Source organism: Zingiber officinale, chromosome 1A, assembly GCF_018446385.1.
Source record: "Zingiber officinale cultivar Zhangliang chromosome 1A, Zo_v1.1, whole genome shotgun sequence".
In the NCBI taxonomy this organism is placed as follows: Eukaryota; Viridiplantae; Streptophyta; class Magnoliopsida; order Zingiberales; family Zingiberaceae; genus Zingiber; species Zingiber officinale.
The window spans coordinates 187,837,177-187,981,355 of record NC_055987.1 but is presented as its reverse complement, the minus strand read 5'-3'; the positions used below and the strand labels follow the sequence as shown (position 1 = coordinate 187,981,355).

Genomic DNA, 144,179 nt, shown 5'->3' with positions numbered 1-144,179 from the left:
ACTAAATATAAAAACAAAATCAGGAAAATAATAATAAGGCAAACAGTTTATCCTTGTGTAAATTTAAAATTTTAACTTTTAATTGGAAACCTCTTGCTTATTATTAGACAAAATAACTAATAACGAAAATCACTTTATATCTTTTGAAAGTTGGAGACTAATTTTAAGCTTAACATTAAAGATGACCTCAATTCTATCTTTAACAAGTTAATGTAATCATCATGCATACTTTTTCTTTCACATTTCTAAGCCATAAACTTTCAATCATCTTTTCATGAATGAAAAATGATATGCTCAAGAAAAAAATCACAAGAATAGACACATAAAATGATAGGGCCCATAAAAAGTGAAATGATGAGCCATGACTTTATGTGTCTATCCTTGAACTTTTCTTTGAATTTTTTTCCTTGAATATATCATTGCTCTTCATGAATATCAATGCACCCATTGGACGACAATTGATAAATGCATAACAAAGGGAGGCACATCGGTTTGGAATAGATGTTAAGGGCTTGCCTCCATCAACGAGCGACGGTTACAGGTACAGGAAAAGAGGTGTTAGTTACAAATGAAGGCAAAAACAATGAGACACTGATTACAATAGTTATAGAGGGCTGGAGTTACGGTAAATTAGAGTCATTGCTTGAAATGATATCGCAGCATGAAATAAAGACGTCACATGAGGGAAAGGAGGCTACCAAGATAGAAGGAATGCATTTTCTTCTCCTTCTCTATAAATATATAGGTTAATCGTTTCAACAGAAAAGGTATGCCCAATTCATCACAGCATCCCCATTTTGCATTCTATTACTATGTTCTCTTCTCCAAGTCTGTCTTGAGCGTTGGAAATACTATGCCAAGGTGCGCCTTGGTCCATACTTAACCTATGGTAAATCTTTTTCAAAAAGGAAGGAGGGTGCTCAGCGAGGTGAAACAAGGTCGACCCAACTGAAGGAAGCTACTCGATCGAATAGCAGCGGACGTGGCAAAAGTCCAAAAAAAGGAATTTACGTAGAGTTTTAACACATTTTTTTTTATAAAATACATATTTAACTCTTCAAGTTTTAATTTGGTTGCTATCTTTAATTTGCTCAGTATGAAAAGATAAAACAAAACTAATTAATCATGTACCAACCTTTTTATCACCCAAAACAATCACGATCTTTTATAATACAATTTAGCTTAATTATTAAGATGAATGTATTTCTATACATAAAATCAAGGATTATGAAATAATGAATTATAAATGAGTAGACAAGAATAGTTACATATATAAATGTTGATCTCAAGTCTCAACGGAAGGTGATATAAGCGTCGAGTTGTCCAGTGAGGGTGGTGTTGGTAGCACGAACTTCCGTGGTCAAGAGGTATCCTCTGGCCAAACGGAACTTTCCTGTGCCTCCGGTGATCGCCCGTTCGAACACGGTCCCGAGCGGGGCGACCGGGAACAACCCCTGCAGGGCGAGGGAGCTGCCGTTGTACTTGCCGGCGGTGAACACCAGCTGGAAATTGGTGAGGCCAGAATTCTCGGCCAAGCTCGAGCCCACTCCCATGCCCTGGTTTCGGCCGACGATGGGTGAGTCTGTCTCCACCCCGGACCGCAGAAGGTTGTCGTAGACGATGACGTTACCGAAGCCAGCCCCAGAGTTGGAGTCACGGCGCTGGACGGCGTAGACGACAGTGGCGCTGGGACCGGAGCCAAGGATCCTCTCGTGGTTGTAGAAGCGCAGGTGCATGTAGCCATTGGGGTTGGAGGAGGCAACGGCAGCGGCAGCTACGAAGAGGAAGAGGAGCAAGGAAGGAATGACTGAGGAGGCTGCCATTTTACAGAGATGCAGTAACAAATTGTAAAGGAAGGAAGGAATGATGAGATGTGTTTGAATATTGCGGAGTTGCAGGGCTCTATTTATAGTAATGCACTCAGGGACGGAGTCGATACTTAATACTTGAAGGTAGCAGGTCGTCGCCGTCTCTTGTAAGTTGCCTCGTCTGATATTGAAACAAAAGACCAGGGCGTCGTTGTGGATATACAGAATTGAATCAGTCACCAAATGATTAATTAATTTGGTCAACCAATAAGATCTTTTGAACGATGAGTTGATTTAGCAGCCCTTTCCGTCTCTTTCTCTCTCTTATTCAGACCCGGACGCGTTGTTGCCCCGGCCCTCTATATTGATGTCAACTCTTCTTTAAAAACTGTGTTCGTGTAAAATAATTTAAAATTTTTTAGATCTATCCGCTAGTTTTGTCTATCAGTTATTATTCATTTATAGCTAAGAGATTGTGTAGAGCTTAAAATACTCCAAATTCTTCACCGGAGTTTCCTGTTGTTAGGTATCATTCATAAGATCCATTTTGATTTTCTCGTATCGATTGTCTGGCATTAAAATGTTACTGAGGTCCGTTGTGATTTTCTCGGATCCCCTCTTGTTCATCAGAATCGTTATTCGTCGTCATCCGTTGTCGCCCAGTGTTTCATCTTGCAAGCTCTCAGACAATATCAGTATCTAAACGAGAGAAAAAGCATTACGTTGAGGTTTATGAACAATCAAGAGATTTTGACATAAATTTTTTTCGTAAATAGTATTAGTGACATTATCTCATTGAATTTGAAAATAGAGATATCAATTGTTCTTGTTTCTCAAAATCTCCAAGTTAAAAAAAAAATCAGAGACTTAAGGATATGCTGGTGCAAACAATATGCATGGTGAATAGAATATTGGACTTTGGACATTGTTTCTCAGATATTATCCCTGTTCATACTATGTTTGTCGTTGCATATTGTTCGCTACTACAATGCCAATAGTCGATTATTAGAACCCAACAATCGACTACTAATATAACAAAACATCCAAAACTTAGTTACTATAGTAAATCCTAAAGTTACTGTAACAATTACTATAGCAAACCATAAAACACCTAAAATCCTAATTTCAAGGTCTACAATCCATCAATCAATTAATACTGTTGTTTCAGTTTTACCGAAGATGAATTATCGTCTTGTCTGGTAGTTAATTAACCTCAACCTATCAAGATTTCGGTTGTGCAACATTTGGTCAACCCTAATAAGTCTGGACTTCATGCGCCAAACATTCGATCACACTTAACCTATAAGAACTTCACATATGCTAAACATCTAATCTTTCTTGATATGTTTGGACATCTGCACTCACTATAATATCCAGTCTTTTGTGACCTGGTAGGGACTTTCCATATTTACCTAACATCTAGTCTCTCCAGCCATTTAGCATTTTATCCACATTACAAGTGTCCTGTCAAATTTGACCTACTTAGTTTTCACTTCTTATGCTAAGCGTCCGATTCTTCATAACCCAAGTGTCTAGTTAACCGTCATCCACTTGGACTTTCGTCATCTATGATTAGCAAGTGCCTGATCAACTATAACCCTCTTGGATTTTCTCATATCAACTCCTTATTGGACTTCCAATTGTCAAATATCCGGTCAACAATGACTCACTTGGACTTTTCACTTCTTGTCAAATATCCGGTTAACTTTGACTTACTTAACTTTTACTCGACCAACTAACATATTGATCAGACATCTAAACTCAACTTGAGTCAACTTGAGTTTGGTCAATCTAATCAATCTTGACTCGATGCCGATTGTACCATCATTGAAACTGGATGAGAGATTATATGCCCTTGGGTCATGGTTGAATTGGATACTGTGAGATAAATATTACTATAATGGGCAAGGGGTCGAATCTCAGCAAAGTTAAGAAAAATACCCTTCCCTATAATGGCCAGCTTCTCGATTTACCTTCTCATAGATGACCACGAGACTGACCATGTGGGCTATTGAGATGGCGAATTTCACTTTTTACTATAAAGGATGAGAAGTTATTTTAATAATAAATGAGAAAGAATACTTTTTTGTTTATTTTTTTGCCCGATGTTAAAATTATGAGTACTTATATTTTTACAAAACTCTTTTTATTGAAATAAGATAAAAAGTTGAGAAAAAGGTAAAAAACATAAAAGCCTCTTATAAAATTTTTAATTAATTTTGTAAATTAGAATTAAGAATTTTAAAAAATATTATTTTTATCTTAATTATGTGATTAGTTGTACTATGTTACACTAAATATAAAAACAAAATCAGATAAACATAATAAGGCTAACAGTTTATGTTGGTCTCGTGCTGCTGCCGGTAAGAGGAAAAAATTACCCTGAAATAAAATAAAACATTTTTTTATTTTTTATTTAGCAAAAATAAACACACCTTAGTTAATCAAAAGTAATGACATAAATAGTATGAGAAAATCCCAAGTTTACTTGGTTTGCAATCGTGAAGATTGCTAATCTAAGACAATTAAAGCTCCAATAGAAAGTTCTTCTTTATTGAAGGCGGAGAAGCCTTTTATAGTATTGAGTATAGAAGTTCGAAGCAATAAATATTACAGAGTGTGCTGTATTGAACTATTAAGAGCAGGACTCTATTTATAGCCCTCTGGTAAATTTTATCCGTTGCTGATTTGTCATGCATGGTCCGGGCGCTTGGACCCTCTCCGGGCACCCCCAAGGTGGGAAATTTTATCTTTGCGCAACGACTTCGCGCAACGGATGGAAGATGAAGTTTTGCATTTCCGAGCGCCTAGACACTCTCCGGGCACCCAGATCGCTGCTGACGTTGACCCAAAAAGTGATCCACTGTGACGAGGCGTCCGCTGGGCACCTTGGTAGTCCGAGAGCTTGGACCATCTTGTTTGGGCGCCTGGACGGTCCGGTACTCGTATCGGTCAGCCTTGTGCTGACCGTCCAACCCCTTTTCCGGTTGCTTGCTTTGTCTCCGGTCGCTTGGGTGATCCTCTGGCCTTCCAGAGTTGAGTTCACTTAAATCCAACTCGACCTTCTCCTCGAGCAGCCTTCCTCTCAACTTCTCGTCCCTCTAATGTCCCACATGTCCTTTTTGTCCGTCAGTATAATCTTTCGCAGCTCCTCGTCCCTTAGATGCAATGAGCGCGTTAGCTCCTTTCCCGTGCCATCCTTCTCACTAGCTACGTCTTCCGCTCGACTTCTCGTGTTCCTAAACTTCTGTACACTTAGACACAAGGATCAAATATATATGATCTATATTAACTTTGTTGACTATATCAAAACTTATGTAAAGTACTTACCGTTTATCACTGTATAAAGTTAAAATTTTAACTTTTAATTGAAAACATTTCTTGCTTATTATTAGATAAAATAACTAATTACGAAAATCATTTTATATCGTTGAGAAAGTTGATGACTAATTTTAAGCTTAAAATTCAGATGACCACAATTGTATCTTTAACATGTTAATGTAATCATCCTGCATAATTTTTCTTTCACATTTATAAGGCCATAAACTTTCATTCATCTTTTCATGAATATCAATGATATCAATAAAGATAATATATTTTTATCATTTCACCTTATTATCCATTTTAAACTAAGAGATTGTGTAGAGCTGAAAAAGCCCAAACTTCTTGATTAGAATAAATATTAATTGTTAATAGCATTGTTGAAGGGTAAACCTTATTAATTTCAACATTTAAATGTTATGGCTCTAAAGCAGGATGAAAAGCACAATGTTTATGTGTGTAAAATATTTAATTGAAAGAAGCTTAACTTATCTCCCTTAATCTCAAGTCCCAAGAAAAACGATAAAAAAAAAAGATAATGTTAAATGATTAGAATATGACCACATGATATATCATTATTAAGGATATTTTAATAATATATCATCTTTACATATTAATTATATGTATACATTACGCCAGTTAAATTCTGGCTAGATAGGTTTACCAAAAAAAAAAAAAAAAAAACTTACCTCCTTACTATTAAAAAATCATGTTTATGAGCTCTGAAAAACTTGCTGTTAATAGATTCAGATAGGGAGGTGAGTTTAGGCATCTTGCATGGAGTACCTTAACTTAGGTAACCTAGACTCCACATAATATCTTCTTCACTTGGTCTATATGGGTTCCACATGGTACACCTCTGTCTCGGTCAACGAAGATTTGAGTTAATTAGAATCCCAAAATTATGTTTAGAACAAGTCGGGCCCAGCGGAAGCTCGACAATACTCACTAAGAGTTCGGTAATACTCATCAAGAGCTCGACAACATTCATAAAGGGTTTGGTAGTATTTTAGGCTTTTCAGCCGAGTTCGATAAGGTTAAGTCTGAGTCATTAGGATGCACCTATTGGACAACTGATAAATGCGGGACGGCTGAGTTCAACAAAGGGAGGTGCATCGGTTATGGAATAGATGTTAAGAGCAGGCTCCATCAACGAGTGATGGTTACAGGTGTAGGAAAAGGTGTTAGTTACAAATGAAGGTAAAGCAAGGAGGCACCGATTACAATAGTTATGAAGGACTGGAGTTATACCGTCATCGCTAGAAATGATATCACGGCCTGAAATAAAGGCGTCACACGAAGGCAAGGAGGCCATCAAGATAGAAGGAATGCATTTTCTTCTCTTTCTCTATAAATAGGTTAATCGTTCCAATGGAAAAGGTATGCCCAATTCATCACAACATCCCCATTTTGACTACTGTTCTTGATTCTACTCCTTTGTTCTCTTCTTCGAGTCTGTCTTGAACGTTGGAAGGACCACGCTGAGGTGCTCCTTGGTCCACCGTTAACCTCGGGTAAATCTTTTTCAAAAAGGAAGGAGGGTGGGGGCTCAGCGAGGTGAAACAAGGCCGACCCGACTAAAGGAAGCGAATCTAGTAGCAACAGGCGTGGCCAAAGTCGAAAAAAGAAACTTACGCAGGAGTTATGACCCATCCCTAGATCGGAACACATTCTTTGGTAAAATGGTTATATGTGATCCACATCATGAGGTGTTTATGAATCTGGTAGAGCATGCGTGGCCAAAGTCAAAAAAGGAATTTACGTGGGAGTTGGCCTATCCAAATATCGGAACACATTCTTTTGTAATTAAAATGGTTGTATATAATCCACTTTTTCCTTCATATGTAACTTTTCAAGTTTTAATTTGGTTGCAGTCTTTAACTTGCTCATTACGAAAAGATAAAACAGAAGTAATTAATCATGTACCATCCAACCTTTTTGATCATCCAAAATAATTATGAACTTTTATAATACAATTTAGCTTAATTATAAGATAATGTATTTCTATACATAAAATCAAGGATTATGAAATAATTAATTATAAATGAGTAGAAAAGAATAAACTACATATATATAAATGTTGATCTCAAGTCTCAACGGAAGGTGATATAAGCGTCGAGCTTTACTGTGAGGGTCGTGTTGGTAGCATGAACTTCCGTGGTCAAGAGGTATCCTCTGGCCAAACGAAACTTTCCGGTGCCACCGCTGATCGCCCGTTCGAACACGGTCCCGAGCGGGGCGACCGGGAACAATCCTTGCAGGGCGAGGGAGCTGCCTTTGTACTTGCCGGCGGTGAACACCAGCTGGAAATTGGTGAGGCCGGAGTTCTCGGCCAAGCTCGAGCCCACTCCCATGCCCTGGTTTCGGCCGACTATGGGTGAGTCAGGCTCGACCCCAGCCCGGAGGAGGTTGTCGTAGACGATGACGTTGCCGAAGCCAGCTCCAGAGTTGGAGTCGCGGCGTTGGACGGCGTAGACGACAGTGGCGCTGGGGCCGGAGCCTAAGATTCTCTCGTGGTTGTAGAAGCGCAGGTGCATGTAGCCATTGGGGTTGGAGGAGGCAGCGGCAGCTACGAAGAGGAAGAGAAGCAAAAAAGGAATGACTGAGGAGGCTGCCATTTTACAGAGATGCAGTAACAAATTGCAAAGGTGGATGATGAGTTGTGTTTGAATTTGCGGAGTTGCTGGTCCTACTTATACTAATGCGCACAGAGACGACGCGGAGTCGCGCTTCGTTATTTGCCTCGTCTGTTATCGAAACAAAAGACGACCAGCGAGTCATCGTGGGTATACAGAATTGAATCGGTCATCAAGTGCTTAATTAATTTGGTCAACCATGATGATTTTATTTAGCGGTCTTTCTGACGTGTTGTTGCCCATTGTTTTGATGTCAGCTCTTATTATCATTCAATGTTTATATATGTTTGATTTGATTTAGCAGTCATTCTGACACGTTGTTGCCCCTTGTTTTGATGTCAACTCTTTATTGTCATTCAATCTTTATATATGTATTTAACGAGCACGTGTACAGGAAGAAAGAAACAAGTAACAACAACGTGTTCCACTGGAATTTTTTTATTAGAATTATCAAAAAGATATTTTTTTATTATCAACCATTGATTTTTTTTTTATTTTCAAAAACATTTTTTTACAATTATAATTATGTATCCACAATTGATACGACATGTAATGGGTGATCTTGAAAGTAATATAGGGTCGATCGTCAAGATGACATCAATCAAAATCAAAGTGAGGTGACAGTCAGGAAGTACCTAACTAGACAAACCACTCACCTTCAAGACTTAGATCCCAGCATAAGGTCGGTGGGACATCGAGTCGGTCGGACCTTAGGGACTTAGTTCCCCACTCGTGGTCGAGGCACTCAACATACGGACGATCAGCAATAGTGTCGGTCGGACCTTTAACTCACTTTCTCACTTTGCAAGGGCAAGTCCAAAGTATATATCCGCTCGGCCCCAAAATCGGTCGGACCTTCAGACTCTGTTCCTCACTCTGCAGGGGCAATGCCCACAGTATATATCCGTCCGACCCTAGAATTGGCCGGATCTCTAGACTCCATTCCTCACTCCCCTTGGGCATACCTCTTAACATATATTTGCCTGACATTAGAGCCGGTCAGATCTTTAGATTCAGTTTCTCACTTCTCCTCGGTGCGGTCCCAGCTCACATCCGCCCAAACATAGAGTCGGTCGAATTGCCTCCAGGAGATAGCAATGTCAGAGAATCATAACTACTGGTAGAGAATAACGGTTACTTGTCAGGGAATATTCCGCAACCCTAGCATATGCATGTAATGGAACATTCCTCTAAGGGTGGTCGTACCTTTTCCTTTACTCGACATATTCTGATATCAAAAATTCTCTAACGCATCATTATTGAGGAGGTTATGAGGGTCAGTATAAAAAGGAGGTCATTTCCGTTGGCCATGGACGCTATGCTACACACACCCGCATCGATATTACTATTCTATTTTTTATCTTCTTCTCCATTCTACAACGGTTCTGGCTTGAGCGTCGAAGTGTCTGTGCCAAGGACCCGCTCCCTAGCCCGGTGACTAACACTTTCTTCTCCTAGTTCCTGTTTATGCCATATAGGTTCGTCCGCATCATCAGGATCTTCATCTCCTCGCAATCAACAGCAAAGACACCTATCTAGCGTGCCATCTTCTCCGATTTCAGACAGGATCAAATTTGACACCGAATGTGGGAATCTTCACCTGAATTTGAAACACCAAGATGCACGAGGTTGGATGCTTCACAATAGTCACTTTATAACAAGAAGATTTGGAGTTACTCGTAGCCGTTTGAACGGCTAGATTGGTACAACAACAACAAGTAGCAGCGGAGTGTCCTTTGTCGAATGACCTGGTCTTATCAGTGACAGGCTGATAGTCTGAACAAAGAATCCGAGTGGAATGGACAACTGGGTTTCCACCAGTTCCTCCTCCAACCGGTTTCATGCAAGTGCCTACACATTCGATCAGGTTTCCGCAGGTGACCCCGTCTCCGCTTGTATATCACCTGGCCCTTTTCCGCATTCCCTTTGAGGGTGTAGGCTGAGTCGAGAGGCCACAAGGATCATCTACTAGAGATACATCCGCTTGGGATGTGAGGAAGGGAAAAGCTCCAATGGCTAATAGCTCTCTCGAGTGAGTCAGTATGTCATTCTCCTAGGAGATATTGGAAGACAAATTGTTGGACCACTTATGACCTTTAACGATTGGAGAATACAGAGAAGCGACCGACCCAGATGATCATCTCCTCAAATTTGAGAATGCGGCTATTCTCGATCAATACATGGATGGAGTCAACTGCCGAGTATTCTTTACTACTCTCTCAAGCTCGGCTCAAAGATGGTTCAATTGGCTCTCGGCCGAATCCATTTGTTGTTTTAAGGATTTTCATAAGACATTCCTCCACTACTTCGCTAGTAGTCACTACTAAACCTACTTTCCCTCAAGTAAGGGCCTAAGGAAGCGCTACAAGCATGCATCAAAAGCTTCGATCAAGTGGTCATAGACGTCCCTTCAGCCACCCCAGGGATTTTAGTGAGTGCCTTATCTGAAGGGATCACTGATGGGGACTTCGTCCGATCTCTAATTAAAAAGCCACCTAGAGACTTCGACTATCTGTTAGGGATGACGACTAAATACATCAATATAGAGGATGAATAGTCTGCTCGAAAGAAGGAGGGTACCGCGCTTGCTCATGTCCCTGCCCTCAAGCGTCGAGCCCCTCCACCCCCTCTCCCACACAAAGGATCTTGAGTGGGATATCAGCTGCACCATCTTGAGCCAAGACCCCATGCAGTGTAGAATGTGAAGATCGTTAGGATGCTATTCCTCGAGCCCTGCTAATAATGAAATTCTAATAAACCCCTTAACTACATAATAATGTAGTAATAAAGAGCTCAGGGTCGAATCTCTCGAGTAACTAACAATCGAATGTTTGTTTTAGACTTAGAACTATTTCTGATATTTTCATCATTAAAATGAGGGTTATTTATATTTTGATTCTAAACCTAACAATTGAAATAGCAAAACAGTAAGAAACTAATCTAATGCATGAATAAAATCTAACTAAGTGCCAACAATTAATTTACAACGCATTGTCACTCTACGCTATGAGTTTCATCATCAATACAATTACACTAAGAAATGAAATAGTGAGACACAAATGAAATCTGATCTAAAACAATAATTGAATCTTAGCTAAAGAAAACTAAGCTACTCAAAAGAACCGAAATCTAAGCTAAAGCAAGATTAACAACTACTCGAAACTCAATTGTAACTAAGTATCCATTACACTTGAATTCAAACAATTAAGCTAAAAAGAACTATGATTACTGCATCCAAATGACACGCATTGAAATCTAAATCTATCAACAATAAAAAGATGCCAAAAATAAAATCTAAACCATCTCCACACCAAACCACTTCTCAAACAAGTTTCTCCTTGTTGTCACACAAGGAAGCTCGGTGAAACCTCACTTCGGCAATCAGAGAAGAAGCTCACAACTACTATACTCAAATCAACCTTCACCAGAACCACAGGACACCTCTCTAAGCGAAGCTGATGAATATCAGAGCTGCCAAACTTAGGAAATCTACACTTTTGTGTTTCTAGAAACTCTAATATGATGTGGTGCTGATGGTGGATGGAAGGTCGTCGGAAGTGATCTAGTGTCGCCGGAGGAACGCCATCGATGATTATTGCTGTAGGGTGGAGCCACTGGATCGGAAGAACGCTGTCGATCAGGGCGAAAGCAGAGTATCACGGAAATAAAATCATCGCCGCAGAAATGCCTTAAAGTGAGCTCAGATGCCGGAAGATGGATGCCAGTAGCTGTTAACCTCAATGCCAATGAAACTTGCTGAGAAGATGAAGTGCTGGAAGAAGATGGTGGGTTGCGTCGCGCAATGGAGAAGATCGTATATGAACAGTAACCCACTGTTCATCCACAAGAATCTTGGGTTTTATACATGGGTTTGAACCGGTTAAAAGTGGGTTTAGTTGGGTTCAAGTGGGGTTTTAGGGTTTGGTGAGAGGGATTTTATTTGGGTCAAGCTCAATGGGTTGGAATCAAGTTGAATGTGAATCATCTCCCAATGAATTAAACCTTGCTTCATTTTTGATGAACTTCTTGGGCTAGTTATTGGTCCGATTTAATCAATTCCATGGCTCAATTTTGATTCCCTACAAAAATCTTGAAATAATACCAAAATTAGGGAGAAATTATAACAAGCTCCAAATAATATCCTACTCGTAAATCATGGTATTAAACAATATTTAATCGAATGAGAGGATAAAAAAAATACTAAGTATAAGAACTAAAATAACATCAGCAAATGCTAATTATCAAAACCCCATGCAATGCAGCATGTGAAGGTCGATAGGATGCAATTCCCCGAGCCCTACCGATCGACCCCACCATTCTGTACATACCATCAGTTGGGGGCCCACAACATAGAAGATTGTTATCAGTATAACTAGGAGAAGCACCTAGCTGCCAACCAAAGGTTTCAACAACGTTCCATCTCCCCATCACCAGCATAATCGCCGACCGAACAATCCCCTAAGAAGAAGCCTCAGGGAGGCTGATCGAAATTAGTTGTGGCCTCACCAACGGAACTGGCCCAAAATAAGTGGCGAATACATCAAATGGATGTAAAATCTATTTTTTTAAAATAAAATTCTAGAAGAAGACGTCTATATTCGACATCCGTCAGGTTATGAAGTCAAAGGACAAGAAAACAAAGTTCTGAAATTAAAGAAGACCCTGTACATGCTAAAACAAGTACCAAGGGCATGGAATATCCGGATAGACAAGTGCTTGCAAAAGAAAGACTATTGGAGCAATTTGGGTACCCTAGGTTTTAACGTTTGGGCAAAGATTTAAGTTAGATTTATTGTTGTATTTGATATGCATTGTGAGTGTGCAGGATACATGTACAACAAGGAAAGCCCATGAGTGATCTTAATAAAGGAGGAAAGTCCAAGGATAAATCTTGGAGGTGTAAGTTCAAGTATGTAGTCTTGGCAATATACATCCAAGTGTGACTTGACAAAGGATGAAGTCCCGGAGCGTGGCTCTTGGCAATGAAGACCCGACAATGATGACAAGGCTAATGGAAGCTTCAGAAGGCAAGGCGTGAATGATGAGGAGACATCCGAGGGATGCAAGGCTGGTGGTTAGAAGGCTAGGTCTAGATTGTGCGGGCAAGGATGAGTGCATAAGAGATTGTACTGAGGGTAAAATTTTATTATGCACTATAGCAGTGTTGTAGTGTTACTGTAGGGTTACTGTAGCATACTGTAATAGTCGACTGGTGTTTTCATCAATCGACTGGTAACCGACCGTTGACTTGTAACGATCGAATTTCACTTATGATCAGTCGACTGGTAGTTTTACCAGTTGACTGGTGGCGAGAAACACAGCTAGGTGTTTCCTCCCGAGCTCTATTTAACAGAGATTGGGGTGCTTGGCCAAGGTTGACGAAATTAGTGGCGGTTAGACCTAATTAGAGTCTCCAAGTGCCCAAGTGATCTAGCGTTCTTGTACGAGGTTGTGGCGAGGTTTCTCCACCCATAAGGAGCTACACGAGCTAGCCGAAAGTTCTTCAGAGAATCATCCATCGACGGATCGGGATCGTCCACCTTACGGATAGCCGTGGAGTAGGAGCTTTATGTCCAAACTACGTTAAATCAACGTGTTAGGTTTGTTTTCTATTGTTAGTATTTGTTTTTGTATTTCGCTGTGCATACTAACCATTGTAGGAAGCGACATTTTGTGTGAAACAACCTATTGTCACACTTTAATTTCTACTTGTGAAACGGAGTATGTGACTGCGACCTCGTGTTTGTCATGCTATTTGGCTCAAAAATTTATTGAATAAGCTAAGTTTGCCACAAGAAGAGGCAACCAAAATTCAAGTTGATAACAAGTTGCAATAACGCTAGCAAAGAATCCAGTTTTCCATGATAGAAGCAAGCACATCGATACGCGTTATCACTATATCAGAGAGTGCATTACAAGAAAAGAGGTGCAAGTGGAATACATAAAGTCTCAAGATCAAGTTGCAGATATTTTTTTATCAAGCCTCTCATATTTGAAGACTTTATCAAGATGCGCTATTTGTTTGAAGTCACAAAGTCAAGTTTAAGAGGGCATGTTGGAATTTAAACTTAATTTTATTGATAGAGATAAAATTGTTGATAGAATATTATGAGATAAGGTGGAAATTCTGGATAAGAATGAGAGTTCATGATATGATAGAGACTGAATATAAGGTGACAATTGTTGATAAGGATAAGAGTTCATAGAGATAGAATATGATGAGATGGTAAAGGAAAAAGTATCTAGATTCAATGTATTTGAGATTAGTAGTTACCCAATAAACCTATAAATATGTAACCTTTCTAATGAATGAAATCAAGTTGAGTTCTTATTTTTTCCTCCTCTTCCACATAGAGTGGATTTTTCTCCCATAATTAATTTATTTCTTTTCCCATAATTCTTTTTTCCAATAAATTGGTATCAGAGCTATGACTAATGGAGGTATGACTCCCTTCCAAGTTTCAGTACTCAAAGTGAGTAATTATGATAATTCGAGTATCAAGATGAAGTCACTTTTTGGAGCTCATGATGTTTGGGAGGTTATATATAGAAAAAGACTACGTTAAGCGGCATGATGACTCGACGCTATCTCCGACTGAAAAAGACAGTATGAGAGATTTAAGAAGAGAGACAAGAAGACTCTCTTCCTCATTTATCAAGCTTTAGATGAGGATGATTTTGATAAAATCTCAAGTGCTACTTCGGCCAAGCAAGCATGGGAAAAGCTCCAAGTCTCATATCAAGGATAAGAAAAAGTAAAAAAGGTACAACTTCAAATATTAAGAAGTCAATTTGATATTCTTCGTATGAAGGAAGGTGAATTGGTATCCGATTACTTTTCTAGAGTCTCTACCATTTCCAGTCAACTAAAGAGAAATGCCGAGAAGCTAGAAGAAGTAAATATCATTGAGAAAATTCTTTAATCATTGGATTTAAAATTTGACAGTATTTCAATCATCATCGAAGAGACAGAGGATCTACAATCCATGATGATAGAGTAACTCATGGGTTCATTACAATCCCAAGAAAAAAAGAAGAAGATTAATGAAGAAATTACTCAACAACTTCTAAAGGTGACTATTGAATCGACAAAAAAAAAGATGAAAGCTTCAGTAATAACAGAAATCAACGTGGAAGAGGTCATGGATATGGACGAGGTCGTGCTAATGAGCAAGGATGGTTTTCTAACTACAACAATGAAATAGGAGAACACTCAATAAGAGGGCACGGAAGATGGTATACAAACTCGAGGTATGATAAATCTCAAGTTAAGTGCTACAATTGTAACAAATTTGGGCATTATGCTAAAGTATATGAAATAGAAAACTATATAGAAGAAAGGAAAGAAGAAGTTGACACCCTACTGCTAGCATATAAAGATAATGAAAGAGGCAAAGATACAATTTGGTGTCTTGACACTGGTGCAAGCAGTCATATGTGTGGGAAAAGAAACATGTTTGTAGAGCTTGATGAATTAGTTGGTGGTAATGTATTCTTCGGAGATGAATCAAAGATCGAGGTAAAAGGTAAAGTTAACATTCTCATCCGTTTGAAGAATGGAAAACATGAATTTATCTCAAATGTTTTTTTTTGTGCCAAATATGAAGAGTAATATTTTGAGCTTATAACAACACTGGAAAAAAATGATATGATATTCATCTAAAAGATAATATGTTTATCTTGAAAGATGATATTGGTTGCATAATTACTAAGGTGCCTATGTGAAGAAATAGAATGTTCTTGCTTAATATTCAAAATGATATTATCAATTGTCTCAAAGCTTGTTAGATATCACTTGGCTATGACATCTTCAATTTTAGTATCTCAATTTCAAAGGACTAGAATTACTTTCAAAGAAGGTGATGCTGAGAGGACTACCTTGCATCAAACATCCTGATCAATTATGTGAAGCATGTCTATATGGCAAACAATTTAGAAGAGGTTTTCCAAAGGAGTGAAATTCAAGAGCTTAAAAGCCGCTTGAATATACACACAAATGTTGGTGTCCGATAAAGTCAAGTTCACTTGGTAAGAGTAATTATTGCATTATTTTCATAGATGACTTTTCTTGAAAAACTTGGATATATTTCTTGAAGCAAAAATCGGAGGTCTTCGACATATTCAAGAAATTTAAAGCAATTGTAGAAAAGGAGAGTGGTCTCGAGATCAAAGCTATGCATTCTAATCAAGAAGGAGAATTTATCTCAAAAGAATTTCAAGAATTTTGTGAAGCCAACGGAATACGACGACCCTTGACAGTTCCAAGATCCCCTCAACAAAATTAAGTGGTGGAAAGAAAGAATCGAACCATCCTTGACAAGGCAAAGAGCATTCTCAAAATTAAGAGGCTACCAAAGGAACTTTGGATATAAGTGGTTGCATGTGTAGTATACTTATCCAACCAATCACCAACAAAGAGTGTGTGGGGAAAGACATCACAAGAAGCATGGAGAGGAAGGAAACCTAGGATTTCTCATCTAAGAGTTTTGGGGAGTATAACTCACGTTCAAGTGCCTGATGAAGCAAGAAGCAAATTGGATAATAAAAGTAAGAAGTTTATTTTTATTGGCTATGATACCAACTTAAAAGAGTATAAGATATAGAATCTAGATAATATGAAGACAATCATCAGTCGAGATGTCATATTTAATGAAGAAGAATGGAATTGGGAATCTCAAAATGAATATTACAATTTCTTCCCATACTTTGAAGAAGAAGATATGGAGCAAACAAGAGAAGAGCCTACTACTCCACTAGTAACACCAACATCAAGTACTCAAGGAAATTCATCTGCATCAACTTTAAGTGACAATTCATGTGAAAGAGTTCCGCACTTTAAGAGCTTACGGGACCTTTATGAGTTAACTGAAAATCAAGATAATATTACTCTATTTTGTCTATTTGTCGATTGTGAGCCTATAGATTTCCAAGAAGTTATAAAGAGCAAAAAGTGGAAAGATGCAATGGACGAAGAAATCAATACGATCAAGAAGAATGGTACATGGGAGTTAACTCCACTTCCTAAAGGACATATGGCGATTGATGTGAAGTGGACATACAAAATAAAGAAGAATGCTAAAGGAGCAGTTGAAAGATACAAAGCAAGATTGGTGACAAAAGGCTACAGTCAAAGATTTGACATTGACTATGATGAGGTATTCCCGTTGCTCGATTAGAAACTGTTAGACTAATCATTTCTCTAGCACCCCAAAATAAGTAGAGAATATATCAAATGAATGTAAAATCTGCTTTTTTAAATGCAATTCTTGAAGAAAAAGTTTATATTCGGCATCCATCTAGTTATGAAGTCAAAGGATAAGATGACAAAGTTCTAAAATTGAAGACATCCCTCTATGGGCTAAAGAAAACACCAAGGGCATGGAATAGCCGGATTGACAAGTACTTGCTAGAGAAAGGCTTCATTAAATGTCCTTACGACTCTTTCTCATGTCGTCCTTCTCGCTAGCTGCGTCTTTCGCTCGACTTCCTGTGCTTCTAAATTTCTGCACACTTAGCCACAAGAACATCAAAGCATAACAGGACCTAACTTGACTTGGTTGATCACATCAAAACTATTACGAGGTACTAACAATCTCCCCTTTTTTGATGTGAGCAACCCAAGTTAATTAGGATAAATCAAACAAAAATATAAGCAAGGTAATAAGTATAAAGTTTACAAGTTCTAATAATATGCAAAAAAAGTCATTGTTACCCTCCCTTAAACTTAACATTTAATTCTCCTCCTTTGATCATATTAAAAATAGGGGCAAAGTAAGAATATAACTTTGAAAAATATTGTCGAAGGGAAAAAAAAAAACATGGACTAATATCTAAAAAAAAATGAACCTTTAAATTCTGGATAAAGACATTTTTTTTGTTTAATTTGTAAATTATTTTTTTTAAAATAAAGATAATTTAAAAAGTATTTTTAGACTTGAAATTTTTTTGAAAGTTTTATAATGGTTGAACAAACATATTTAAAGTAGATATAAAATTTTTCACCAAAAATTAAAATTATTTTAAGGGAAAATAAATTCTTTTCGACGTATATACATATTTTTAAGAATAAAAAAATAATTATTAGCTTTACAAAATCATGAAATATTTTCTGAAAATGTATAATAGTAAGTAATTTTTCAAAAAAAACTAAATTTTAAAGATTTGAATTTTCAAAAATTTTTAATGTTAAAATTTTGCATTTGGATAACTAATTCATAGAAAATTAATCTGTAAAATATTTCTAGGAGAATTTTTTTAGATAGAAGAAATGATAAAGTTTCATAGAAAAATAAATTTTGTAAAAAATAGCATTACAAGAATTTTTAAATTGAAGAATACGAATTTTTTTAAAAAAAATTATAGAAAAATAATACAATGGTCAAAAAATTTAAAATTTTTTCTATAGATGAGTAATGAAATTTACTTTCTCAAAAAAAAATTAAATTTTAATTAATTTCTGAAAGAAATTACGCAAAATAATTTATTTAATAATTCTACGCAAGAATATGAAATCAAATTAAAAATAAAATATGCGCATTGATTTTTATTTTGGAACCTTTATACTTTTCTTCCAACTAGGTTAATAAAATTTTTTTAAGGTTATATTTTGTTGACAATTTTCTGATTTATCCCTTATGCTGTCTAAAGTGTCAGTTTAGTCTTTGATAATTTTTGAAGTTAGAAATAGTTATATTCGAACATGCAGAATTCTTTAGATTTTTAATTTTTAATTTTTAATTTTTAATTTTTAATTTTTAATTTTTAATTTTTATCTTGTTAAAATCCTCTAGTCGACAAGATGTTGCTAAGGTTAATTTTAACTCTTCATTTTATTTTTCTAATTTATAGATATTTTTTGATAATATTTTATAAACTGAAATAACTTATCACGAGGAAGAGACCGTACTTGACTTACCTGGTAGTTCCCATAACCTGAAGTTCCCCTTGAAGTGCTGCTTCCTTCTGATGTTACTCCCCCTTCATCGATGCTCTCCATACTCATTTCAGATCAGCTTGCTTCGTCTTCATCTTTTTGGTGACTTGCCACTAGCGCAAGTCCAGCGATGACTTCGATCTTTGACTCGGACGACGTTTCGTCCTACGTCGCCTTTAGATTTCGATGCTTTGTCTGGACTGGTCTTTTGTCCTTGCTCTTTAATTTAGGGTAGTTATCTTTCACATGCCCTTCTTCATTGCGATGATAACATCTTACCTTTCTTCATCTTCTTTTATCTTGCACTCGATTAAATTTATTAGTTTTAAATAACTTTTTAAATTTCCTTACCATGAACGTCATTTCATCATCATTGAGAGAAGTTTCGGATTCTGGTTCATCTATTTTTGCCCTTAAAGAAATGTTGTACTTGGGCTCCTTTTTCAGATATTCACATATAGTTTCATGAACTTCAAATTTAGAAAATAACTCTTCTAAAGTACTTACCTCTAGATCCTTAGAGATGTAATAGGCATATACTAAGGATTTCCATTCAGAAGTCCTAGGAAAGGCGTTAAGCGTGTACCTTAGCAAATCTCAGTTGGTAATCTTTTCTCTGAGATTCGTGAGTCCGGTGATGAGTTCCTTGATCCTTGAGTGAAGGTGTGCAACGGTTTTGCCTTCTTCTAATAGGAGGTTGCTAATTATGTTCCGAAGCAAATTCTGTCTCGCTAGTTTTGTCTCCAAGGTCCTTTTGTGTAGTTTCAGGAATTTCTCCCAGAGCTCCTTAAATGACTCATAGGCTCTAATTTGATTGACTTCTTGAGGTAGTAAAACGCTAAGCAGATGAAACTCTGCTTTGCCATTTGCCACGAAGTCGGCTTGCTCCGTTTTCGTTCATTGGTATTCTTCTTTGCCCTCTGGTGCTACAAAATCAAACTTCAAAATTAGTAATAAATCAAAATCTACCTTAAAGAATACTTCCATCTTTTTCTTCCAGTTCACGAATTCTCCCTAGAACTTCGGTAGGTAGATACTCGATCCAACCATCTCTTGTGCTTCGATCGGCGGTTGGTCCTCTTCGAGCATCCTCGCTCTGATACCAATTATTGGTCCCTTGGTTGTCTGCTAGAGGGGGGTGAATAACCTTCCACAATAAAAGTAAACACCTTTCTCTGAACTTTGGAAATAAAGCACTTATATAAAAAGAAACTGATTAATAGACAAAAAAAAGGAGGCACAACAATTTACTTGGTTTGTAATCATGGGATTGTTAATATTATCCAAGATGTTTGAAAGCTCACTAATGTCTCCTTCAGGCAGAGAAGCCTCTTACAATAGTCAAAGCTCACAACTACAAAGCTAAAGTCAATTAGGATCAATTACAGGTGTTGTTTTTAGCTTATGAGATCAGGGCTGTATTCATAGCCGTGATCGGGGCACCTGGAAGGGTTTTAGGCGCTTGGAGAGGGATAAAATTTTATCCTCGTTGCAACGGATCTTGACGACTGGTAAAGTGATAAACTTTCTAGTCCAAGCGCTTGGACTAGGTCCGGGTGCTCGGACCGATCTGCTCCAGCTCGACCAAGGCATGCGCCTGGGGCGCCCTAGGTCCGGGTGGTCCACGCGCCCAGAATAGCTCCGGGCACTCGGAGCACAGTCAGCCTCTGGTTGACTTTTCCTTTGGGGCCTCCACTCCAGCTCCGCTTGCTTGGGTGTTTTTTACCATTTGGAATAGAACTCACCTGAATCCATTTTTCAGCCTTCTCGAGCGTCCTTCCGCTCTAGCTTCTCATCACTCGGAACTGCCGCGCGCTTCCTTCTCATCTGCCAGCGTACTCTTCCGCGGCACCTCATTCCTCGGGCACACTGAGTCTGTCGACTCTCTCCCGTGCCTTCCTTCTCTCTAGCTGTATCTTTCGCTCGAATTTATATGCTCCTAAGTTCCTGCACATTTAGATACAAGGGCATTAAAACATAACAGGACCTAACTTGATTTGGTTAACCATATTAAAACTATCACGGGGTACTAACACTTATAACTCAGTCAATGTCGACTCCACATAATGTCTTCTTCACTTGGTCAATATGGGTTCCACATGGTACACCTCTGCCTCGATCAACATGGATTTCAGTTAGTTAGAAATCCAAAATTATGTTTAGAGCAGGTCGGCCCAGTGGGAGCTCGACAATACTCATTGAAAGTTCAGTAATACTTATCAAGAGCTTGACAATGTTCATAAGGAGTCGGTAGTATTTTGGGCCTTTCGGCTGAGGCCGATAAGGTTAAGTCTGAGTCATAGGATGTACGCATTGGACAACTAATAAATGCAGAACAAAGGGAGGCACATCGGTTTGGAATAGATGTTAAGGGCTTGACTCCTCAATGAGTGACGGTTACAGGTGCAGGAAAAGAGTGTTAGTGCAAGTTGCACTAGAATTAAACTTAAGTTTTGATGTTATCAATGGTTCAAGTTAAGTCTTGTTGTGATCTAACAAGTTGATCAAGTGTGCAGGCTGTTTACTCAACCGGAAAAGTCCTAGTTGGAGGCTAGGTGGGAAAGACTTAGCAGATCTTAGAAGTCAGGCGGAAAGACCAAGTGGGTCGAGAAGATTCGACAGTTGGCAGAGAAACTTGATAGGTTTGGAGGACCGTAGATTGAGGGAAAGTCCTGGGTGGCTGAATCAATGCTAAGCAGTAAAGTCCAAATATGTTTGGAGGACCATGTTTGGCAGGTAGGTTGAGGTAAAAAACTGGAGGAGCGATAGTGAGGTCGTGTTCCTGAAAGGAACAACTTAAAGTCGCTGATCCAATTGAAGAAACCGGAAGATTTCCAAGTTGAGATCAAGATAGTTCTACTGTCTAATACTACTCATGCATCAAATATATTATTACTGTGCTAATCTCTGTTTTGTCGGAATATTCTGTATAACTCTGTTTGCAGGTCTGGCCTGATTGGTCGACCGAACAAGAGGATCGGTCGACCGAACAAGGCTAACTCGGATCAGAGACAAGATCAGACCAAAGCAGAGCAACATCCGATCAAGGCCTGATCGGTCGACCGAACCGGATGATCCGTCGACCGAACCCTAATGATGTGGCACCTATCAGATCGATCAAAAACATATATGGAAGATTGACTGATTGGTCGACCGAACCAGGGGATCGGTCGACCGAACGATCATCACATTAAAGGTGCATTAATGAAGAATCTCGACGAACGGGGAAAGCTCACCGTTCGGTCGACCGAACCATTAAACATCATTAATGTCGGAGGATCGGATCTCAATGAAGAAGACAGAGAGCGGGTTCGATAGATCGAATGATACCGATTCTTATAAAAGTGGAGCTCAAGATTTGAGGCGACAATGAAGTTGCCTATTCATCTCTGTGGAAACTCTCTGTTCATGATGCTGCTCTACAACCCGTCTTCAAGCAAGCGTTTACTTTTTTCAAGTGCCGACCAAGCTTCATCTCCCACATAGTGTTGGTATACATTTACTTTAAAGCTTGTATTGTACTTAAATTCACATAAGATAGTAGGTTGTTACTATCTTATATTATTACATACTGTAAACATTGCTTCTTTCCAAAGGTTTCGGAAAGAAGAATATTAGTGGATTGTCCAACGGTGCAATCAAGGATCATAGAGTCTTAGAGTAAGAGTCGACGTAGGCTCCGAACCAAGTAACCACACGAGTTCTTTATTTTCGTTGCACTACTTTTGTTTTTACGAGTAAAAGAAAAGTGTTTTTGACGAGCGATATTCATCCCCCCACCCTCTATCGCTTCATTAGGATCCTACAAAGAGGTGTTAGTTACAAATGAAGGTAAAACAATGAGGCATCGATTGCAATAGTTATGGAGGGCTGGAGTTTCGGTAAATTAGAGAAAAATCCTTAATCACAACTATAACTTTGCATGCAACCCCCATGTCCAAAAAATTTTGTTTTCACTCACTGCATGCAAAGATTTATTTGCTTCAACTCCTTCATGCAAATATCGTTATCTAATTGCTCCTTAGATTTTTTTGGTACAAAAAGTCCAAAAATAAGTATAATTTCTCTTAAATTCAATATTTTATACTAGAATCGAGTATATTTTCTATGAAAATTGCCCCGCAAATTTTTTAGGTACAAAAAATGTAAAAATGAGTATAATTCTTCTTAAATTCAGCACTTTAAATTAGAATCGAGTATATTTTCTATCAAATTGAGTACGACTTTTTCCTACTTAATATAATGCCTCCTAAATTCAGCATCATTTAAAAAAAAATCTAGTATATTTTCCATCCAATTGAGTACTATTTAAAGAAAATATAGTATATTTTTCATCCAATTGAAGTGGAAAAAGAGTCGTGCTCAATTCGATAGAAAATATACTAGATTCTAGTTTAATGTGCTGAATTTAAGAAAAATTATACTCATTTTAAAACTTTTTATAGCAAAAAATATCAAGGGTAATTAGGTAAATTAGTATCCACTATGTTTGATTAGGGTGTGGAAACAAAGATTTTTTCAATTGGGATTGTATGCAAAGTTTTGTTTGTGATTGGAGACTGCATGCAAATTTTCCCGAGTTACTCTAAATTAGAGTCATTGCTAGAAATGATATCGCAGCCTGAAATAGAGGCGTCATATGAAGGCAGGGAGGCCACAGAGATACAAGGAATGTATTTTCTTCTCATTACGAAAAAGATGAAACAGAAGTAATTAATCATGTACCATCCAATCTTTTTGATCATCCAAAATAATCATGAACTTTTATAATACAATTTAGCTTAATTATTAAGATGAATGTATTTCTATACATAAAATCAAGGATTATGAAATAATGAATTATAAATGAGTAGAAAAGAATAGTTACATATATAAATGTTGATCTTCAAGTCTCAACGGAAGGTGATATAAGCGTCGAGTTGTCCAGTGAGGGTGGTGTTGGTAGCACGAACTTCCGTGGTCAAGAGGTATCCTCTGGCCAAACGGAACTTTCCTGTGCCTCCGGTGATCGCCCGTTCGAACACGGTCCCGAGCGGGGCGACCGGGAACAACCCCTGCAGAGCGAGGGAGCTGCCGTTGTACTTGCCGGCGGTGAACACCAGCTGGAAATTGGTGAGACCAGAGTTCTCGGCCAAGCTCGAGCCCACTCCCATGCCCTGGTTTCGACCGACGATGGGTGAGTCTGTCTCCACCCCGGACCGCAGAAGGTTGTCGTAGACGATGACGTTACCGAAGCCAGCCCCAGAGTTGGAGTCACGGCGCTGGACGGCGTAGACGACAGTGGCGCTGGGACCGGAGCCAAGGATTCTCTCGTGGTTGTAGAAGCGCAGGTGCATGTAGCCATTGGGGTTGGAGGAGGCAGCGGCAGTGGCAGCAGCAGCTACGAAGAGGAAGAGGAGCAAGGAAGGAATGACTGAGGAGGCTGCCATTTTACAGAGATGCAGTAACAAATTGTAAAGAAAGAAAGGAATGATGAGATGTGTTTGAATATTGCGGAGTTGCAGGGCTCTATTTATAGTAATGCACTCAGGGACGGAGTCGATACTTAATACTTGAAGGTAGCAGGTCGTCGCCGTCTTGTAAGTTGCCTCGTCTGATATTGAAACAAAAGATCAGCGCGTCGTTGTGGATATACAGAATTGAATCAGTCACCAAATGATTAATTAATTTGGTCAACCAATAAGATCTTTTGAACGATGAGTCGATTTAGCAGCCCTTTCCGTCTCTTTCTCTCTCTTATTCAGACGCGGACGCGTTGTTGCCCCGGCCCTCTACATTGATGTCAACTCTTCTTTAAAACTGTGTTCGTGTAAAATAATTTAAAATTTTTTAGATCCATCCGCTAGTCTTGTCTATCAGTTATTATCCATTTATAACTAAGAGGTTGTATAGAGCTTAAAAACTCTAATTCTTCATATACATACATTTCAATTCTTGTTTTGACTATAATTGATGTAGCACAGCTTAGCAAACAAGGATACAATCTTGAACCAGGAGGATCCAAAAAAGTTGTCACTGTTTTTTAGAGTTATTTTACTCTTTTACATTTTTGGAATTTTGAGTTTGTTTAGGATTTTTTCGTATATTAATATTTTATTTTCATTCTATTAGAAGTTTTTTATTTCAGTTATGATTTTTTTTTTTTTTATTCTTGTTGATGAAGCATGAAATGTATCTATACGATAGCAAGTCCATTACATTGAGATTTGTGAACAATCATGAGAATTTAACGAAAAGATTTTTTTTTCATAAATAGTATTAATGAAACTACCTCATTGAATTTGAAAAAAAAGATATCAAATGTTCTTGTTTCTTAAGACCTCCAAGTTAAGAAAATTAGAGACTAAGGATATGATGGTGCAAATAATATGTATGGTGAAATAATGAACTTTGGACATTGTTTCTTAAAGATTATTCAAGTGCGAACTATATTCGTCGTTGCATATTATTTGCTACTACAATGCCAATAATCGATTATTGAAACCCAACAATCGACTGCTAATATAACAAAACATCCTAAACTCAGTTATTGTAATAAACCCCAAAGTTACTGTAACAATTACTATATCAAACAATAAAACACCTAAAATCCTAATTTCAAGGTTTACAGTCCATCAATCAATTAATACTATTATTTCAATTTACCAAAGATGAATTCTCGTCTTATCTGGTATTCAATTAACGTCAATCGACCAAGATTTTGTTTGTGCAACATTTGGTCAACCCTAATAAGTTTGGACTTCATACGTTAAGCATCCGATCACCCTTGACCTATCAAAACTTCTCATATGCTAAACATCTAGTCTTTCTTGACATGTTTGGACATCTGCACTCACTATAACATCCAGTCTTTTGTGACCTGGTAGGACTTTCCATCTTTGCCTAACATATGGTCTCCGGCCATTTAGGGCTTTTATCCACATTGCAAGTATCCTGTCAAACTTGACCTACTTGATTTTCGCTTCTCATGCCAAGTGTCCGATTCTTCATAACCCAAGTGTCCGGTCAACCGTGACCTACTTTAACTTTCATCATCTATGATCACCAAGTGTCTGATCAGCCATAATCCTGTTGGATTTTCTCATATCAATTCCTTATTGGACTTTCGATTGCCAAATATCCGGCTAACAATGACTCACTTGGACTTTTCACTTCTTGTCAAATATCTATTTACCTTGACTTACTTAACTCAAACTCAACCAACTATTGATCAGACATCTAAATCTAATTTGAGTCAACTTGAGCTTGGTCAATCTAATTAATCTTGACCCGATGTCGACGACACCAGCATTGAAACTGGATGAGATACTATTTGCCCTCGCGTCATGGTTGAGTTGGCTACTCTGAGATAAATATTGCTATAATGGGCAAGGGTTGAATCTCAGCAAAGCCAAGAAAAATACCTCTCCCTACAATGATCAGCTTCCTGATTTATCTCCTCATAGATGACTGTAAGACTGATCATGTGGGCCACAGGGAAGGCAGAAGGCGAATTTTACTTTTTACTAAAGGGATGAGATGTTATTTTAATAATAAATGAGAAAGAATACACTTTTGTGTGTTTTTTTTTGCCTGAGAACAAAATTATGAGTACTTGTATTTTATTAAACTCTTTGAAATAAGATAAAAATTTGAGAAAAGACAAAAAAAATAAAAAAAAATAAAAGCAACTTATAAATTTTTTAATTAATTTTGTAAATTAGAATTAAGAATTTTAAAAAATATTATTTTTATCTTAACCATGTGATTAGTTGTACTATGTTACACTAAATATAAAAACAAAATCCGAATAAAAATAATAAGGCTAACAATTTATGTTGGTCCCGTGTGACCGGTAAAAGAGAGATGAATTACCTTGAATAAAATAAAACACTTTCTTTTACTTTCTATTTAGTAAAAACAAACACACATTAGTTAATCAAAAGTAATGACATAAATATTATGAGAAAACTCTGAGTTTACTTGGTTTACAATTGAGAAAGTTGCTAATCCAAGATAGTTAAAGCTCTAGTAAAAAGATATCCTTTGTTGAATGTGGAGAAGTCTCTTACAACGTTGAGAGTATAGAAGTTTGAAATAATAAATTAGATTACAGAGTGTGTTGTATTGAACTATTAAGACTAGAGCTCTATTTATAGCTCCTGGCGAAATTTATCCATTGCTGATGTGGCACAACCCGAGCTCCTGGACCCTCTCTGGGCTCTCCCGAGGTGAAAAATTTTATCTCCACGCAACGACTTCGTGCAACGGCTGGAAGATGAAGTTTTGCATGTCCGGACGCCTAGTCCCTTTCCGGGCGCTGAGATCGTTGTTGACGTGGACCCGAAAAGTGATCCATTGTGACGAGGCATCCGCTGGGCACCTTGGTTGTCTGAGAGCCTGCACCATCTTGTTTGGGCACTCGGATAGTCCAGCCACTTGGATTGGTCAGCCTCGTGATGATCGTCCGGCGCCTTCTTCGGTCGCTTACTTTGTCTCCAGTCTCTTGGCTGATCCTTCGACCTTTTAGAGTTGAGCTGCCCCAAATCCAACTTCGGTCTTCTCCTTGAGCAGGCTTCGCGCAATGGCTAGAAGATGAAGTTTTGCATGTCCGGGCGCCTAGACCCTCTCCGAGCGCTTGGACTGTTGCTGACGTGGACACAAAAAGTGATCCACTGCGATGAGGCGACCGCTGGGCACCTTGGTGGTCTGAGAGACCGAACCATCTTGTTTGGGCGCCCAGACGGTCCGGGCGCTTGGATCGGTCAATCTCGTGATGACCATCCGACACCTTCTTTGATCGCTTGCTTCGTTTCCGGTCGCTTGGGTGATCCTCCGACCTTCTAGAGTTGAGCTCACCCAAACTCAACTTCGGCCTTCTCCTTGAGCGGTCTTCCTCCCAGCTTCTCGTCCCTTGAACATCACATACGTCGTTCTTATCTGTCAATGTACTCTTCTGCAGTATCTCATATTGGATTGTAATGCACATGAGAGAGGAGGGGGGAGGGGGGAGGGGGTGAATCACATGATTTTCAAAACACTCTTTTTCAATTTTTAAAAACTCGAGTATGCAGGAGTTGACCCATCCCTAGATCAGAACACATTCTTTGATAAAATGGTTATATATGAGCCACATCATGAGGTGAAACAAGTCCGACCAAGGGCGACCAGACTAATGGAAATGAATCTAGTAGCAGCATGCGTGGCCGAAGTTAAAAAAGGGAATTTACGTGGGAGTTTGCCCATCCAAATATCGGAACACATTCTTTTGTAAAACAGTTGTATATAATCCATTTTTTCTTTCATATGTAACTTTTAAGTTTTAATTTGATTGCGATCTTTAACTACTTGCTCATTACGAAAAAGATGAAACAGAAGTAATTAATCATGTACCAACAAACCTTTTTGATCACCCAAAATAATGACGATCTTTTATAATACAATTTAGCTTAATTATTAAGATGAATGTATTTCTATACATAAAATCAAGGATTATGAAATAATTAATTATAAATGAGTAGAAAAGAATAATTGCATATAAAAATGTTGATATCAAGTCTCAACGGAAGGTGATATAAGCGTCGAGTTGTCCAGTGAGGGTGGTGTTGGTAGCACGAACTTCCGTGGTCAAGAGGTATCCTCTGGCCAAACGGAACTTTCCTGTGCCTCCGGTGATCGCCCGTTCGAACACGGTCCCGAGCGGGGCGACTGGGAACAACCCCTGCAGGGCGAGGGAGCTGCCGTTGTACTTGCCGGCGGTGAACACCAGCTGGAAATTGGTGAGGCCAGAGTTCTCGGCCAAGCTCGAGCCCACTCCCATGCCCTGGTTTCGGCCGACGATGGGCGAGTCTGTCTCCACCCCGGACCGCAGAAGGTTGTCGTAGACGATGACGTTGCCAAAGCCAGCTCCGGAGTTGGAGTCACGGCGCTGGACGGCGTAGACGACAGTGGCGCTGGGACCTGAGCCGAGGATTCTCTCGTGGTTGTAGAAGCGCAGGTGCATGTAGCCATTGGGGTTGGAGGAGGCAGCGGCTGCGGCAACGGCAGCTAGGAAGAGGAAGAGGAGCAAGGAAGGAATGACTGAGGAGGCTGCCATTTTACAGAGATGGAGTAACAAATTGCAAAGGAAGGAAGGAATGATGAGATGTGTTTGAATATTGCGGAGTTGCAGGGCTCTATTTATAGTAATACTTGAAAGTAGCAGGTCGTCGCCGTCCCTTATTATTTGACTCGTCTGATATTTAAACGAAAGACCTGCACCGCGTCATCGTGGATATACAGAATTGATTCAGTCTTTAAATGATTAATTAATTTGTTCAACCGTTAAGCTCGTTTGAACGATGAGTTGATTTAGCAGTCTTTCAGGCGCATTGTTGCCCCTTGTTTTGATGTCGACTCTTTATTATCATTCAATCTTTATATATGTATAATTTGATTTAGCAGTCTTTCTGACGCGTTGTTGCCCCTTGTATTATCATTCAATCTTTAGATATGTATTTAACGAGCATGTGCACAAGAAGAAAGAAGACAACAACAAGTTACACTGGAATTGTTTATTAGAATTATCAAAAAGATATTTTTTTATTATCAATCCTTGATTTTTTTTTAATTTTTAAAAACAATTTTTTTAGCAATTATAATTATATAACCGTTATTCGTACATATTTATAACCGCAATTGATAGGGCATGTAATGGGTGATCCTAAAAATAATATAGGATTGATAGTCAAGATTATATGTTAGTCAAAATCAAGGTGAGGTGATAGTCAAAGTCAATGTGAGGTGGCAGTCAGGAAGTACGTAGCTGGACAAACCACTGACCTTCGGGACTTAGATCCCAGCATAAAGTCTGTTGGACACCGAGCCGGTCGGATCTTAGGGACTTAGCTCCCCACTCGTGGTCAAGGCACTCAACATACGGACGGTTAACCACAGTGTCGGTCAGACCTTTAACTCACTTTCTCACTTTGCAAGGGCAAGACCCTCAGTATATATATGCTTGGCCCCAGAACTGGTTGGACCTTCAGACTCTGTTCCTCACTCTATAGGGGCAATGCCCCCAGTATATATCCATCCGACCCCAGAACTGGCCGGATCTCTAGACTCCATTCCTCACTCCTCTTGGGCACAACTCTTAATATATATTCGCCCGACATTAGAGTCGATCAGATCTTTAGAATCATTTCCTCACTTCTCCTCGGTGTGGCCCCAGCTCACATTCGCCCAAACACAGAGTCGGTCAGATTCCCTCCAGGAGATAGCAGTGTCAGAGAATCGTAACTACTTGTAGAGAATAATGGTTACTTGTCAGGGAATATTCCGCAACCCTGGCATATGCACGTAATGGAACATTCCTCTAAGGGTGGTCGTACCTTTTCCTTTAGTCAACATATTCTGACATAAAAAATTCTCTAACACATCATTATTGAGGAGGTTATGAGGGTTAGTATAAAAAGGGGATCATTTCCGTTGGCCATGGACGCTATGCTATGCGTGCACACCCGCATCGATATTACTATTCTACTGTTTATCTTCTTCTCCATTCTGCAACGGTTCTGACTTGAGCGTCGGAGTGCCTGTGCCAAGGACCCCCTCCCTAGCCCGTAGGCTAACACTTTCTTCTCCTAGTTCCTGTTTATGCCACGTAGGTTTGTCCGCATCATCAGGATCTTCATCTCCTCGCAGTCAACAACAAAGACACCTACCTAGCGCACCATCTTCTCCGATTTCAGACAAGATCAAATTTGACTCCGTGTGTGGGAATCTTCATCGGAATTTGAAGCACCAAGATGTACGAGGTTGGATGCTTCACAATAGTCACTTTATAACAAGAAGATTTGGGGTTACTTGTAGACGTTTGAACGGCTAGATTGGTACAACAACAACAATAATTAGCAGCGGAGCATCCTTTGCCGAATGACTTGGCCTTATCGGTGACAGGCTGACGATCTGAACAAAGAATCCAGGTGGAATGTCCAACTTGGTTTTCACCAGCTCCTCCTCCAGCCAATTTCATGCATGCAAGCGACTACACATTTGATCAGCTTGCCTTAGGTGACCCTGTCTCCGCTTGTACATCACCTGACCCTTTTCCGCATTCCCTTTGAGGGTGTAGGCCGAGTTGAGAGGCCACAAGGATCAGCTGCTTGAGATGCACCCGACTGGGATGTGAGGAAGGAAAAAGCTCCAATGGCTAATAGCTCTCCCGAGCTAGTCAGTATGTCATTCTCCCACGAGATATTGGAAGATAAATTGTCGGACCACTTCTGACATTTAACGATTGGAGAATACAGATGAGCGACGACCCAGATGATCATCTCCTCAAATTTGAAAACGCGGCTATTCTCTATCAATACATGAATGGAGTCAAGTGTCGAATGTTCTTTACTACTCTCTCAAGCTCAGCTCAAAGATGGTTCAATCGGCTCCCGGCCGAGTCCATTTGTTGTTTTAAGGATTTTCATAAGGCATTCCTCCACCACTTCGTCAGTAATCGCCGCTAAGCCTATTTTCCCTCAAGCAAGTGCCCAAAGAAGCGCTGCGAGCGTTCATCAAAAGATTCGATCAAGTGGCCATGGACATCCCTTAAGCCACCCTAGGGATTTTAGCAAGTGCCTTCTCCGAAGGGATCACTGATGGGGACTTTGTCTGGTCTCTGATTAAAAGCTGCCTAGAGACTTTGACCATCAGTTAGGGAGGACAACTAAATACATTAATGTAGAGTATGCATAATCTGCTCGGAAGAAGGAGGGTACTACGCCCGCTCATGTCCCAGCCTCAAGCGTCGAGCCCCTCCATCCCCTCTCCCACACAAAGGATCTCGAGTGGGGCATTAGCTACACCATCCTAAGCCAAGACCCCATGCAGTGCAGCATGTGAAGATCGTTAGGATGCTATTCCCCGAGCCCTACTAATAATGAAATTTCAATAAACCCCTTAACTACATAATGATGTTATAATAAAGAGCCCAAGGTCAAATCTCTCGAGGAACTAACAATTGAATATTTGTCTTAGACTTAGAACTATTTCTAGGGTTTTCATCATTAAAATGGGGGTTGTTTTGGATTTTGATTCTAAACCTAACAATTGAAATAACAAAACAGTAAGAAACTAATCTAATGCATGAATGAAATTTAATCGAGTGCCAATAATTAATCCACAACGCATTGTCACTCTACGTTATGAGTTTCATCATCAACACAATTACACTAAAAAATGAAATAGTGAGACACAAATGAAATCTAATCTAAAGCAATAATTGAATCCTAGCTAAAGAAAACTAAACTACTCAATAGAACCGAAATCTTAGCTAAAACAAGATTAACAACTACTTGGAACTCAATTGTAACTAAGTATCCACTACACTTGAATTCAAACAATCAAGCTAAAAAGAGCTATGATTACTACATCCAAATGACACACATTGAAATTTAAATCTATCAACAATAAAAAGAATGCCAAAAATGAAATCTAAACCATCTCCACACCAAACCACTTCTCAAACAATTTTCTCCTTGCCGTCACACAAGGAAGCTCGGTGAAACATCACTTCGGTAATAAGAGAAGAAGCTTACAACTACTATATTCAACTCAACCATCACCAGAACCATAGGACACCTCTCCAAGCAAAGCTGATGAAGATCGAAGCTGCCAAACTCAGGAAATCTACATTTTTGTGTTTTTGGAAACTCTGATCCAATGTGGCACCGATGGTGGATGGAAGGTCATCAGAAGTGATCTAGTGTCACTGGAGGAATGCCACCGATGATCACTGCTGTGAGGCAGAGCCACTGGATAGGAGGAACGCTGTCGATCGGGGCGGAAGCAGAGTATCACAGAAATAGAATCATCATCGCAGGAACGCCTTAAAGCGAGCTCAAATACCGAAAGCTAGATGCCAGTAGTTGTTAACCTCAACGCCAATGAAACTTGCTGTGAAGAAGAAGTGTTGGAAGAAGATGGTGGGTTGCGTCGCGCGATGGAGAAGATCGCGGATGAACAGTAGCGCAAGCCACTGTTCATCCGCAAGAATTTTGGATTTTATACATGGGTTTGAACAGGTTAAAAGTGGGTTTAGGTTGGGTTCAAGTGGGGTTTTAGAGTTTGGTGAGAGGGATTTGATTTGGGTCAAGCTAGATGGGTTGGAATCAAGTTGAATGTGAATAATCTCTCAATGAATTGAACCTTGCTTCTTCTTTGATGAACTTCTTGGGCTAGTTATTGGTCCGATTTAATCAACTCCATTGCTCAATGTTGATTCTCTACAAAAATCATGAAATAATACCAAAAATAGGGAGAAATTATAACAAGCTCCAAATAATATCCTACTCGTACACTATAAAAAATACAGCTTTCTGGGATGAATTCTAGGATGAATTTATAAAAAAAATTCATTGTAAAATTTTTTGGGACAAATTCTGTGATGAAAAAATTTCGTCCCACACCTCTTGTTGCCAACTTTTGGAACGAATATTTTTTTGTTGCAAATTTGGCAACGAATTTAGGGACGAAATTGGCGACGAATAATATTTTTGTCACCAAATTCGTCGCTAAATTTGCAACAAAAACTTTATTTGTCGTAATATTGTATATAATTTACGTAAATCATGATTTTAAATAATATTTAATTGAATGAGAGGATAAGAAAATGCTAAGTATAAGAACTAAAATAACATCAACAAATGTTAAGTATCAAAACCCCATGCAGTGCAGCATGAGAAGGTCGATAGGATACAATTCCCCGAGCCCCATTCTGTAAATACCATCGGTTGGGGGCCCACAACACAGAAGATTGTTATCAGTATAACTAGGAGAAGCGCCAAGCGGCCAACTAAAGGTTTCAACATCGTTCGCTGTCTCCCCATCACCATCGTAATTGTTGATCGAACGATCCCCCAAGAAGAAGCCTCAGGGAGGCTGATAGAAATTAGCTGCGACCTCACCAATGGAAGTAGCCCAAAATAAGTGGAGAATACATCAAATGAATGTAAACTCTATTTTTAAAAATAAAATTCTTGAAGAAAAGTCTATATTCAGCATCCATCAGGTTATGAAGTCAAAGGGCAATAAAATAAAGTTCTAAAATTAAAGAAGACCCTCTACAGGTTAAAACAAGCACTAAGGGCATGGAATAGCTGGATAGATAAGTGCATGCAAGAGAAAGACTTCATCAAATGTCTTTATGAACTTTCACTATAAATTTAGAATAAGGATAAAAATGTTTTGATTGTATACCTATATGTCGATGACTTGATCTTCACAGGAAGCAATCTAAGTATGTTTAGAGAATTCAAAGAAGCAATAACTAAGGAGTTTGAGATGACTAAGTTTGAAATGACTGATATTGGGTTCATGGCATACTATATGGGTATCGAAGTAAACCAAAGGAAAGATAGAATTTTCACTTCACAAGAAGGTTATGCAAAAGAGATATTAAAGAAGTTCAATATGGATAACAGTAAGTCCATAAATACCCTGGTAGAATGTGGAGTCAAACTATCAAAGTATGATGAAAGAGAAAAAGTTGATCCAATATTTTTCAAGAGCTTGGTTGGAAGTTTACGATACTTAACGTGCACAAGGCCTGATATCCTTTATGCTATTTGACTTGTTAGTCACTACATGGAAGCTCCAACTACCACCCACCTTAAGATTGCTAAAAGAATTTTGCAAAATATCAAAGGTACGATAGATTTTGGATTGCTTTATTCAACATACAACTATTTTAAACTTGAAGGATATAGCGACAGTGATTGAGGTGGAGATATGGATAATAGAAAGAGTACTAGTACAGGATTTGTATTCTTTATGGGAGAAACAACTTTCACTTGGATGTCAAAGAAATAACCTATTATCATACTTTAATTTCTACTTGTGAAGCGGAGTACGTGGCTGCGACCTCGTGTGTTTGTCATGATATTTGCCTCAAAAATTTATTGAATGAGCTAAGTTTGCCACAAGAAGAGGCAACCAAGATGCGAGTTGATAACAAGTCTGCAATAACGCTAATAAAGAATTCAGTTTTCCATGATAGAAGCAAGCACATCGATACACGCTATCACTATATCAGAGAGTGCATTACATGAAAAGAGGTGCAAGTAGAATACATAAAGTCTCAAGATCAAGTTGTAGATATTTTTATCAAGCCTCTCATATTTGAAGACTTTATCAAGATGTGATACTTGCTTGATGTCACAAAGTCAAGTTTAAGAGGGGGTGTTGGAATTTAAACTTAATTTTATTGATAGAGATAAAATTGTTGATAGAATATTATGAGATGAGATGGTAATTCTGGATAAGAATAAGAGTTCATGATAGGATAGAGATAGAATATAAGGTGACAGTTGTTGATAAAGATAAGAGTTCATGGAGATAGAATATGATGAGATGGTAAAAGAAAAAGTATCTAGATTCAATGCATTTAAGATTAATTGTAAAATACCGGAAAAGGGCGAATAACCAGAAGAGAATTTTTTGGAGCCCGTATGACTTAGGTTATGGGGATAAATATAGGTCACGGGAAACCTGTTTAGGCTACCCCTTTTAAACGAGGAAATGTTGGATTTTCTTTTTAATTTTCCTTTCCTTTTTCTTTTTCCCCCGCGTGCTCTATTTCTCTTTTCTTCCTTCTCCCATCGCCGAACTCGCCCGATTCTTCTCCTCTCTTCTCGTCTTCGCCTCTTCATCTCCTCCAACCGACGACGCCGCTGAGACGCTTCATCTCCTCTCTCGTGGACAACAGAGGCAGACAAGGAGAAGTTAGTCACTTCTTCTCTCGATCTCCTCTGCCTCTGTCGATCTTCCTTCTCTCCCGACTTCTCTACATCGCCCGACACTGTGCCACCATTGTCGTCGTCGATGAAGTCCTATTGACGTCGGTACCCGAGGGCAAGCCACTGCCAGTTACTATTCTTGTTGTGCCCTAGCCGCAGTAGCCATGCCCTAATCTCTGCTCCGCCGCCTCGTCGAGCACTGGTAGAAGGACTCCTCGCCGGCATGGATCCACTGATCGCCCCAGATCCGTCCGATTTCCCTAGCTCCAGTTGAGTTCTTGTTGTTCTAATCTGAGGCGCGACACCCGTGCCCTAGCTGAGATCTTGGAGGTAAGGGAAGCTAATTGGATGCTGGACTTCAGTTATGTGTAGATTCTTGATTGAATTCGTGATCTCCTCTTCTTGATCCATTTAGTGGATTTGTCCAGCATGTGTAGGGTTCGATGGATCCAGTTTAGGGCTTTTGGCGGGCAGATTTGAGGGATAGTTGGACAGTGATTTTCTCCAGTAGTGGTTCAGCAGCTGAGATATCAGATTTTTGTAAGAAATGCTTAGCAGTAGATGTTGCATCGATCTGATTTCAGTTTGCTGGTTGAGACTAGCGAGTCCAAGTTGGCTTCGGAAGGGGAGCGTCATCGCTTGCTCGTGGCTGAATTAGAGGAGAAAGATGCTAAGTTGACCTCTTTATTCTCCGATCTGAAGAGTTTACAAGAAACTCAAGAGACTCTTCAGAAAAACTTAACAGATGTTCAGGATCAACTAGCTTCCAGTGCCGACCGAGAGAAAGCCCTCCAAAGTCGTTGGGAGACCAGCCAAACCACCCTCGAATCACTGCAGACTGATCTTCTGAAGGCCTAGGAGACTGCTTCACAGGGTCAAAAAGAGTTGGTCTCTGTACGAGCCGATGCTGAGAGGGCCCAGGCAATGCTAGTGGATTATCAGATAGGTGAAGTCGGTCGTCTTAGAGTGTACAAGCTATCCTACGTCACTTCTCCTTTCTTCTTGAGGGAGATGGGAGGTTTGATGAACCTTATGTTATATTGCGGAGCGGCCGGTGGGGCTCGTCAACTATTTGAGCAGGGCTTACTCCACTCCGCACCTTCAGAGAACTTTCTGGACGCTGCTCGCCTGATGCATGAACTTCCCGTAGGGTCGTATCCTACCTTCAAAGACGACGATGACCTCTTTCTCCTCCCAGCGCCTTCCACTAATGCTGAACTCTGATGTAAAAATGAAACTGCCAAACCTTTGCCAATATTGTTTGCATGTAATTTCAAATTTGTTGCTGTCTCGAACTACTTAACCTTGTTATGATATATTATGATATGACTGCCCGTTTTCGATCTTCCCTTGGCTCGTCAATTTCCTGACAATACCCAGTGTATTCTCAGACCGGTATGAACTATGGTGTTATGGATGTATACTTTGACCTTCTAATTCAGGTTTTAACTGGTCCCAATCGGGACTCACTTCCTTACCCCGACCTGTCGCACTCTCCTTTCCCCGCTGACCGCCCTGACTCAGCCGACCGCCCTGGTATGCTTTTTCCATCTTAATTCAGGATAAGATAATACCAGAGTGGGAAAGCGAGGGTTAAGAGTTCATAGGACACTTATAACTGTTGCGTCTTTTCTTAAAGCCTATCTCCTCGTACTTCACGCCGACACTTTTCCAGATATACCCTTGAGCATTGTTTTCTAAGACGATCCATTGGTCCTCTTTGCTCCCGCCAATTGTTGTGGACCGGTGGATGATAACTGACTAAATTGCCCCTCCGCCCAGCGGCTATAAATACTTTCCTCTCATCTCTACCTCCCACCTTTTCCCCGCTTTCTTCTTCCTCCCTCCTGAATCCATTGCTGTGCTTAAACCTCTATTTTTGCTTCGGTAGCTTCTTGATTGATTTCCTATCCTTTTGTTTCTTTTCACATGGCATCCTTCTCTCATCTGTCTGATCTGGCGGCAATGTATTTTCCTGGCTCATCCACCTTCGATGAATTAGACCTGGATGATCTGCGATATACCTACGGAGTTGCTGCCAATACACATGTGATCATCCCAACTGGAGTGCACCAATTTTTCGCCCCTCCTAATGGCTATTGCACCTTCTTTAAAGAGCAGTTTACGGTCGACCTTCGCCTTCCTCTTCACCCCTTCTTTTCTGATGTGTGCTACTACTTCAAAATTCCCCTGGGCCAACTGACGCCCAATTCTATAAGGCTCCTCTGTGGGTTTGTAGTACTCTGCGAAGTATGCGAGCTATCATAGTCTGCCCCTTTGTTCCACTGCTTCTTCACCCTTTAAACTACTTTTTTCTCACCCCTACAGCCTCCTGAAATGAACTGGAAGAGCAAGTTCTTCTTCATTCAATTTTCTCATGAAGTGGAATGACCCCTGCAATGGCAACTGCTGCTTCACTCGACCCCGCAATTAGGGGAGTTCCATCTTGATACCTCCTATACAGAGGCTTCATCTTGCTTAGCAGGCTGACAGCTAAACTTAACGCGCTTGTTATATGAGGAATTGTTGTCCTATTTTCGACTGAGTCACCTTACTTCTGAAACACCTCACTCCCTGGGTAAGCTTCTCTGATTCTTTTATGACTTCATGCATTTTGTTTTACCTATTGTAACTGACCCCCTGCTCTTCCTTGTACAACTGATGCTTTAACCTGTGCCTCAGAAATCCAACCTCTTTCTCTAAGTGATATGGAAATAATGCGACGCGGTCGAGTCATCTTGGAAAGGAGATCGCTCCCCTACTCGACTTCAACCCAAGTCGGTATGACTGCCTCTGTAAACCCCCGACCCAGTCTTCCTCCAAGAGCCTCATCTACTTTCAGGCCTGCCTCCCCTACTCGTCCCAAGACCTCGCCTACATCCCGGCCTACCGCCTCTGTTCATCCCCGGGCCTCGCCTACATCCTGGCCTACCGCCTCTGTTCGTCTCCAATCAGCTGATCATTCCCGATCGACTTCTAGCCCGGGTCGCGGCCGTGGTCGAAGATCAGCCAACATAACTTATGCCAGCCCTGCCTTCATAGAGGCATCTCAGGCGGCTCGTCGGGCACACTCTGTAAATGACCGCTCGAGTCAGGATACACCCTCCTCTTCTTGACGCAGGGCTCGGCTGCCTTCTGAGGATTTTGACTCGGATGATCAGCCTTTGGCTCACAGACTTCGCCACAGAGCCCCCAATCCTAGCCAAGACTCGGGCCCTTCTGTTGTTCCTCATCCTTCGCCTCCTGTCACAATACTCCTATCCCGAGACAGACAGATGCTCCTCCTGATCCTCCTGAGGTTTCGCCCGAGCCTCCACTAGCTCAACCTTCACCCTCACAACAGCACCGGAGCACCAAAGCTGGCCCCTCACCTTCTTTTTCACCCACCACCTTGCCTCCGGAGCCTTCCCACATGCCCCCTTCAGCTCCCTCTGGCTTAGCTGCTGGGCCTTCACAGCCCCCACCACCTGCTCATCACCATTACCGCACCACTACCCCTTCTGAGGCTGGGTTGAGGTTAAGGCAAGATGTTCCTACAAGCACCCTGACAATGAAAAGTTATTTGGCCACTTTATGGGAAGAAAGTATGCACCAGATGAAACTCTTGCTGCCGCCTGCCCAAATGGATAAATTCTCAGAGCTAAATATATACTAAGGTAAGCTTTAATGATTCCAGCACCTATTATCCTACCTGCTTTTATTAAATATTTGTTTTATGTCTCAGGCTTGTGCAGAGTCCCTGATAATAAATCAATCCTTCCATGCCACTCATCACCAGAATAAGGTGCTGCGGGACAGGGTAACGGAATCGGAGCTTCAGTTAAATGACCCCGCGCAGGCTAGTTATGCCTTGAGAGCTGAAATAAAGGACCTGACTAAAAGGAATACCCATCTGGAAGTATCCCTAGCGCAGGCTAACCATAAGCTAAAAGGCCTTCAAGAAGAAAAAAGCCAGATAGATGTCGTGCATTAGCAACACGTGGATCAACAAGCTTTGGTGCATCAGCGAGCCATTGACCAGTTAACCCAGAAACTACGTTCCGCAGAAACCCTAGCACAAAATCAGAACAAAAGATTAGAATCCCAAGTGGCACAACTGGCGTCTCAAGCAGCAGAACTTCTGGTCGTCCGAGCTGAATTATCGCAGGCTCGTGCTACTGTAGAGGGGGTATCCATAGCCTTGGTCGTCTATAAGGAAGGGGAGAATGACCGCTGCAAGCAGAGACACGACTTGTACCTGCGCTCTCCAGAGTTTTGTGTACAAGCGGGACAACGTTTCTCCACAACTATTATTTATGGTGCGGCTGAGGCTTTGCGGCAACTCTACGAACAAGGCTACTTGAAATCCACTCCTCCTGCTGAGTTCCTGGATCATGACCGGATCCTTAAAGAGATTCCGGATGATATTTTTGCTCCTTTTAAATGATTGATACTGAATGCCTACGCATGTTGACTTAATGATGTCATGTGGAATACTTTATTATTTTACTTCCTACACAACCACTTTCACTTTGAAGTTTAATTTGCTGAAATATCTTAGTCTGTTGAAAGAAACGTTAGGGTATACAATCCTCGCTCTGAAATATTCTTTTACTATGCTATATGGTCAATGTTTTGGCCCGGTTTGGCAGACATTTTGCAGCCCGACCTCTTCTTCTTTATACAATTCGTTAAACTCGGTAAGGTCGTAGGTAGTTAGCACTCCACGGCTGATCTAACTTCCTACCTTGGTTATCTTGTAAATAGTAAGCTCCAGACGACAATTTCTTAATGACCTTATAAGGCTCATCCCACTATGGTGCTAGCTTAGTCACATCCCCTACGGGTTTTACTTGTTTCCAGACGAGGTCTCCCTCTCCAAAGAATTGAGGAATTACTCTTCTATTATAATTTTGCCTTATTCTTTGTCAGTAGGCCTCCAGTCTAGCTGCTGTCCTCTCGCGAATTTCACTAATGAGATCCAGCTCAACCAGTCGCCGCTCTGCATTTCCTTCATCGTATAACGTCCTCTTGACTGACGGCACTCCAATCTCTATAGGTACTACCACTTCGTTCCCATAAACTAGATGAAATGGTATCAGACCTGTGCTTTCTCAGGGTGTTGTGCAATAGGCCCACAGGATGCTCGATAGCTCTTCCACCCAATTACCTCCCACATGATCCAGCTTAACCTTCAGACCTTGTATTATTTCTCGATTGACCACCTCGGTCTGACCGTTGCTTTGTGGGTATGCCACTGAAGTGAAGGCTTGTATTATGCCAAACCCCTTACACCAGGCCTGGATCTTTTGCCCTTGAAATTGCCTCCCATTATCTGATACCAATTTGTGCGGTATACCAAATCTGCAAAGAATATTCTTCCATAAAAATTGGATGACAATATCTTCTGTGATCCTGGCCAGGGCCTTTGCTTCCACCCACTTGGAGAAATAATCCACCGCTACCAGTAAGAAGCGTTTCTGACCCGGAGCCATTGGAAATGGTCCTACAATATGCATGCCCCACTGGTCAAAGGGACACAAGACTATAGATGTTCTTAGCAGAGCCGTTGGTCGGTGTGTCAAATTCTGATGTTTTTGGCAGGACAGGCAGGTATTCACCAGCTTTTGAGCATCCCTCTGTAAAGTAGACCAAAAATACCCGACCAGGAGTACCTTACGAGATAATGTCCGACCTCTCACATGACTACCACAGCATCCCAGATGTATTTCTCGTAAAGCCTTATCTGCTTCCTCTATACCCAGGCATTTAAGTAAGGGTCTAGAGAAGGACCTCTTGTATAGTTGATCCCCGATCATGACATAGGCATGAGCTTGTTTCCTGACCAGCCGTGATTCCTCTGGGTCAACCGGTAAGGTACCCTGCCGAAGATAGCTAATCATGGGTGCCCGCCAATCAATAGGTGCTTCCCTATTATTCTGCAGATCAGTCTGAGCTATAAGGAAAATTTGTGCTATGGATCTGTCCAACACCCAGGTAGTTAGGGAACTAGCCATCTTCGCCAGCTCATCCGCTTTCTCATTCTCCACCATGGGAATCTTAGTCACGGTAACTTTCGTAAATTCTTCCTTCATCTTCTCATACGCTTTCCGGTATACTTGTAACTTATCACAATTTACCACAAAGTTGTCGGCCACTTGCTGAGTTACTAGCTGGGAATCTGAGTAGATGATTACCTGGGCAGCCCCTACGTGCCGAGCTGCCTGCAGTCCTACCAACAAAGTCTCATATTCCGCCTCATTGTTAGTGGTTCGGAAATTCAACCGGGCAGCCAACTGAAGTATATCCCCTTGGGGAGATATCAATATAACCCCAACCCCGCTCCCTTGGTGAGTTGCTGACCCATCTACGTAGATCTTCCAAGTTTCCTCAAGGTTAGTTTGATGGATTTTGTTGGTGCAGGAAGCATCCGATGATCGACCGTTGTTTTGATAATGGCAAAGGAATTTAAAGTTAAGTTGTTTCGTGATCTAACGTACTTAATTGAGTATTTCAGGAAAGTCCTAGCTGCGGTTAGGCAGGTGGAAAAATCCTAGGGGGTGGTAACCCTATGCGGAAAGTCTTGGCGGGACGAGAGCTTCAGGCAAAAGTCCTAGGGGGGTAACCCTAGGCGGAAAGTCCTGGTGTCACGAACCAGGTGAAAGACTGGACGAGCCGGGAAGCGGAAGTCCAGTAGAAAGTCCGGAAGCTTCGAACGCTGAGCGAAAGTCCAGTCGATCTGGAGGATCGCACTGACAACAGGTAAATCTCCTGAGTGGAGTAGGTGAGAACGCATTCCCCGCAGAGGGAACAGTAGGCGTCAGGTCGACCTAGGGTTTCCGGTCGAAAATCCGAAGTCAGACTCGGACAGTCCGACAACTGTCAATTATATTCATCATATTGTATCTGTGCTAACTTTGTTTTGCAGGGTTTGTGTTTGAGACTAACACACTTTACAGGAACAAAGAAGCAACTTAGACCTCGGATGAACAGTGTCCGAGGCGCCTCCATGGGGCTTGGAGGCGCCTCGAGTGCTAGTCGAAGCCAGTTATCCAGAGACGCTGGAGGCGCCTCGGAGGTCACTGGAGGCGCCTTGGACCAGGCATTGGAGGCGCCTTGGAGTAGCTTGGAGGTGCCTTGGAGCAGCTTAGAGGCGCCTTTAGTGGGATAAGGTGCGACCAGATCAGAGATGATCCACGCGTGTGACTCGGCGGCCTGGAGGTGCCTCGGATAGGGTTGGAGGTGCCTCCAGCATTATTTATAAGGAGGGTTCGAGCAGCAGCCCTTCAACAACGAATTCCAAGCAACCTTTCTACATCCTGCTACATAAAAGACGCCCTGAAGTGCTGTTGCAAGTCCCCGACGACTCGAAGCTCCAAAATTCAGATTATTGTCGTCGGTATAAATTTCCATTATTGCACTCATTGTAGTACATAATTGTAAACATTTTTGCGCCATATAGTTGTTGCCCACAGTAAGTGATCAACAATCGTGGGCCTTAGAGTAGGAGTCGCCACAGGCTCCGAACCAAGTAAACGACTTGTGTCTTCTGTGTTTGTGTGATTCTTTGTTTTCCGCTGCATTACTCGAATTCGAATCGAACGAAATAGCCACGAGCGCTATTCACCCCCTCTAGCGCTTCTCGATCCAACAATTGGTATCAGAGCGGGGTCGCGTTGATATGGTGCAACCACCCATCACGCAAATTTTTTCGTGGTATATTTCAGTTTTACGGAGTCAATTAGAATTAGCTTAATAGCTATATTCTAATTATTTTTTTTCAAATCGGTTTTTGCTCGAGGCTGGTGCAACACCACTCGAGTTCGCTATTTCTTAACGTTATTTGCCGCACTGCTAATCCAAGACCTAGTCTTGGGACATTTCTGTTTTTCTTTTATTTTTTGCATATTATGGCCTAACAAGAAGGATTCAGCACCGTTCGTCCCCCGCTCTTCATCGGAGAAGACTTCGGATACTGGAAGGGGCGAATGGAAACTTTCCTCAAAATTCAGTTCGACACATGGATGATCATCAAGACGGATTTACAACTACCAACCGACGAAGATGGCAAGCCTACACCCTGCGAAAAATGGGAACCATCACTAATCAAGAAAGTGGAAGCAAATGCCAGAGCAACCTGCACCCTCCAGTGCGGACTGACCAAGGAGGAACTCAACAGAGTTGGATCGTTCTCCAGTGCAAAAGAGCTTTGGGAGAAGCTGATCGAACTCCACGAGGGCACCTCCGACACCAAGGTAAGTAAAAGAGATCTTTTGTTTAATAAATTGTATAATCTGAAAATGCAGGACGGAGGGACAGCAAGTCAACTCCACGCTCGCATACAAGACATTCTCAACTCCCTCCATGCGATCGGGCAAAGAGTCGAGAATCGGGATATTATAAGGTACGCTCTAAACGCTTTTCTGAGGAGCACATTGTGGGCATCGATGGTAGATACCTACAAAGTCTCAAGGACTTATCTTCTATTAGATTAGATGAATTGTTTTCGGAATTTGAACTGCATGAACAAACTAATACACTGCCAACCGAGAAGGGTATTGCTTTGATTGCAGATACTAGTCGAACACGCGAACCAAGATCATGGCGAAGAACTGAACCGGAAGAGGAAGACGAACCTGACTCAGACAATGAAGACGACGAATTAACCTCCGAGCTCATGAACCTAGTGAAGAAGCTTTACAAGAAAAAGAAAGGCTTCAACAAAAGAGATCTAAAGAAGGCAGTACAATCCAAGGAGGTTCAATCCAGTTCAAAAGTCAAGCTCGAAGTGATCTGCTACGGATGCAACCAGAAAGGGCACATCAAGGCCAACTGCCCTAATCAGAAGGATGCAAAGAAGCAAAGGAAAAAGAAGGTGCTAAAGGCGATATGGGACGAATCCTCCTCAGTAGATGACGACAATGAACTCGATCAGACAAGTCTACTTGCACTGATGGCCCGGGACCGGATTGAACTGTCCGAGAGCGAGAGCAAGTCAGAAGCCGAGTCCGAGCGAAGCCACGGATCCGTATCCGTTTCTGAAGGGTCTGACCTCGCTGTAAGTGTTCCTCGACTTAACAATTTAGTTAATTACTTACTACGTAAATTAGCTAGGTCAAACCTAAAGGTCAAGTCACTTCTAAAGGAAGTAACAGTCCTTAAAGAAGTGACTAACCCCATGACCTTACCTGACCCAGTTCAGACTGGAAGTTCAACTCGAGTTCAAAAACTTGAGGAAGAAAATTCTAGTATGAAAACTCAAGTCAAGGATTTGAAAAACACTTTAGAACGGTTCTCTTTGGGCTCCAAGAAGCTTGACCTAATTCTTGGGACACAAAGAGTCGTTTACAACAAAACTGGGATATGTTATAAAACTAAAAGAAAATATAGATCTTATCTGTCCTTAGTAAATAGACAAAATGATAAATCAGTCCAAGCATGGGTACCCAAGTCCAACCTGGTTAATCAAGTTGGACTTGGTCAATATTGGGTCCCTAAGGATCAAATACATTACCTCGATAGACCATATCGAGACTATGATCCAGGGGAGCTAGAAGAAAAATAATAAAATTAAATTCAAATTCAAATTAAATCAAATTAAATCAAAATCCAAATTAAATTAAAATTCAAATTAAGATCAAAGTCAAACAAAATCTTAAAAATCCAAGGGAAGGCTACTTGTAGGATTATCCAAAGCCGAGAAGTTTATCCAAAGAACATCTACTTGTTGAACCCAAAGCTAAATCTGAATCTAACTCAAAGTTAAACCAAACCCTAAAATTGAACCTAATTCATCTCACAAAAATTGTAGGATTACCTGATTGAAATTTTCGATCGGGTGAGATGACTAAGAAATAGAAATTAATTCTAACTCAAGATTCAAATTCGAATTAAAATTCAAAATTCGAAATTAAAATACAAAATTAAATTAACATAATATATTTTTCAAAAACTAAATTAACTTAATATATTTTTCAAAAATTCAATTAACTTAAAATATTTTTTTAAAATTCAATTAACTTAAAATATTTTTCAAAAAATTAAATTAACTTAAAATATTTTTCAAAAAATTAAATTAACTAAAAATATTTTTCAAAAAATTTAATTAACTTAAATATTTTTTCAAAATTAAATTAACTTAAAATATTTTTTCAAAATTAAATTAACTTAATATATTTTTCAAAAATTTAATTAACTTAAAATATTTTTTCAAAATTAAATTAACATAATATATTTTTCAAAAATTTAATTAACTTAAATATTTTTTAAAAATTAAATTAACTTAAAATAATTTTTCAAAATTAAATTAACTTAAAATATTTTTCAAAATTAAATTAACTTAATATATTTTTCAAAAATTTAATTAACTTAAAATATTTTTTCAAAATTAAATTAACTTAAAATATTTTTCAAAATTAAATTAAGTTAATATATTTTTTAAAAATTCAATTAACTTAAAATATTTTTTCAAAATTCAATTAACTTAAAATATTTTTTAAAAATTAAATTAACTTAAAATATTTCTTCAAAATTAAATTAACTTAAAATATTTTTTCAAAATTAAATTAACTTAAAATATTTCTTCAAAATTCAATTAACTTAAAATATTTTTTCAAAATTATTTAACTTAAAATATTTTTTCAAAATTAAATTAACTTAAAATATTTTTCAAAAATTAAATTAACTTAAAATATTCTTTCAAATTTAATTAACTTAAATATTTTTTCAAAATTAATTAACTTAAATATTCTTTCAAAATTAATTAACTTAATTCAATTATGTTGATATTCCTTAAAAAATTAATAACTGTTTTAATCTTTTTCAAATTTTTATAAAACTCTTCAAAGTTAAAAAGCATAACCAATTAATCAATCCAAAAAAAAAAGGACACATGGCTCCGGGCAGAGGCGCCTCCCACACAAGGGAGGCACCCTAAACAGCGGCGGGAAAACTCCCGCCGACTTACCTAAGGCGCCTCGGATCGTCTCCGAGGCGCCTCCAAAGGCGCCTTCAACCCGGAATATCGCCACGAACAGAAGGCTTTCTGTTCGTTTTCTGCCGAAGACAAGCACGAGATTCTCGTGCGATATCTCCCCAACCAAGGCGCCTTCAACCCACCTCTTCCTCCTCTACTCCTAGCAATGCCTCCTAGGTATACTCTAAACCTCCCTTAATCATCTATTACATAAATTTCATACTAGTTTTGCTATTTTGCTTGTATATTGTCAAAAATAGGAAACGTCGCATTGTTGATCCTACATCGGCTAGGGCCCCTTCTACGAACCCTAGATTCCCCTCGGAACAGCATAGGATAGATTTTGCTAAGTTTATCTTTGAGTCCATTAAACCTAGGTATATAGGTAGGACATTTTTTGTCCAATTTTGTCTCCCCGCAGTCCAGATGATAGATTATTATCACCTAAGAAAACTGGTTGACTGCAACACCACAGTAAATCAAGACTTGTGTGCCCAGTTCTATCACAACCATGAAAAGGTTGATGATAGCACCTATTCCACCAGAGTTGGTGGAACTGACATTCAGTTTACTCCCTCCTTGCTTCGCACTAGCTTAGAGCTTAGGGAGTCTCCGTGTACATTCTTATGTTACCCGAGTAGGGATCTACCATTCGGTGATCCCTATTCCCATATTACCTTAGATGACATCTATATGCACTTTTTTGAGGAGGAGAGACCTCTTGGACTGACTGAGTTCAGGTCGACCCTTCTTAGAGTTCAGGACTATGTTATGTACAGAGTCCTGACAGCTTACATTCTTCCCATCACATCTCGAGACGTCTCGAAGATGTGACCATCCCACTCATTCTTTTTGTACGCTCTTAGCCAGCGCCTAGATATAGACATTGCACTACATGTTTCATAACATCATTCATGCATCTAGTACAGTCACGTCTGGAGTGATCCATATGCCCTACTGCCATATCCTGACCCAGATTTTCTCTACCTCTAGTATAGACACTACCAGAGGGACACTCATCCCACTTACCATATATGATGAGTTAGGTCAGCGTAGTTTTAGATTAGCGGGTGTAGAGGTCACTGCCGAGGGGATTCTGGCCTGGAAGGGTCGGCCATCGCCAGTCGCTGCTCCTGGTGCTCCAGAGGCCGAGGACGTACTAGGCGAGGGTGAGGAGTGGCCAGACTTCTTAGCCGAGGAGTTTTTCGCAGATCCTGTCACGCCTCGGAGGAGTCCATGTCCGAAGAAATTTCGACAGCATCTCCTCTGTACGGCGGACAATCTGAAACTTTCTACACCACCATATACCTCAGCCACATGCGGCTGGAATAATAACAATAATAAAATACATCACACAGCCATCCACGCAGTTAAATAGATAACAAACTAGAACAGGGATAATATGACTCAAAAACAACCCTACTCAACTACACTCATAAAACTCAAAACCGATATCCTACTTCACTACACTCATAAAGCACAAATCCGACGGAATAAATCCACTCACCTCTTCTGCCGTCTAGGCAGGCATATAGTAAAACAAATCCGAATGAAAGTCATCGACTAAATAAAGCAATCCATACAGGATCTAAAGTATTCAAAACATAGTCTAGCACATAAAGGCAAAAGATAAATAAACAGTCTCGTGGCTGCAGGGGACTAGCAACTGGAACTCTCTCCTGATAGCATCAACCTGAAATAGCAACGGAGGAGGGTGTGAGTCCAACACTCAGCAGGCACAACTGATATGCATAATAAAGAACATAACAACTAGCACTAATCATGCGTACAGTCTCCTGACACAAGAAAGGTAAATGCAACTGAGGAATGTAGGAGAAAAATTATACTAACCCGGACCAAGGTATAAGGGAAACAGGGTCATCAGACCGAGGGTGTCATAATCCTGTATGCATGTCAATCATATGCATCCATATAAATGCAGCAAGTAAATGCAGCAAACACAAGCAATAAATGCATCATGCATATGATGCAAATGTCATGGTCACCTCTGACGCCAGTCAGCCATCTCACACACAATGGTGAAACCGAGTGGGTAGGGCTGTGACAACCGTGCACTCTGACATCATTGCCCCGGATGAGTGACCGAGTGGACGGGATGCTGTCGGAGTACACACATACTCCTACCCCAAATCATAAATGGGGGAGCGCAATGCTCTCATCTCCCGGTACACCATGACGGGGAGGGATCTCGACGTGCTACCACGCTGCAATCACACTACCTATGAGCAGACCAACGGAGCATCGAACGAGCAAACTGACGTGCTACCACGCTGCGTCACGCTACCCATGAGTGTCACAACGGAGCATTGAACAGTGATGAAACTGGCAATGTGCTCGACAATAATGGAGCAATCTATCACACAGCATGCAATCATGCGAATGGTGCATGACACTAAGCATGGTAATATACTGAACCAATCTATATACATATATGATGTGCACTATAGTCAATAAATCATATCAAGGGTACACAGATCAGATAAGATATCACACCTAGGTTCTGAACATGGTGAAGCATGGTTATATCACTACCCATAAGCATGTATAATCAGGTAAGTAATGACATGAGATGCAAAACAAGCAATCAACCAAACATGTAACAGGTATCAGGTAGTGACTAACCGAAGCAAATAAGAAACATAATCATTGCTATTTGTTAACTTCACTACTATGCATATTAAAGACATAAAGTCAAAAGTACCCGCCTCCAATAGAAAAGTCCAATCTGGTCCAACTACGACGTCGAGATACTCGTCTCGCGTCAAAGTCCTGTAGTAAATCGTACAGTTTAGCTAAGTTAATTATAAACAAATAGCTAAATAAATTCCTAATCCACAATCCATCTCATACCAAATTCAATCCATACCCTTAATTAATCTACACATGAACAACTATCTAAAATAATCGAATCAAAAACCATAATCTTTAGCATGTATCAAATGCTCTACACCTTACCTTACTTCTCAGCCGCTCCTGTTAATCCATAGGCAAGGAAAGTTACTGCTGGATGAAGTAATTGTTGCTGGAAAGCCTCCACACTCAATCCACAACTGTTGTGGCTACTGGAACAACAAAAACGGAACCACAGTGAAGAGCAAACTAGGGCACAGACCTTTGCTCTTGGATGAAGCCCAACTCGTGTAGAGGTGGCACCTCGGATCAGAAAGACCAGTAGCCGTCGGCACTGTGTAGGGATGTGGCAGCGGCTGTGAACCCCAAACTAGGGCACTAATACCCTACTCCTGGCTGGAAACAAACACCACAGAGATGCGCCAGCGCTAGGGCACAAGGAAAGTCGGCACTGGATCAACTCTAGTGGCCGGTCAGTAGATTTGTGCTGCCGATGAATTAGGGCATGACGGTGATGCGAAGAGAAAGAAGGACCACACACTGCTCTAGGGCACAGCCACGAGGGGAAAGGAAGAAGTAGGGTCCTTGGCTGGCGTTGGCTCGAGTGTCACCGGCACTGTCCCGTGCGCGGCGTCGCTGTCGGCAGTGTTGCGCAAAAGCCGATCTAGGGCACGGTGAGGTATCAACTGCGGGGTCTCGGATGCCGGCAGATCGGGCGCAGGGGAGAGAGATCGGCAGAGGGCTGCTCGGCCAGCGGTGGCTCGCGAGATTGCTCCACGAGGAGCGGCTGTCGGCAGGGGAGAGTGGAGCGAAAAAAAATCGAGTGGAGAAGATGAGAAGTGGAGAAGAAGAAGAAGGAAGAGATCTACGGCGGAAGAGGAGAATCGGGGAAGAAATAGGAGGAGAAAAGAACTGTCGGGGAACGGCTCGGGCACGCGGGAGAAAAAGAAAAGAAATAGAAAATAAAAAGGAAAAGAAAATCAAACTTTTCCTCGCTTAAATGGGTAGCCTAAACAGGCTCTTCCGGACCCCGTTTTTATCCCCGTAAACTCGTCCATACGATCTCCGAAAATTTTCCAAAAATTTCAAAAAAATCCCTTATTATTATCTGTCATTTTCCAGTATTTTACATTCTTCCACCTCTGCCGGGCCCTCCACATCAGCCGGGCCTTCGACTTCGGCACCTCCTTCCGTCGAGGACAGACTCGCTCGGCTCGAGATCCAGTCCATTCAGACGTGACGGGCTATGCTAGATAGCCATCGCTTCCTCCGATCTCTCCGATCCGAGATAGCTGCAGGGTTCGCGTCTCTCCGATGCGAGATATGGCGACAGGGACAGCCTCAACCTGCACCCGAGCAACCTCTTGCACCACCTCCAGCTGACAACCCTACAGCTGATGATCCTGCTTTCGATGATCCTGCCTTTTGACACTATCACTTGATGTATCTTGGACAGACACCTATTTGTCTTTTCTGATTGTACTAGTATTTGGTTGACCTCTACTTATTTATGTTTACTAGTTTTAGTTGTTTACAATGGTAACATGTTGGGTAGAATAGGTCCTGATTTTCATATTAGTTTCCTACCTTTTTACTTGTTTTTCAAAATCTGCTTAATTATATTTCTAAATTTTAGGCAAAATTGTTATTTTTGAAATTCCAATTTTACTAGATTTTCAAATTCGAACTTAGCCTAGGCTCTACCTTAGAAATCATGCTCCCCTAGAATTCAGCCAGAGCATCTCACAAACACCTAGACTTACCTTGCGTGTGTTTGAAAAACATAGAACGACGTGAGATGCATAGGGTACAGCCTGGACTCAAGAGTGCTTATATCTGGGCATCAATATGAGTCTAGACGTTAAACACCTAATTAACAGTAATCAAGTCAAGTCATCTAGCCCTAGTTAAATCTAACTGGATCTATTGACTTAACTTGACTAACCAAGTGAAAGTTGTTGCCCTCTAGGTAATCAACTAGTAGCTAGATGGTTAGACATGTGGCCAAGTGCTTGACTTTTTAAGTTCTCTCAGGCATGAACATTAAGGCTCTGATACCTTACTTAAAGAGAAATTAGCTATTTTACAATCAATTTAACTCAACTCATGCTTGGACATTAAGGCTTTAAGCTCCTCCTTTGCCTTCAAAAGTTTTTAAATTGACTGCTCATCTAAAAGGAAAAATCCTTTCAAATTTAGTTAAGTTTTTTTGTAAAATTCAGCTTCATGTTTTAAAAAATCTATCTTTCAAAAATCATTTTTGTACCTCTTGGACTAAGCTTTCAAAATTCTAGTTTCATTTTCAAATTTCAAAATCTTTTCAAAAAAAAAAAAAATTCATGTTGAGATTCAACTAAGTATTTTTAATAATTATCAACAAAGCTTTTCCAATTTATCTAAGTCTTTCAAATCTCTTCAAAACTTACTTTCCCTTAATAACTTTTGAAAATTTAGCTAAGTATTTTCTAACAGATTTTCAAAAATTGGCTAAAGTTATATTTCAAAGTCAACCTTTTAATAGCCTTTTAGACTCAATTGAATGAAAAATTGTTCTTTAGACTTTGAATTCACTTAGCTAAGAATCTTATAAAGTGCCTTATTAAGAAAGTGCCTTAAAGTACCTTTTTCATCTTACCTTTTTCCTAAATCTTTGTGAAAAGTTAAGATTTTTTCTCTCAAATGTCGTTTTTGATAAATGGCAAAGGAGGATGAGAGTAGGAAAAAATTCAAGAGCAAAATTTATAAAGAAAGCCTTTATTAAGGGGGAGTTTAAGTTTTAGCTTAACCGTGCTTGTATTCAAAATTTATTAAGCTTGCTTACTTAAACTTTATGCATCTATTTTACTTAGTTTTGAATTTCAGTTGCCATAATAAAAAAGGGGGAGATTGTTGGTGCAGGAAGCATCCGACGATCGACCGTTGTTTTGATAATGGCAAAGGAATTCAAAGTTAAGTTGTTTTGTGATCTAACGTACTTAATTGAGTGTTTCAGAAAAGTCCTAGCTGTGGTTAGGCAGATGGAAAAATCCTAGGGGGTGGTAACCCTATGCGGGAAGTCTTGGCGGGTCGAGAGCTTCAGGCAAAAGTCCTAGGGGGGTAACCCTAGGTGGAAAGTCCTGGTGTCGCGAACCAGGTGAAAAACTGGACGAACCGGGAAGCGGAAGTCCAGCAGAAAGTTCGGAACTTCAAAAGCTGAGCAAAAGTCCATTCGATCTGGAGGATCGCACTGGCAACAGGTAAATCTCCTGAGTGGAGTAGGTGAGGACGCGTTCCCCGCAGAGGGAACAATAGGCGTCGGGTCGACCTAGGGTTTCCAGTCAAAAATCTGAAGTCAGACCCGGACAGTCCGACGACTGTTAATTATATCCATCATATTGTATCTGTGCTAACTTTGTTTTGCAGGGTTTGTGTTTGGGACTAACACACTTTGCAGGAACAAAGAAGAAACTTAGACCTCGGATGAACAGTGTCCGAGGCGCCTCGGGTGCTAGTCGAAGCCAACTGTCCAGAGACGCTGGAGGTGCCTCGGAGGTCACTGGAGGTGCCTTGGACCAGACGTTGGAGGTGCCTTGGAGTAGTTTGGAGGCGCCTTCAGTGGGATAAGGTGCGACCAGATCAGAGCTGATCCATGCGTGCGACTCGGTGACCTGGAGGCGCCTTGGACAGGGTTGGAGGCGCCTCCAGCACTATTTATAAGGAGGGTTCGAGCAACATCCTTTCAACAACGAATTCCAAGCGACCTTTCTACATCCTGCTGCATAAAAGACGCCCTAAAGTGCTGTTGCAAGTCCCCGACGAACCGAAGCTCCAAAATTCCGATTATTGTCGTCGGTATTGCACTCATTGTAGTACATAATTGTAAACATTTTTGTGCGATATAGTTGTTACCCACAGTAAGCGATCAACGATCGCAGGCCTTAGAGTAGGAGTCGCCACAGGCTCCGAACTAAGTAAACGACTTATATCTTCTGTGTTTGTGTGATTCTTTGTTTTCCGTTGCGTTACTCGAATTCGAATCGAACGAAATAGCCATGAGCGCTATTCACCCCCCCTCTAGCGCTTCTCGATCCAACAGATTTCTGTTAAAAAGTCTGCCAAGACCTGTGCTTTGATGGCTGTGCGTGGCTGGTATTGTATGTCGTATTCTCCTAGATCAGTTGCCCATTTGATAAGCCGGCTTGCCACCTCCACATTACTCAGAGCTCTGCCCATGGAGCTATTAGTCAATACTGTGATAGGGTGTGCTAGGAAGTATGGTCTTAACCGTCGAGCCATGAGAACCAATCCATAAAACAATTTTTCCAGGGTTGTATATCTAGACTCAGCCCCTTTCAATAGGTGGCTGAAGAAATACACTGGTCGTTATACATTATCTTGTTCTTTAACAAGTACCACCCCCACGGCCTCAGGGGTGGCAGATAAGTAAACCCATAGTGGTTCTCCGACGACCGACTTAAATAAGGATGGTAAAGCCTTCAAATACTTCTTTAGCTCTTCAAAAGCTCGGGTGCATTCTTTATCCCACTGGAACTTGGAGGCCTTTCTAAGTACTTTAAAGAATGGAGCAGCCCGGTCCGCAGATCTTGAAATGAACCTTAACAGGGCTGTTATTCTGCCTACCAGCTTCTATGTTTCCTTCAAAATCTGGGGAACTTGCATATCACGTAGTGCCAGAACTATTTCTGGATTAGCTTCTATTCCTCGCTCGGTCACTAGGTAACCCAAGAACTTTCCTCCTTTAGCTCCAAACAAGCATTTCAATGGGTTTAGCTTCAACCCGTATTGTCGGAGAGTCCTGCAGGTTTCTTCTACATCCATGATCAGATTTACTGCTAAAGGGTGTAGGTGCAGCGGAGACCGGCAAGAGGGGGGGTGAATTACTGAAAACAAAAATAAACTATACCCTCCTCGTGCTTTCAACTCAATTAGTGCAATAGTAAATAAAGCAGTAAAGTAATAAAGCAGTAAACAGAAAAGAAACAGGAATTTAACCTGGTTACAACCAAGGAGGTTGTTAATCCAGGGCAATGAGAAGCGCACTAAAAAGAATCTCTTTTACTGAAGGCGGAGAAGCCTTTTACACTTTGGAAGTTTAGAACTATTGCTAGGAAAGACTACACAATTGATTGATTGACTTGTTTTGAATTCCTAGCTCCAGGGGCCATTAAATAGCCTCTGGAAATCTAATCTCGAGGGTCCAAGGCGCCTCCAAGGGGTGAGCGGATAAAACTTTATCCGCAACTCGAAACGGTCAGTTTGACCTGTTGAAGGTGCCTTCAACAAGGCTGAAGGCGCCTCCAAGCCTGATTAAGATGCCTCCAAGCTGGCAGCTCGAATTCCTACTTGCTTTCTTTAGCTTCCGACGCTCCATTCTTTTGGGTGATTTCGGCCAATCGAAATAGGGCTCACCCGAACCCAATTTTCGGCCTTCTCCTTGAGCAGCCTTCCATCCTGGCTTAACGTCCCTCGAACGCTGCGCACGTTCTTCACGCCCACCGAAGTACTCTTTCGCAGCTCTCTCATCCTTCGGACGCACCGAGCCCGTCGGCTCCTTTCCCGTGCCGTCCTTCTCGCTAGCTGCGTCTTCCGCTCGACTTCCTACGCTCCTAAGCTCCTACACACTTAGACACAGGGATCAAACACAAAGCAGGACCTAACCAACTTGGTTGATCACATCAAAACTACCACGGGGTCCAACAATCTTCCCCTTTTTGATGTGCATCAACCCAAGTTCAAGTTAGGATAAAAACAGACACAAAAAGTAATTTTAAAGAAAAATTACTAAACTAGCATGTTAAGCATAAGTTTTGCAATAAATAAAATTGCAACACCTTTTAGAAAAATATTAAAATTTTAAACTTTCTAACTCCCCCTTAACTTGTCCTATCTCCTTAACTTGTAACCTTTCTCTCCCCCTTTGATCACAGCAAAAACGGGGTGATAACTCAAAACATATTTTAGAAAAATTTTTAATTTTAGATAAAATTTCTATTTAATAAAAATGATATCTCAGAAAATTGATTTTTCAAAAAAAAATTCTAAGTAAGAATGAGGTTTTTGAAAAAATTTTCTAAGTTAAATAAAATTTTGAATATATTTTTTTTAAAAAAAAAATTTCAAGTCAAATGAATTTTTGAATTTTCTAAAAGTTTTCCAAGGAAAAATTAATTTTTAAAAATAATTCTTTGTAAAAATAACTGATATTTAAAGAAAATTCTAAGAAAAAAAATCTATGACTTTTTCACAATAATTTCTAAGTCAAAATCAATTTTTTTTAGAATTTTTCAAAAATGTTTGAAAAACTTTCAAATTATTATTTAATTCTTGTTTAATGCTTTTTAGAAAGTTAATTAAACATTTTCTTTCAATATTTTAGCTTTCAGGTCGTGACGAGGCACTAGGCCTTCTTGATTATTGGAGCAACAACCATTTCCTTAGACAAAGCTTCCATAAAGAATTTCAATGTTTAATTTTCTCACTATAAGCTTTTAACTAAAAGAGAAATTTAAACTAGCAAGGATTTTGGAACCCAATAAAGGTTCAATTCTACAGAGTTGGTCAAAAACTTAGGGGGTATATGATTTTTGGGCACTTTTCTAAGTTGACCCTGGTGTTTTCTAATGTACCAATTTAATTTTCCATAAATTCTTAATTTTGATTTAGGAAATTTATTTAAGCATGCATCATGATATTTCAATTTCTCAATTTCAACTTTTAATTTTTCATTTTCTAACTTTAAATTATCATACTTTTCTACTGGGCATGCTTTTGCAAGGATCAATTTCAATTTAGTATTTTCTTTTTCTAATTGATCTAATTCTTTGGACAGAGACTTAATAAATTTAAAAGACTGAGTCGGGGTTAGATTGCGTACCTTACTTACCTGATCTGGTGACGCTCCCCCTTCACTGCTGCTTTCTTCTTCTGATGTTCCTCCCCCTTCATCGATGCTCATCTCTGAGCTAGACGTTTCTTCTAGTTGATGGTTGGCCATTAGTGCTATTCCCGAGAATTCTTCGACTTCTGATTCGGAGGACGACGAATCATCCCACGTGGCCTTTAGGTTGTGTTTGGGTCGAGCTGGATTCTTGCTCCTTTCTTTATCCTTCTGTTTGCTCTTCAATTTTGGGCAGTCCTCCTTGATGTGCCCTTCTTCGTTGCAGTTGTAGCAACGAATCGCCCTTTTCTTTCGTTGATGCCTCTGCGATCTAAACTTATTAGTATTAAAAAATTTATTGAAGCGTTTTACCAGTAGTGTCACTTCAGATTCGTCGACCGAGGCTTCTGAGTCAGAACCGTTTATTTTTGCCTTTAAGGCAATGTTCTAACTGGTCTTCTCGACTCCATTGGGCTCTGCAACTCGAGATTCGTGAAGTTCAAAAGTAGAAAACAATTGTTCTAAAGTACTTAACTCAAAGCCCTTAGAGATGTAGTACGCATCTACTAAGGAGGCTCAATCAGGAGTTCTCGGGAAAGCGTTGAGCGCGTACCGGATCGAGTCCCGGTTTGTTACTTCTTCTTCAAGGTTGTTGAGTTGAGTTATCAACTCTTTGATCCTCGCTTGGAGTTGCGCTACCTTCTTGCCTTGGTTCATCCGGAGGTTCGTCAACTGGTCCGGAGGATGTCGTGCCTTGCTAGCTTTGCTTCGGAGGTACCTTCGTGAAGCTCCAGGAATTTTTTCCAGAGATCTTTCGCAGAGTCGTAGCTTCCGATCCGATTTACCTCCTAAGGCGGTAGAACGCTGAGTAGGTGGAACTTAGCCTTTCCATTGGCGACGAAATCTGCTTGCTCCTTTTTCATCCAGGTATTTTCCTCCTTATCTTTCAGAACTACACAGTCATATTTCATTATTAAAAGAATGTCAAATTCAGTTTTAAAAAATACCTCTATTTTGCGCTTCCACGTGGCGAAGTCTCCGTCGAACTTCGGGGGATGGATGTTCGCTCCGGCCATCATCTTGATCGTAGTGCTTTAGTTGGCGGTTAGTCCTTCTGAGGCGATCAGGCTCTGATACTAATTGTAGGTACAGCGGAGACCGGCAAGAGGGGGGTGAATTACTGAAAAAAAAATAAACTATACCCTCCTCGTGCTTTCAACTCAATTAGTGCAATAGTAAATAAAGAAGTAAAGTAATAAAGCAGTAAACAGAAAAGAAACAGGAATTTAACCTGGTTACAACCAAGGAGGTTGTTAATCCAGGGTAATGAGAAGCGCCCTAAAAAGAATTTCCTTTACTGAAGGCGGAGAAGCCTTTTACACTTTGGAGGTTTAGAACTATTGGTAGGAAAGACTACACAATTGATTGCTTGACTTGTTTTGAATTCCTAGCTCCAGGGGCCTTTAAATAGCCTCTGGAAATCTGATCTCGAGGGTCCAAGGTGCCTCCAATAGGGGTCCAAGGCGCCTCCAAGGGGTGAGTGGATAAAACTTTATCCGCAGCTCGAAACAGTCAGTTTGACCTATTGAAGGCGCCTTCAACAAGGCTGAAGGCGCCTTCAAGCTGGAGGCGACTCTAAGCCTGATGGAGGCGCCTCCAAGCTGGCAGCTCGAATTCCAGCTTGTTTTCTTCAGCTTCCAACGCTCCGTTCTTTTGGGTGATTTCGGCCAACCGAAATAGGACTCACCCGAACCCAATTTCCGGCCTTCTCCTCGAGCAGCCTTCCGTCTTGGCTTAACGTCCCTCGAACGCTGCGCACGTTCTTCACGCCCACCGGAGTACTCTTCCGCAGCTCTCTCGTCCTTCGAACGCACCGAGCCCGTCGGCTCCCTTCCCGTGCCGTCCTTCTCGCTAGCTGCAACTTCCGCTCGACTTCCTGTGCTCCTAAGCTCCTGCATACTTAGACACAGGGATCAAACACAAAGCAGGACCTAACCAACTTGGTTGATCATATCAAAACTACCACGGGGTCCAACAAAGGGGACTTAATGAGTATATCATCCACATAAACCTCCACGTTACGCCCGATCTGCTCCCGGAAAATTTTATCCATCATCCTTTGATATGTGGCTCCTGCGCTTCTGAGACCAAAGGGCATGACAGTATAGCAGAAAGTACCATTAGTTGTAATGAAGCTAACCTTTTCTTAATCCTCTGCTGCCAAGGGGATTTGATGATACCACTGATAAGCATCCAGCATGCAGATCCTCTCACAACCGGCAGTTGAGTCCACCATCTGGTTGATCTGGGGCAGGGGATAACAATCCTTGGGACTAGCTCTATTGAGCTCTCGAAAGTCTATGCATACTCTCCACTTGTTGTTGGGCTTCTTTACTAAGACTGCATTGGAGAGCCAGGATGGGAATTGCACCTCTCGGATGTGACCTGCCTGTTGGATCGAGACGTGCTAGAGGGGGGGGGGTGAATAGCACTCGCGGCTATTTCGTTCGATTATCGGAATCGTAAAACGTAAGAGTTAAAGCAGCGGAAATTAAGTAAAGAGACACAGACACGAAGGAGTTACTTCGTTCGGAGCCTAAGGCGACTCCTACTCGAAGGCCCGCGATCCTTGATCGCTTTCCGTGGGCAACAACTATAAGCTCGTAAAATGTACAATAAGATGCTACAATTGAAAGAACTAAAACAAATTATACCGACTACAATAAAGTAGTAGAATCTGAAGCTCCGGGTTGTCGGTGACTTGCAACAGCACTTCTGGGCGTTTCTAGAGCAGCTTTTAGCGTAAGGATTGCTTGAAGTTGATCTCCTGAAGCTGCTGGTCGAGACCCCTTATAAAGGGGGTTCAAGGCGCCTTATACTGTTCACCAAGGCGCCTTGAACGAGCCGAGTCACCCGCGTGGATCAGCACTGAGCTGGTCGAACTCTATCTGGTTGAAGGCGCCTTCAGCCTATCCAAGGCGCCTTCAGCCTATCCAAGGCGCCTTCAACCTCCGGTCCAAGGCGCCTTGAACTCCATTCAAGGCGCCTCCAGTCTGCTGCGCTGGCCTTTTCCTGGCTCGCACCCGAGGCGCCTCCAAGCTCCATGGAGGCGCCTCGGACACTGTTCATCCGAGTTCTTCTTTGTGTTTTTGGTACCTGCAAGTATGTTAATCCAAAAATACCTGCAACACAAAGTTAACACAAAATAATAGTATGAATATGAAATTATGACAGTCTCCGGACTGTCCGGGTCTGACTTCGGATTTCCAACCGGAAACCCTAGGTCGACCCGACGCCTACTGTTCCCTCTACGGGGAACGCGTCCTCACCTACTCCACTCAGGAGATTTACCTGTTGCCAGTACGATCCACCAGATCGACTGGACTTTTGCTCGGCACTCGACGCTTCCGGACTTTCTGCTGGACATCCGCTTCCCGGCTAGTCCAGACTTTCACCTGGTTCGCGACACCAGGACTTTTCACCTAGGGTTACCACCCCCTAGGACTTTTGCCTGAAGCCATCGACCTGCCAAGACTTTCCGCATAGGGTTACCACCCCCTATGACCTAGGGTTACCACCCCCTAGGGTTTTCACCTGCCTAACCGCAGCTAGGACTTTTGCCTAAGTATCATTTAGGACTTTCCTGCAAGCTCCATGAACTTTGTTAGATAACACCACCACTTAACTTTGATCCCTTTGCCATAATCAAAACTCAGGTTCGATCATCTGGTGCTCACTGCACCAACAATCTCCCCCTTTTTGATTATGACAATCTTGGTTCAAAGTTAAGTAAAACATAACTTTTAAATAAAGGAATAAATAATGAATGTTAACCAGAAGCATCAATGCCTAAATAAAATTTAAAGTTTATGCTCCCCCTTTCATTCTTGATTTCTTAACTTTGACTTTTCTCTCCCCCTTTGACATAAATCAAAAGAATTAAGAAGAGAGAAATAGTCTAGTTAATTTAAGCTCCCCTAAAGGGTAGCATAGTTAAGTACTCGGACTTAAAAATTTAGGTGAAGTACTTAGCTCAATTCATAAGGTGTTTGAAAAGAATTGTTGCATAGATAATTTAAATTTTAAGTTAATGCCTTAATAACTTCTTTGAGTTTAGGTGTCCAAGTATGAGTCAAATTAAATTATTTAACTTGATTGGGTATCAGAGCCCTAAAGGAATTTGTTTAGCCTTAAAGTACTAGTATGACTCTGTTCATTCCCCCTTAACTAATGCCAAATTAAATTCTTAGGGTCTTAGAGTACAAGCATAAGAAGAACTTTATATTATCCTAATTCCAGCTCATCCATTCTAGATTATCAAACATGTGCAGCTTATGAATGAGTTTGAGATGAGATTATTTGAAAATATTGAAAATTTAAGTTCCAAATGAGAAAATGCTAAACTTTTGAGAATTTATTGAAAATTAATTAGAGTTAACTTTAGCAATCACTTTAGCAATCAGAATTTGATAATTAAATATTTTTAAATCCTTTTAAATTAATATTTTGACAGTAATTGGATTTAATTTTAAAAGATTTTGAAGAGAATTTTCAAAAGATTTTTGAAATGAATTTTCAAAGGATTTTTAAATAAGTTTTAAAGTTTTTTTTCAAATCATTTTTAAATAAGTTTTTCAAAGATTTTTCAAAGGATTTTGAAATTAAGTTTAAATTTTTTTTTTTTTTTAAAGATTTTTCAAATCATTTTTAAATGAGTTTTTCAAAGATTTTTCAAATCATTTTTAAATGAAGTTTTAAAGGATTTTTAAAATAAGTTTTAAAGGATTTTTGAAATGATTTTTAAAATTAAGTTTTAAAATAGTTTTGAAATTAAGTTTTTAAAATAGTTTTGAAATTAAGTTTTTTAAAATAGTTTTGAAATTAAGTTTTTAAAATAGTTTTGAAATTAAGTTTTTAAAATAGTTTTGAGATTAAGTTTTTTCAAATAGTTTTGAAATTAAGTTTTTAAAATAGTTTTGAAATTAAGTTTTTTTTAAAATAGTTTTGAAATTAAGTTTTTAAAATAGTTTTGAAATTAAGTTTTTAAAATAGTTTTGAAATTAAGTTTTTAAAATAGTTTTGAAATTAAGTTTTTAAAATAGTTTTGAAATTAAGTTTTTAAAATAGTTTTGAAATTAAGTTAAAATAGTTTTGAAATTAAGTTTTTAAAATAGTTTTGAAATTAAGTTAAAATAGTTTTGAAATTAAGTTTTTAAAATAGTTTTGAAATTAAGTTTTTAAAATAGTTTTGAAATTAAGTTTTTAAAATAGTTTTGAAATTAAGTTTTTAAAATAGTTTTGAAATTAATTTTTTAAAATAGTTTTGAAATTAATTTTTTAAAATAGTTTTGAAATTAAGTTAAAATAGTTTTGAAATTAAGTTTTAAAATAGTTTTGAAATTAATTTTTTAAAATAGTTTTGAAATTAAGTTTTTAAAATAGTTTTGAAATTAATTTTTTAAAATAGTTTTGAAATTAAGTTTTTAAAATAGTTTTGAAATTAAGTTTTTAAAATAGTTTTGAAATTAAGTTTTTAAAATAGTTTTGAAATTAATTTTTTAAAATAGTTTTGAAATTAAGTTTTTAAAATAGTTTTGAAATTAAGTTTTTAAAATAGTTTTGAAATTAAGTTTTTAAAATAGTTTTGAAGTGATTTTTCAAAGATTTTGGAATTATTTTGAAAGATTTTTTAAAGATTTTGAAATTAAGTTTTATATGATTTTGAAATGGTTTTTCAAAGATTTTGGAATTAAGTTTTAAAAGATTTTGAAATGATTTTTCAAAGATTTTGAAATTAAGTTTTAAATGATTTTGAAGTGATTTTTCAAAGATTTTGGAATTATTTTGAAAGATTTTTTAAAGATTTTGAAATTAAGTTTTATATGATTTTGAAATGGTTTTTCAAAGATTTTGGAATTAAGTTTTATATGATTTTGAAATGATTTTGAAATTAATTTTTAAATAATTTTGAAATTGATTTTGAAAGATTTTTCAAATAATGAAATTAAGTGTTATTTGAAAAAGTAATATTAATTATGAATCTATTTTTGAATTAATTATAGTTACGAGTTTAATTCTGATTTTGAATTTTAAATTCCTTAGTCATCTCACCCGATCTAAATCTTCAATCAGGTAATCCTACGATTGTTGTGAGATGAATTGAGGTTCAATTTACAGGTTTAGTTTAACTTTGTGTTAGATTCAGGTTTAGCTTTGGGTTCAACAAGTAAGCATTCTTTGGATAAACTTCTGGGCTATGGTGAGTCACAAGGAACTCATTAAAGTAACCATGCCTTCGAGGTTTTCCAAATAGTCCTACCCATTGAACTTAATACTAAACCTTGGTCTAACTAGTTAGGGTCCATTTAAGGGTAGCTTCGGTCAGTTCCACTTGGCCAAATGCACCAGGTCGAAGCCATATCTTCCTAGCCATGCGATGCCCAAGCTTCCCTAACGTACTATCATCCAAAAACTTCACCAGTACTGTTAGTAAAGTTAAACCTAGCCTATTTTATCTAACCTTAATTACCCTGCCGGGTAGTCTACTCTTGTTTACCCATTTCGGGTAGATTAAGTTCGGTCACCCAGTCAGGTAATTTAGCCAGCTATTCTGGATCCTCCTTCTATTGAATTTAAATTTCAAGTTTTGAATTTAAATTTTGAATTCGAATTTTGAATTTGTAATTTGAATTTTGAATTTTAATTAAATTTCGAATTTTAATTTTTTGAATTTTAATTTAATTGTGAATTTTAGATTTATGAATTTTGAATTTAATTTATTAAAATTGTTTTCCTTCTTGCTCCCCCTGGATCATAGCCTCGATATGGTCTATCGAGGTAGTGGACCTGATCCTTGGGGACCCAATATTGTCCAAGTCCAACTTGATTAACGAGGTTGGACTTGGGGACCCATGCTTGAATCATGTTCCTTTTATTTCTATTTACCAACGACAGATATGATCTATATTTAGTTTTGGGCTTGAATCCAAGTCCGGATTTGTTGTAAACGGCACGCTGTTTTCCAAGAATCAGATCCAAATTCTTGGAACCCAACGTAAAGCGTTCTAACGTATCCTTGAGTTCTTTAATTTGAGTTTTCAAATTGGAATTTTCTTCCTCAAGTTGTTGGACTTGAGTTGAACTTCCAACTTGAACTGACTCAGTTAAAGAACTCGAGTCAGTCGCTTCCTTAAGGGCTATTACTTCCTTTTGGAGCGACTTAACCCGGACGTTGGATTTAGCCAACTTTTTAAGCAAATAAGGAATTAAATTCTTTAAGTCATCTATTTGAGTATCGGCGAGAAAAGAACTTACAATGGGGATCGGGCCTTCGGAAACGGATGCGGATCCGTGGCTTCGCTCGGACTCTGTTTCTGACTCGTTCTCGGCTTCGGACTCGAGTTCGGACTCGATTTCGTCAATTAGGTTAGCCTGCGCTGGTAATGCGAGACAGCTCGTTGGTTCTTCTTCCTTGTCAGTCTCGGATTCGTCTGACGACTTGGACCAGGTTGCTTTCAATGCCTTTCTTCTTTTCTTCTTGTTTGGGCAATCTGGCTTGTAGTGACCTTTTTGGTTACAGCCGTAGCATGTGACATCTGATCTGTCCTTTGTGTTCATTTGAGTTGCCTTCTTCGACTTGCACATCTTCCGTACGAGTTTTATCAACTTGGAAATAACTTCGTCTTTGTCTTCTGCGTCTGATTCATCGTCTTCGTCCTCTGATATTTTAGATTTGCGCCTTGACGTCGGTTCACGCGTTCTGCTAGTACCTGCTACCAAAGCAACACCTTTCTCGACCGGGCGTGCATTAGTCTGCTCATGCAATTCTAATTCAGAAAACAATTCATCTAGTTTTATTGAGGATAAATCCTTGGAAACTTTGTAAGCATCAACCATGGATGCCCACAAAGTGTTCCTCGGAAAAGCACTTAGCGCGTACCTTATTACGTCGCGGTTTTCCACCTTTTGGCCGATCGCATGAAGCCCGTTGAGTAAGTCCCGGATGCGTGCGTGAAGCTGGTTCGCCGTCTCACCTTCCTGCATTTTAATATTATATAATTTATTTAAAATTAAATCACGCTTACTTACTTTAGCGTCTGACGTGCCCTCGTGCAGCTCGATTAGTTTGTTCCACAGCTCCTTCGCACTTGAAAATGGTCCGACTCTATTCAGTTCTTCTTTTGTCAACCCGCATTGCAGCATACAGGTTGCTTTGGCATCAGCTTCGACCTTCTTTCTTATGCTGGTATCCCAGTTAGTGCATGAAACGAGTTCTCCAGCGCCGTCAAGTGGTAGCTCGAGACCGGTCTGGATGATGATCCACATCTCGACTTGCGTCTTGAGATGGTAGATCATCCGGTTCTTCCAATAGGTAAAGTCTTCGCCGGAGAAGAGCGGGGGGCGAGAAGTGCTAAAGCCTTCTTGGAAAGCCATTGAATCTTTGCACGAAAAAATGAGCAAAAAACTTGTCCCAGGACTTAATCCTGGATTAGTAGTGCGGGAGAGAAATAAAAATAATAATTCAGGAATTTTGAGAAAAAATAATAAAATATTATTAAAATATTATTAAAATAAAAAATGTTACTACAAATTTTTGAGAATGCAATATTTCGATAATTCCAACCAATGGTGAAAAGATGAAAATTAATTTTTCAAAAATAGTTTTGGAGGGGAAAAAAAAACAAAAGGCGTAAGGTTAATTTTTTAACCTATAAACACGACAAAGCCACGAAAAATGCTTGAATGGTGGTTGCACCAGTTCAAAGCGACCCCGCTCTGATACCAATTGTTGGATCGAGACGTGCTAGAGGGGGGGTGAATAGCACTCGCGGCTATTTCGTTCGATTATCGGAATCGTAAAACGTAAGAGTTAAAGCAGCGGAAATTAAGTAAAGAGACACAGACACGAAGGAGTTACTTCGTTCGGAGCCTAAGCCGACTCCTACTCGAAGGCCCGCGATCCTTGATCGCTTTCCGTGGGCAACAACTATAAGCTCGTAAAATGTACAATAAGATGCTACAATTGAAAGAACTAAAACAAATTATACCGACTACAATAAAGTAGTAGAATCTGAAGCTCCGGGTTGTCGGGGACTTGCAACAGCACTTCTGGGCGTTTCTAGAGCAGCTTTTAGCGTAAGGATTGCTTGAAGTTGATCTCCTGAAGCTGCTGGTTGAGACCCCTTATAAAGGGGGTTCAAGGCGCCTTATACTGTTCACCAAGGCGCCTTGAACGAGCCGAGTCACCCGCGTGGATCAGCACTGACCTGGTCGAACTCTATCTGGTTGAAGGCGCCTTCAGCCTATCCAAGGCGCCTTCAACCTCCGGTCCAAGGCGCCTTGAACTCCATTCAAGGCGCCTCCAGTCTACTTCTGCTTTTCACTCGAGGCGCCTCAAGCTCCATGGAGGCGCCACAGTTCATCCGAGTTCTTCTTTGTGTTTTTGGTACTGCAAGTATGTTAATCCAAAATACCGCAACACAAAGTTAACACAAAATAATAGTATGAATATGAAATTATGATAGTCTCTGACTGGTCTGACTTCGGATTTCCAACCGAAACCCTAGGTCGACCGACGCCTACTGTTCCTACGGGGAACGCGCCTCACCTACTCCACTCGGAGATTTACTGCCGACGATCCACCGATCGATGGACTTTTGCTCGGCACTCGACGCTTCCGGACTTTCTGCTGGACATCCGCTTCCCGGCTAGTCCAGACTTTTACCTGGTTCGCGACACCAGGACTTTTCACCTAGGGTTACCACCCCCTAGGACTTTTGCCTGAAGCCATCGACCTGCCAAGACTTTCCGCATAGGGTTACCACCCCCTATGACCTAGGGTTACCACCCCCTAGGGTTTTCACCTGCCTAACCACAGCTAGGACTTTTGCCTAAGTATCATTTAGGACTTTCCTGCAAGCTCCATGAACTTTGTTAGATAACACCACCACTTAACTTTGATCCCTTTGCCATAATCAAAACTCAGGTTCGATCATCTGGTGCTCACTGCACCAACACTGCCTTCCTGAGCTGATCCACCTCAGCTCTGATTATTTTGTTCTGGTCGGTCGAGAAGTTCCTTTTCTTCTGTTTGACCGGTCGGGAGTCTGGTAGTAGATGTAACTTGTGCTCTGCTACTTCAGGTTTAACTCAAGGTAACTCCTCTGTAGACTACGTGAAAACATCCCGGTTGTGGATTAAGCATTGGACTAATTCTTCCTTGAGAGAAGGAGGCAGGTCGCTTACTATGAGAGTAAGATTTTCAGGGCGTTCAACATATAGTTGTACCTCCTCCCAGGGGATGAGTTCTTCAGCCATGATCAGAGGCTCTTCCTGGACAACATGAACTCCACCATCTTGCATCCTTTGATTTTTACGAGCTTCTACCCAGACCATATCAACATAGCATCTCCGGGAGACTTTATGTTCTCCTTTAACTTCCCCGACTTGCTCGCCTACGGGAAATTTGATTTTTTGATGGAAGGTAGAAACAGCAGCCCTAAATTCATGCATGGCGGGCCTTCCCAGGATGACGTTATAAGAGGAGGAGGAATCAACCACTATAAAAGTGCTCCTCCTAGTGCGCACCAATGGATCGGTACCCAGAGATATGACCAGCTTGATCTGACCCATTGGCTTCACTTCATTGCCTATAAAGTCGTATAGAGAGGTGGCCACGGGCTAGAGTTCAGTGGCATCGATCTGCATCTCCTCAAATGTGGTTCTGAACAAAATATTAACCGAGCTCTCGGTATCCATGAAAACCCGAGCCACTCGGCTGTTGGCTATAATGGCCTTGATGATAAGGGCATCGTCATGAGGCAGCTCTAGACCTTCCAGGTCTGCCGGCCCAAAGCTGATGATAGGGCCAGAGGCCTGCTCCTGGCTACATCCAACAGTGTGTAACTCCAAGCGACGCACATGGGACTTACGCGCTCTCCCCGAATCTCCATCAGTCGGCCCTCCAGAGATCATGCCAATCTCTCGGACGGCGGTGTTGCCTCTATTCTCGGCCTCCCTCACTTCTTCCGGTTCTCCAACCGCGACTCGCTGCTCTTCCATCATCTTGAATACTTGAGCGGCTAGCTCAGGCGGAGGTAAGCCTAACTCGACAGCCTGCTTAAAGTCCCGCGCGAACTGAAAACAATGATTAGTGTCATGAGTACGAGATCGATGATAGGTGCAATACCGAGTGTTCCACGATCTAGGTCGGGGAGCGTGCACAGCTGCAACTCGGGGGGGTCGGTCTAACCTCCGGACCGGGCTGGAAGGTAGGTCTGGCTTCTCCAGCGCGTGGAAGCCCCCCCCCCCTCTCTAGCGCGTCTCGATCCAACATGAAGAACCGAATACTTGACATGAGAAGCGAAAATCAAGTAGGTCAAGTTTGATAGGACACTTGTAATATAGATAAAAGCCCTAAATGATTGGAGAGACTAGATGCTAGGCAAATATGGAAAGTTTCTAACAGGTCACAAAACACTGGATATTATAGTGAGTGCAGATGTCCAAACATGTTAAGAAAGATTAGATGTTTAGCATATGTGAAGTTTTGATAGGATAAGATTGATCGGATATTTAGCGCATGAAGTCCAAACTTATTAGGATTGACCAAATGTAGCACAAACGAATCTTGATAGGTTGAGGTTAATTGAATACCAGACAAGACGAGAATTCGTCTTTGGTAAAATTGAAACAAGAGTATTAATTACTTGATGGATTGTAAACCTTGAAATTAGGATTTTAGGTGTTTTATGGTTTGCTATAGTAATTGTTACACTAACTTTTGGGTTTATTATACTAACTGAGTTTTGGATCCTCCTGGTTCAAGATTGTATCCTTGTTTGCTAAGCTGTGCTACATCAATAATAGTCAAAATATGTATGTATTACTAATGAAGAGTTTGGAGTATTTTAAGCTCTACACAATCTCTTAGTTATAAATGGATAATAACTGATAGACAAAACTAGCGGATAGATTAAAAAATTTTAAATTATTATTTTACACGAACACAGTTTTAAAAGAAGAGTTGACAACAATGTAGAGGGCCGGGGCAACAACGCGTCCGCGTCTGAATAAGAGAGAGAAAGAGACGGAAAGGGCTGCTAAATCAACTCATCGTTCAAAAGATCTTATTGGTTGACCAAATTAACTAATCATTTGGTGACTGATTCAATTCTGTATATCCACAACGACGCGCTGGTCTTTTGTTTCAATATCAGACGAGGCAACTAACAAGAGACGGCGACGACCTGCTTACAGTATTAACAAAGCGCGACTCCGTCCCTGAGTCCATTACGATAAATAGAGACCTGCGACTCCCCAATATTCAAACACATCTCATCATTCCTTCCTTCCTTTGCAATTTGTTACTCCATCTCTGTAAAATGGCAGCCTCCTCAGTCATTCCTTCCTTACTCCTCTTCCTCTTCCTAGCTGCCGTTGCCGCAGCCGCTGCCTCCTCCAACCCCAATGGCTACATGCACCTGCGCTTCTACAACCACGAGAGAATCCTTGGCTCCGGTCCCAGCGCCACTGTCGTCTACGCCGTCCAGCGCCGTGACTCCAACTCTGGGGCTGGTTTCGGTAACGTCATCGTCTACGACAACCTTCTGCGTTCCGGAGTGGAGACAGACTCGCCCATCGTCGGCCGAAACCAGGGCATGGGAGTGGGCTCGAGCTTGGCCGAGAACTCTGGCCTCACCAATTTCCAGCTGGTGTTCACCGCCGGCAAGTACAACGGCAGCTCCCTCGCCCTGCAGGGGTTGTTTCCGGTCGCCCCACTCGGGACCGTGTTCGAACGGGCGATCAGCGGAGGCACAGGAAAGTTCCGTTTGGCCAGAGGATACCTCTTGACCACGGAAGTTCGTGCTACCAACACGACCCTCACTGGACAACTCGACGCTTATATCACCTTCCGTTGAGACTTGAGATCAACATTTTTATATGCAATTTATTCTTTTCTACTCATTTATAATTATTTCATATCCTTGATTTTATGTATAAAAATGCATTCCTCTTAATAATTAAGCTAAATTGTATTATAAAAGATCGTGATTGTTTTGGGTGATAAAAAGGTTGGTACATGATTAATTAGTTCTGTTTTATCTTTTCATACTGAGCAAATTAAAGACAGCAATCGCCCCCGCGGGCTGGATCAACCGGTTAAGGCGTGGCATCCTTGCACAATGAGTCGTAGGGTCGAAGGTCCACGGACACGCACTGGATGAATAATCTGGGCCGGCTGTGTTAAATTTCGGAGACACCACGCTTTACCTGGGCTAGCATTCACCGCTGATTTACCTCCTCCTAGGATCCCTGTGGGGCCAGGCCTAGGGGGCCGCTGGGCGGCGGGATCCGCCTTTTGCACAAATTAAAGACAGCAATCAAATTAAAACTTGAAGAGTTAAATATGAAGGAAAATTGAATCATATGCAACCATTCTATCCCTCTCCAGGTACTTAAAATCCTTCCAGGCATCCCGATCGCGCTATAAGCGCAGCCCTGATCCCAGAAGCTAAAAATAACACTTGTAATCGATCCTAATTAAGTTTAACTTTGTAGTTGTGAGCTTTGACTGTTGTAAGAGACTTCTCCACCTGAATGAGACATTAGTGAGCTTTCAAACGTCTTGGATTAGCAATTTCTTGATTGTAAATCAAGTAAATTGTCGTGCCTCTTTTTCTTCTCTATTAATCAGTTTCTTTTTATATAAGTGCTTTATTTTTAAAGTTCCGAGAAAGGTGTTTGCTTTTATTGTGGAAGGCTATTCACCCCCTCTAGTCGGCAGCCAAGGTACCAGCAATTGGTATCAGAGCGAGGATGTTTCAAGAGGACTAATCGTCGATCGAAGCCCAAGAGATGGTCGGACCGAGTCTCTACCCACCGATGTTCGAGGAGGAATTCCCAAACTAGAAGAAAAAGATAGAAGTATTCTTTAAGATAGATTTTGATTAATTAGTAATTATAAAATTTAGTTTTGTAGCACCAAAGGGCAAAGAAAAAATACCAATGAACGAAAAAGGAGCAACTCGACTTCTTGGTAAATGGCAAAGCAGAGTTTCATCTACTTAGCATTTTATCATCTCAAGAAGTCAATCAGATTGGAGTCTACGAGTCAGCCAAGGAGCTCTGGAAAAAATTTCTAGAACTATACGAAGGGACCATAGAGGCAAAACTTGCGAGATGGGATCTACTTCGGAACCAAATCAATAACCTCGGATTAGAAGAAGGAAAAATTGTTGCACACCTTCACTTAAGGATCAAGGAACTCATCACCGGACTCACGAATCTCTGAGAAAAGATTACCAACTAAGATTCGCTAAGGTACGCGCTTAACACCTTTCCTAGGACTTCTGAATGGGTATCCTTAGTAGATACCTATTATATCTCTAAGGATCTAGAGGTAAGTATTTTAGAAAAGTTATTTTCTACATTTGAAGTTCATGAAATTAGATGTGCAGATCTGAAAATGGAGCCCAAGCACGACATTACCTTAAGGGTAAAAATGGATGAATCAGAATCTGAAACTTCTCTCGATAATGATGAAACGACGTTCATGGTAAGGAAATTTAAAAAGATATTTAAAACTAATAAATTTAATCAAATGTAGGATAAAAGAATAAGAAGAAAGGTAAGATGCTACCACTGTAATAAAAAAGGGCACGTGAAAGATAACTGCTCTAAATTAAAGAGCAAGGACAAAAGACCAGTCCAGACAAAGCATCGAAATCTAAATGTGTCGTGGCACGAAACTTCGTCTGAGTCAGAAATCGAAGTCATCGCTGGACTTGCACTAGTGGCAAGTCACCAAGAAGATGAAGATAGAGCAAGCTTATCCGAAATGAGTATCGAGAGCATCGATGAATGAGAAGTAACATCAGAAGGAAGCAACACTTCAAGGGAAGCTTTAGATTACAGGATCTACCAGGTAATTCAGGTACGATCTCTACCTCCTGATAAGTTATTTCAGTTTATAAAATATTGTCAAAAAATACCTATAAATTAGAAAAATAAAATGAAGAGTTAAAATTAACCTTAGCAACATTTTGTCAACTAGAGGATTTTGACAAGATAAAAATTGAAAATGAAAAATTAAAAATAGAAATAGCTAATCAAAAGAATTCTGCATGTTCGAATATAGTATTTCTAACTTCAAAAATCATCAAGAACTAAACTGAAACTTTAGATATCATAAGGGTCAAATCAAAAAATTGTCAATAAAATATATCCCTAAGAAATATTTTATTAACCCATTTGAAAGGAACGTATATTGGATTTCAAAATCATGCTTAAATTGAAAAATTAATATGCATATTTTATTTTTAATTTGATTTCATATTCTTAATTATAATTATTAAATAAGCTGTTCTGTATAATTTCTATTAGAAATTAATTAAAATTAAATTTTTTTGAGAAAATAAATTTTATTACTCATCTACAAAAAAAAATTAAATTTTTTTTACTAATGTATTATTTATCTCTAAATTTTTTCAAAAAAAAATTGTATTCTTCAATTTGAAAATTCTTGTAATGCTATTTTTTTACCAAATTTATTTTTCTATGAAACTTCATCATTTCTTCTATCTAAGAAAATTCTCCTGAAATATTTTGACAGTTGATGTATTTTCTATATTTTCTATAAATTAATTATCCAAATGCAAAATTTTAACATTAAACATTTTTGAAAATTCAAATCTTTAAAATTTATTTTTTTTTGAAAAATTACTTACTATTATACCTTCATAGAAAATATTTCATGATTTTTCAAAGTTAATAATTATTTTTTTATTCTAAAAAATATGTATTTATGCCGAAAAGAATTTATTTTCACTTAAAATAATTTTAATCTTTTGTGTAAAATTTTATATCTACTTTAAATATGTTTGTTCAACAGTTATTAAACTTTCAAAAAAATTTCAAGTCTAAAAATATTTTTTAAATTATCTTTTTTTAAAAAATAATTTATAAATTAAATAAAAAATATATATGTCTTTATCCAGAAATTAAAAGTTCATTTTTTTTGGATATTAGTCCACGTTTTTTTCCCTTCAATGCTACTTTTTCAAAGTTATATTCTTACTTTATCCATATTTTTAATGTGATCAAAAATGGAAAATTAAAGGTTAAGTCTAGGGGAGGGTAACATTGATTTCTTTCTTTGGCATATAAATAAAAATTGTAAACTTTATACTTATTACCTTGTTGTTACTTTTGTTTGATTTACCCTAATTAACTTGGGTTGCTCACATTAAAAATCACGAGATTGTTAGTACCAAAGAATGTCTTCTGATCGAGGGATGGGTCAACTCCTGCGTAAGTTTCATTTTTTTTACTTTGGCCACGCCTGCTACTAGATTCGCTTCCTTTAGTCGAGTCGGCCTTGTTTCACCTCACTTGTCATGTCTCGATCGGGGGTCTCTGTCACAGGAAATTTCGGCAACGTCTTTCCTATACGAGTGACAATCTGAAACTCACTACAAAACCCTCAGGACTCACAAACCTCGGCCAACACGATCGGAACATATATAATGAAATAAGATAAGCATTCCATGCAGCTTATATAATTCAGCCTCTGGCTGATAAAACCACGCAATTATAATGGCAAAAACCTATTCCACTACAATGAGGAAAATACAAACTTAACTTAATTAGGACAAAATTAAATATAAAAAATAAACTAAACTTAATTAACGAATAACTACTTAAAAAAACCCCCAATTTTTTATTATCTCCTGCATCACGTTCGGGCGCCCAAATAAGATGGTCCAGGCTCTCTGACCACCAAGGTGTCCAGCGGGTGCCTTGTCACAATAGATCGCTTTTCGTGTCCACGTCAGCAACGATCCGAGCGCTCGAACAGGGTCCAGGTGCCCAGACATGCAAAACTTCATCTTCTAGCCTTTTCGTGAAGCCTGCTCGAGGAGAAGGCCAGAGTTGGATTTGGGTGAGCTCAGCTCGGGAAGGCCGGAGGATCACCCAAGTGACCAGAGACGAAGCAAGCGCTCGGAGAAGGTGTCGGACAGTCATCACAAGGTTGACCAATATGAGTACAAGACCGTCCAGGCACCCAAACAAAATGGTCCAGGCTCTTGGGGCACCTTGCCCAAACAAAATGGTCCAGGCCCTTGGACCACCAAGGTGCCCAGCGGACGCCTCGTCATAGTGGATCGCTTTTCGGGTACATGTATGCAACGGTCCGAGTGTCTGGAGAGTGTCTAGGCACTCGGACATGCAAAACTTCATCTTCCAGTCGTTGCGCGAAGCCGTTGCGCAGAGATAAAATTTGCCGCCTTGGGGGTGCCTGTAGAGGATTCAGGCGCTCGAACCGTGACAAATCAGCAATGGATAAAATTCACCAGAGGACTATAAATAGAGCCCTAGTCTTAATAGTTCAATACATCACACTCTATGATATTTATTGCTTTGAACTTCTATACTCTCAATGCTATTGTTGGATATTGGGGCCTTAAATGGACCAAAACGATTTAGAGGAAGGAAGCCATCAATTGTTGAAAGTCGTAATTGACTTCAAAATTGAAATCTACGATTCGCGTAGATAGATTTAGACTATTAATTTGCTCAAAACCGATTAAGGGTGAATGAGAAATTAATGTTTAAAGTCAACCCAAAATAACATTTGTTATTCATTAATAAAGTGCATAGGAGAATAGTCCCACATCGGAAATTCTCGATGTGTATTCTCTACTTATTAATGAAGATATGTTAATGGAGTTAACACAAAAAAATAAAAGGACAGGTGACCCCTTAGCCCAGGGCGAGCAGGTGCTCGCACCTGTGAGCCCGCCACGTGCGCACGTGCGCAATGGGCGCGCTTTGTAGGTGCACTTTGCACTTCGCGAGGAGCATTGAGGAACTTAAATTTATGCTCCAGGTGACATTGCAGTGCCTGCGTGACACTCGGGTGACGTGTCAGGCTCTTACCTGACGTGGCAGTGCCTATGCGGCATCCTCGTGGGCAAGGGGAGATGACTGGACAGTTGACTTAGGGAATGGATGGCTACCGTTGATCAACGTTGATCAAATAGATATGATGGATCGCTTGTGATGCGATCTAGAGCGTTGGATCGCAAAGAGTAACGATCTGACGGCCTGGGATGAGGCTTGATCTGAAGCATCGAATCAATGGATCCAGATCCGATGACTGATGACAATAGGCGGGATCTCAGGTCACAACTCCTCAGATCTGATGGATGAGATTGAAGTGGGCTTGGTGAAGGGTTACAACCCTTCAGAATAGATGATCTAGATCGATCCAGCCCAAGGAACACATCCACTCACCCAAAGGACACTCAACCTCTTCGTTCAGTATAAATAGAACCCTCCAGATGATGGAATACTCACTCAATCTTCTCTTCTCTTCCTCAAGCATTCATCTCATCTTGTGCATTCAAGAGTCCAAGAAGTCTACTAAAAGGTTCGCTGGTCTCGGAAGTCGGAGTGCTACGATTCCGAGACGTTCGTCGTCGTTGTATCTTGGGAACGAATTGCAACAATCCGTTAAGCACCGTAGCGGAGCAATATCGTTTACGGAGATAGTGTCGAACACTAGCCTCGACGATCAGTTTGCATACTCCAGAAGCTACCCGGAGACAACAGTCGTAAACGATATTTCCTGCAAACTGATATGGCTACCAACGACATTCCGACGGTCGTTCCGACCGTCGTTCCGACCGCCATTCCGACAACCATTCCGCACGGAGAAAAGCCGGAGAAATTCACCGGAACCGACTTCAAAAGATGGCAACAGAAGATGTTGTTTTATCTAACAACGCTAAACCTTGTACGGTTTTTGCACGAAGACACGCCAGCCGCTACGGAAGGAAGTAAGGCTGCTAGCGATGCGTGGTCTCATGGAGATTTTCTGTGCCGCAATTATATACTCAACGCCTTGGACAACACGTTATATAACGTATATTATTCTCTGGAGACGGCAAAATCTTTGTGGGAATCCCTTGAGAAGAAATACAAGACCGAAAATGCTGGATTGAAGAAATTCATCGTCGGTCGATTTCTGGATTTCAAGATGGTGGACTCAAAAAGCGTCTCATCTCAAGTCCAAGATATGCAATTAATACTGCATGATCTGGACGCCGAAGGCATGAAGCTGAATGAGACATTCGCAGTTGCTGCGGTAATTGAGAAGCTCCCTCCGTCATGGAAGGATTTCAAGAATTACCTAAAGCACAAGCAAAAGGAAATAGGGCTGCAAGACCTGATCCTGAGGCTACGAATAAAAGAGGATAATCGAAAGTTATCCGACTCCAGAGGAACCAAGCGGACTATAGACGAAATGTCCAACCTGGTCGAGCCGAACGCCAAAAAGCCGAAGCAGTTCAAAAGGAAGGCTCAAGCAAAGAAGTTCAAAGGCTCCTGCTACAACTGTAGAAATGCAAGACACCTATCCAAGGACTGCAGACGCCCAAAGAAGCCAACCAAGGGGCCAAAGGATGTTGCGAATCATGTCGCAACCTCTCTTGAGGACTTGGATCTCACTGCGGTTGTATTTGAAGCCAACTTGGTGGATACCAACCCGAAGCAGTGGTTCATTGATACTGGAGCAACTCATCATATCTGTTCCGATAAAGCGATGTTCTCCAAGTATACTCCGATAAATGGCAGGAAGCTCTATATGGGTAATTCCACGACGTCGCCAATTATTGGACTCGGAAAAGTTGTTCTGAAGATGACGTCCGGAAAGGAGCTAACACTAATTGATGTACTCCATGTTCCCGACATCAGTAAGAACCTAGTTTCTGGAGCGGCATTGGTCAAGGCCGGATTTAGGCTAGTGTTCCAGTCAGACAACTTTATACTTACGAAGAATGGTGTCTTCGTAGGAAAGGGGTACCTAGAAAAGGGTTTATTCAAAATGGTTGTAATGCCTGTACTCCGAAATTTTGATGGTAATAAAATAAATGCTTCCAGCTATGTTGTTGAGTGTTTTAATTTATGGCATGATCGACTCGGACATGTGAATAATAATACTCTCAAACGTCTCGTCAAATTAAATTTATTACCAAACGTCAATGTTGACGGAACACTCAAATGTGAAGTGTGCGTGGAAGCGAAAATGACGAAACTACCTTTTCATTCGGTGGAAAGGACGACAACTCCTCTAGAGTTAATACATAGTGATCTATGTGACTTGAAATTTGTGCAAACTAGAGGAGGTAAAAAATATTTTATTACTTTTATCGATGACTGCACAAAGTTCTATTATGTCTTTCTTTTAAGAAGTAAAGACGAAGCCCTAGAGGCGTTCAGAACCTATAAAACAGAAGTTGAAAACCAACTTGACAAACGAATTAAAATAATTCGAAGCGATAGAGGTGGAGAATATGGTGCACCGTTTGATGAATTTTGTACAGAATCTGGCATTATCCATCAAACAACGGCACCTTACTCACCTCAATCAAACGGTGTTGCCGAACGTAAAAATCGGACACTAAAAGAAATGATGAATGCCTTGTTGATAAATTCAGGCTTACCTCAAAACTTGTGGGGGGAAGCAATATTATCGGCAAATCACATTCTCAACAGAATCCCTCATAAGAAAAATGATAAAACTCCATATGAACTATGGAAAGGCCGCGAGCCATCGTACAAATACCTGAAAGTGTGGGGGTGCTTGGCAAAGGTCAAAGTACCTAAACCAAAGCAAGTAAAGATCGGACCTAAAACGTTCGATGCGATATTTGTCAGATATGCCCATAATAGTAGTGCATATCGTTTCCTAGTTCACAAATCAGATATTCCTGATATACATGTGGGAACAACCATAGAATCTCGAAATACGATATTCTTTGAAAACGTATTCCCAAATAAAAAGGGAAACGTTGAAAGTGATAACAACGGAAGTTCAAACAAAAATGACGTTACCGAACTTAGCTGTTATAAAAGGACTATTGACGATCAAAGTGAAGAGCCACGTCGTAGCAAACGGGCCAGAGTTGAGAAATCGTTCGGGCCAGATTTCATGACTTTCATGTCAGAAATGGAACCAAGAACATTAAGTGAAGCTCTCTCTAGACCCGATGCTCCAATGTGGAAAGAAGCTGTCAATAGTGAAATTGAGTCTATCATGAATAATCATACTTGGGAATTAGTAGACCTTCCTTCTGGTAATAAACCATTAGGTTGTAAGTGGATACTAAAACGTAAGTATAAAGCTGATGGATCAATTGACAAGTATAAGGCCAGACTTGTAGCCAAGGGGTACAAGCAAGAGGAAGGCCTTAATTACTTCGATACATACTTACCGGTGACAAGGATTACGTCCATACGAGTGCTAATAGCCATTGCAGCACTGTATGACCTTGAAATACATCAAATGGATGTTAAGACTGCGTTCTTAAATGGTGAGTTGGAAGAAGAAATTTATATGGAGCAACCCGAAGGGTTCATGGCTCCTGGAAATGAGAAAAAGGTGTGTCGACTTGTTAAGTCGTTGTACGGACTTAAGCAAGCGCCTAAACAATGGCACGAAAAATTTGACAAAGTAATGCTGTCAAACGAATTCAGAATAAATGAATGTGACAAATGCATTTATAAAAACACCTGAAGGCTATGTAATTGTCTGTCTATACGTAGACGACATGCTAATAATGGGCAGTAATCATGATGTAATCATGACTACAAAGAAAATGTTGACCAGAAATTTTGATATGAAAGATATGGGTCAAGTAGATGTTATATTGGGAATTAAAATTCTCAGGACATCAGAAGGGATAGTTTTAACATAATCCCATTATGTAGAATCTGTATTGAAAAAATTCAATGCGTACGATCTCTCTACAGTGAAAACACCTATGGATCTAAGTCAACACTTAGCAAAAAACCATGGTGAGACCATATCGCAGTTGGAATATTCTCGGATAATAGGCAGTTTGATGTATCTCACAAACTGCACACGTCCGGATATTGCCTGTACGGTCAACAAACTGAGTCGTTTTACGAGTAATCCAAACGACACCCATTGGAAAGCATTGATGCGAGTTCTCAGATATTTGAAATATACTATGAACTATGGATTACATTATGGAAAATATCCCGCTGTGTTGGAAGGATATTGTGATGCTAATTGGATATCAGATACAAAAGACTCCAAATCCACTAGTGGATATGTATTCATGATCGGTGGGGGAGCAGTATCTTGGAAATCCACTAAGCAGACTTGCATTGCTCGGTCAACTATGGAATCCGAGTTTATAGCACTAGACAAAGCAGCTGAGGAAGCTGAATGGCTGCGGAATTTCTTGGAAGATATTCCTAGCTGGGTGAAACCTGTGTCTGCCGTACTAATCCACTGTGATAGTCAATCGGCGATTGGAAGGGCACAGAGTAATATGTATAATGGGAAGTCACGACATATACGTCGTAGACATAATACCATTAGGCAGTTGATCTCGAATGGAGTGATTGCAATCGTAAGTCCAAAGATAATTTGGCAGATCCTCTAACGAAGGGGTTGAGTCGAGATCAAGTATACTGCTCATCAAGAGGAATGTGATTAAAAATCTACAACTAAAAACGACTGTAGCGGTAACCCAACCTTGTTAACTGGAGATCCCAAGATCTTGGTTCAATGGGACAACGAAGTTACAGAAGTTGTGGTCCAGTACATTAGATAGTTTATCTCTATCCCAATCCTAGGATGAATTTGTGCTGTCCTACCTCATGTAGTGAGGTTAAGTTTATGCTTTTAGTGACTTCTATACCTGATAAGGTGGAGTATGGTAGGATACTCTTGATAGAAGTGTCACCTATGTGAGTGTGAAGACAGGCCGCTTCAATGAAACACTCATGAATCCAAGATGGTATCCATGGCCGAAACGGAACCAACCATGAGAACCTAAAGTAGGTGAGATAGATCTCTGTGTGGGTGTTATTGTCTAAGTATACACCAACAGCTCAAGACATCACGTTCACTGCGCAGCCTAGTATACTCGATAGCATTTCACTACGGAAGGTTCAAAGCCACAAGCTACCTCTCCCGATGCAGTGACTTATCGATTGGACTCTTGTAAAATGTCAGCATGCATACACGCATTGCATTAATTTCCATTCATGTGGGGGATTGTTGGATATTGGGGCCTTAAATGGACCAAAACGATTTAGAGGAAGGAAGCCATCAATTGTTGAAAGTCGTAATTGACTTCAAAATTGAAATCTACGATTCGCGTAGATAGATTTAGACTATTAATTTGCTCAAAACCGATTAAGGGTGAATGAGAAATTAATGTTTAAAGTCAACCCAAAATAACATTTGTTATTCATTAATAAAGTGCATAGGAGAATAGTCCCACATCGGAAATTCTCGATGTGTATTCTCTACTTATTAATGAAGATGTGTCAATGGAGTTAACACAAAAAAATAAAAGGACAGGTGACCCCTTAGCCCAGGGCGAGCAGGTGCTCGCACCTGTGAGCCCGCCACGTGCGCACGTGCGCAATGGGCGCTTTGTAGGCGCACTTTGCACTAGTTGACTTAGGGAATGGATGGCTACCGTTGATCAACGTTGATCAAATAGATATGATGGATCGCTTGTGATGCGATCTAGAGCGTTGGATCGCAAAGAGTAACGATCTGACGGCCTGGGATGAGGCTTGATCTGAAGCATCGAATCAATGGATCCAGATCCAATGGCTGATGACAATAGGCGGGATCTGAGGGTCACAACTCCTCAGATCTGATGGATGAGATTGAAGTGGGCTTGGTGAAGGGTTACAACCCTTCAGAATAGATGATCTAGATCGATCCAGCCCAAGGAACACATCCACTCACCCAAAGGACACTCAACCTCTTCGTTCAGTATAAATAGAACCCTCCAGATGATGGAATACTCACTCAATCTTCTCTTCTCTTCCTCAAGCATTCATCTCATCTTGTGCATTCAAGAGTCCAAGAAGTCTACTAAAAGGTTCGCTGGTCTCGAAAGTCGGAGTGCTACGATTCCGAGACGTTCGTCGTCGTTGTATCTTGGGAACGAATTGCAACAATCCGTTAAGCACCGTAGCGGAGCAATATCGTTTACGGAGATAGTCTCGAACACTAGCCTCGACGATCAGTTTGCATACTCCAGAAGCTACCCGGAGACAACAGCTATAAGGGTCTTCTCCGCCTTCAACAAAGAAGAACTTTCTATTGGAGCTTTAACTGTCTTGGATTAACAACCTTCCCGGTTGCAAACCAAGTAAATTTGGAGTTTTGTCATACTATTTAGTCATTACTTTTGATTAACTAATGTGTGTTTGTTTTTACTAAATAGAAAATAAAAGAAAGTGTTTTATTATATTTCAGGGTAATTCTTTCCTCTTACCGGCCGCACGAGACCAACATAAATTGTTAGCCTTATTATGTTTTTCTGATTTTGTTTTTATATTTAGTGTAACATAGTACAACTAATCACATAATTAAGATAAAAATAATATTTTTAAAATTCTTAATTCTAATTTACAAAATTAATTAAAAATTTTATAAGAGGCCTTTATTTTTTTTTACCGTTTTCTCAACTTCTTATCTTATTTCAATAACAAAAAGTTTAGTAAAATACAAGTACTCATAATTTTGATATCGAGCAAAAAAAAAACAAATAAAAGAATATTCTTTCTCATTTATTATTAAAATAACATCTCATCCTTGGTAGTAAAAAGTGAAATCCACCATTCCAGTAACTCCACATGGTCAGTCTTATGTCCATATGTGAGAAAGTAAATCGAGAAGCTGGTCATTACGAGGAAGGGTATTTTTCTTAACTTTACTGAGATTTTTCCCCAGCCCATTATAGCAATATATATCTCATAGTAACCAACTCAACCATGATCGGGGGCAAATAATCTCTCATCCAGTTTCAATGATGGTGCAATCGACATTGGGTCAAGATTGATTAGATTGACCAAGCTCAAGTTGACTCAAGTTGGGTTTAGATGTCTGATTAACATGTTAGTTGGTCGAGTAAGAGTTAAGTAAGTCAAAATTAACCAGATATTTGACAAGAAGTGAAAAGTCCAAGTGTGTCATTGTTGACCGGATATTTGACAATTGGAAGTCCAATAATAAGGAGTTGATATGAGAAAATTCAAGGGAGTCGTGGTTGATCAGACACTTGGTGAGTATAGATGACGAAAGTCCAATTGGGTGACGGTTAATCAGATACTTGGGTTATGAAAAACCGGACACTTAGCATGAGAAGCGAAAATCAAGTAGGTCAAGTTTGACAGGACACTTGTAATATGGAGAAAAACCCTAAATAACTGGAGAGACTAGATGTTAGGTAAATATGGAAAGTTTCTACCAGGTCACAAAAGACTGGATATTATAGTGAGTGTAGATGTCCAAACATGTCAAGAAAGACTAGATGTTTAGCATATGTGAAGTTTTGATAGGATAAGGATGATTGGATATTTGGCGCATGAAGTCCAGACTTATTAGGGTTGATCAAATGGTGCACAAACGAATTCTTGATAGGTTGAGGTTAATTGAATACTAGACAAGACGAGAATTTATCTTTGGTAAAACTGAAACCATAGTATTAATTGATTGATGGATTGTAAACCTTAAAATTAAGATTTTAGGTATTTTATGGTTTGCTATAGTAATTGTTACAATAACTTTTGGGTTTATTATAGTAACTGAGTTTTGGATCCCAAGATTGTATCCTTGTTTGCTAAGCTGTGCTACATCAATAATAGTCAAAACATGTACGTATTACTAATGAAGAATTTGGAGTATTTTAAGCTCTACACAATCTCTTAGTTATAAATGGATAATAACTGATAGACAAAACTAGCGGATAGATCTAAAAACTTTTAAATTATTTTACACGAACACAGTTTTTAAAGAAGAGTTGACATCAATGTAGAGGGCCGGGGCAACAACGCGTCCGCGTCTGAATAAGAGAGAGAAAGAGACGCAAAGGGCTGCTAAATCAACTCATCGTTCAAACGAGCTTAACGGTTGACCAAATTAATTAATGACTGAATCAATTCTGTATATCCACGATGACGCGGTGCAGGTCTTTTGTTTCAATATCAGACGAGTCAAATAGGGATGGCAATAGGGTGGGGCGGGGTGGGTTTGTCATTCCCATCGCCGTCTCGTTTTCATTTTTTCGGGTTCGGGGATTCCCCGAACCCGAACCCACGGGTTCAGGGATTCCCCATTCCCGCCCCATCTTCATGATCTATCGGCAGCAACCATCATCACTAGCAGTATCATGCTCGAGCATGCAATGTGGTAATAGCAATCTTATAATCGAAAATTTTACCTCCCAGCAGACGAACTCTGGTTGCAGTGTCACGTCGTGCGACTACGGTGGTTTTGTAAATGGTTCCATTTTCACTTCGTAAGTAGTCGTTTTTTTACATTTTATTTCGATATTTCTTTCTCAACAGAGAAGGGGCATTAATTCTCCAATGCAGGTTGACTACTACTCTTCAACCACAATGTTCAGGAAACTAGTTAATCCTCAATGTGTGAAGTCATGTTTCCCAAAGTACTCACAGATTTTGTTGCCTATTTGAAACCAATAGATTAATATTAACACTATTATTAATATTTTTTAAAAAAATTATATCATTATTTATTAATAATAATAATATTCGGGACGGGTTCGGGGATGGGGATAGTATTCTCATACCCGCCCCAAACCCGCCCCATCCCCGAAAAATCGGGGATCCCCATCCCCATTTCAGGTTTTTCCCGCAGGACCCCAAACCCATGGGGAAAATTGCCATCCCTAGAGTCAAATAACAAGAGACGGTGACGACCTGCTACCTTCAAGTATTAAGTACTGACTCCGTCCCTGAGTGCATTATTATAAATAGAGCCCTGCAACTCCGCAATATTCAAACACATCTCATCATTCCTTCCTTCCTTTACAACTTGTTACTGCATCTCTGTAAAATGGCAGCCTCCTCAGTCATTCCTTCCTTGCTCCTCTTCCTCTTCGTAGCTGCCGTTGCCGCTGCCTCCTCCAACCCCAATGGCTACATGCACCTGCGCTTCTACAACCACGAGAGAATCCTTGGCTCCGGTCCCAGCGCCACTGTCGTCTACGCCGTCCAGCGCCGTGACTCCAACTCTGGGGCTGGTTTTGGTAACGTCATCGTCTACGACAACCTTCTGCGGTCCGGGGTGGAGACAGACTCACCCATCGTCGGCCGAAACCAGGGCATGGGAGTGGGCTCGAGCTTGGCCGAGAATTCTGGCCTCACCAATTTCCAGCTGGTGTTCACCGCCGGCAAGTACAACGGCAGCTCCCTCGCCCTGCAGGGGTTGTTCCCGGTCGCCCCGCTTGGGACCGTGTTCGAACGGGCGATCACCGGTGGCACAGGAAAGTTCCGTTTGGCCAGAGGATACCTCTTGACAACGGAAGTTCGTGCTACCAACACCACCCTTACTGGACAACTCGACGCTTATATCACCTTCCGTTGAGACTTGAGATCAACATTTTTATATGCAATTTATTATTTTCTCATTTATAATTAATTATTTCATAATCCTTGATTTTATGTATAGAAATACATTTATCTTAATAATTAAGCTAAATTGTATTATAAAAGTTCATGATTATTTTGGATGATGAAAAAGATTGGATGGTACATGATTAATTACTTCTGTTTTATCTTTTTGGTAATGAGCAAGTTAAAGATCGCAATCAAATTAAAACTTGAAAAGTTACATATGAAAGAGAAAATGGATTATATACAACTGTTTTACAAAAGAATGTATTGACTTTGGCCACGCATGCTGCTACTAGATTCATTTCCAGCTCAGTCGATGCATATTCAGGCGGACTCGGTCTTCTGATAAAAGCTACAACAAGGGGGCAAAACTGCATTATTGATTAAAATTAATATTTAGTCAGGGACCGTCTTAAAAATTATTACGTATAAACTAATGGATTTTACTAACTGATACTCAGAACAACCTCCAACATTAAGAATTCCACTAACGATGGCAATGGCCAAGTACCTAAAATAATTGAATGCATGTATATAAAAGAAGCTGTTGGCACAATTGCTTTCAATGGAGGCTGCCATCCACAGCAAGCAAAGGACAACCACACAACAAGAACATTAAAAAAGACAGAGGCAGCGAAGAGGAAGAGAAAGAGCATTGGCAAATAATTGACCCTGGATTTCATGATTCAAGCATATTTTTATACAAATTGAATATTTACAGAATCGAGGGACACAACAGATGAGTCGAACAGCCTAAGATTTTTACAATAACAATTTTGGAGTAGAAGAGATCCAGAACTTTTGAGCTCAAAAAGCAAACTCCCCCTCCAAGCTATAGCTCTTGAGAACAATAGCTCAAATCCAATTCATGGATGAAAATAAAAACATAGAAAAACTAAAAAAAAAAAGTAGCCTTCTTCCTCTCCGTATCTCATCTCTCATCTCTTACTTTGTTATCTACATGGAACTTGAATTACGAACAGACAGATTGTTACTAGAAAAATGTACAGTAGCAGAGAAAAAGCTTAAAGGAGTTGCAAAATACCTCACAGCTCCATTTTAATTTAACTCTCTTCTTCGCCATCTCTGCTGCTAATTTTAGCACCCTAAATTTTGGATTATAGTTTGTCGATGTTAATTTTTTTTTGTCCTCTTAGTTTTCTTATTCTCTCTTCCTCGGCAGCGCTCCAAAATGGGGCAGAGAACGTGCCGGAAGAAGGGGGCCAGTTTAGGCCACAGCGGTTATGCTGCTGCAGCTCCGGCGGCCACGGTTGAGGTAGTCAAAACCCTCGACACGCATGGCTGCCGGAACCAGGCCAAACTTGGCGTGGGCACAACCTTGCTTGGGGGACACAAGCGGGCCGGTTTGGGTTAGTTGTGAAGGGGCGAAGGGCGCTGGTGGGGTGTGGATCATATATAACCATTTTATCAAAGAATGTGTTCCGATCTAGGGATGGGTCAACTCCTGCGTAAGTGGCCACGCCTGTTACTAGATTCGCTTCCATTTGTCGGGTCGGCCTTGTTTCACCTCGTTTGTCATGTCCCGGGTGAGTCCCTGCTAGAGGAAATTTCGACAATATCTCCCTTGTACGAGTGACAATCTGAAACTCACTACAAAACCCTCAGGGCTCACACACCTCAGCCAACATGACCGAAACATATATAATGAAATAAGATAAACATTCCATGCAGTTTATATAATTCAGCTTCCGGCTGACACAACCACGCAGTTATAATGGTAAAAACCTACTCCACTACGACGAGGAAAACACAACACAACGGAAAACCTTCGCAGTGGAAACATGGGCATCATACCAGAAGCACGATATAAAATCCAAACTGCAAAACACATACATCACAAGTATATAGTTCACTAACAAAGAAACACAAGTCCGATAATATAAAACCACCTCGACACCCAGTGGAGACTAGCGACTGGAACCTCCTGACGACTTCAACCTAAAATAGAAAAATAAAATCACGAGGTGAGTCCAAGAAGTCAGCGGATACCAAGCTAATATGCATAGTACAATATAACCAATAATAATAAATATGCAGTACAGTCTCTTGGAAAATAACTGAAAATGCAAAACTGAAAGACAAGAGAAACTGTACTCATCAGGGCTTCCTATCCTGGCATAAAAGTCGTCAGACCAAATCCATCATGTCTCCTGTATGCATGTCAATCATATGCAACCACAGAAATATAACATTCAATATACAGGAATCACAAGCAATAAATACAATCCATGCATATAATGCAAAATTTCTAGGTCACCCTTGACGTCAGTCAGCCATCTAACATGCGATGGTGAGACCGAATGGGTAGGGTTATGACAACTGTGCACTCTGCCATCACTATGTTGGACCCCGTGGATGTTTTGATGTGATCAACCAAGTTAGGTAAAGTCCTGCATGTTATTTGATCCCTGTGTCTAAGTGTGCAGGAACTTAGGAGCGTAAGAAGTTGAGCGCAAGATGCAGCTAGCGAGAAGGATGGCACGGGAAGGGAGCCGACGGGCTCGGTGCGTCCCAAGGAAAAAAGATCTGCGGAAGAGTACACCGGTGGACGAGAAGAACGTGCGTGGCGTTTAAGGGACGAGAAGCCGGGTCGAAAGTCTGCTCAAGGAGAAGGTCGGAAATTCGGTTCGGGTGAGCCTTATTTCGGTTGGCCAGAATCACCCAAGCGATCAGAACTTCGGAAACCAAAGTGAAGATGAAGACAAGCTGGAAGAAGGAGCTGAACTGGCTGAAGAAGAAGTTGGAGGCGCCCTCAACATTGGAGGCGCCCTCAACAAGTGTTGAGGGTGCCCTCAACTGGTCAAACTGACCGTTATGCGTGCGGATAAAGTTTTATAAAGGTCAATTCTCTAGGAGGCGGCCTCAAGACCCGAGATAAGATTTCTAGGAGCTATATAAAGGCCTCTGGAGCTAGGAAATGAATCAATCAACTCTATATTCAATTCCTAGCAATAGTTTAGAGCTTTCGTTGTGTAAAAAACTTTTCCGCCTTTAGAGAATGAGATCTTTCTGAGCTTTTTCATTGTCTTGGATTAACAACCCCCTGGGTTGTAACAATGTTAAATTCTCTGTCTTCTCTTTATTTCTGTTTGTTTATTTCTTTATTATTATTACATTTTTGAGTTGAAAGTCTTGAGAAGGTATATTTTATTTTTCAGGCAATTCACCCCCCCTCTTACCCGCCCCGCTGCACCGACAAGTGGTATCAGAGCCCGATAGCCTCAGAAGGACTAACCGCCAACTGAAGCACAAAAATCAAGACAATGGCTGGAACGAACATCCATCCCCCAAAGTTTGACGGAGACTTTGCTACGTGGAAACGTCGAATGGAAGTATTTTTTACGACTGAATTTGATATTCTTTTAATAATGAAATATGGATATACAACGTCAAAAGACAAAGAAGAATACAACTGGACGAAGAAGGAGCAGGCCGATTTCGTGGCCAACGGAAAGGCGGAATTTCATTTGCTCAGTGTTCTGCCGCCCCAGGAGGTAAGTCGGATCGGAAGCTATGACTCCACCAAAGACCTCTGGGAGAAATTCCTGGAGCTCCACGAATGCACCTCAGAAGTCAAGTTAGTGAGGCACGACATCCTCCGGACGCAACTAACAAACCTCTAGATGAACGATAGCGAAAAGGTAGCGCAACTCCAAGCGAGAATCAAGGAGCTAATAACGCAACTGACAAATCTCGGAGAATCAGTAACAAACCGAGACTCCATCTGGTATGCGCTCAACGCCTTCCCAAGAACTCCAGAGTGGGCGTCCTTAGTAGATGCTTACTACATCTCTAAGGACTTTGAGATAAGTACCTTAGAAAGTTTATTCTCTATATTTGAACTTCACGAGTCTCGAATTACAAAGCCTAAACAAGTAGAAAAGCTGAATCTCAATATTGCCCTACAAGCCAAAAAGGACGATCCCTGTTAGGACCAAAAGTAGCTAGAGGGTGAATAGCTCGTCGCGTTCGCTCGGTGCTTGGCGTTGCTTGTTTCTTCAAGAATATGCAGCGGAAATACAAAGAAACAATCACACAACGCTAACACGGTTAGTTTACTTGGTATCCACCTCACAAGAGGTGACTAATGCAAGGATCCACACCAACACACACACCCTCCACTAAATAAAACTCTCCTTTATGGTAACTACCAAGGGCGGAGAAGCCCTACAAGACTCAATACAAGAAGAGAGGGAAAGGATACAAGAAATACAAGCTTACAAGCTTACAATGAGTATAAACCCTAACCCTAGCTTCTCTTCTTGGCTTTGATCCGCCTCTTGACTTGGAAAACTTCCAAGATCCTTCAAGAACTGGCGATCTGAGCTTTGTGAGTGCTGTGGAGGAGCTGGCGAGAAATCTGGAGTGAATCGGAGAAGAGATGCCGAAGGAAATGAACGCCTGCGGCCTTTATCGACGCCAACGGTCGGATCCCGATCGATTCGAATGTTCCCAATCGATCGGGGAGGCTTTGGATCGACTCACGGATCGATCCAGAGTGCCTCTGTGCTCTGGGAAAAACGCCTGGATCGATCCACGGATCGATCCACGGATCGATCCAGAGGCTCTCTGTTCGCTTAGGAGAAGCCTGGATCGATCCACTGATCGATCCAGCTCCTGGATCGATCCACTGATCGATCCAACACTTGGTTTTTGCCCAAAACCAAGTTCCAAGCCTCTCAAACCAACATCCGGTCAACCTTGACCTGTTGGTACATCATGCCTAGCATCTGGTCACTCCTTTGACCTGCTAGGACTCCCTTACCAAGTGTCTGGTCAATCCCTTTGACCCACTTAGACTTTTCTATTCATGCCAAGTATCTGGTCACTCCCTTGACCTACTTGGACTTCCATCAGATGTCTGGTCAATCCCTTTGACCTATCTGTATTTCCTCGTGCCAAGTATCCAGTCAATCCTTTGACCTACTTGGACTTCCCAACACCAGATGTCCGATCATCCTTGATCCATCTGGATTTTCCCTTGCCTGGCTTCACTCACCAGGACTTTCACCTAGCTTCACTCACTAGGGTTTTCCATCTGCCTAGCTTCACTCACTAGGGCTTTCACCTGGCTTCACTCACCAGGACTTTCACCTAGCTTCACTCACTAGGGTTTTCCTTCTGCCTGGCTTCACTCACCAGAACTTTCACCTAGCTTCACTCACCAGGACTTTCACCTGGCTTCACTCACCAGGACTTTCACCTAGCTTCACTCACTAGGATTTTCACCTGGTTTCACTCACCAGGACTTTCACCTAGCTTCACTCACTAGGACTTTCACCTAGCTTCACTCACTAGGGTTTTCCTTCTGCCTGGCTTCACTCACCAGGACTTCCCTGTCAAGTATCCGGTCAACCTTGACCTACTTGACTCTTCTTCAATCAATTTCTTATTGTCAAACATCTAAACTCAAACCAAGACTCAGCTTGGTCACCCAGGTCAACCTTGACCTGAGGGATGTTGCACCAACAATCTCCCCCTTTTTGATGTTTGACAATACCACAATAGCACTTACAATACCACATGTAAGTTAGGCTAATCCTATAGCCTCAATCTTCATGCCACTAGGTAATGAACATATAAATTAAGCTTTTTATTCTCCCCCTACGAGGGCACACTCCCTCTAAGTAATGAAAGCCTAACTTACACCCATTCATAGGTCCTTTCATTCTCCCCCTATTGGCACACATCAACCCATCTTTGGGCACACATCAACCTATGCCCCAATTTTGGGTACACATCAACAAATCCATTTGTTGACGACTCTCCCCCTGAAGAGTTACTCATCATTGTTCACAACATCACTCGTTGTGATCAACACGATAATGAAGGTCTCATACCCTTCATTTATCCTTAACTTCTCCCTCAATGTAGACAAATACCCAACCTTGAGCATTATCTAACCACTTGAGTTCCCACTTGAAATAATGAGGATATCCACTCCCCATTTCAAGTTCAAAAGCTCATACATGAGCATTTTCTTTAAAAAAGGTTAACCACCTTCCAAGGTTCCTGAAAAGTAATTTTCATGTCTTTAAAGAGTCCCTCCCCCTAAAGACATGGTGGTGACTTCTGTCATTGCACCAATAATGACTTGGAATCCCTAAACCTTTAGGAAACCCAAATTTAGAAGTTTTGAGGTTCAAATACTCAAAATTTGAAACAAACCTCAACCTAAACTTCAATGAAGCCTTCCTTAACCAATCCATCCTTGTTTTCACATGAAAACACCCTTTGTATGTATACAAATGTATTTTAGGGGTTTGGAATGGTTACCTAGACTCAAACAGGTTCAAAGATGCTGAAATCAAGCCTTCCCAGCCAAAATCAGCAACTTGGATCGATTGGAGTTGGGTTCCAATCGATTGAACCTTTCTGAATCGATCCACTGATCGATTCAGAATACCTGGATCGATCGGCTGATCGATTCAGACTACCTGGATCGATCGGCTGATCGATCCAGCGAGCTTCTGCTCGCGGGAGACTTGCCTTCTGAATCGATCCACGGATCGATTCGGGCACTCCAATCGATCCATGGATCGATCGGAGCTCTGATAGTTGCTGAAATTCCATTTCAGTCAACTTCAGAAACCCCTAGAAAATTCTACAAAAATCCAAAAATCATGAAATTTCGTGTAGACATTATTTAGGGCATACTTAATCATGGAAAAATAGCTTTCTATGAAAATACATCATATTTTCAAAGATTGACACAAACTTGAAAACTTGCAAAAACTTTAGTGTTTTTCTTCAAGTTTGTGTCTAACTATTCAATGGTGATTACTATCAAAAGATAGCCTTCACCAAGGTTTTCCAAAAACATTTTAAAAACATTTTCAAAACCAATATCCCATCATGTTCCTTGGGCATAATGCACATGACTTGTACATTAGCTTTCCCAATGATGGGAAAACACATAACTATGTGTTTTGATGAACCTAAAACTCAAAAGAATGCACTAAATCAACATCTTGAGTTTTGTTCATCTTCCTAACATCTCACTTGTATCTAATGTACACTAAAACACGGACAAGTCACCTTATAGTCCTTGTGAGATGTGGGATTTTGATTTTTCCCTAATCTAGGGATCATGCATATATATCTAGGCATTCTAGAGATATTAGACATCCACCTAGGATGTCACTTGTCAATAATTGTTGTTAATTGCCATTCGTCCTTAATTACAAGGAATTAAACTTAATGCATGATTATGTTATGGCATACATCAAAAGAAAATAATTTTCAAAAGAAAATATCCTATTACTACATGATGTATGAATGTCATGACATGGTATTTTTGGAGTTTTCATAATAAAACAATGAATTCAAAAATAGACATGATGTCATGGCATATGATGGGCAAGCAATCATGGCAATGTTTAGCATAAATAAAATATACCTAGATTACCTATCTAAATATCCTTAATCACTTAGCTAAACTCAAAATATACCACTTGTTTTAACTTAAAACGATACCACTTGTTTTAATTTAAAACATTAAACCTAGATTGCCCTAACTACTTCAAAGAAATGCCAAAATCTAAATTGACATTTCTTATTTCTCTTGATTTGTTTATGCCACTTAATAATTAAACATATCCTCAAATGTTGGCATATTTCATTTTTCCACAAGAGTAGCACTAAGAAATACCAAAGTCCCAACTTGGTATTTCTTATATTTTTCTAATTTGTGCCTTTTTAAGATAAAATCAATTTTTCCACCAATAGACACATGTTACTCTTTCAAGAAGTAATCAATAGGTCCATTTCATTTTCAAAGGTTAACTAAAACCTTGAAAATGCTCCTTGAGTGTCAATTTCCTCAAAGTTGGGTTAACTACCCTTTTAATCGGAGTTGACACTCTCTAACCCATCTATGGGGTAGAGAAGATGCTCCTAGGAACCCAACACCTATTGGTGCTCCTTGGATGCTCTAGGTACTCACTAGGGATAACTTCCCTAGATACCTTCCTAGTGACCTTGTTGGGCTTCTTAGAAGCCTTGGTCACATTTTCTAGGTCAACTCTAGGGATAGCCTCCCTTGTGACCTTGTTAGTGACTTTCTTAGACTTCTTAGAAGTCTTAGTCACATTTATTGCAAAAATACTCTTAGGGATGACTTCCCTAGTATTTTTGGCTTGACCACTAGACCTAGGGTTTGTTTCATAACTATATGGAACTCTATGGTAAGAGGGCACATCCTTCTTAGCCTTTGGTTTGTATCCCAAACCTCTATGGCCATTAGATGACTTTTGTACCCCTAAACCTAGGTTATGCTCATTTTGCCCTAATAGGATATTTTCCATCCTTTTTAGGGTCTTTTCCATTTTATCAAGTCTTGACCTCAAGACTTGATTTTCCATCACTAAGTCCTTAGTTTTTGGTTTTCCATTAAGTTCATGAGCATTTTTGTGCCTAGGCTTGTAGATACAATCCTTAGAGTTCTTGTCTAGATTTTTACTTACATTCCTAGCCTTAGGTGTAGTAGTTTTAGCATGAAAAGCTATATGTTTTTCTTTAACGCTATCATGCTTTCTATTTTCATGGTAAATAGCATTAAAATGATATAAGTTAGAACTATCATGCTTTTTACCATAATGTAAAGGGGTAGGCTCAATAAATGTTACCTTCTTCTTTACCTTGGAGGCTCCCCCTTGACGAATGCCTCCTTGAGCCTTGACCATCTTCTTCCCCTTGGGGCATTGACTTCGGTAATGCCCTTTTTGGTTGCAAGAAAAGCACACAATGTGCTCCTTGCTCCTTTTTATTCCGGGGATGGTCTCCTTGGGCTTCTCCTTGCCCTTTTGTGCCACTTGGCCCTTCTTCTTGGCCAAGTTGGGACACTTGCTCTTTTAGTGCCCATGTTCCCTACATTCAAAGCATATAATATGATTTTTATTATTAATTGAAATATTTATACCTTTGCTTGTAGGGGTGGCAGCTTTTCCTTTGGATCCGGAGGTAGAAGCTTCCTCTTGATCGAACCTTGATTCCCCTCCATTTGATTTTTCTTGACTTGTGGAGGTAGAAGCTTCTTCCTCCCCTTCTTCTCTTGACCCGGATGTAGAAGCTTCTCCTTCTTCTTGATCCGGTGTCACCAAGAATTGCTCCCCCTCAATCCTAGAGGTGGAGGCTTCATCATCTTGAATATGAAACAAGGAGTATGCTCCCTCCTTGTTCCCTTCGTTGCATTCCCTTGAGGATGAAGCTTCTTGGATTTCTTCTTCTTCGGAGGTTGAGCATCTCTCAACCTTGGAGTCCTCCTCTTGATCTTGCTCCAAAGAGTCACCCTCTCCGGATTCTTCATGATCTTGTACAGTGGAGGGGATCTCTTCATGAAGCTTGGCCAATTTGCTCCATAGTTCCTTTGCATCTTCAAATTCTCTAATTTTGCAAAGGATGGTGCTTGGCAATAAATTGACCAAAAGCTTGGTCACTTTTTCATTGGCCTCGCACCTCTGGACTTGCTCTTGGTTCCACTTGCTCCTCTTGAGAACTTTACCCTTTGAATTTCTTGGAGTCTTGAAACCTTCCATTAGAGCAAACCATTGCTCTATCTCCATCATAAGAAAATTTTCGATTCTTGATTTCCAAGAATCGAAACTCGTAGAAGTGTATGGTGGAGCCACCCTTGTGTCAAATCCAAGCCCATCTTGGAATTGCATCTTGAAGTTGAGCTTGATAAAGTCTTGAACTTGAAGAATTTGCTCCAACTTCTTCACCCTCTAGCTTTTCTTGATATGTTTGCCCCTTCCGGCGGTGATTCCGGTGAAGAGCAACCTTGCTCTGATACCACTTGTTAGGACCAAAAGTAGCTAGAGGGGGGGTGAATAGCTCGTCGCGTTCGCTCGGTGCTTGGCGTTGCTTGTTTCTTCAAGAATATGCAGCGGAAATACAAAGAAACAATCACACAACGCTAACACGGTTGGTTTACTTGGTATCCACCTCACAAGAGGTGACTAATCCAAGGATCCACACCAACACACACACCCTCCACTAAATAAAACTCTCCTTTATGGTAACTACCAAGGAGAAGCCCTACAAGACTCAATACAAGAAGAGAGGGAAAGGATACAAGAAATACAAGCTTACAAGCTTACAATGAGTATAAACCCTAACCCTAGCTTCTCTTCTTGGCTTTGATCCGCCTCTTGACTTGGAAAACTTCCAAGATCCTTCAAGAACTGGCGATCTGAGCTTTGTGAGTGCTGTGGAGGAGCTGGCGAGAAATCTGGAGTGAATCGGAGAAGAGATGCCGAAGGAAATGAACGCCTGCGGCCTTTATCGACGCCAACGGTCGGATCCCGATCGATTCGAATGTTCCCAATCGATCGGGGAGGCTTTGGATCGACTCACGGATCGATCCAGAGTGCCTCTGTGCTCTGGGAAAAACGCCTGGATCGATCCACGGATCGATCCAGCGCTTATCGCGCGAAGCAGCCGCGTCCCAATCGATCCACTGATCGATTGGAACATCTGGATCGATCCACGGATCGATCCAGAGGCTCTCTGTTCGCTTAGGAGAAGCCTGGATCGATCCACTGATCGATCCAACACTTGGTTTTTGCCCAAAACCAAGTTCCAAGCCTCTCAAACCAACATCCGGTCAACCTTGACCTGTTGGTACATCATGCCTAGCATCTGGTCACTCCTTTGACCTGCTAGGACTTCCCACCAAGTGTCTGGTCAATCCCTTTGACCCACTTAGACTTTTCTATTCATGCCAAGTATCTGGTCACTCCCTTGACCTACTTGGACTTCCATCAGATGTCTGGTCAATCCCTTTGACCTATCTGTATTTCCTCGTGCCAAGTATCCAGTCAATCCTTTGACCTACTTGGACTTCCCAACACCAGATGTCCGATCATCCTTGATCCATCTGGATTTTCCCTTGCCTGGCTTCACTCACCAGGACTTTCACCTAGCTTCACTCACTAGGGTTTTCCATCTGCCTAGCTTCACTCACTAGGGCTTTCACCTGGCTTTACTCACCAGGACTTTCACCTAGCTTCACTCACTAGGGTTTTCCTTCTGCCTGGCTTCACTCACCAGGACTTTCACCTAGCTTCACTCACTAGGATTTTCACCTGGTTTCACTCACCAGGACTTTCACCTAGCTTCACTCACTAGGATTTTCACCTGGTTTCACTCACCAGGACTTTCACCTAGCTTCACTCACTAGGACTTTCACCTAGCTTCACTCACTAGGGTTTTCCTTCTGCCTGGCTTCACTCACCAGGACTTCCCTGTCAAGTATCCGGTCAACCTTGACCTACTTGACTCTTCTTCAATCAATTTCTTATTGTCAAACATCTAAACTCAAACCAAGACTCAGCTTGGTCACCCAGGTCAACCTTGACCTGAGGGATGTTGCACCAACAATCCCGACTTTGAAGCATCGATCGACGAATCTGAAGCGATCCTTTTGGTAAGAAAGTTGAATAAATTTATTAAAACTAATAAATTTAGATTGCAGTAAAAAAATCATCAATGCAATAAAAGGACGGTTCGATGCTACAACTGCAACGAGGAAGGGCGCATCAAGAATGATTGCCCTAAATTAAAGAAAAGGGACAAGGAGTAGTCTCAAAGGCCAAAGTCCTCCAAACGCAAGAGTCTGAAGGCTACATGGGATGATTCTTCATCCTTCGAGTCAGAAGTCGAAGCCTTCTCAAGAGTAGCACTGATGCCCAACCATCTCTTTGAAGATGACTCGGACTCAGAGATGAGTATAGATCAAGGGGGAGAATCGGAAGAGAAAAGCTATGATGAAGGGGGAGCATTACCAAGTGAGGTAAGTAAGGTATGTGCTCTCACCCCTACTCAGTCTTTTGAATTTATCAAAGTGCTTACGAAAGATCTAGCAAAATTAGAAAAAGAAAATGTTGAATTGAAAGTAAAATTAGCAAACGCATGTCCCCTAGAAATATATGATAATTTAAAATTAGAAAATGAGAAATTGAAAAGTTGGAAAATGATCATGCATGCGTAAATAAATTTCCAAAATAAAAAACTTAGAATTTATGGAAAATTAAATTGGTACATTAGAAAACATCAGGGACAACTTAGAAAAGTTATTAGAAACTATGTACCCCCTAAGTTTCTGGTTAATCCAGTAGGAAGGAACCTTTACTGGGTTCCAAAATTTTTTCTAGACTAAATTTTCTTTAAAAAAAAAAATAATAATAATTAAAGCTTTCAGAGAGAAAATTAAACACTAAAATTTCTTTATGAGGCTTTGTCTAAGGAAGTGGTTGTTGCTCCAATAACCAAGAAGGTCTAGTGCCTCGCCACAACTTGGAAGCCAAAATATTGGAATAAAAATATTTAATTAACTTTCTGATAAAGCATTAAAATTAGAATTAGAATTAGAATAATGCTTTAGAAAGTTTTTTTTAATTTTTTTTTGGGAATTCTTCAAAAATATTTTTTTGAAAAATTTTTATTGGATAAAATTTTTGTTTCAGAAATATTTTCAAATAATATATTTTGCCTAAGTTATGATTTCCTCTGAAATTAGAATTTTTTTTAGAAAATTCTTAAATTTTTTTTCTTAACTTAGAAATTTTTTTAATGAATTGTTTACTTAGTAAATTATGTTTTTAAACTTGAAAAATTTTACTTAAAACATTTTTTTTTAAATTTTTTAAAACTGGTTAATCTTAAAACTTGAATATTCACTTAGAAAAGTTATTTTTTTTTAAACCTAGAAATTTTACCTTGAAAATTATAACCTCATTTTTTTTTTATGTGATCAAAGGGGGAGAGATAGGATAAGTTTAGGGGAAGTTACCATGTTAGTGGGAGTTAATATTTTTTAAAATTTGTTAACTTTACTTAGTGTTGCAAATTCTTTTATTGCAACCTTTTGCCTACAATGTTAGTTTTGTAATTTCTTTAAATTACTATTTGTATGTTTGTTTCTCTAACTTGAACTTGGGTTGATGCACATCAAAATAGGGGAGATTGTTGGACCCCGTGGGTGTTTTGATGTGATCAACCAAGTTAGGTTAGGTCCTGCTTGTTATTTGATTCTTGCGTCTAAGTGTGCAGGAACTTAGGAGCGCAGGAAGTTGAGCGGAAAACGCAACTAGCGAGAAGGAATGCACCGGAAGGGAACCGACGGGCTCGGTGCGTCCTAAGGACGAAAGAGCTGCGGAAGAGTACATCGGTGGACGAGAAGAATGTGCGCGGCGTTCGAGGGACGAGAAGCCGGGTCGAAAACCTACTCGAGGAGAAGGCCGGAAATTGGGTTCGGTGAGCCCTATTTCAGTTGATCGGAATCACCCAAGCGATCAGAACTTCGGAAGCCAAAGTGAAGATGAAGAAAAGCTTGAAGAAGGAGTTGAACTAGCTGAAGAGGCAGTTGGAGGCGCCCTTAACTGGTCAAACTGGCCGTTATGCGTGCGGATAAAGTTTTATCCACTCTTTTCCTTGGAGGTGCCCTCAATCCTCTTGGAGGTACCCTCAAGAGCCGAGATAAGATTTCCAGGAGCTATATAAAGGCCCCTGGAGCTAGGAAATTAATCAATCAACTCTATATTTAATTCCTATCAATAGTTTAGAGCTTTCAGTGTGTAAAAGGCTTCTCCGTCTTTAGAGAATGAGATCTTTCTGAGCTTTTTCATCGCCTTGGATTAACAACCCCTTGGGTTGTAACCAAGTTAAATTCTCTGTCTTCTCTTTATTTTTGTTAGTTTATTTCTTTATTATTATTGCATTTTTGAGTTGAAAGTCTTGAGGAGGGTATACTTTATTTTTCAGGCAATTCACCCCCCTCTTGTCGATCCCGCTACACCAACACACTACTCTTGAGTGACCGAGTAGACAGGATGCTGTCAGAGTACACCTATCCTCTTACCCCAAATAAAGTGGGGGAGTTCAATGCTCTCATCTCCCTGAGATAATCCAGAGGAGGGATCCCTGTCCTGCTACCACGCTGCGTCACCGTTACCCATGAGCGGGTCAGCGAAGCCCTTGACTGAGCAGCCTGCTGCAACACATTTTGCCTGATATACCACTAACCCATGATGGTTGTGTGTGCAGATCCATGTAACTGAAGTGATGTGCTCAACAATAATGGAACCGACAATCGCTCAGCATGCAACATGCAAAATGATGCATGTCACTAAGCATGTAAATCCTGACACCTCCATAATATATACCAAAAGGTAAAGAAATTCAACAAGGATCTAAGTATGATGAAACTAGGTATACATGTCAGATATGTCTAGTAACTAGTTCTGAACACAGTAAGACAATGTATATCACTACTTATATGATCATAGGTACACATGGCAAGAACAAAAGAATATAAGTGTAAATGCATACAGATAAAAACAAACAAAGGCATGCTATAGGTATCAAGTAGTGGCATACCCAAAACAAAGATAAACATAATTATTATTAGTGGCTATAACCTACTACGCATATCAAAATGACATTATCAAAAGAGATAAGTCTAGGTACCCACCTCAAAAATGGAGATCGTATCCGAAAGATCCCACATCGAGACGCTCATCTCGAATCAAAGTCCTGCAAATCATGATACACAGATTTAGCTAATTACATATAAATTAATTAGCTCAATCAAATCCCCAACTAAATCTAATCCATCGATCAACTAGGGTTAGCTCCATTAACCCTAATCATTCCATCATAAACCCAATCATCGCCACTTTCCCTTCTATTTCAGATTCTTACATGATTCAAAACCCTAAACAGAAAATCTAGCATTCAAAATCCATAACCTATAGATTGCATTACCTCTACGGCTCGTAGCTTGGCTCCTTCTCCAGCAATCGATGATTCACAGCTAGAGAGACTCACTGTCAAAATAGAAGTCAGGGCTAGCTGAAGCTACTAACCTCCAAATCAAATCCTCCTAGGAAAACTAAGTATCAATAAATCTCTCAATTTATCGACTAAGTTAAATCAATTACCTCAAGTGTCGGCAAGGTGGATTGTAGTGTACTGTAGCACGGAAGAAAGAAGCGATGGTTGACCAGATCGGTTAGGGCACCGTCAGGGTGAGGAGAAAGGCATCCGGTGTCAGCAGTAAACTCATAGCAACCAGCGGTGATGCGTCTATGGTGCTCGCGTGAGGAACAGAGGATGTGGCTGGCAGATCGGTTTACTAGCAGTGTCTGAAGCCACTGACGATGATCAGAGCGAACCCCCCCCCCCCCCCTTGCCCAAGGTGTGCTGGTGGATCGCATCCATGATGAGGAAAAGAGAAGACAGATCGTGGCGATAGAGTGGCATCGACGTGGATAGCACTGCACAGAGGGTGATGTGAGAATAGCTAGGGCAGATGGCAAAGGTAGTTGGACGTCGGTGATCGACGATTGCTACCGGCACCGTGGTCGGATGCGCCGACGCCGACTATGACTAGGGCAGAGACGCAAAGAGGGAAAAAAAAGAAGAGGATCGAGGCAAAGGCGAAAGGAAAGAGTCGAGCCGGCGCAAATGATAGGAGGAAGGGTTTTTGTACGCGTCGGGAAGAAGAGACGTCGTGAGAGGGGAAGGCGATCGGGCTCGGCGAAGAGAAGAAGGCTTCGGCGAGCAAGGAGATGGCGCGGGTGTTTGGTTCGGGAAGAATGAAGAGGAAACGGAAGAGGAATGAGGGAATAAAGGAAATATGAAAAAGGAAATTAACTTAGGTATCTTAATTAAACCTAAGGTTGATTTCTCAATCAACTTCCTCTTAATTGGTATTCCAAAAAGGTTTTCCCCAAGCCTATAAATTCATCTCCTTAAATTCGTCATACGTGCTCCGAAAATATTTTAGAAAATTTCTAAAAGTTTTCTTATGGTTGTTCATCCTTTTTTGGTATTTTACATCGTTGAGCACCCTCCTTCCTTTTTGAAAAAAATTTACCCGAGGTTAAGGGTGGACCAAGGATATGGAGCACCTTAGCGTGATCTTTCTAACGCTCAAGACAGACTTGAAAAAGAGAACAAAGTAGTAGAATGAAGAACAATAGTCAAAATGGGAATGTTATGAATTGGGCATACATTTTCCATTGGAACGATTAACCTATTTATAGAGAAAGAGAAGAAAATGCATTCCTTCTATCTTGGTGGCCTCCTAGCCTTCATGTGACCTCTTTATTTCAGGTCGTGATATCATTTCCAGCGATGACAGTATAACTCCAGCCCTTCATAACTATTGTAATCGGTGCCTCCTTGCTTTACCTTCATTTGTAACTAACACCTTTTCCTACACGTGTATAACCATCGCTCGTTTATGGAGCCTGCCCTTAACATCTATTCCATAACCGATGCACCTCCCTTTGTTGAACTCGGTCGTCCCGCATTTGTTAGTTGTCCCATAGGTGCATCCTAATGACTCAGACTTGACCTTATCGAACTTGGCCGAAAAGCCTAAAATACTACCAAACCCCTTATGAATGTTGTCGAGCTCTCGATGAGTATTACCGAACTCTTAATGAGTATTGTCGAGCTTCCGCTGGGCCCAACTAGTTCTAAACATAATTTTGGGATTCTAACTTAACTCAAATCTTTGTTGACTGAGATAGAGGTGTACCATGTTGTTGGGGTTCAATCAAAGTCTCACATTGGAAAGATTTGGTAAAGATCATTGAGTTAAAAGGATGCATGATATCTCCATTGGCATGAGACCTTTTGGGGAGAGTCCAAGAGCAAAGCCATGAGGGCCTAGGCCCAAAATGGATAAAATCATGTCATTGTGGAGATATTTGGACATCCTTTGGGCACAACAAATGGTATCAGAGTCATGGTCCAAACTAGATGCTATGTGGGGCGACCTTGAACGAAGTTGAGGGTGTGCCCGGAGCAGGTCAGGATGATGAGATGTTTCCGGGAGACCTAGAGCATGTCAAGGTAACCGGATACTTGCAGAGAGGTAAGTAGGTCAGGGTGACCGGATGCTCGTAGATCAAGGTGATCGGATATTCATGAATAGACCCGAAATAGGTCAAGATTGACCGGATCAAGCTACTTATGGGGAGGCCCGGAATAGGTCAGGATGACCGGATGCTTGTGGGAAAGGCCCCAAAGCATGTCAAGGTGACTTAATACTCGCGGGGAGGCCCGGAGCAGGTCAGGATGACTTGATGCCTGCGGGGAGGCCCGGAGCAAGTCAGGATGACTTGATGTCTGTGGGGAGACCTGGAGTAGGTCAGTGTGACTAGATGCTCGCGAGGAGGCGAGTAGGACAGGGTGACCGGATGCTCTCAGGGAGGCTCGAAGCAGGTCAAGGTGACCGAATGCTCGCGGGGAAGCCCGGAGTGGGTCATGGTGACCGGGCGCGGATGCTTGTGGGGAGGCCCAGAGTAGGTCAGAGTGACCTGATGCTCGCGAGGAGGCCCTGACCATGAGAGTAATTGTGGTCCTTCGTTTGAGGGGAGGATTGTTAGGGTTCAATCAAAGTCCTACATTGGAAAGATTTGGTAAAGATCATTGGGTTAAAAGGATGCATGATATCTCCATTGACATGAGGCATTTTAGGGAGAGTCCAAGAGTAAAGCCATGAGGGCCTAAACCCAAAGTGGATAATATCATATCATTATAAAGATATATGTACATTCTATAATCACAATAAATCATGTGGAATCCATATTGACCAAGTGAAGAAGATATTACGTCGAGTCTAGGTTACCTAAGTTAAGGTACGCCAACCAAGATGCCTCAACTCACCTCCCCATCTGAATCTATTAACCGCAAGTTTTTCAGAGCTCATAAATATGATTTTTTAATAGTAAGAAGTTAAGGTTTTTTTTTTTTATCGATTTTCTTGGGACAAGAGATTAAGGAGATAAGTTAAACTTCTTTGAATTAAATATTTTGCACACATACACATTGTGCTTTTCATCCTCCTTTAGAGCCATAACATTTAAATGTTGAAATTAATAAGGTTTACCCTTCAACAATGCTATTAACAATTAATATTTATGGTTTCATCATTGATGATGAAAATTGTGAGACTGTAATAGTGGAAAAGCAATTGAAATGTATGTATTACTAATCAAGAAGTTTGGGCTTTTTCAGCTCTACACAATCTCTTAGTTTAAAATGGATAATAATGTGAAATGATAAAAATATATTATCTTTATTGATATTCTCATTGATATTCATAAAAATATAATCATTTTTTTCCATTGATATTCATGAAAAGATGAATGAAAGTTTATGGCCTTATAAATGTGAAAGAAAAATTAATAATTTTAAGCTTAAAATTAGTCATCAACTTTATCAAAGATATAAACTGATTTTCGTAATTAGTTATTTTATCTAATAATAAGCAAGAAATGTTTCCAATTAAATGTTAAAATTTTAACTTTATACATTGATAAATTGTAACTACTCAGTGTTAGTTTTGATATGGTCAATAAGATTAATATAGGTCATATATATTTGATCCTTGTGTTTAAGTGTGCATGAGTTTAGGAACATAAGAAATCGAGCAGAAAACGTAGATAGTGAGAAGGATGGCACGAGAAGGGAGTCAACACGCTCATTACATCTGAGGGACAAGATACTACGGGAGAGTACACCGTAGACGAGAAGGACATTTAGAATGTTAGAGGGACGAGAAGTCGAGATCATGAAGGTTGCTCGAGGAGAAGGCCGAGTTGGGTTCAGGTGAACTCAACTCTGGAAGGCCTGATGATCGCCCAAGCAACTGGAAATGAAGCAAGCGACCGGAGAAGGCGCAGATGGTCAGCATAAGGCTGACCGATCTAGGCGTCTGGACCAATTGGTCAGGGCACTCGGATCGGCCTCAATCCGGGCGCCCGAACCTGTTGGATAGGGCACCCGAATTAGCCTCGATCCGACCGCCGAAGAAGATGGTCCAGACGCCCGGACTACTAAGGTGCCTAGCGGGCGCCTCATCACAGTGGATTGCTTTTTGAATCCATATCAGAAACGGTCCAGACGCTTAGAGAAGGTCTAGCCGCCCAGAGATGAAGCAAGCGATTGGAGAAGGCGCCGGACGGTCATCACGGGGTTGACCAATCCAAGCGCCCGGATTGTCCCAACGCCGGGTAGAATATAGATTATTCTAGGACGTGAAGTTACAGAGGGATTAAGAAGAAACAAGAGAGAAATAATGAAATAAGAAGTAGCTCAAGATAGGTTAAAAAAAAAATCCTTTTTGAGAAAATAAGAGCGGGGAATAAAGAACAAAAGAGATGTAGCCGTAATGTGGCTTAAGCGAAATCAATTGATTCAATATCAAAATAACTTCTCCCAAACATCATCTAAGCTTAGGTTCATATAGCTCTCAAAACACTCAAAAAAATCTAAATGGAAAAATAATTAACTAGACTTATTTCCTAAAATTTAGGATAAATTAACTATCAAGACTCAATTCCTAAGATTTAGGATAAAATTAAATATAAAAAATAAACTAAACTTAATTAATAGATAACTACTTAAAAAAACCCCCAATTTTGGATTCTCTCCCGCATCAGTCGCCTGGAGTTGAAGAGAACTCATTCTCGAGTTTACGGTGGGTGTATCCGCCTCCAGAGTACAATGACTTAGGTGTTTTACATTAAAAACATCAGAAGATTTTAAATGGTTAGGAAGTCACAACCTGTAGGCATTGTTATTAATCTTTTCTAGTATCTTGCAAGGTCTAATCTTTCGATCTTTGTGCTTGTTGTATTCATCAATAGGGAAACAGTCACGAGTTAATACAACCCAAACCATATAACCAATGTCAAAAAGAACTTGACGTCGATGCCAATCTTCCCTGATCTTGTATTCAGTGTTATTTTCTTGAATAGCTTGCTTAACCTACTCATGAATAACTCGAAGAAGCTTGGCCATCTCCTCAGCTTTGGGGTTAGTTTGTCCGGGACGTAAAATAGGGACTAAATCCAGTACCCTAGATGGGTTTCATCCATAAATAACTTCGAAAGGACTCAAACCAGTTATCATGTTCTTTGATATACTGTATGTGAATTCTACTTGAGGTAAAACTATATCCCATTGCTTTGGTTTGGTTCCTGTGAGACATCTCAGAAAATTTCCTAAGCTTCGATTCACTATCTCGGTCTGACCATCTGTCTGAGGGTGATAGGCGCTGCTGAAGTTTAGCTTTATCCCTAGATTTTTCCCATAAAGTCTTCCAAAATCAATTGACAAATTTAGTATCATGATCCGAAGTAATAGTTTGAGGAATACCGTGTAAAAGTACAATCTCGTTGAAGAAGAGGGTGGCAATCTGAACAACATCCATGGTTTTTTTGCATGCCACAAAGTGAGCCATCTTGGAGAATCAATTCACCACAACTAGAATAGAGTCTGCATTGGTGAGGGTTCCCTTAAATTGCTGACAAACAAAGCAACGATCCACGAAATAAGCTATGTCACTGGTTAGCTTGGTCCAATAGAAGTCGGAAGAGATGAGGGCTAATGTCTTGTTACAGCCAAAGTATCATTTGTTATGCAATTCACTGATAATGTGCTGCCTTAAGGAACAATCTGAAATGCACAATAGTAGTCCATGAAATAGATAATCATTGTGCAAAATAAAGTCATTTCGAAGTCCATTAGTTACCTCTTGAAATATCTTGCCAAAGGAGGAATCATCAACATACATATCTGAGAAAGATCCAAAGTCGGTAACCTTAATACTCATGGTAGTAAGTAGGGAAGAGACTACACAAGGGCTTATAATCTCACGAGTATAACCTTGTCTCAATAGCTCTATAACTTGTCATTGTAGTTTTTCAGCATCCTTAGGGCTAACTCGGTATGCCAGCTAGTAAGATAAGATTGACCCTGAAACGAGGTCAATATGGTGTTGAATGTCTCTCCTAGAGGAAAGTCTCGGAGGAAGGTCTTCAGCCATTAAATTAACAAAGTCGGATAGGAGTTGTTGCACCTCGGCTGATAGATCCAAGTCTAGGTCTATTTTATCGCTTTTGTGTTGGAAACAAAGTATAGACCATGTCTTCGTGCTTCATCATGTTCAAATATCTGGACATAGAAAGGAGTGTAGAGTTATTAGTTACCAAATCTGAAGGAATTCCATCTCGTCCAGACTCCAAATAGAGTGCAACCATGTCAGAAGACCACGAACTCATCATCTTCCTTGTAAGTATCCTCGATCGTCCTTCTTTTAGAATCAAAAGGAAAGTTGGTAGCTTTATTTTCTTCTTGTAATAACTCCAAGGGGAACATAGCCATGTTGATGGTACGAGATGATTGTGTCACTGGATGCTCCTGCATCAGACGTCCCAGGTTGAAAAGAACTCGTCCTCGAGTTCGGAATAATGTCTTCAACATCCATAGTTTCCCTTTTCTTCACCTTTTTCTTCCGATACGACACAGACTGCATTCTCAAATAAAACCAAAATCTCATGGTCATCACCATAGAGTACCTCGTCAACTTCATCATCAAATATCGATTCGCCTAGTGCTTCGATCTCGTCTTCCTTGTAAATTAGATCATCGAATAATTCGATCTTGTCATTGTCTTCACTGCCTCCTGCAATTGGATGATCGAGAGAGTAGGACTGGTCGTACTCAATGTTGTCGAGGTCTGCATCCTCAAGGTTGTCTCCGCCGCCATGAGAGGAAGGGGGGGCATAGAGGCACTGGGGAGTTGGTGTTCTCTCGAAGTTGTAGGTGGTGGGGTGGTTGAATCCGTATTTCTCGAAACCAAACTTGTGCTTGGACAACTCTTCTCGATTGGAAATTAGAGCTTTTTTAAAAGGGGAATAAAGGAACTTACGATATTTACGTTCTCGTGTCGCTAGACATTGAGATAACTTTGTGACTTGTCTCTGTAGATACTGAATCTCATCTTGGGTGCTACGACCACAATGTGAAACTTCCTCAGCCGGAACCTGCCTTTCATGATCATAACCACGTCCATGACGACCCTCCATTGGATCTTAATGAGTTCTGATACCAACTGACGCCGAGCAGAATATAGATTATTCTGGGGCGTGAAGTTACAGAGGGATTAATAAGAAACAAGAGAGAAATAACGAAATATAAAGTAGCTCAAGATAGGTTTTAAAAAAAAAACCTTCTTGAGAAGATAAGAGCGGGAAATAAAGAACAAAAGAGATGTAGTAGTAATGTGGCTTAAGTGAAACCAATTGATTCAATATCAAAATAACTTCTCCCAAACATCTTCTAAGCATAGGTTTATATAGCTCTCAAAACCCTCAAAAAAATCTAAATAGAAAAATAATCAACTAGACTTATTCCCTAAGATTTAGGATAAATTAACAATCAAGATTCGGTTCCTAAGAATTAGGACAAAATTAAATATAAAAAATAAACTAAACTTAATTAACATATAATTACTTAAAAAAAACCCCAATTTTCGATTATCTCCTGCATCACGTTCGGGCGCCCAAATAAGATGGTCCAGTCTCTCGGACCACCAAGGTGTCCAGCGGGTGCCTCGTCGTAATGGATCGCTTTTCGTGTCCACGTCAGCAACGATCCGAGCGCTCGAACAGGGTCCAGGCGCCCAGACATGCAAAACTTCATCTTCTAGCCTTTGTGCGAAGCCTGCTCGAGGAGAAGGCCGAAGTTGGATTTGGGTGAGCTCAACTCGGGAAGGCTGGAGGATCACCCAAGTGACCAGAGACGAAGCAAGCGCTCGGAGAAGGTGTCGGACGATCATCACAAGGTTGACCAATATGAGTACGAGACCGTCCAGGCACCCAAACAAAATGGTCCAGACTCTTGGGGCACCTTGCCCAAACAAAATGGTCTAGGCCCTTGGACCACCAAGGTGCCCAGCGGACGCCTTGTCATAGTGGATCGCTTTTCGGGTCCACGTATGCAACGGTCCGGGTGCCTGGAGAGTGTCTAGGCACTCGAACATGCAAAACTTCATCTTCCAGTGGTTGCGCGAAGCCGTTGCACGGAGATAAAATTTGCCGCCTTGGGGGTGCCTGGAGAGGGTCCAGTCACCCGGACCATGACAAATCAGCAATGGATAAAATTCACCAGAGGGCTATAAATAGAGTCCTAGTTTTAATAGTTCAATACAACACACTCTATGATATTTATTGCTTCGAACTTCTATACTCTCAATGCTATAAGGGTCTTCTCCGCCTTCAACATAGAAGAACTTTCTATTGGAGCTTTAACTGTCTTGGATTAGCAACCTTCCTGGTTGCAAACCAAGTAAACTTGGAGTTTTGTCATACTATTTATGCCATTACTTTTGATTAACTAATGCGTGTTTGTTTTTTCTAAATAGAAGGTAAAAGAAAGTGTTTTATTATATTTCAAGGTAATTCTTTCCTCTTACCGGCCGAACGAGACCAACATAAACTGTTAGCCTTATTATTTTTATCTGATTTTGTTTTTATATTTAGTGTAACATAGTACAACTAATCACATAATTAAGATAAAAATAATATTTTAAAATTCTTAATTCTAATTTACAAAATTAATTAAAATTTTATAAGAGGCCTTTATTTTTTTTTACCTTTTTCTCAACTTCTTATCTTATTTCAATAAAAAAATATTTTAGTAAAATACAAGTACTCATAATTTTGATATTGTGCAAAAAAAAAAGAAATAAAAGAGTATTCTTTCTCATTTATTATTAAAATAACATCTCATCCTTGGTAATAAAAAGTGAAATCTGCCATCTCAGTAACTCCACATGGTCAGTCTCATGGCCATATGTGAGAAAGTAAATCGAGAAGCTGGTCATTACGAGCGCGAGGAAGGGTATTTTTCTTAACTTTACTGAGATTTTTCCCCTGCCATTATAGCAATATTTATCTCACAGTAACCAACTCAACCATGATCGGGGGCAAATAATCTCTCATCCAGTTTCAATGATGGTGCAATCGACATTGGGTCAAGATTGATTAGATTGACCAAGCTCAAGTTGACTCAAGTTGGGTTTAGATGTCTGATCAACATGTTAGTTGGTTGAGTAAGAGTTAAGTAAGTCAAAGTTAACCAGATATTTGACAAGAAGTGAAAAGTCCAAGTGTGTCTTTGTTGACCGGATATTTGACAATCGGAAGTCCAATAAGGAGTTGATATGAGAAAATGCAAGGGAGTCGTGGTTGATCAGACACTTTGTGAGTATAGATGACGAAAGTCCAATTGGGTGACGGTTAATCAGACACTTGGGTTATGAAAAATCGGACATTTGGCATGAGAAGCGAAAATCAAGTAGGTCAAGTTTGACAGGACACTTGTAATATGGAGAAAAACCCTAAATAACTGGAGAGACTAGATGTTAGGCAAATATGGAAAGTTTCTACTAGATCACAAAAGATTGGATATTATAGTGAGTGCAGATGTCCAAACATGTCAAGAAAGACTAGATGTTTAGCATATGTGAAGTTTTGATAGGATAAGCGTGATCGGATATTTGGCGCATGAAGTCCAGACTTATTAGGGTTGATCAAAGGGTGCACAAACGAATTCTTGATAGGTTGAGGTTAATTGAATACTAGACAAGACGAGAATTTATATTTGATAAAACTGAAACAATAGTATTAATTGATTGATGGATTGTAAACCTTAAAATTAGGATTTTAGCTATTTTATGGTTTGCTATAGTAATTGTTACAATAACTTTTGGGTTTATTATAGTAACTGAGTTTTGGATCCCAAGATTGTATCCTTGTTTGCTAAGCTGTGCTACATCAATAATAGTCAAAACATGTATGTATTACTAATGAAGAATTTGGAGTATTTTAAGCTCTACACAATCTCTTAGTTATAAATGGATAATAACTGATAGACAAAACTAGCGGATAGATCTAAAAAACTTTAAATTATTTTACACGAACACAGTTTTTAAAGAAGAGTTGACATCAATGTAGAGGGCCGGGGCAACAACGCGTCCGCGTCTGAATAAGAGAGAGAAAGAGACGGAAAGGGCTGCTAAATCAACTCATCGTTCAAAAGATCTTATTGGTTGACCAAATTAATCAATTATTTGGTGACTGATTCAATTCTGTATATCCACAACGACGCGCTGGTCTTTTGTTTAAATATCAGACGAGGCAACTTACAAGAGACGGCGACGACCTGCTACCTTCTAGTATTAAGTATCGACTCCGTCCCTGAGTGCATTACTATAAATAGAGCCCTGCAACTCCGCAATATTCAAACACATCTCATCATTCCTTTCTTTCTTTACAATTTGTTACTGCATCTCTGTAAAATGGCAGCCTCCTCAGTCATTCCTTCCTTTCTCCTCTTCCTCTTCGTAGCTGCCGCTGCCGCTGCCGCTGCCGCTGCCACTGCCGCTGCCTCCTCCAACCCCAATGGCTACATGCACCTGCGCTTCTACAACCACGAGAGAATCCTTGGCTCCGGTCCCAGCGCCACTGTCGTCTACGCTGTCCAGCGCCGTGACTCCAACTCTGGGGCTGGTTTTGGTAACGTCATCGTCTACGACAACCTTCTGCGGTCCGGGGTGGAGACAGACTCACCCATCGTCGGCCGAAACCAGGGCATGGGAGTGGGCTCGAGCTTGGCCGAGAATTCTGGCCTCACCAATTTCCAGCTGGTGTTCACCGCCGGCAAGTACAACGGCAGCTCCCTCGCCCTGCAGGGGTTGTTCCCGGTCGCCCCGCTCGGGACCGTGTTCGAACGGGCGATCACCGGAGGCACAGGAAAGTTCCGTTTGGCCAGAGGATACCTCTTGACCACGGAAGTTCGTGCTACCAACACAACCCTCACAGGACAGCTCGACGCTTATATCACCTTCCGTTGAGACTTGATATCAACATTTATATATGCAATTATTCTTTTCTACTCATTTATAATTAATTATTTCATAATCCTTTATTTTATGTATAGAAATACATTTATCTTAATAATTAAGCTAAATTGTATTATAAAAGTTCATGATTATTTTAGATGATTAAAAAGATTGGATGGTACTTGATTAATATTACTTCCCTATTTTATCTTTTCATAATGAGCATGTTAAAGACCGCAACCAAATTAAAACTTGAAAAGTTACATATGAAAGAAAAAATGGATTATGTACAACCGTTTTATAAAAGAATGTGTTCCCATATTCGGATGGGCCAACTCCCACGTAAATTCCTCTTTTTTTTCTTTTTTTTGTGACTTAGGCCACGCATGCATGTTGCTACTAGATTCATTTCCATCAGTCTGGTCGGCCCTGTTTCACCTAATGATGTGGATCATATATAACCATTTTACTAAAGAATGTGTTCCAATCTAGGGATGGGTCAACTCCTCCGTAAGTTTTTTTTTTTTCCTTTGGCTACGCCTGTTGCTACTAGATTCGCTTCCTTTAGTCAGGTCGGCCTTCGCGAAAAAAAAAAAAAAAAAAAAAAAAGCATTACTGACGGATAATTCCATCGTAGTTCCATCAGTAGAGGTACTTATCGATGGAAACTGATGTGTCGATGTAAAATTCTTCGGAAAAATATACTACGATGGAAATACGTAGTCCGTCGATAAATTTATCGATGGAATATCTATTTCCGTCGGTATATATATACCGACGAAACAGGTATTCCGTCGGCAAACTTTTTTAATCCACCGTAATTACATTTAAAAATTCCTGATATAATTTATAAATCCATCAGTAATTACCGACGGATTTATAAATTCCGTCGGTAATATTACCGACGGAATTCTATATTACCGACGGAATTTATAAATCTGTTGGTAATTACCGAGAGAATTATAAATTCCGTCGGGAAATAGTTTCGATATTTACCGACGAAATATTAATTCCGTTGGAAATTTTTTAAAAAAAATACAAGTATACATAAAGAACCATCACAAACGATGACATTTTCATATATACAAACGATATAAAAAATTTACAATTCACAAATACATTTCACATTCATATATCCATATATTTCACGATCCAAATAGTAATAAAAAACTAAAAATATAGAATGACAAATATGATAAATTTATATTATATTTATATATAACTAAAAATGTTGCATATATATTATAAGTTTTAATACTTGGATAGTCAACATGAGCAAAATGATGATCATTAATGACAATAGGTCTGGATCCTAAAACATATAGTAATACAAAATTTAAATATTAATCTAGTAAATTAGGAAACCATAATAAATATATTTTGTATGAGTTATGGATGACAAAAAATTTAAAGTTATGGTTAAACAAACTTGAAAAAAAAACTAATAATCATGATCTGATGGATCCTGAGTCTCCTGTGGCGGTGGGGGCAAATGACCTACGAACGCTCGCATTTGAGCCATGAGAGCTTCATGATCTTGTTTTCTCTTCCGATCATCCTCATCTCGCTATCGCTCAGCCACCATCCACTCATTCATCTTCTGATCCATTGAGCCCTCACGTGCTGGATCAGCTGGTTAGGTGTCTGCAGCTTGCCAATGAAGTCGTGGGGTCGAAGGTCGCCAGTTGCACTCGGGGATAAAATCCTGGTCTACTACGCCAAAAATTCCTTCGACCCCCAGTCACCTATCCTGCCCAGCATTAACCGTGATTTACTCCCTCTGGAATCTTGTGGGGTCGGGGCTAGGGGGCCGCTAGGGTGGCGGTTCCACCTTTTTTTTGTCAATCTTCTGATCCATTGAGGCAACTTGAGTACGTAGTTCTTGATTTTCCCGTCTTAAAGTTTGCATCTCAATTGAAGAAGAAGAAGAGGAACCATCACACCCCTAGGAGTCCTCAAACGATCAAATATGACTTTGGCTTGGGAGCTAAGGTCGTAGCGAGTAGAGATGCTCGAGCCACTCTCTGTAATTTAATCCCGTGTGAAAAAAATATAATATGAATATTATTCAATTTAATCATAATTACAAAAGTTAATATAATGATAGAAAGTTAAATGTAATAAAGTAATAATCTTATGTGTATGCCCTTCGATCTGAGATCGACAAATATGTCATCCTTTTTCTTGTGGGTCTTAAGAAAGACCTCCATACAAATAGGCTGGTGGGCTAGTTCATGTTCCTACATACAAATAATTTGGGACAAAATTATATAAATTTAATAATAAATATAAAATTAGTTTATTTAACTTTAAATTAAACTCACCAGATCCATGGCATGCTCAATAAAGGATCTGGATCTTGACGTATGCCGAGTAGTTCCAGTGCTCGGGCCGCCTGGCTCTGTATTTCTGTTTGTTCTAGCCGTTTCTGTATTTTCTTGCCACCTCTCTGCATCCTAGGTGGTCGTCCACCATACCACCTCAGAAACATACATCGGTCTTGTGCCCTTCTTTCTTATGTAGTACATCATGTTTCTATGCAGTTTGGCACAATAATTATTCCATGTGGCCTTAAATTGTTCTTCTTGGCCTTCTTCCCATGTATACCTTTTCTGCAATTATAAGTTAAATATTTAGTATATGAAAGGACAAATATAACATGGAATATCAAATATATTAAATTACTTTCTTTAAATTTTTCGATGATGTAAGATGAAATTCGATGGCTATCAGGAATGAATAGGCAATAAAAAAAATATGCATGACATCAATACTAATAACAAAAAATACTAATAACAAAAAAATGCTTACGTGTTTCCAACAACTCTAATAACCTTATAGCCACAGGGTGCTACTGCTTGCTTCTCAGCCATAATAATATCTGCAAAATAATATTACAGCATAACACATATATATACTAAAGTTTACAAACATGCATGCCATCAATACAAAACAATCTGCAAACATAACTTAATTGATGAACACTTAAGTTTCTCAGTAAGGATGAACATAACTTAACATAATACTAATATTTTATCATTTTTAACATCTGACTAATCAACAATAACAGTTTCTAAGTCCTCATCACTAGACTCTCTTAGTACAACTTCATCCTCACTGTTAGACATCTCTCCATCGTCTATCTCCTCGTAAGTAACAGTAACATCTATAAGTAATTGAGATCTAGATTGGAGTTGTGTATCAACTGAATGTCTCATTAATTCGTCATTCTGAAATGCATCATGGTTCTGAACAGTGATGGTGTTCGACATTTCTATTGTAAGGCGAGGTTTCGATTGGCAAACAGATAACCATTCACTAGGTCTTCTTCTCTTCGTAGGGTATTCAAGATAGAAAACCTGACCCACTTGTACTCCGAAAATAAAAGGTTCAAACTTATTGAACCTTTTGTTTGCATTAACCTCAATTAAATTATAATGTGGATATATTCTAGTTACTGTTCTTGGGGTAGGATCGTACCATGAACATTTAAATAACACACACCTTTTTATAGGTAATGCAGGATATTCAACCTCTATGATTTCCTCAAGTCTACAATAGTAATCAAACTGAGTGTTATTGTTGTCCATAGATCCTTTAACGCAAACACCAGAATTATAGGTTAATCTCCATGAATCTTGTTGTGCCACGTGGAATTTAAGCTCATTCATATAGTAATCAGAGTAGACATTTATTTTATGGAGGGGTCCTGATGCAAGATTCATTATCTTATCATCTGCCACATTTGATATTTTACTGTCTTTAACCTATAAAATTAGTAGACATTAGAACATTTTGTAATACACATGAACTTAAAGATTTGATAAAATCTCCAACTTACATATATTTCAAACCATAATACAAATTTGGCCTCTAACTCTTTAGCTACCCCACATGCATCCATTGATGGATTTTGTAGATATAGTTGTTATTCATACAAGCTGGGAAAGAAGATAATTTTAAAATAATTTAGATATCAAACAAATAAATTAAACAGGTGATAAATTTTTTATTAGAGAAGTCAACTTACTTTATGTATGGTTTAACTTCATCACAGTTTAAGAGTATATAAGTTCTTGCAGCATGATATTCTTTTGGAGTTAAGAATCTATAAACAGATGCACCAATTGGCTAACAATAGAAAGCATCGAATGATCTATTGTCTGAGCATCATCATAATTTCTAGGACACTTGCGATGTTTGGTCTTCACATTATCAGCAAAATAATAGGAGCAGAAAGAAGATGCTTCTTCAATCAGATAAGTATTACATATTGAACCCTCAACTCTTGCTTTGTTACGAACATTATTATTTAATTTTCTCAAAAATCGTTCGAAAGGATACATGCATCTGTATTGCACAAGACTAGATATTTGTGCCTTGTATGGTAAATGAACTGGAAGATGTTTCATTGAATCAAAAAAATTGGATGGAAATATATGCTCCAACTTACATAGTATGAGAGGAATGTCTATTTCTAGTCAAAGCATATCATCCATCATAATACACTTCACTGTCAAATCTGTAAAAAATAGACCCAATTCTGTGAGTGCTTGCCAAACATTATGAGGAAATAAATCATGGAAAGCTATTGAAATAAGTCTTTGCATGAATACATAACAGTCATGACTCTTCATTCCAGACATCTTTAACCTTTTTATATCTACGCATCGAGTCATATTTGAGGCATACCCGTCTGCGAATTTTATTTCTTTCAACCAACTACACAAAGCCTGTTTACCGTCTTTGTCTAATGCATAACAAGCCTTTGGAAATCTATTGCTTGTTTCATCCTGATGCAACTCCGGTCTGTTGACTAGTTCTTTTAATTCCTCACGTGATTTTGCAATGTCTTTAGTTATTCTAGGCACATTCATCATAGTGTTGAAGATATTATCAAAGATTTTTTTTTTCAAAATGCATGATATCTAAATTATGTCGAATAAGTAGATACTTCCAATATGATAACTCCCAAAAAATACTCCTTTTCTTTCAACTACACTTGCACATCCTAACAATGTATTTATTTAACTTATTGGAACCAGGTTGAGATATTGGTAGAAATCCATAATTGTCTATTTGTTCAATGATTTCTTCACCTGGAGTATGGACTGTTGGAGGAGGTTTTCTGACTACCATATTCTTTAGGAATTTATTTTTATTTCACCTAAAAGGGTGATCAACAGGTAAAAATTTACGGTGATTATCAAACCAAGATACATTCCCACTGCAAGATAATGAAAATGCACCAAAATCTGTCATGCAGTGTGGACAAGCTAATTTACCAGTCGTGCTCCATCCTGACAATATTAAGTACGCCGAAAAATCACTGATCGCCCATAATAATATAGCATGCAATCTAAAATTAGTTTTACTTGCAACATCATAAGTCACTGACCCTACATTCCATAAATCATTTAATTTGGCAATTAGCTGTTGCAAAAAACATCTATCTTCTCTTTGGGATTGGTTGAACTAGGATTAATCACAGTAAGAAACATAAATTCATCTTTTATGCACATCCATGGTGGTAAATTGTATGGTGTTAATATAACTGGCTAAGATGAATATTGCTGTCCTGACTGGCCAAATGGTTGAAATCTATCTGCAGAAAGTCCCAATCTTACATTACGTGATTCCATTGCAAAGGAGGGAAATACAGTATCAAGTGTTGGTTGGTCCTAGGAATATCGTACCAGTTCCCCTGTATAAAAATTTTGTACAAGTCCTGAACCTTTCCTAACAACCTATTGTGTTCTTTAGAAATTAAATATGGATTCGCAAACGAAACTTAACATTATTGATTCTAAATTTAACTTATCTGTTCTTAGAGGTTTAGACTTCGATCGTAAACGATACTTAACATTATAGATCCAAATCCACCTATGTTACAAATTTAATTAAATATTTATTTCGAAAATTGGCTCCTAGGTCAAACATGGCGAGACACTTGGCCTTCTTGGGCATGAGAACATCCACCACTGCCTCGACAAAACCTCTTAATGAAATTCAATATTTAATTTCCTTATATAACTCTAGGTTTAACCAAAAAGAACAATCGAATCAAAAGATTGAAAAATAAAAGAAACACAAATTCGAAACAAATCCAAATATCTAGAATCTCTAGCATCTTGTGTTAGGAATTCATACAAAGAAAAACTAGTATGATGCGGAAAATAATTACTAGTTATACCTTTCTTTGTATGCAACAACCTCTTGATCTTCTACCGTATTCCTCTTCTTATCTCGGACGTCGTGTGGTCGACAATCTTCCAAGATGAGAACCACCCAAGCCCTTCTTCTTCCTTCTGCCAAGTTTCGGCCAAGCAAATTTCTCCAAGAGATAGCAAGTCTCGGCCACCACCACCAAGCTCCAAGGGATACTAAAAACAAAGCCTCCTTTTCCTCCTTCTTCCCCTAGCAAGATCCAGCCACCTTCCCAGCTCCAAGAGATGATGATGTTTGGCCAAGGAGAAGAAAGAAAAAGGAAAAGGGAGAATAAGAGGGTCGGCCACACCAAGGAAGAGAGGAGAGGAATAGAAAAGAGTTCTCTTTGTGAAGGCACCCCCTTCCTCTCTTTTATAATCCTTGGTCTTGGCAAATAAGAAAAGTTTTAATAAAAACTTCCTTATCTTCTTTGCCATGAAAAGGAAAATTTAATTGATAAAAAATAATTTCCTTTTCTTTTATTAAAGTGGCCAGCCACCTCTAATTCTCCAAGCAAGGAAAGTTTTAATCACAAGAATTAAAACTTCCTAATTTGTTTCCGGAAATTTTTAAAATAAAAATTTCTCTATTAATTTTCCCTTCATGGTTGGTTATAAAAGGAAACTTTTATAAATTAAAATCTCTCTATTAAAATATGTGGATGATTTCCAAAAAGGAAAGTTATCTTTAAAATTAAAATCTTCCTCTCAATCTACAAATAAGAAAGATATCAAATCTTTTCTTAATCTTTTGTAGAAACTATAATAGGAAAGATTTAATTTTAAAACTCTCTTTTAAAATCATGAACATGGTTTCATAAAAGGAAAGTTTTATCAAAAATTAAATCTTCCTTTCAATCAACAAATAAGGAAAGATATCAAATTTTTTTCTTAATCTTTTGTAGAAAACTATAAAAGGAAAGATTTAAATTTTAAACTCTCATTTAAAACCATGAGAATGGTTTCATAAAAGGAAAGTTTTATCAAAAATTAAAATCTTCCTTTTAACTACAAATAAGGAAAGTTACAAATATTTCTCTTAATCTTTTGTAGAAAGTTATAAAAGGAAAGATTTAAATTTTAAACTCTCTTTTAAAACCATGCCTTCCACATAAGAAAGATTTAAAAAATAAAATCCTTTCTAATTTAATGTGGCCGACCACACCAACACTACAAGAAAAAAGTCAAACAACAACGGTTTTTCACCGTTGTCGTAGGCCATTTTGAACTGTTGTTAAAGGCCGTGTTGTTAAAAGGGGTGGCAAAAGACAACAGTTTTTAACCGTTGTCTTTAAAGGGAAAGACAACATTTTTTACAACGGTGAAAAACTGTTGTCTTTTCCTTCAAAGACAACAGTTTTTCACCGTTGTCTTTGAGCGTCTACCTTTAATAATAGGGTCTTCAACAACAGTTTTAAACTATCTACGACAACGGTGAAAAACCGTTGTCTTTTTTAGTAAAAAAATAAAAAAAAATTAATACACAATTTTCCAATATTATAAATCATTCAAAATACTAAATTTCAAAATAAAATTTAATATACAATTTTCTAACATTCAAAAATAATATTTATAACATTCTGAAGAAATTTCATAAGCAACCAACAAAATTTCATAAGCAACCAACAAAATGATAACATTTTTAAAACAAAGGTAGAACAATATAACACAAGATTTTCTACTTAGATGTCGGTGAAGAGAAGGGATTGCAGCTCCTAGTGCTCCTTAATTTGTTAAAGTCTCTTCATTTTTTTAGCTTGTCGGCATTCTTCCCAATACTCTTGAGGACACCTAAAAAAAGCAGAATGAAATTATACAATCCTGTGCACAAGAACTATGTAATTCTAAGTGGTGGATCATGTCTGCCACAAGTTCGCCACTAATTTTTTTGACCATTATGCACAGATTGTAGACAAGCATGAAAATAAGCAGAACCATAAATATAAGCGAATAAAGGATACCTTTCAATCTTTGAAATCTTCTTTTCTGGTTGGCCCGTCTCCTTTTCCTCTCTTCTTTGGTTAACTCTGCCTCTTTTTTGATGTTTCCTTTTCCATGAAAAATCTCCTCAGGGGCAAGCATAGCCGCATCTGAGACGGCCAATGGAGCAACCTGCAAAACCATTGTATTTCAGTGACTCGAAACTGTTTTTACCATAAACTAAAAGACAACTCCAAAAGATATTTTTACCTCTTCCATTGCTAGAGCAGGTACATTGACTTTGTATAGACATATCCTCAATAACCTACATCATAACTTATGGTCAATCAAGAAATAAATACTAAAATATGAAGTCACAAGAATATGAAGTCACAAGGAATACAGAATATGAAGTCACAAGACTGAAATACTAACTAAGATCAATAAGTTGTCAAATTTTGTATCAATGATGGATTCCTTCTGAATTGAGCATTAAGCTTCATTCCAAACAAAAAGAGAAAAAGAATGACTGTACAATAGGTATTACCTTCTTAATAGAGAGAATTAAATTGTGGATGAATCTAGGTGCAGTGCAGTTGATTCCAATAGCAACGACTTTGTTGCATGAATCAGCCAGAGAAACACATTCAGCCATGTTGATACAGTCTGATCTGGATGTTGTTTTATTGTTGACACTGATTTAAGTTTGTATCAGATATTTAACTCAGATTAATTACTAATCTAGGTTGACTAGGTTGACCTGATTGAGAAAGTCCTAACTGGGATGTTAGGCAGTTGGAAAGTCCTGGTGAGTGAAGCCAGGCAGATTGGAAATCCTGGTGAGTGAAGCCAGGTGAAAACCCTAGTGAGTGAAGCTAGGTGCAAGTCCTGGTGAGTGAAGCCAGGCAAGGGAAAATCCAGATGGATCAAGGGTGATCGGACATCTGGTGTTGAAAAGTCCAAGAAGGAAACTTGGCATGCGAAGTCAGAGAGGGCTCGGTAGCTCGTTCTCTAGGACCAGATGAAGTCGGAGAGGGCTAGGGAGCTCGTTTCTCCGGACTAGGTCAGAGAGGGCTCGACCCGGACTGAGTCAAGAAGCTGGATCGGTCGGCAGACCGATCCAGTGAAACCTTGGACACCTGATCGGTCTGACGACCGATCAGGAATCGATCAGTGGCTACTGATCGATTACTGATCGGTCTGCAGACCGATCAGAAATCGATCAGTAGCCTACTGTGATTTTACTGATCGGTCTGGAGACCGATCAGGAGGGCTTACAGCGCTGGGAAGAGCGACATCTGATCGGTCTCGGGACCGATCAGATTAGTGCCTGATCGGTCCGCAGACCGATCAGAAGCTGTGCGCAGCGACATCTGATCGGTCTGGAGACCGATCAGATTAGTTCCTGATCGGTCGCCAGACCGATCAGCGATGATCCAGAAAGCGTGGATCGGTCTGCTGACCGACCCACGGTATTGATTGTTCTGCATGCACTTTTTCTCCTTGCCGTATTTGTTTTCACCCGTCTGTTTTTAACCATTTGCTGTGAGTCTTTTTAGCTTGCAGGTCGCAGGTCACACTCTCATGGTTGAATTCAAATTAAGCTTCATTAAGAGAAGAAGACAAGTGCTCTTTTCACTGTGATTTGCTGCAACAGATGCATTTGAGGCATCAACGTTCACTGGCGAATCTGATTGCGATTGGGCTGCGCTCAGTTTGACCTCTACTTATTGGTTCGTATCCAGAGATGCCAGTGATGACTGTGATTTCATTGGTGTGAGTTCAGAGAACCAGGTAAGGAGAAAGAGGGATTGGCTGCAGCACTGATTCGTGCAGTCTGACCATGATCGGGAACAGGGCTTCAGAAGCAGTAAAAACAGCGAGAGGAAAGAAGAACACAACAACAAGAAAGCTGAAAGAAAAGTCTGTTGGGTGTGAAAACTTCTTGAGCTCTCGGGTGAACTGCGATCTCTGTTTTCCTTCACTGATCCTCGCGTGGTTGTAAGCATTTTTCATTCTTCTCTGCCACCGAGCTTCTGTAAGTCTTGTGCTTTAACTTAGATATTTCTTGAGACTTTGTGGGAAGGTTACTCCACCTAGAAGGAGGATCTTTAGCCGGAATTCTTCCGGGGTGCGATCTACCGAAGATCAAGGAGTCGTCCACCTTACGGACACGCCGAGAAGTAGGGGAAAGTTATCCCTGAACCTCGTAAATCTGTGTATCAGTGTTTGTGTGCTGGTTTTCGTTTTGTTTTAGTTTGCTTATTCCGCTGCGCTAACTAGTTTCTGTGTAGAACTCTCTGCTTAAGTTTTTAAAGAGGCTATTCACCCCCCCCTCTAGCCATCTAAGATCCCAACAAGTGGTATCAGAGCAAGGGGCTCTTTGATTCGGATTAACACCCAAAAGAGCAAACAAGGATGACTATGAAGGAAGGCTTTAGCACAAATCGACCACCCTACTTTGAAGGAGCAGATTTTCAATATTGGAAGGGCCGCATGGAGTATTACCTCAAGACCGACATTGCCATGTGGTTCTCAGTCAAGGAAGGCTTCACACCACCAAAGGATGAAGAAGGTAAGGAACTCGATTCGTCAAGGTGGTCTACCGAACAACTCCGCAAAGCACAAGCCGATGCCAAGGCTATGGTCACCTTGCAATGTGGAATCGCCAAGGACCAACTCGTCAAGGTAGGTCCGTTCTCGAGTGCAAGAGACCTATGGAACAAACTCATCGAGCTCCAAGAGGGAACTCGAGATTCTCGGATTGCCAAGAGGGACCTATTCTTGAATCAACTCCAAAATCTAACCATGAAGGACAATGAAACGGTAAGTGAACTTCATGGGAGATTCAAGGAGATCATCAACGGTCTACACTATGTGGACGAACGAGTGGAGAATCACGATCTAGTAAGGTACGCTCTTAAATCTTTTCCTAGGAATGCCTTGTGGTCATCTATGGTAGATGCCTACAAGGTATCCAAGGATCTTTCCATTGTTAAACTAGATGAATTTTTCTGTGAGATGGAACTTCATGAGCTTGCTAACAAAGGTCAAAAAGAGAAGGGTATTTCTTTATTTGCAGGACCAAAGAGCAAGGATGGAAGAAGGAAGAAGGAAAAGAAGAAGGAAAAGGAGATTTCCTCATCCACCTCTTCCTCCGAATCCGATGATGAAAGTGGATCATCATCAAGTGAGATGGCGAACTTCGTAAGAAGGATTATGAGAAGAAGCCGAAGATACAAAGGAAAAGGTAAAACAAATGATCAAAATTTTGATAAATCTAATGTTATATGTTATGAGTGTAGCAAGAAAGGACACATTCGGAGCGAGTGTCCGAAATTAAAGAGGAAGGAGGAACGAGCCAAAAAGAAGGAGGAAAGAGCCAAGAAGAAGAAGGCTCTCAAGGCCACTTGGGATGAGTCCTCATCAAGCTCATCGGAGGAAGAAGAGAAGATGGAAAAGAGCACACGACAATTAGCACTCATGGCAAGGGAGGTTTCGGACTCCGGAAGTGAGGGAGATTCGAGCGACGCTTCGACCGCGGCTTCATCATCGTCGGATGATGAAGAGGTAACCTCTTCTCATATAGAAAAGTGTTATAAGACTATCACTCACTTATCTACATTGCTTAAAAAGTCAAAAACAAAAAATAAATTGTTAAAAGAAGAAGTAAAAACCTTAAGGACCCTTAGGGAAGATGAGGTCGATGACCTACATCTAGAAGTCCTTGAGGATGAGAACAAGGCATTAAAGGGTGAGGTTGAGAAACTCAAGAAAATGCTTGAGAAGTTCTCAACTAGCTCTAAGACTCTAGACATGATTCTAAATGCCCAAAGGGCAGTCTACAACAAGGCCGGGCTAGGGTATCAACCCAAGGAGTCGAGTTTCATTTCTCTAATGTCTAGAACTCAAAATAGTAGATCACATGTTTCTAGGGCTCATGGAACTAGGAAAGGTATGACCAAGGCATGGATTCCTAGGTCTTTCGTTGTAGAAGCATTAGGTCCCAAGATTTGGGTACCTAAAACCTCTATCTTCCGTGTCTTGTAGGCATTGGTCGAGGGGGAGCATCTATCAACTTGGTTTGTTGATAGTGGATGCTCCAAGCACATGACTGGGGACAAATCACTATTTACAACCATTCAAAACAAAAGTAGAGGTAATGTGTCTTTTGGTAATAATGGTAGCCTTAAGGTTGTAGGAGTTGGAGACATTCATATATCCGAATGTTTCCATATCAAGAATGTCCTTCTAGTCAAGGGGATGACTTTTAATCTCCTAAGTGTCAGTCAATTGTGTGATACGAGTTACACAATTAAATTTCATTCAAGTCAATGTTTGGTTAAACACATTGACACACTTGACACAGTACTAGTAGGCACAAGGGTTGATAATATTTATCAAGTATCGTTTAAAAGTGCTACTAATGCTTTGATTAAGTGTTTCATGTCGAAAGAAGAAGAGTCTTGGCTATGGCATAGAAGGTTGGCACATGTAAACATGAAGAACATCCGGAAGTTGGCCAACCAAGGATTAGTGCGAGACTTACCCAGCATCAAGTACCACAAGACCAAACTATGTGATGCATGTCAAAAGGGTAAGCAAACAAAAGTTGTTCATAAAGGTAAAAGCACTGTAAGTACATCTACTGCTTTAGATTTATTGCACATGGACCTATTTGATTGTAGTAGTGTAATATCATTGAATGGAAGTAGATATTGCTTGGTAATCGTTGATGATTTTACTAGATACACATGGACTTTCTTTTTGAAACATAAGGACCAAACTATAGATATTTTTATTTCCTTTTGTAGAAGAACTGAAAATGAAAAATCGACAACAATTAAAACCATTAGAAGTGATCATGGTGGGGAATTTCAAAATCATAGGTTTTTAGAGTTTTGTCAAGAGAAGGGATATAGGCATGAGTTCTCTACTCCAAGGACCCCACAGCAAAATGGGGTTGTGGAGAGAAAGAACCGAGTCTTACAAGAGGCTGCACGAAGCATGCTCAATGAGTACTCACTACCGAGCTACTTATGGGCTGAAGCTGTGAATACAGCTTGCTATGTGCAAAATCGAGTTTTAATACATAGGTTTTTAGGAAAGACTCCCCATGAACTTTGGTTTGGGAAACCACCTACAATTAAACATCTTAGGGTGTTTGGTTGTAAGGTGTTTATCTTGAACACCAAGGATCATCTTGGGAAGTTCACGGCTAAGGCTGATCAAGGGATACTGGTCGGGTACTCTCTTACCAGCAAAGCCTATCGAGTCTACAACAATAGGACTAAATTGATTGAAGAGTCCTCTGATGTAACTTTTGAAGAAATCCCTAACTTAAATGATCAACCAAGGAATGTAGGAGAAATTCAATTTGAACTTAGAAATCTAAGTTTGAATGATCAAAATGAAGAACGAGTCGAAGTTGACTCTGATGTTGATGAGCAAAGGCAACAAAGAACTCAATCTGATCCTTTGCCTGATATTGAGTCCTTGCCTGTGCCGAGTGAGACCACTCATGAGGCACCGCCAACACCAAGGCAGTCTAGGTTAGCCACTAGTCATCCCCAAGACCAAATTGTGGGAGATATCCAACAAGGGGTTAGGACTAGGTCATTCTTTAGAAATGAGTCTAATGAAGTCGCATTGATTTCAGAGATTGAACCAAAAATAGTTGATGAGGCATTGCACGATCCTGATTGGATCTTAGCTATGCAAGATGAGTTAGGTCAATTTGAAAGGAGCCAAGTGTGGGACTTAGTTCCTAGACCTAAGAAGACCACCATTGTTGGAACTAAATGGGTCTTCAAAAATAAGTTAAATCAAAAGGGAGAAGTTGTAAGAAACAAGGCAAGACTTGTAGCCAAGGGCTATAGTCAAGTCGAAGGTCTCGATTATGATGAGACTTATGCTCCCGTGGCTCGATTAGAGTCCATTCGTTTGATGCTAGCTTTTGTTGCACATAGAGGTTTCAAGCTCTATCAAATGGACGTTAAATCAACCTTCTTAAACGGATTCATCAAAGAAGAGGTCTATGTTGAACAACCATCGGGGTTTGTGAATACCGAAGTTCCAAACCACGTGTACAAGCTCAAGAAAGCTCTTTATGGGCTTAAACAAGCACCTCGAGCTTGGTACGAAAGGCTGTCAACTTATTTACTAGAGAAGGGATTTGTAAGAGGTCAAATAGACCCAACACTATTTCTACGTAGAGATGGTGAAAACATTTTTGTAGCCCAAGTATATGTCGATGACATAATTTATGGCTCAAATAACAAGGGCTATTTGAATGAATTCATTTCTCACATGGAAAGTGAGTTTGAAATGAGTCTAGTAGGAGAGTTGACATTCTTCCTCGGACTTGAAATCAAACAAACTCGAGATGGAATTTATGTCCATCAGACAAAATACACTCAAGAGATGCTTAGAAAATTCAATATGAGTGACTCTAAGGAAGTGTCCACTCCAATGGCGACAAACACTCGCCTTGACAATGATGAGAGTGGAAAATCAATTGATCTAACGCAATATAGAAGCATGATTGGTAGTCTTCTATATCTCACAGCTAGTCGACCAGACATACTTTTTGCTGTGGGCATGTGCGCTAGATATCAAGTCTGTGCCAAGGAATCTCATTTAATTGCAGTTAAGAGAATATTGAGATACCTTAAGGGCACAATTCGAGTAGGTCTATGGTACCCTCGTACAGAGTCTTTTGACTTGATAGGCTATACCGATTCCGATTATGCTGGGTGCAAATTGGATCGGAAAAGCACTAGTGGGGGTTGCCAATTCTTAGGTTCATCTTTAGTTAGTTGGTCAAGTCGGAAGCAACATTGTGTTGCTCTCTCCACGACCGAGGCCGAATATATTGCCATGGGAGAGAGTGTATCACAGTTGTTGTGGATGATACACACCCTAGAGGATTATGGACTTTCTTATAAGGGTGTACAAGTGCTATGTGACAACATTAGCACGATCAACCTAACTAAAAATCCAGTCCATCATTCGAGGACCAAACACATTGAAGTGCGTCATCACTTCATAAGAGATCACGTAGCTAGGGGAGACATTGCACTCACATATGTTGAGTCAAAGTCAAACCTAGCTGATATTTTCACCAAACCCCTTCCGGAGAATGAATTTAGTCATTTAAGGAGGGAGTTGGGAATGTGTTTGGCTCCTTAGGTCATTAGAACTTCACCATGATCAATAAGGACTATTAAAATGACAAGAGTAATTGGGACAATAATTTGGGCAACTTGGGAACATCTCACACAAACTATAAGGTTTAACAAAATATTTTTGTTTGCTAGAAATGGGGTGAGATGCTAGGAACAACCAAATTATTCAAAATGTATCATGCATCTCTTGAATAATTTGGTTGAAGAGACATTAATTGAGTATGAGGAACACTATTACATAATTCATGTGTAATTGGTTCCTAGATCTTACTCATATATTCCAACCAAGGAATCTTGGTTGGACTTTTGCCTAGAAATTATCTAATTATGGTTGATGGTTGATGTGTTGATTGGTATTGTTGTTTGGTTCATTTCATGACTTTGATTGATAAAACGATAGGTTGTTAAAGGAAATAATAGCAACTTGGATATATTTTGACAAACTTGAAACTAAACATAACAAGGATCAAAAATTTCAGCTTTCATGCCTTGATTGAAAAATTAGGACAAGTTGTTTATATTTTGACAAATTTGAACCTGATCATAGAGATGAGTTTAGCAAAAATATGTTTTGAACTTCTAAGGACCAAGAAGACAGAACTCCATATGGTTGGAGTTAGTGTGAGGTTTTGTTTGATAAGAGTCTGAAACTTTTGGATTATGAACAAGTTCAGGCCATAAGAAATCATATTTCGAATATATTAGTGTTTGGTGATTCCTAAGTTCTAGGGTATGTCTTAGGGAAGTTATGAATTTTTGAGTTCCGGATTCTTCAGACTTCATGGCTCAGTATTTCAGTTACTGAAATTACTGAAATCGGGTCATCAGACACTGATCGGTCCACAGACCGATCAGGAAAGTCTGGATCGGTCTGTCGACCGATCCAGAACGAAGCCAAACTCTCTGTTTGGTATCTGATCGGTCCAGTGACCGATCAACGCACGAAGAAAGCCCCCTGATCGGTCCGGGCACCGATCAGGATGATCCCTGATCGGTCCACTGACCGATCAGGTGTCGCCGATTCACTCGGGTGAATCTGATCGTTCAGGATTTCTCCTGATCGAACAGCCGTCCGATCAGGGAATAGATCGATCCCTGTCTTTAACTCCTCCCGGCTCCCTCCTTTCCCATTACCTACGAAGCCCTAGCCAACTCTCTTTTCCCCCGTTTCTTCTTCCCCTTGATCGCCGAACCCTAGACGACTCCCTCCTGCCTCAGCATTTCTTTTTTTCTCCGAAAACCAGAGAAATGGCTCCAAGGTAACTTCATCAGCTCTATTTCTCGTTAGTACTTCATTTGTTTCATTTCTCATTGATTCAGTGATTTGGGGTGGTGCTCGGGTTGTGCTCCTTTGCTTCATCTGTGTCATGTTCCTAACCCCTTAGGAAGAAACCAGTAGGTGAGGGTACTTCCAAGTCCAAAGATAAATCCAAGTCCAAAGAAACCTCCCGACCTCAACCGTCCAGTTCGGGAAGATTTCCCAACCAACAGTTTGAACAATCCTTTAAGGAAAGGACCTTCAAGTTGCTCCCATGTAGATCAGTCGATAAAAAATACATGAATGAGTTTTGTCCAGCGATTACGGAGACCATAGCCTACTATAAACTTGATTCCTTGGTATATTTAGAGAGGGATATCAACCTTGACCTAGTTTCTGAATTATATAACAACCTTCATCAGACTATTGATGGTAGTTATAGATCAAGAGTGGCTAAGCAAACCGTTGATTTCAGCTTAATTGCTTTCTTTGGTTATTTAGGCTTTCGTATGTGTTCGGGGACGATGTTCTCATTCTATCCTGCTTTGCCTGAACCCGTGCCTCATCCTCTTGATGTCTCATCTGACTCGATTTATGAGTACTTCTTTGGACATCCGAGACCGGATGGATTAGATGAGTTAGATGTCGATTTTCCTACATTTGCAGCCCTTGGCCTTTCTGCTACTGATTACATTCTTTTCAAAATTGTCACAAACTGTCTTCTACCTATTACTTCTAAACCATTGGCAGAGATTCGACCGTATCATTGTCTGATGCTTTATGGGTTGCGTAGGCGTCTTGACTTTGATATCATGTCAAGTGTCTATAATTCTATCATATCCCATAGCGAGCCAAGCGGTTACACCATCTATATGCCTTATGGGCATGTAATCACTGATTGGCTTGAGACCCTGGGTATTGACGTCTCTAGGGGGAGGATAGTAAAGATGGTTAGGCAGGATTGTCGACTTGGGAAACGTGCATTTTCCAACTCTGGAATCTTAGGACAGGCTGGGGCGGTTAGGTGGAAGGATGGGAGGGCACTAGGTGAGTTACCTTGACGACAGGTTGCTGCTGCTGCTGCATATGGCGAGGCGGATCCAGATCTGCGCTGGCAGATTGCTGAGTTGGAGAGCCGATTTGATCGCCACGAGGAGATGATGGCTGCTGAGTTCGATGGGCTACGCGTCCGGATTGACCAGCGCTACGATGATTTGCGCAGTCAGCAGCTGGTGACCCATCAGATGATTATGGACTGGATGGCCAGATATCCACCTCCGCAGGATTTCCCGGGCTATCCATCTTCGAGCATCGGCTTGCCACCTCAGGGATCCTTTCCTCCCGCTGATATTGCTGATGCTCCTCATGATGAGGAGGCTGACTGAGACACACTGTTCTATGATATCATATTGATTGTATGTTTTGGATTATGGTTGCTAGATACTTATGTCTGACCTGGTTGTATGCTACTTCCTGTTACGCTACTCATTCTTCTTTATATATTTGCTGTTCTTTTCTTGGTTGTTACTATACTCTTCATATGTCTTTTATTTCTTTATTCATTTACTGTCCTAAAATACACTTAGAAGGAACTCTAGGGGGATTAAGCAGAGGACAGTATGGATTAAGGGGGAGCTCTTTAAGTTATCTTACCTTGTTCGCTCCTTTTCGGTGTTTGACAAAGGGGGAGAAGATAACTAAGTTTAGTAATGAATGAAAGGTTGATTTAAGGGGAGAGGATGACTTTGAGTCTTTTTGAATCCTCTTACCCAATTCGCACCTATTCGACTAAGTTAAGTGATGAATTGACTTCATCAAGTCAATATGAAAAAGGGGGAGAAGATAACTAAGGTATATCCGTCTTAGGGGGAGGATCCTGATTTCCCTAAAATTATGGGTATATGAGCATTTCTGATCTAAACTTAAATCGTGTTGTCAAACAACAAAAAGGGGGAGATTGTTGATACAGTCTGACCTGGATGTTGTTTTGCTGTTGACACTGATTTAAGTTTGTATCAAATATTTAACTCAGATTAATTACTAAACTAGGTTGACTAGGTTGACCTGATTGAGAAAGTCCTAACTGGAATGTTAGGCAGTTGGAAAGTCCTGGTGAGTGAAGCCAGACAGATTGGAAATCCTGGTGAGTGAATCCAGGTGAAAACCCTAGTGAGTGGAGCTAGGTGCAAGTCCTGGTGAGTGAAGCCAGGCAAGGGAAAATCCAGATGGATCAAGGGTGATCGGACATCTGGTGTTGAAAAGTCCAAGAAGGAAACTTGGCATGCGAAGTCAGAGAGGGCTCGGTAGCTCGTTCTCTAGGACCAGATGAAGTCGGAGAGGGCTAGGGAGCTCGTTTCTCCGGACTAGGTCAGAGAGGGCTCGACCCGGACTGAGTCAAGAAGCTGGATCGGTCGGCAGACCGATCCAGTGAAACCTTGGACACCTGATCGGTCGGCACTGAGCGATTACTGATCGGTCTGCAGACCGATCAGAAATCGATCAATAGTCTACTGTGATTTTACTGATCGGTCTGGAGACCGATCAGGAGGCTGTAACCCTTGGGAAGAGCGACATCTGATCGGTCTCGGGACCGATCAGATTAGTGCCTGATTGGTCCGCAGACCGATCAGAAGCTGTGCGCAGCGACATATGATCGGTCTGGAGACCGATCAGATTAGTTCCTGATCGGTCGCCAGACCGATCAGTGATGATCCAGAAAGCGTGGATCGGTCTGCTGACCGACCCACGGTATTGATTGTTCTGCATGCACTTTTTCTCCTTGCCGTATTTGTTTTCACCCGTCTATTTTTAACCATCTGCTGTGAGTCTTTTTAGCTTGCAGGTCGCAGGTCACACTCTCATGGTTGAATTCAAATTAAGCTTCATTAAGAGAAGAAGACAAGTGCTCTTTTCACTGTGATTTGCTGCAACATGCATTTGAGGCATCAACGTTCACTGGCGAATCTGATTGCGATTGGGCTGCGCTCAGTTTGACCTCTACTTATTGGTTCGTATCCAGAGACGCCAGTGATGACTGTGATTGCATTGGTGTGAGTTCAGAGAACCAGGTAAGGAGAAAGAGGGATTGGCTGCAGCACTGATTCGTGCAGTCTGACCATGATCGGGAACAGGGCTTCAGAAGCAGTAAAAACAGCGAGAGGAAAGAAGAACACAACAACAAGAAAGCTGAAAGAAAAGTCTGTTGGGTGTGAAAACTTCTTGAGCTCTCGGGTGAACTGCGATCTCTGTTTTCCTTCACTGATCCTCGCGTGGTTGTAAGCATTTTTCATTCTTCTCTGCCACCGAGCTTCTGTAAGTCTTGTGCTTTAACTTAGATATTTCTTGAGACTTTGTGGGAAGGTTACTCCACCTAGAAGGAGGATCTTTAGCCGGAATTCTTCCGGGGTGCGATCTACCGAAGATCAAGGAGTCGTCCACCTTATGGACACGCCGAGGAGTAGGGGCAAGTTATCCCCGAACCTCGTAAATCTGTGTATCAGTGTTTGTGTGCTGGTTTTCGTTTTGTTTTAGTTTGCTTATTCCGCTGCGCTAACTAGTTTCTGTGTAGAACTCTCTGCTTAAGTTTTTAAAGAGGCTATTCACCCCCCCTCTAGCCATCTAAGATCCCAACAAGCCATAGAATCTCCACTAACAACATTGATCCCATCCTTCGAAGTGAAAGAAAACCAAGCTGGAATTTTTGTGTCACACTCCAAAAGAAGTTCAACATATGCCTATAAAAGAAGTCATAATTAGGATCCACTAAAAGGAACATCTTGAGCAAAATAGGAATCTCAAGTCTAGGGTTCCACTAAAATCAAGCTTCTTAATATTTGCAGTAGATTCTTGTAACAAACTCTGTTCTGAATTTCTGTTTTAGCTAAATCCTATCCAAAGCCTCAACTATTTGTGCCATTTTACTCTTTGGTATTGAGTACCCCAAGTACCTAAATGTGCAACGAAGGAAGAGCAGGAACCATTGCTTAGCTCTACAAATACATCAAAAGGTACTTGAGCTTCAAGTTTATTTGGAATTGTTTCAAAAGCAATTATATCAGCTCCAGCTTCAGAAAGAACCTCAAGCCTTCTCCTGTGAAAATCTTTGACGATTTCCACAGTAATTTCTTGGCCATAGTTTCCACTACAAACAGAACAATCACATGATCATCTAATGAAGACCTCCATATCATACTGTAGTCCCGAGCAGCATTAACAAGATGCACCTGTACTCAAAACCATCTGCTAGATATGCTCCATAGCTTCCTATTGATGCAGCAACCAACACAGGACGCTGCTTCAGGTTGATTGCGCCCTCACTGAATCCATAGCTTCCTATTGATGCAGTAACCAATAGCAGGAGGAGGGGGCACGATTTTTACCGTAGCCTTCGAGGTTCTATAAAATTCACAACTCGCTATAGCATATTTATAAATTATAGAAGCATAATGAAACGATCCTAAAAAACCCAAGATACTACAAAATACACTACAGAGGTAGTGGCACTGTTCCGAAAAGCAACGACCTGTCTCTTTGCCCTCCCGCTTAAAATGCTTGGGGGGAGTAAGAGTTGTCAGCAAGAACGCGCAAGTTATGATTCTGACAAAGTAGATGTCAGCTTAGCTCTAGATCAATATAAATGAAGAAAACAGACAGTACAAAGAAGTAACAAAATCTTCCTCTTTTCAAAGAAAGAGCATAATGCAACCAGAACAATACCAAACAAGCATACCTATGAAGAAAGTGGCTAATCTTTTGAGACGACTGCACAATATATAACGTGTTGACCCTTATCCTCCACTTGGATCCTTCCACACTTCACAGCATTTACCTATCCAAAGTAAGCAAGGTTCACACCTCACCATGAAAAATCATAATTTATAGCAATAGAAGAACAAACGCTTCCTCATCAACAACACTGATAGGGCTTCACAAAATTTAGTCACGAACCCTAACTAATAGTCAAAAAAGAGAAGGAAACTCATTCTGCTTGTCATCATCAGAAATCCACCGCATGTATAAGAACAAGAAGACAAAAAAAACATTTTTTTGTAAAATACATAATAGTCATAAGGGCGCCTTTGAACTCCTCCGCAAAGAGATTCACAATTGTCTTGCCGGCCCACCTGTTCTTAACCTATATTGACTCAAGCGTTAGCTCAAACTTGCGTGAAGCATCAAAATGAAAGAATCGAGTGAAGAAAAGGATACAGGTCTATTTTGTTTACGTGCTCGTCGTCCCCCTCATCATCGAGATGAACCGAAAAAAATATCCAGCATCCATCACTATCTGAAAACAAAGACAGTTTTTTAAGTCATAAAAACTGTAATGGAAGAAGAATGATGGTACAAAAGTGCAAGTTAATCACAAAAAGGGCAAGATAAACTAGCAGATTGCATATCTGTTAATAATAACACTTCTATTCTTGATGAGCAAAGAATTCATCTAACAGTATACTCACATCCGCACAATACAGGACGCCCAAATGCTAATTATTAACAGATCAGCAATCAAGATCAATTGTTTAGGCAATCGGAGGATAGCATCAAAATTCATCTATCTTTTACCCTAAATCTACGTTCATCAGAAGGAGTCACTGAAAACAACCAAATGGGATCACCCTCCATGAAATCCAGAACATGATTCAAATCAACATGAAAGAAAACTGAAGTATTTGTGGCTCATCAAACAAAATCCGACTACCTTAAAGCCAAACGAAGCATGGGGTTGGATCGCTTCTGTCTCAGGCGTGCCCTTTTAGGAAGGCAGGGTCGCCGGGGGGGGGCACCGAGGAGGGCGGACTGCTGCATCTCCAGATCGTTGATCTGCTGCTCTCAGTCCATCTCGATGATGAGGGGGACGACGAGCACGAGGAAAAAAAAAGGAGAAGGGGCAACAGGTTTAGGGCTTGGAGAGGAAGGAGGAAAAAAAAACGTGAAGTAGGTGAAGAGATCATAGGTTGGACGAAAATCCTTAGGGATCGAGAAGGTAAAGGGGGGAATGCGACGGCAAAAAATTTCGAGGAGAGGGAAAGAAAAAACGCGGCGGTAAAAAATGACGAAGGAAAAAAACGGCGAAGGAAAAAAAATAAGGGTATTCAACAACACTTAATAGACAACGATTTTCAAAAACCGTTGTCATAATCCTAAAAAAAACGCACATAGACAACAATTTTCAAAAACTGTTGTCATAGCATTTAAAAACTGTTGTCGTAGACCCAAAAAAACATAAATAGACAACGGTTTTTAAAAACCGTTGTCGTAAGAAAAAAAACTACTAAAAGACAACAGTTTTTATTAAAACCGTTGTTAAAAGGTAAAAAGACAACAGTTTAGCATAAAACCGTTGTCGTTTGAGTGTTGTTGAATGAACATTTTCTTGTAGTGCAAGCTTGGATTCAAGCTAGGGATGGCCACACAACTTGGCTCATCCTATTTGCTTGGCCGACCCAAACTTAGGTTCCAAGCTTACTTGGCCGACCACCTTAGGATGGGTATAAAGGTGAGTATAGGTGGGTATAATACTTTATAAATAAGAGGCTATGATAGGGACCGAGAGGAGGAATTGGTTTTGGTCTCCCGATGAAATTAAGCTTCCCGTGTTCGCTCCGAACACCCAACTTAATTTCATCAATAATAATTCATTCCACTAAAGAATTATTATTGAACTACCGCATCAATTCCAAATTACATTTTGGGCTCCTTCTTATCATGAGTGTATTAATCTCCCTGTGTTTAAGATGTCGGATGCCCACTAATTAATTGAGCTACTGACAACTCACTTTAATTAATATCTTAGTCCAAGAGTAGTACCACTCAATATTATTGTCGTGTCGGACTAAGTCCACCTGTAGGTAGGGATGTAAACGAGCCGAACCGAGCTAAACAGTATTCGGCTCGAGCTCGGCTCGTTTAAGTTATATTCGGGCTCGAGCTCGGTTCGAGCTTGAATCGAGCTTTTATCACAAGGCTTGAGCTCGGCTCGTTTTAGAATTATCAAGCTCGCGAACAGTTCGAGCTCGGCTCTGTTAGGGTGTATACTAAAAGCCTAGCTTTTGGTATAAACATTTATCTAGTAATAAGAATCACATTGGTCAAATGTCTACATTTATGATAAATGTAGTTGTTCAATTAATTTATATTGTAGATAACATGGTGTGTGGTGTCACACACAGAGGATCATGTTATCAGTACCTTATAAATTATAAACAGTAGCTCACGACCAAAATGGAAAGGAACAAACCATTAGAAGGTCGTAGTGTAATTAGGTATCAGTTTATCTTGACTGTATAATTACACTAGTACACTTAGAGTGTATTGAGTAGGACCATTTGAGGTCGTTTCTTTTATACTGATTTTATAAAGAAACAAAGACTTCAGTTATTATGGAAGTGTGTGCTCTTAATCCTAATATAATAACAGGCACATATATTTGATATTTATTTCTTTAATTTATCAATGGGTGAGATTTAGTTCGATGAATCAATAAGCCCGATAAGTTGGGAAATGGTATCACTTATAGTGTGTGTTGTTGATTATAGAAGGAAACTGTGTCCTAGAGATACTAGGTTGATAATGTCCTCAAGAGGAGCTCATAAGGATTGTCATGTTAAACCCTGTAGGTGGACCTAGTCCGACATGATGATAAGGTTGAGTGGTACTACTCTTGGACTAAGATATTAATTAAATGAGTTGTCAGTAACTCACTTAATTAGTGGACATTCGATATCTTAAACACAGGGAGACTAACACACTCATGATAAGAAGGAGCCCAAAATGTAATTTGGGATTGGTGCGGTAGTTCAATAATAGTTCTTTAGTGGAATGAATTATTATTGATGGAATTAAGTTGTGTGTTCGGGGCGAACACGGGAAGCTTAATTTCATCGGGAGACCAAAACCAATTCCTCCTCTCGGTCCCTATCGTAGCCTCTAGTATATAGAGATTTATATCCACCGCATACCCACCTTCTTACCCATCCAATGGGACCGGCCAAGCTAGCTTGGAACCCAAGCTAGGGCCGGCCAAGTCCAAGTGGATGAGCCATGTAGGTGGCCGGCCAAAGCTTGGGTTCCAAGCTTAGGTGGCCGGCCACTAGAATATTAAAAAGGATTTTTATTAAAATTATTTCTTATGTGGATATCATGATTTTAAAAGAGAGTTTAAAAATTAAAAATTTCCTTTTATAACTTTCTACAAAAGATTAAGAGAAGAGATTAATCTCTTTCCTTATTTGTAGATTAAAAGGATGGTTTTAATTTTTGGTAAAAACTTTCCTTATTTGTAAATCATCTACATGTTTAAAAGAGAGTTTAAAATTTGAAATCTTTCCTTATTTGTTGATTAAAGGAGGATTTTAAATTTTAAGAAAACTTTCAATTTTAATCATGTTCATGATTTAAAAGAGAGTTTAAAATTAAATATTCTCTTTTATAAGTTTCTACAAAAGATTAAGAAAAGATTTGATATCTTTCCTTATTTGTAGATTAAAAGATATTTTAATTTTTAGAGATAACTTTCTTTTTATCCACATGTTTAAAAGAAATATTTTAATTTCCTTTTTATTAACCACCATGAAGGGAAAAATTATTTGAGAAATTTTTATAAATTTCCGAAAGCAAATTAGGAAGTTTTAATTCTTGTGTGAATTAAAATTTCCTTGATTTGTGGAATGGTGTGGCCGGCCATTGTATTTGTAAAAAGGAAATTATTTTTAATTAAATAAAATTTTCTTTTTCATGGTAAAATAATTAAGGAAGTTTTTAATTAAATTTCCTTATTTGCCAATACCAAGGATTATAAAAGAGGGGGTAGAGAAGGCTTCATGGTGAACAACTCTATTATTCTTCTCCTCTCTTTTCCTCCTTGGTGGCCGACCCTAGCTTCTTTCTCTTCTCTTCTTCTTGTGGCCGGCGGCAATCCCTCTTGGAGCTCTTGATGGTGGCCGGTTCTAGCTAGGAGAAGAAAGAGAGAAAGGAGGTTTTGTTTCTTGCATCCCTTGGAGCTTGGTGGTGGTGGCCGGACCTCTACTTCTCTTGGAGAATTTTGGTGGCCGAAACCTAGAAGGAAGAAGAAGGTGTTTGGTGGTTCTCATCTCGGAAGATCGTTGCCCACACAATGTTCGAGGTTAGAAGAGGAATACGGTAGAAGATCAAGAGGTCTTTCTAGAAGGTATAACTAGCATTTTTTCTTTCCGCATCATACTAGTTATTTTTGAAAATAATACCAAATACAAGAGGCTTACGATTCTAGAATTTCGAATATGTTTTTCGATGTTGTATTTTTTTTTTCTTTTCCTTGTGATTTGATTGTTCTTTTCGGTTAACCTAAAGTTATTTTAGGAAATTAAATATTACCTTTCTATAAAAGGTTTTGTCTAGTCGGTGGTGGTTGCTCCCATATCCAAGAAGGTCATGTGCCTCGCCACGTCAGTACTGGGAACCAATTATGGAAATTAATATTTAGTGCAATTAATAACTTAAGGTGATTTGGGTCGAACGTGTTAAGTTCCGCAGGAGACCCAAGTCAAAACCTAAAAGAACGAATAGATTAAGTTTTGGATCAAACGTGTTAAGTTCCGCAGGCGATCCAAAATTTAATTTAAAAGAACACATGGTAGCTAGGAAAAGGTTCAGACCTTTGTACAAAATTTTTGTACAGTGGAACCTCTAGGTTTTCCGAGTAGCAACCAACAGGCTCGTTATTGGCTCGATTATCAAAGTTAACGAGCCTAACTCGTTAAGCGAGCTCGGGCTTTTTTTCGGGCTCATTTAGAGCTCGTTTTAGAGCTCATTTAGAGCTCGTTTTAGAGCTCATTTTTTGGCTCATTTTAAAGCTCATTTTAATGCTCGTTTTAGAGCTCGTTTTTTTTGGCTCGGTTTAAGGCTCATTTTTTTGGCTCACGAGCCTATAAATGAACATGTTCACGAGCTCACTAGCCGAATATCCTTAAGCTCGAGCTCGGCTCGATAAAGCTGTCGAGCTCGAAATCGAGCTCGAGCTTGGTTCGTTAAGATAAATGAATGAACTCGAACGATCTTTTTACCGAATCGAGCTCCGAATAGCTCGCGAACTGTTTGGTTCATTTACATCCCTACCTGCAGGGTTTTACATGACAATCCTTATGAACTCCTCTTAGGGGCATCATCAACCTAGATTACTAGGACACAGTTTCCTTCTATAATCAACAACATACACTATAAGTAATATCATTTCCCAACTTATCGGGCCTATTGATTTATCGAGCAAATCTCACCCTTTGATAAGTCAAAGGAATAAATACTAAAAATATGTGCTTGTTATTATATTAGGATTAAGAGCACACACTTCCATAATAACTAAGGTCATGTTCTTTTATTAAGTCAGTATAAAAAGAACTTACCTTAAATGGTCTTACTCAATACACTCTGAGTGTACTAGTGTAATTTATCAGTCAAGATAAACTAATACCTAATTACACTACGACTATTCCAATGGTTTGTTCCTTTCCATCTCAGTCGTGAGCTGCTGTTTATGATTTATAAGGAATTGATAACATTATCTTTTGTGTGTGACACCACACATCATGTTATCTACAATATAAATTAATTGAACAACTACACTTAACATAAATATAGGTAATTGACCAATGTAATTCTTTATTTCTAAATGAATGTTTTATACAAAAACCTAGGCTTTTAGTATACACTCTAACATCAAGATGTTTCCATGCAGGGGTATCACAAGGATGACACATAATTCCTCTTTCATGCTCATGTTCATGATGTCACGTCATGTGACAAACTGTAGCGCCAGATGCATATAAGCATTGAAGTCTAGCAGTTAAAAGAAAGTAATACATCACTTTCCAAGCAATATTTTTCTTCTTCTTCCCTGGTATGCGAGTACGATGCTTATAACGAGGGTGAGTACAAATTTTGCATTCACTCAGTTCGCTGTCTTCATTCCAAAAGATCATGCAATTGTTTATACAACAATCAATCTTCTCTACAGACAAATCTAAACCTCTAACCAATTTCTTTGTACTGTAAAAACTATCAATCATTATGTTGTCAGCAAGGAGCAACTCTGACATCAATTGATATATGTCATCATAACATCTTTCTAAAAATGATGTTCTACTTTCATATCCAATAACCTTACACTAGCTAATAATTACAAATGACCAGAGGGAATGCCTTCCCACACTTCTCTCTCACTTGCCTTTAACATTTCATATAGTTGTGATATTCAGGTGTTGGTATTTCGTTGATATTGGAATAATCAACTGCAGCATTCATTGCATCGTGAACCATTGATTGCATTCCAATATCATAAGTTGATGATTCAAGCGCAGTAAAAATTGTACCAGATGAAGAACCACCAGAAGGCCCAATTGGTTCATACAAATAAGACTCTCCGTAACAGTACCAATTGTAGTAATTTGACACAAAACCATTTCTATATATATGTACTTTCACGATATCCTCATCACGGAAAGCTCTATTTTGACATTTTTTAAGATTGCACGGACACCGTAACTCGACACCATTCATACATTCTGAATGACTCTTAGCAAAATTCATAAATTGTTCTACTTCAGCAATAAAATCATCTCTAATAAATTCTTGTTTTAATCAATTATACATCCATGCTTTGTTCATAGATATTTTCACCTAATGGCAATACAATTTAAAATACTATTAAACTTGTATAATTTAATTTAACATTAAATAAAATAATCAAACATAATATAGTGTGAGTAGTTTCCATTTAACAACATAATAGGTTCACTTTCTATTGAACATTGAACTTAGTGAATTAAAACAAACCTAGATTGTTTTTCCATATATTAAACATGTAGTATCTACCAACAATAAAATCACCATATATATATCATGTTATATATCAAAATACTAATTTAACCTATATATAAATTCAACCATATAAATTATACCTGAATATGTGTAGTCCAACCGGAGAAGAGCAGCAAATGTAGTATACTGTAAAAGAAATAAAATTTAGAGAAAAGTAATAAAAAGATATGACATGCTAAGATAAATTCAAAAGGAACAAGTCGATGGCCGCCCAACCTATGTACTAGGAGCCGACAAAGAAGCCAACCATGTGTTGCTGGCTGCTATTGGCGCCATAACACCTGCTAGCCGCGTGCTGGCGGCTGCCGCAACCGCAGTCACAGTCGCATGCTAGCGGCTACCACAGCCGCATCCGCGTGTTGGCAGCTGCCGAGCCGCGTGCTAGCGACTACCGCAGCCTCGGACTGGCGACCGACACAATCGCCAATCGCTAGTTAGCGCCCGCCACAGCGCCGAATGGTAGCGGCCGGCACAACCGCTAGCCGCGTGCTGGCGGCCAGCACAACCGCCAACCGTGTGCTAGTAGCCGACACAGCCGCCAGGCGAGTGCGATGTCGGTCGCCAATCACTGCCGACGTCGGGAGGAGCAGGAAATAGAGAGGGAGAAAGTGGGGACGTACCGAATCATCGGAGATCTGGATCAGAGGAGACGCTCGGAGATCGGGATGGTAGTGGAGAAGTGCAGCGCGCATGTGAAAGGGAAAAGGGTCGAGTGCCCTAAAAATCGGGTTTACCGAAGGAATGTAGTTTCTGTCGGTAAACACTGATGGAATTTAGTTTTCATCAGTGTTTACCGACAGAATATTTATCCGTCGGTGTTTCCCAATGGATTTTTTTGAGTCTATCGGTAAACACTGACGGAATTTAGTTTCCGTCAGTAAGCTATAATTGTACCGACGGAATTGAGTTTCCGTCGATGAATACCGATGAATTTTTTTTTCCATCAGTATTACTGATTTTTCTTGTAGTGCTTGCTTCACCTCGCTGAGCACCCTCCTTCCTTTTTGAAAAAGATTTATCCAAGGTTAAGGGTGGACCAAGGAGCACCTTAGCGTGGTCCTTCTAACACTCAAGATAGACTCGAAAAAGAGAACAAAGTAGTAGAATGAAGAACAACAGTCAAAATGGGGATGTTATGATGAATTGGGCATACCTTTTCCATTAGAGCCATTAACCTATTTATAGAGAAAGAGAACAAAATGCATTCCTTCTATCTTTGTGGCCTCCTTGCATTCATGTGACCTCATTATTTCAGGCTGTGGCATCATTTCTAGGGATGACAGTTTAACTCCAGCCCCTCATAACTATTGTAATCGGCGCCTCTTTGCTTTACCTTCATTTGTAACTAACACCTTTTCCTACACCTGTAACCATCGCTTGTTGATGGAGCCTGCCCTTAACATCTATTCCATAACCGATGCACCTCCCTTTGTTGAACTCGGTCGTCCCGCATTTATCAGTTGTCCAATAGGTTCATCCTAATGATTCAGACTTAACTTTATCGAACTTGTCCAAAAAGCCTAAAATACTACCAAATCCTTTATGAATGTTGTCGAGCTCTTGATGAGTATTACTGAACTCTTAATGAGTATTATCGAGCTTCCCCTGGTCTGACTTGTTCAAAACATAATTTTGGGATTCTAACTAACTCAAATCTTCGTTGACCGAGATAGAGGTGTACCATGTGGAACCCATATTGACCAAGTGAAGAAGATATTACTTGGAGTCTAGGTTACCTAAGTTAAGGTACGCCATGCAAGATGCTTAAGGGCATCTCCAATGGTTAAAACTCTAAATGAGTTTTTTTCAAGATCCCAATATGCCACATCAACAATATGAAAGCTCATTGAAATATCTTGAATGGTTAAAGCTCTAAATGAGCTTTCTTATGATCCATGTCATAACATGAGTTGCATGGCTTCATGCATATTACATCAAATTTAACACAAAAGAACAGGTTTGTATTTTCACTACTACTCTTAAAATACAAACCTCAAACCTCACCTCCATAATGGTTTAAGAATTTTTATTCAACTTTTTTGATTTTACAAACTTCTCATAAACCTTGCATTGGAGATGTCCTAACTCACCTCCCTATCTGCATCTATTAACCGTAAGTTTTTCAAAGATCATAAACATGATTTTTTAATAGTAAGGAGGTAAGTTTTTTTTTTTTATCGTTTTTTTAGGACAAGAGATTAAGGGAGACAAGTTAAGCTTCTTTGAATTAAATATTTTGTACACATACACATTGTGCTTTTCATCCTGCTTTAGAGCCATAACATTTAAATGTTGAAATTAATAAGGTTTACCCTTCAACAATGCTATTAACAATTAATATTTATGGTTTCATCATTGATGATGAAAATTGTGAGACTATAATAGCCGAAAATCAATTGAAATGTATATATTACTAATCAAGAAGTTTGGGCTTTTTCAGCTCTACACAATCTCTTAGTTTAAAATGGAAAATAATGTTAAATGATAAAAATATATTATCTTTATTGATATTCTAATTGATATTCATAAAAATATAATCTTTTTTTTTCATTAATATTCATGAAAAAATGAATGAAAGTTTATGGCCTTATAGATGTGAGAGAAATTATGCATGATGATTACATTAACATGTTAAAGATAGAATTGAGGTCATGACGGTGAGCAGAATATATATTATTCTGGGGCATAAAGTTACAGAGGGATTAAGAAGAAATAAGAGAGAAATAACAAAATAAGAAGTAGCTCAAGATAAATTAAAAAAAAAAACCTTCTTGAGAAAATAAGAGCAGGAAATAAAGAACAAAATAGATTTAGCCATAACGTTTAAGCGAAACCAATTGATTCAATATCAAAATAACTTGCCCTCAAACATCATCTAAGCATAGGTTTATATAGCTCTCAAAATCCTAAAAAAAATCTAAATAGAAAAATAACCAACTAGACTTATTCCCAAAGATTTAGAATAAATTAAATATCAAGACTCAGTTCCTATGATTTAGGACAAAAATTAAATATAAAAATAAACTAAACTTAATTAACGGATAACTATTTAAAAAAAATCTAATTTTGAATTCTCTCCTGCATCAGTTACCTGGAGTTGAAGAGAACTCGTCCTCGAGTTTAGGGTGGGTGTATCCGACTCTAGAGCACAATGACTTAGGTGTTTTACATTAAAAGCATCAGAATATTTTAAATAGCTAGGAAGTTGCAACCTATAGGCATTGCCATTAATCTTTTCTAGTATCTCGCAAGGTCTAATCTTTCGATCTTTGAGCTTGTTGTATTCACCAACAGGGAAACGGTCACGAGTTAATACGGCCCAAACCATATCACCAATGTCAAAAAAACCTGACGTCGATGTTGATCTGCCCTGATCTTGTATTGGGTGTTACTTTCTTGAATAGTTTGCTTAACCTACTCATGAATAACTCGAAGATGCTCGGTCATCTCCTCAGCCTTGGGGTTAGTTGTACGGGACGTGAAATAGGGACTAAATCCAGTACCCCAGATGGGTTCCGTCCATAAACAACTTCGAAAGGACTCAAACCAGTGGTCCTGTTCTTTAACCTATTGTATGTGAATTCTACTTGAAGTAAAACTAGATCTCATTGCTTCAGTCTGGTTCCTATGAGACATTTCAGAAGATTTCCCAAGCTCCGATTCACTATCTCGGTCTGACCATCTGTCTGAGGGTGATAGACGCTGCTGAAGTTTAGCTTTGTTCCTAGCTTTTCCTATAAAGTCTTCCAAAATTGACTGACAAATTTAGTATCATGATCCGAAGTAATAGTTTGAGGAATACCGTGTAAATGTACAATCTCTTTGAAGAAGAGGGTGGTAATCCAAACAGTATCTATGGTTTTTCTGCACGCCACAAAGTGAGCCATCTTGGAGAATCGGTCCACCACAACTAGAATAAAGTCAGAATTGGTGAGGGTTCCCTTAGATTGCTGACAAACAAAGCAATGATCCACAAAATGAGCTACGTCACTAGTTAACTTGGTCTAATAGAAGTCGGAAGAGATAAGGGATAATGTCTTGTCTCGGCCAAAGTGTCCTTCGTTATGCAATTCACTGATAATGTGCTACCTTAAGGAACAGTCTGGAATGCACAATCGTAGTCCATGAAATAGATAACCATTGTGTAAAATAAAGTTGTTGCGAAGTCCATTTGTTACCTTCTGAAATATCTTGCCAAAGGAGGGATCATCAACATACATATCTGAGAAAGATCCAAAGTCGGTAACCTTAATATTCATGGTAGTAAGTAGGGAAGAGACTACACAAGGGATCATACTTCACGAGTATAACCTTGTCTCAATAGCTCCACAACTTGTCGTTTTAGTTTTTCAGCATCCTTAGGGCTAACACGGTATGTCGGCCAGTTAGGTAAGATAGACCTCGAAACGAGGTCAATCTAGTGTTGAATGTCTCTCCTAGAGGAAAGTCCCGAAGGAAGGTCTTCAGCCATCAAATTAGCAAAGTCGGATAGGAGTTGTTGCACCTCAGCTGGTAGATCCAAGTCTAGGTCTATTTTATCACTTTTGTAAGGAAGCAAAGTATAGACCATGTCTTCGTGCTTCATCTTGTTTAAAATTTTGGACATAGAAAGTAGTGTAGAGTTATTGTTGGTGCGGGAAGCATCCGACGATCGAACCTGAGTTTTGATAATGGCAAAGGATTCAAAGTTAAGATGTGTGGTGATCTAACGGTCTGAATGAGATTGCAGGAAAGTTCTAAGTGTACTTAGGCAAAAGCCCTAACTGTGGTTAGGCAAGGTAAAAACCCTAGGGGGTGGTAACCCTAGGTCATAGGGGTGGTAACTCTATGCAGAAAGTCTTGGTGGGTCGAGTGTTTCAGGCAAAAGTCCTAGGGGGGGGGGGGGGGGGTAACCCTAGGTGGAAAGTCCTGGTGTCGCGAACCAAGTGAAAGACTGGACCAGCCGGGAAGCGGAAGTCCAGCAAAAAGTCCGGAAGCATCGAACACCGAGCAAAAGTCCAGTCGATCTGGAGGATCGCACTGGCATCAGGTAAATCTCCTGAGTGGAGTAGGTGAGGACGCGTTCCCTGTAGAGGGAACAGTAGGCGTCGGGTCGACCTAGGGTTTCCGGTCGAAAACCCGAAGTCAGACTCGGACAGTCCGGAGACTATCAAACTTTCACTTTTATACTATCACTTATGTGTTATGAGCTAACTTTGTGATGCAGGGTATTTTTGTGTTTAACATATCTTGCAGGGACCAAAGTGTAAAATCAGCCTCGGATGAACAATACCCAGGCGCCTCCATGGAGCTTGGAGGCGCCTCGGGTGCAAAACCTGAGCTGGCTGCGAAGCAAGCTTGGAGGCGTCTTGAAGGAAGCCAAGGCGCCTTGGACAGCTTGATGAAGGCGCCTTGGAGAGGCTGAAGGCGCCTTGAACCTGATAAGGTTCGACCAGTTCAGACCTTATCTCCGCGGCTGACTCGGCTCATTCATGCCGCCTTGGTGAACAGTAGAAGGAGCCTTGAAAACCCTTTATAAGGGATCTCGACCAGCAGCTCACAACAAGTAATTCCAAGTAATCTCTCTGCGACCAGCTGCTAACGACACGATCCCGAACTGTTGTAACAACCACCCGACGACCCGGAGCTCCGAAACTTCAGTTTTTCTCACTGTCGTCGGTATAATTCAATTGTTTATTGTTAGCTATTGTACTTCATCTTGTAATCATTTTTGTCGAGCTTATAGTTGTTGCCCACGCAAAGCGATCAAGGATTGCGGGCCTTCGAATAGGAGTCGATCTAAGCTCCGAACGAAGTAAAATCCCCTGCGTCTTTCTGTGTGATTGTTCTCTGTTTATTCCGCTGCTTTAACTCTTACGCCTTTACGATTCTGATAATCGAAACAAAATAGCCACGAGCGTTATTCACCCCCCTCTAGCGCTTCTCGATCCAACAGTTATTAGTTACCAAATCTGAAGGGATTCCATCTAGTCCAAACTCCGAATAGAGTGCAACCACGTCAGAAGACCACGAACTCATCATCTTCCTTGTAAGTAGCCTCGATCGTCCTTCTTCTAGATTCAAAGGAAAGTTGGTAGTTTTATTTTCTTCTCGTAACAACTCCAAGGGGAACATAGCCATGTTGGATGGTACGAGATGATTGTATCACTAGATGCTCTTGCATCAGATGCCCCAGGTTGAAAAGAACTCATTCTCGAGTTCAAAATAATGTCTTCAACATCCATAGTCTCCCTTTTCTTCGCATTATCTTCCGATACGACACAAACTGCATCATCAAATAAGACTAAAATCTCATGGTCATCACCATAGAATACCTCGTCAACTTCATCATCAAATATCAGTTCGCCTAGTGCTTCGATCTCGTCTTCCTTGTAAATTAGATCATCGAATAA

General features: G+C 40.0%; 8 protein-coding genes across 8 annotated transcripts; 3 read left to right on the top strand and 5 right to left on the bottom strand.

The window, feature by feature from the left end:
- Nucleotides 1-1,292: 1,292 nt before the first annotated feature.
- Nucleotides 1,293-1,823, bottom strand: LOC122008389 (dirigent protein 22-like). Its single transcript, XM_042564107.1, has one exon. It carries the CDS (start codon nucleotides 1,821-1,823, stop codon nucleotides 1,293-1,295), a length of 531 nt encoding a protein of 176 aa, XP_042420041.1.
- Nucleotides 1,824-7,222: 5,399 nt separating this feature from the next.
- On the bottom strand, nucleotides 7,223-7,910 carry LOC122008379 (dirigent protein 2-like). The gene is made up of 2 exons (XM_042564096.1): nucleotides 7,829-7,910; nucleotides 7,223-7,740 (listed from the first exon to the last, which is right to left on the bottom strand). Exons 1-2 carry the CDS (start codon nucleotides 7,908-7,910, stop codon nucleotides 7,223-7,225), a joined length of 600 nt encoding a protein of 199 aa, XP_042420030.1.
- A 15,680-nt stretch (nucleotides 7,911-23,590) lies between these two features.
- LOC122008366 (dirigent protein 22-like) lies at nucleotides 23,591-24,127 on the bottom strand. The gene has a single exon (XM_042564089.1). It carries the CDS (start codon nucleotides 24,125-24,127, stop codon nucleotides 23,591-23,593), a length of 537 nt encoding a protein of 178 aa, XP_042420023.1.
- A 4,109-nt stretch (nucleotides 24,128-28,236) lies between these two features.
- LOC122008358 (dirigent protein 22-like) lies at nucleotides 28,237-28,773 on the bottom strand. The gene has a single exon (XM_042564077.1). The coding sequence runs from the start codon at nucleotides 28,771-28,773 to the stop codon at nucleotides 28,237-28,239; it is 537 nt and encodes a 178-aa protein (XP_042420011.1).
- Nucleotides 28,774-68,534: 39,761 nt separating this feature from the next.
- Nucleotides 68,535-69,071, top strand: LOC122008340 (dirigent protein 22-like). Its single transcript, XM_042564056.1, has one exon. The coding sequence runs from the start codon at nucleotides 68,535-68,537 to the stop codon at nucleotides 69,069-69,071; it is 537 nt and encodes a 178-aa protein (XP_042419990.1).
- A 14,003-nt stretch (nucleotides 69,072-83,074) lies between these two features.
- Nucleotides 83,075-83,605, top strand: LOC122008327 (dirigent protein 22-like). The gene has a single exon (XM_042564040.1). The coding sequence runs from the start codon at nucleotides 83,075-83,077 to the stop codon at nucleotides 83,603-83,605; it is 531 nt and encodes a 176-aa protein (XP_042419974.1).
- A 25,215-nt stretch (nucleotides 83,606-108,820) lies between these two features.
- On the top strand, nucleotides 108,821-109,375 carry LOC122008318 (dirigent protein 22-like). The gene has a single exon (XM_042564030.1). It carries the CDS (start codon nucleotides 108,821-108,823, stop codon nucleotides 109,373-109,375), a length of 555 nt encoding a protein of 184 aa, XP_042419964.1.
- Nucleotides 109,376-117,988: 8,613 nt separating this feature from the next.
- Nucleotides 117,989-142,046, bottom strand: LOC122008314 (homocysteine S-methyltransferase 2-like). Its single transcript, XM_042564018.1, has 6 exons — nucleotides 141,966-142,046; nucleotides 141,590-141,737; nucleotides 130,158-130,266; nucleotides 129,946-130,075; nucleotides 129,573-129,668; nucleotides 117,989-118,144 (listed from the first exon to the last, which is right to left on the bottom strand). The coding sequence occupies exons 1-6, from the start codon at nucleotides 142,044-142,046 to the stop codon at nucleotides 117,989-117,991; spliced, it is 720 nt and encodes a 239-aa protein (XP_042419952.1).
- Between the last annotated feature and the right edge of the window lie 2,133 nt (nucleotides 142,047-144,179).

What these genes read in the sequence shown, in the direction of transcription:
- LOC122008389 (XM_042564107.1), bottom strand. Translation starts at nt 1,823, where the DNA reads ATGGCAGCCTCCTCAGTCATTCCTTCCTTGCTCCTCTTCCTCTTCGTA.
- LOC122008379 (XM_042564096.1), bottom strand. Translation starts at nt 7,910, where the DNA reads ATGACTCGCTGGTCGTCTTTTGTTTCGATAACAGACGAGGCAAATAAC. An exon ending in CGTCGTCTCTGTGCGCATTA is followed by an intron (nt 7,741 to 7,828) that starts GTATAAGTAGGA and finishes GTAAAATGGCAG; the next exon opens with CCTCCTCAGTCATTCCTTTT.
- LOC122008318 (XM_042564030.1), top strand. Translation starts at nt 108,821, where the DNA reads ATGGCAGCCTCCTCAGTCATTCCTTCCTTTCTCCTCTTCCTCTTCGTA.
- LOC122008340 (XM_042564056.1), top strand. Translation starts at nt 68,535, where the DNA reads ATGGCAGCCTCCTCAGTCATTCCTTCCTTACTCCTCTTCCTCTTCCTA.
- LOC122008314 (XM_042564018.1), bottom strand. Translation starts at nt 142,046, where the DNA reads ATGAATATTAAGGTTACCGACTTTGGATCTTTCTCAGATATGTATGTT. An exon ending in AGAGATTGTACATTTACACG is followed by an intron (nt 130,267 to 141,589) that starts GTATTCCTCAAA and finishes CTGCATCAATAG; the next exon opens with GAAGCTATGGATTCAGTGAG. An exon ending in ATGTTGTTAGTGGAGATTCT is followed by an intron (nt 118,145 to 129,572) that starts ATGGCTTGTTGG and finishes GACTGTATCAAC; the next exon opens with ATGGCTGAATGTGTTTCTCT.
- LOC122008358 (XM_042564077.1), bottom strand. Translation starts at nt 28,773, where the DNA reads ATGGCAGCCTCCTCAGTCATTCCTTCCTTGCTCCTCTTCCTCTTCCTA.
- LOC122008327 (XM_042564040.1), top strand. Translation starts at nt 83,075, where the DNA reads ATGGCAGCCTCCTCAGTCATTCCTTCCTTGCTCCTCTTCCTCTTCGTA.
- LOC122008366 (XM_042564089.1), bottom strand. Translation starts at nt 24,127, where the DNA reads ATGGCAGCCTCCTCAGTCATTCCTTCCTTGCTCCTCTTCCTCTTCGTA.